The sequence below is a fragment of the Phodopus roborovskii genome, unplaced genomic scaffold, assembly GCF_943737965.1.
Source record: "Phodopus roborovskii unplaced genomic scaffold, PHOROB, whole genome shotgun sequence".
NCBI lineage: Eukaryota > Metazoa > Chordata > Mammalia > Rodentia > Cricetidae > Phodopus > Phodopus roborovskii.
In genome coordinates, this window is record NW_026126461.1 from 10,111,576 (window position 1) to 10,255,754 (window position 144,179).

Consider the following 144,179-nt stretch of genomic DNA (forward strand, 5'->3'; position numbering starts at 1 on the left):
ATGCCTTTGTGGCAGAGACCCTAATTCCTGGTGGTGATGGTGATATCTACAGATGTTTCCTGCAGCTGCCACCCAGCAGGGGCCCTTCTTACTGCCTGCTTCTTCTTGCTGCCTGCCTCCTTTCTTAGTTCTCCTCCACATCACATATCCTATCAGTCTCCTCCCAGTGAACTTTCCTGCTGCTCTTTTGTCTCTTACACCTGCCTCCCAGGTCCCTTGGCTCGGAATTATCCTGGTCCCTGGCAAAAATACTACCTCCTCCTTCCCAGATATCTTGTTAAATCTCTCTTTTGGAAAATATCTTCAGTGTCGTACTACAGCAAGTATATCTTTGAAGATTTACAGCTGGGTATTTAGAAGAATCAACAAGCAAGAATATAATAAAAATAGAGGTTATATCTCTATGTTAATTTCTCTATTGTATAATAAGAACATGCTGCACCTAATACATTAGTTCATTTAACTAACATTTACTCAAAGAAAGAATGTGCAAATCTTGATTTAGGAGTAATTCTTCTGCCTTTCAGTGAAACAATGACCAGGATATGATACAATATAGCATTAAAGTCACATATGATCATCCCTCACTCAGTACTGAAACTATTTCAGATTAGGGGTTGGGGAAGCAGTTGTCCTGTAGACAATGATACTACAATGTATACATATAGAATTCTGTTATATTCTCCTATTCTATTCTTTCTATATGGAACTTGCCACATGGGGTGACAATGCTTGATTCAAGAGTCTTGGACTGTTATAACAACCCAAGTGCCAGTTATGGGAAAACTTCCCTCAGGCTGTTGTCCGTAGAATATGAGTCTCTCAAACATAATGTGGCTCTTGCCATTGATCTTGGTTGCCCTCCAGAATTTGAATGTAAGCTGTATTGCTGTAGACATAATGTAATTCAAATATAGAGCTTGGAAGAATTGAGCTAGAGTTGGCACAGAAGTTCTGACAGGCCCTCATATATCAGGAGAAGCAATACTGGCTGACTAGCATAGGGAGAAATCAGTCCAGCACAGCTTTAAATTCTACAAGTCACAATAATTACTGAACTGGTGTGGTTTCCACCTTTATATCAGGGTAAACAAGAATTGTCTAATCAGGACTTAATCCCCACTCAATAGGAGAAAATTCATGCTTGATACTGTAAACCTAGTCAATTACCCATGACTAGAATAGTGATAGATATGAAAGGGGAACCTAATGTCTTTTTCCTAAACCATTATAACACTTAATGATGTTCTAAATTTATATTTATGCATACATGTAATTGGAGCTCTCCTCCCTCACCAAAGAGACCTCTTTTTACTGCAGATAGAAACTATTTCAGATACTTACAATTAGCCAAAATGTACAGAATTAATGTGGGAAGCTCAACCCCAACTTATACATCTTCAGTTGAATATAAACATGTTAGTCATAGGCACCATCACAGAAAAGAGAATGGAAAGATTTTAAGAACTAGGGGCTTAGGATATCAATGGGTAGATAGTTTCCCCTAGGTATGACAGAAAAAAATGCACTCATGGAAATTTAAAAAAATACAGTTTCTTGAACAAGTCTAGCATAATGACAATACAAGTTGGCATGGCAACGTGGACAGAGGAGATTTCACAGGGTCCCAACCCCTAGATCATTGGTTCTTAACTGTGGGTCACAGTCACTTTGACAAACCTCTAGCTCCAGAAATATTTATGTTATGATTCATAACAGTAGCAAAATTACAGTTATGAAGCAGCAACAAAACTACTGTTAGGGTTGGGGGTAACTACAACACGAGAAATTGTATTAAAGGGTCACAGCATTAGGATGGTTGAGAACCAGTGCTCTCTAGATCAAGAGCTACAGGTTGTCAAAGATTCTAAAATATGGAAAATTATCTCCTTTCAGTGATGAGCTTTCACATAGAATATCTAATTCCATGTGATTACCGCTGACACAGGTACATATGAACAACATTAAATGGACTAAGTAATATATATGTATGTTTCTGTATATATGTAAAGGTATACGATTATGGGTAATTGATGAAGAAACCATGAATTTGGGAGAGGTAATGGAGGAAGGATACATTTGATATGGAGGAGGGATGGGAGAAATATAGATTAAGTGCTGTGTACAAAATTCTCAAGGAAAAGAAAAACCAACACTCTAAAAAGAAAAGGGGTGAAAATGTGTGCTAAACATTGATTCTGTGGGCATTTGTTTGGGGCTACTTTTATTTTCTTATCAGTATGCCTTGTCTTTTTAATGATAATTTGGTTGATCTTTCAGATGTAATTTATAGCCTGGGAGATATTAATGACTGAATAAAAATCAGAATTGTTCTATAAATATTTCAAATGTTGGAGAGTATTTTTGGTAGTTATATTTTTGTGGTCAAAAATATTTGGGGAACACCCATGTTTATAACCTCTATGGTTATTACATTTTCTTTGTCATGAGATTAAGCAATATGTTGCTCAAGGTGTATGTGTGTGAATTATAGTATCTTTGTTTTTGATGTTGAGGATGGAAGAGAAAAGAGATAATAGATAATAATGTTTCACCTAGAAATCTTATTACAAACACACCTTTAGCCACTTTTGGGTGACTTTATTTAGGGAGGAGAAATTAGCACACTTTATGAAAAATAAGACCATTTCAAGGGCAGACAAAATTTAATGAAAATTCATTAAAATGTTTTAAAGTACTCGAGAAAGTGTTTATGTGAAAAGGTCCTTTAGAAGTACTTGGGTGGAAATGCGTGCAATTCCAGGTACAGGCACCTCTCTGGCATCATTACACAGAGTCTAAAGGACTATCAGAACCACTCATCCACAGAGGGCATGAAAGACTTGAGTGGAATGAAATGAACAACACTCTCTAAGTGAAAGGATTATTTTTCCCTTTACGTCAGATTGGATCTAATTTATAAGATTAGAAAGCAAAGTTTCAAAGTTTGTTTCTGCCCAGAGTTCTTTTATAAGTCCTTATCTCCTGTATTGTTTGCTTTTGAGTGGGCAGTCATGTCAGTTTCCAACAATGATAGTCTCATGAGATTACATCTCCTAATGAGTTCTGGGACATCTTAGTCTATGTAAGCACACGCCATGATGTTTGCATAATGACAGTTTGCTTAATAACAATTTTCTCAGAAGTCTCCCTGTCATTAAATGACACATATTATAATCATATTATCAATGCAGTAGCTTTCTACACCTGTACTACAAAAGTGCATATGATGTGCCCTCATGTATGAATATATATCTAAGTATATTTTAACTTGTGTCTAATGTTTAAAATGGAAACCAAGTATTTTTTTTGTGTGTGTGTTGTTGCTGCTGTATAAAGGTAAGGAGATGATGCAAGAGGCAAGGAAAGAGCCTTTTGATGGGAATATTTAGAACACCTGTGTTCAAAGATCACTTAGAGTTCAGTAATGCAGAACAGCATACTGTAATGAGAGGCATGTAAGCAAGTAGAAAACACAACCCATCTCTCTCCAATGCAGTACTTACCAGAGTACCACCATGATCTTTTTTTTTTCTAATAAAAGAAGGCAGAGGAACTCATTGAATATCATTGCAAAGACGCTATTAACTCTCCTCTGATATGGCCTTCATGAGACCCTTCATATACGGGTTGTTCCTAGGATGTTTCTGTTACGAAAAGATGATGTTCTACATTGTATGCCATTAGAGATTGCAAGCTAAAACAAAACAATGATGTAGCATGGGGAACCTTCCCAAATGACCCACATCTAAGTCATTGGCTCCATCACATGTAAGCATGTAAGGAGACCAGTAGAACCTTTTATTTATGGCAGATGTTATAGTTGCTTTGGAAGACTATCTGGTAATTTCTCCAAAAATTAAATCTACCCAGATAATTTGGCAGTCACACATTTTGTTATTCACCCATGCCAATTGAAAATGCATGTGAACACCATTATTTAAGGTAGATGTTTCCATAAAATTTGGAAGTAATCAAGGTGCTTTTCATCAGGTGAAGGACAATAACTCATAGTCCATCCAGACAGTGAACTATTATTTAGTGCTAAGAGTAAATGAATGATTTCAAATTCATAGCCCCATTTTTTTCACCAACATTTTATTTTACTGTTATACAAGCCTTGATAATTTGTCATATTTGGGACATACATTTTTAATTTATAAAGAGAAATAAAGTTTCTTTGTTTTTATTAAACTTGCTAAATCTTCCATTTTCCTACTTGATAAATTGAGATTAATAGCTCTGGCACATTCATCCCCTGGAGTTAACATATACGTATACATTTCATCTATGCTTTCTTCAGTTATGTGTGAGTAGATTCACATTCTAGCTTGAGGCCACTTATGAGTTTTATACATTGGATAAATTGAGATCTTAGTTGCAGTATGCTCATTTGTTAAATGGCCTTATGATTAATGTTATGTCATGTGACCATGATGACAAATTTAGGAAATTGTATGCATACTATTTAATACCAGTTGATGTTTCTTGTGATGTTATCATTGTTTGGCAATCTCAGAGGAAGACTGATGTATTATATGTCAAAAATACATTTTTTCCTGATGTTGACATGAGGCCGTCGACCTTTACCTCATGATTATTATGATATTGAAAAAGAGACCCCATTTTGGGAGTGAAGTTTTAAACCAATTGTGCATTAAGCAATAGTTTTTATGCAACCAATTTTTAGAGAATTTATCCATAGTTGTTTGGGGTCAGACCAAATGGCTTAATTGATTTCTCTATGCCCCTGTAAGGTCAGCTGGTTAATGACAGTAAACCACTTAATCATGGCAGAGTTATAGGTCATACTTCTCAGACGCCTTCTGTTTTACGGAAGATTTGCCTTTTGTTTCCTCTTTTCAACCCTGTTCTCTGGTGAGTCAGGTCTCAGGTGACTGCTTCTTTGTCACCCTAGCAACACTTACTGTGTATGTCCAGTAGTATGCTTGGAAACTTTCTACATTTTTCTCATGATGCATTGATATGGCTGCTTATATTGCACATGACAAGGGAATCGATATATACATATTTGAATTGAGAGGAACATTCTAACAAGACTCAGAATTAATTCTCTATTGTAAATTCAGCTGCTAGCAAATTTGGCTGTTCAAGGCTGGGAATCTTTGATGAGTTTCTGGAAAAGCACGTTTTTTAATTATTTGAATTCATTTAATCTTTATTGTCCCTTCTTCACATGATCATCATGGATACTTGGTGATAAACTTTGGAATCTTCTGTTTCATGGAATGTAATTAATCATCCATCAACTACAAAAGCAGGAGAAAGTAGACAGAACAGAAGATTTCACCAAGAAATTTTGCTTCAGTCTATGTACACCAGCCCAGTTTAGGACCTAAACTTGCATGTCTCTTCAGTGTATCAGTGGATATTATTTCTCAGAGGTCATGTGACTTTTCTTGCATATACTGTATTTCTTTTCAGAGATGGTAGAAAGGAATGTGGGCTTTAAAAGCTTTCTCTATTGCTCATTTGCTAGATCATCTCAGTAGCAGATGCATATCAGGTTCAACCACAAGGCTTAGAAGCATTTGGGGTCAAAGTTTCATCCCATACTTAGACAGTTCCAAAATGGGGTGCGGAACAGAGGTGAAAAAGTTTAACAGCCTCTTTATGTCATTTTAATTCTCTTATGAATTTGATAATCATCAATAGGCTTGGCTGAAGACAATAGCAGAAGTTGGGTTTTCAAGTTTCTTTTTACTAAAAACATGGTTCAGAAACTTATGTAATACTCAGATCATATTAACCAAGTTGTTCTAGCTATATGGCAAGAATTCCATATAGAATGTGACAGCTCAACTTAAAGAGAATAAGTATAATAGTGGTTTTCTCATTCTTGAGGCTTTGGTTAGAGAGGACACTGTGGAGAACCCTGCCCTTAGAAGACATCTAAAGAACTACATCTGTGTTGCATTTCCACACTGATTTTGACAAGCCATTGAAGCATTCTAGGTTTTATTTTATTTTTTACTTCACTGGATTGTGATTAAAAAATAAGACTTATTGGATATTTTGGGGATAGTTTTAACTTTCTGTTAATACTATATTACAGATATTTGTCAATTCCAAAGTTGAAAATCTAAGAATAAAATACTTAGTGACACTAATTGAAATTTCTTGGGGGCAGTTTCTGTGTATTGCTCACAGCTCTGCTTCTAGATTTAATTCATTCAGACCCAGGGCCTGATACATGAAGTAGCCCAACTAACATCTAGTAAATGTGTACTTTTCCCAATGTTTGGCTAATACTGCTACTCTTACTTCTTTTTAGTTGCTGGAAATAAATGATGTGCTTCATACTTTTAAATATCCATATTTATGTGAGACTTAATCCTTTTGCTGTGTATATAAACAACATTCCTGAGAGATGAGTCTGTCCCCAGATTTCTTTTCCACCCCACAGGACAACAGGTCTCTGTGCTACTGTTTTATGATGTGCACTGGCAATGTTAATCATTTTGTCTTTAAGGGCTACGTACATTTTTCTGGAATCACTACTGAGCACCCTGCTCTTCACAATAAGAATGGCAATGTTACAAGTGCAGGTTTCTCAATGTGAAGTCAAGTCCAGGAAAGTGGCTTGGATAAAAACCAAACCAGTGTCTGTTTTGGGCTTTGCTCTACGGAAGTTGAGTTCTTATGCTTAATCATTTCTAGATCTTCAATGCAACTTTCCAAATGTTTGCATCTTTGCTCTTTAACTTGTTTTCTTTTTATTACAGTAACCATACCAATGAAGTTAATGAAAATATACTCAACATTTCCATAAATTTTATATTTATTTTTGTAAATTAAGGCTCATAATTCTGGACAATAAAACTGTATAATTAATTTACTATTGATCAATGCATAATATTTTTGTGTGATAGGATTTTGTTGTTGTTCTGTTTTCTAGTTTATAGAATAGTATTTTGATTATTAAGTTGAATTTTATTTTATGAATTAGTCTTAGAGGACAGAGTTTCAATCTGATCAAGCAGTAACTTGCTTCTGTGTGAAGTAGAGCATGTTCACAGGTGTTCTTTAGGGAAATTCTCTGGAGTCATGGTGACATGAGTAGCTGGTACATTAGAAAGATCACATAATACCATAGCCATGGAAAGACCAGACATTCCGGAGCTTGAGAAAAATCCATCTTTTTCAACCAGTCTTCACATTTGCCCTTTACTTGGTGATCGGCTGGATCTGAAATGCATCTGTAAATGTGTTGTTGTTCTTAGTTCATTTACTGGCCAGATGCCCATGTCATAGAACCACCGTTACCACCACCACCACTTCTGCTTCTAATTAGCACCCCATTTGTCAGCTTCAGCCCTCAGTGAGGACTTGAGTGCTTATAAATACTCAGTACCTTCTAACCTGTGAAAGCAATGCTCCCAAAGACAAAGAACAAAACCCAACAGGCAGGCAGCCTGCATTATTGCCACCTGAGCTGGCCCTTTCTCTGGACAGCTTCAAGCTTTAACATCTGCTCAGAGCACTACATTTATTAAACTATATAACAAAATACATTCATCTGTATATAATAGTCTTCCCACGGGGTACAGGATGGGAATTGCTTCTTTATAAAGAAAGTGAAATAGAGTTGACAGAGTCTTGCGTCTGTTTAGTGTCAAGTAAAGGAACCTGGGAAATGTGAGAGGAACTTATCAGGAACGATGTCCCCCTTTGACCGTGGTATGACTGTTGCCGAGGACATGCTTATGTGTTCTCTCTTACAATTTTTAATTACTGGGTTTAATTGTTGGCAGGTGGGTAAGAGTTCTGTTACATGTAATGCTTAATTGTTTATCCTTTGCTCTTTGTTAGAAATTGAATGCATTTTAGAATGCATTAGTTTGAAAATGAGACTCAAGAGGTCTGTTGTGGTAATGTGTCCTTTTCCCTGCTAGAGGACAAAATAAAACTCATATTAAAGTTTTAATTCTTGCAAGGTCAAAAACTTTCCTTGCAGGCAGAAATCACATGACTTCCAATGAATATACAGGTCATCTGTTTAATAGGTTTAATAAATGCAAAGCATAGTATGAAAGTGTAGCCATTTTAGGTGTATATGAAAGTCCTTTCTGAAATCAACATAGAGAAAGGTCATTATTAAATAGTCTAGTTATCCCTTAATTTTTAAAATTCATGGCTATGGCCTATAGCTATTCTTTTTTCCTCATTTTACCTCTCAATCCTATTAGTCTTGTCATAATTTCGTTTATAGTTTGAACATACCCTTTTCCATTCTCTCATTCCTAAACGTCAAGCAGAACACAGAGCTCAAAAATTTGGCTTTCAGAGAATAGAAAGAACACTGAGAAAGTTTAAGAGGCTTCAATGAATTAAGAATAAGTTGTATAAAGCTGTATAGCGAATGTGCCATCAAGCAGAAAAGTCTACCTGCCTACCTAATGGATGTCAAGAAATGACACAGGTGGTAAACCCTGGAGAAATGTTGCTGTAAAGATGCTGACAAATCCTTGGAGCAAGGGGAAGACATTGACCACATCTGGGTTTTGTTGGTTTCTACCCACAATTGTGGCCCAGGGTTATCACATGCCTCAGAAGGCATGCTCCTTGTCATTGTGAGCCTCATGTAGTAGCATGTTTGTACAACATACATGATTACTAGCTTATCTAGTCAGTGATATATGTAGCATAATCCTTAGCAAATAACACCCAGACATGCAAAGCAAAAGGAACAATATTGAATGATAGATTTTTGTCTGTTTTGATTCTGACCAAAAAAAATGTCTTTATTTGGCCAACCTAAACAAGAAGTAAAATATGTTACTTGCTAAGAATATATAAGTTTGAGTTTTATGAACCCAAAAGGGAGGTTACATTTATTTGTAGTGAGGCACAATGTGATGATTTGTATTGCTAAGCTATTCTATAGATCCTCTCTCACCATCTGAATCTGCTCCTCTGTTTTATTTTTAATTAGTCACTTTCCTATATAATTTGGTCCATTCAGAAAAAGTACCCAGACCTATTCATTTGATATCTATTCCTTAGTCTGTACTCTAAAATTCTAAAATTATGTTAGAATAGATAAATATTAAGTGTTATAAGCTAAATGCTATTCAGAAATTAGCCATCTTCAAACACTTCAAAGACCTACAGACTATGGCATTTAAAATCTTTTAATAACTTGGACTTTTCTTGACAAGAAACACGCATGCTCCTGGCAGCACCGATTACTTCAAAGAGGTTGATGGCCATTGAAGAAACTCCTTATTATGGAGTTTGCTTTCATTGTGGTAAAGTTAGCCACCAGGCAAAGAAACTGCTCTTATCTTTGACAGCTGACAATGTAGAGTATAAACTGGACATGCAGGACCCACAGGACAGTGACTGCTGAACTTTGTCAGAGCAATGTGGGATGATCCTTCAGGGTTTCTGATTCACAGAAGAAACTGCCAGACATTCTGTAGGAAAGCAACTGATGAACCTGGCTGAAATAAGTGGGAAGTCCTTCAAATTGCCTGCTTCACTGAAAAGTCTACCAGATACTCTTGGCCTGTAGGCTAAAGATAGTTTCCCAGTGTTACAGAAGAACTTTGGGTGACTGTCATTTTTTTGCATTTTTTGGAAGTTGCTTCTTTGCATTTCCCATTTATTCAGGTAATATTACTTTCCAACGGGGGTCTTGGATGGAGTTGAAGACTAGATAATTATAATTATATTTTTCCTTAGTTATGATAAAAGATGAACTAGATATGAAATTTTAGACTCACAAAGATAGGATAGGTGTTAGAATATTTTCGTTAACTTTGCCAAATACAAATAGATTAAATATTGTAATTGTAATTCTTGCTTGATAACTGTTTTATTATATATGATTTTACTATGTTAAAGCTAAAACCCTCCTTTTTATTAGACAGAAAAGGGAAATGATATGGGATGTCTTTTTGTATGCTGTGAATATGTGTTGCTCTCATTGGTTGATAAATAAAGTTGCTTTGACCTATGGCAAGGTAGAATAGAGCCAATCAGGAAATACAAGCAGAGATACAGGTAAAGAAGGGAGGAGTCTGAGAAATGCCACCCAGTTACACAAGGAACAACATGCCAGCATACAGGTATTGCCAGAGCCATCTGGCAATACTCAGATTACTAGAAATGGGTAAAAGCTAGATAGTAATAAGCCTGAGCCATTGGCCAAACATTTATAATTACTATTAAGCTCCAGAGTGGTTATTTGGAAACTGGCAGGCTGGAGAGAAACCTCAAGTTACATGGAAGTATAAGCTAAGAAATTATTTTCTCCCCCAGAGTCCCCATCCGACAAAGCTGTGATATCTGGTTGGTTAATTTCATATAGGCAAGCATGCTTGTTTCCATTAACTGATCTGGCAGTTTCCAATAACTCATGAGTAAATTGGTTAGATTTTCAGCAACTGGCATGAAATTGTCCACAATACTTTCCAATTGCTAAAATCACGTTATTTCTGAAATGAGATTTTTTTTCTCTAATGTGTGTCAACAAGGCCTTACTCTCTGTATTTCCCTGAAAAAAAAAAGTCAATTTAAATTATGTTTTTATTTTTTTCTTACCTTATGGTACTGAGACTTTTTTAACATTGTAAAAGTCTGCTAATGCTATGAGCTAAGGCATGTACATGTTAGAATTGTACTAGGTGATTAAAAGGGGAAGAAAAATGAATAAATACCCGGAAAGTATCAACTTGTTAAAATGGGAAGTCTTCATTTTAAAAACATATGGAACCTTGTAAAAATGACACCTAAAATTATTTTCTGTATGATACACCAGAGATAATGTGAACAGTGTAAACAAGACATTGCTATCTTTGTCCATGGCATTATTTTTCTTCCATGAATATCTTACTAAGGTATATGTATGCATTCATGTGTGTGTGTGTGTGTGTGTGTATGCATGTGTGTGTGTATGTGTGTATGCGTGTGTGTGTGTATGTGTGTATGTGTTTATCAATTGGTGATACTTGGGAGATGGAAGCCAATTCAAAAACATAAAAGGAACATATGATTTTAAAAGCTGGAAAACTCCTTAAATTCAACAACTAATTTTAGCATGTTAACATTCTAGGCCTAAATAGCAAATAAAAGAACAACCAGTAGCCAAGGTTGGTTCTCCAGGCATTACCAGTAGTTTACTTGGTTAAAAATAACCAGTAGTTCTCTTGTAGATACAAATGGATATAAGCAAGAAACTTCCCGTGTTGCTTTTTGCTTTGCTAATGGCAGCTCCATGGAGAAAACAGTTTGACCCCTCTTTTCAAAAACTTTCATTAATTTTGCTCTTCAGTAATGCATCTACACATATAAGTGCATTGGGTCACTTTGTGTTGGACACAGATCAAGTGTTAATCTAGTTTAGGGATGAAGAAAAGAGCAAGCAAAAGGCTGGGCTCAGGAAACTTGAAATCTCACTACAGGAGATGGCCTGAGTTGCTTCTGTGTATCCCATGATGGCACAGCACGACTCTGAACAATGATGAAGATGATGTACATGATAATACCAGTAGTCATTAACAGCAGTTTTCCTCGTGGCTGCCATATGCTCAGCTTTGCTTTGCTTTCTACTGTTCTCTCAAGTCATATCTGTGCTTTCTTACCTGATCCTCGTAGTAAATCTGTAGGTTGCATATTACCATTTTTCCCATTTACCAATGATACAATAGAGGTCCAGAGTGAATTCATACACAGCAGAACAGTTTAAAAGGCAAAGGCAGGGGATGCACATACAGGGATATGTTATGATCACTGAAGGATTTCAGGTTATGTGTCAAGTCATCAAGAAGACATTAAACAATGCTCAGGAGTTTTTGGTTCAGAAGCTTTTGTGCTTAGAGGTGTAAATGCCAGAAGTTTCGCTTGCTGAGAATTACTCTCTTTATTATCCCTCAGTGTAAGTGCACATGACAGACAACTCAACAAGGCCTAGCAACAGATTTCCGAGGTTAAGTTGAAATGATTTGTGTGTGCTTATTGTGGTCTGTAGTCACATTAACAGAGGCAGGAGATGACACTTGGAATACCAGAGATAAAGGCCGCTGCCTGGGCAGCGCCACAAGAGGTTGTGATTAAAAGTTAGTTAAAGCTAGCAAAGATTTTCAAACCGTTCAAGGGTAAAGTTGTCTTAAAACAGTGTCATTTATGTAGATGAAGTAAAATAAAAATTGACACCAGAAAATATTATGGATCAGCCAATATAGACCATATTCCTGAGAAAAGACAAGGCAAAAACAGCTTGGTTGCCTCCCCCTATCTGTGGCTGTCATAGATAATGTATTAGTTAACTTTGTCGCTGTGGTAGCATGCATAAACAAGACCATTTCTTTACTTTGACTTATAGATAGATAGATGGATAGATAGATGGGTGGATGGATAGAAAGACAGACAGACAGATAGAAATTGGAAGTGTGGTAAGGCTATTACATTATCAAAGCCCTCCCCCAGTGACACACACTAGAGCTAGAATACAAGGATCTGCATCCCACAGGTTTACCAGATGTGACACTTATGAGCTACAATAAAAACTTGCATGATGTACTCACTGGTGGAATAGCGGTATGAATGTTATAGGAGTAACCAAACTCTGATTCGGTTTATGACCTGCACCATAAAATGAAACTCATGCCCGAAACCACTAACTTTGGTCAAATACATGTGGCTATGCCATAGACACAAAGGGGACATGCAGGATTGTTATTCTGACAAACGGACACAGTCATAAACTAGCTTCTAAGATCTTAATTTTATGCTGATAGAGAATTACATCTGTGAACCGTCATCAGAGAATTTTCTTTTCGTAGTAGTTGGCAATTATTACAGAGATCTACAATAGTCAAAATGCAGAGAACAAGGCATTGTAGAACGCTCAACTCTAGATGAGAGAGCTATGTTCTATCCCACAGGCCTCGTGGGTTATTTCAGAAGATGGGGTGGAAAGACCGGGAGAGCCAGAAACAATGGTTATCTGTGCCGAGTCACTATTTGCTGGTCATGACGGTACCCTTTTACACATGGACTCCCAGCAGCCGTGACCACATGCACAAGGCCTGCACAAGATCATACCAGCAAAATCCCAGTATGGAGAGGAAGTTGCCTTAGCTGCTAAACAGCTACTGGCAACTGGTAGCTGCTAGGCAGGGGACCAGACAGTTTCTTCAGGTGTGGCCCCTGAGAGGCAACCTATGTTCCACCAGATGGCGCTGTTGTAATGCACATAATGGCAGCATGGCATTCACTTGGTGGGTTTGGAAAAAAAAGACTTGAAGTTGGAAGGGAGAAATGGCGGGGGGGGGGGGGGGGGGGGGGGGCGGTGTTAATAGGGGAGAAGGAAAAGGGCTGTTAGATTTGATTAAGGTGTACTATTTGCATCCATACTTTTTCATGGGGCATATATCAAAGATTCCTTATAAATTCCTGAAGGAAAGTATAAAATGCACACATTTTTCCTGTGCATAATCACTATAAGATTTATATGTTTAGTTGGTTAACTTAAGAAAAATTACAGTCTCATGGAATATAAGTTGTTATAGCCCTCAAAAGGTAGGGAAAATGATCTTGATTCTTCTCATCTTCCTGTTTCCACCTTCCAAGTGCTAGGATTATGGAGATGTCTCATCATACCTAGCACTTTAATTTACTAAGGAGGCATAATAAAACATTAATATTAACAACTAATAAAAACGGATCTGCTATAATAGTGTAGTATAATACATGTTATTTAGAATTTTGAGTTATTTATTTTTGAAAACTCTATCTGTTAATTTTGGATTGTAGTTGTCTATGTCCCACTAAATCTTGCAGATTTCAGGACAATATTGGATTCTGTATTGGTCCAGATTCCTCCATGACAACACTTTGCTGAATCTACTCTTTTGCTGATGCTTTCCTGTTTTTTCTTCTTTCGTGGAACCAGTGTTAAGATAACTTTTGATAATCTTTATATAAAACGTTTTGTTGTCAAGACATGTTTGGTTCCTTAATAATGATGTCAAAACATTTAGTATCAAAAAGCATTTGCTGAATATACCCACATTACTTAATGCATCCTTAGCCTATCCTTAGTCCAATGGCATTCTAGTGTTCAGAGAAAACTAAAATTTTCACCAGTCTTGATTTATGTCCTAAAGTAGATTAGGTAAGGAGAGGAAGTGAACTGTCTAATGTTGCCTTTCATGCATAGTTAATTTTGATGATGGCTGTTAATCACTTGCAGCTGACTTGATGGTAATATCAGATATGTCTCTGCATTCATGAGTTTACACCTTCCTACAAAAAAACAGAACAATGGGATATCAAATAATGGTAGACATTTGTTTATCTTTCAGTATAATTCCTTTACCATTTCACCAGGTTTTAATGTTTATATATCTCTGGAAAGGTTAGGCTTAATAAAGTTGGCCACACCTTTGACATTGCCATACTGTTGTCATCTGTATTTCAGATGGTCTCTCATGTCATATCATCTCCATGTCCCACTGCAGATTCTGCTCTCACAGAGATCTCTAACAGCCCAGGTCCTCTTTACCTTCCCTGCTTCCTCCCACTGACTGTGTTCACATCCTTGTTTGTTTGGAATTTTCCTCACCTCCCTTTATGCAATGCTACCAATATGATGGCTTTGTACCTTCAGCCTGGAGGGGTAACTCTTATCTACTTTAATTCATTGCTGAAACCCTTTGTCCATCCATTAAATTTCTAGGTGTTGTTTGGTTTTTAATATTTAAATCCTTTCAAATATTTAACTTTACTCTCTAATCCTCAACTTTGCCACGATCCCATTTTCTGTTAAAAAGAAAAATGATAGAGGCCATCAAGATTGTCACAGCAATACTGATCTACTATAACCATATGCCCTGCCTTCATTCTTCCAGGTCTTCCTATTTCCTTTCTGTGTGAAGATATGCTTTTTCTTCTCTCAGTAGGTGGCTACAATTCATTTCTTCCAACTCTTAGTTCACTCATACAGAGAATGGCAATGCTCTCCCTCCTGAGAACTATCTCCAGGTTTCCACGCTGTAATTTATATCACACTCATCTGTCCCTTTCAGTGTTTAGGAAATTTTGTGTTTAGAATCGGAAACCATTGTCTCTTTATAAGCACGAACTCTGATATTAAGCCATTGTTGAGGTAGCCTTAATATTTTGAGTCTCCGGAAATTATCTTTTCAAATCTGTGGATTAAACTATTTGTCAACTCCCACCCCACTGTTGCATCCTGACTATCCACTTTGTCACCCTGATGGCAACGTTCTCCACTCCTTATTCACACCACTCAAGTGGTGTTTTGCCATTGCTGTTTATCAGCAGACTCTCTTCTTGGTGACATTATACCCCACTGTGAGAGTCACAAATAAAATCATTGCTTCTGAGTGTCTCTGTAATACGTAAACCAGGAAATTCTTTGAACTTCACAGCTAGGCATTCAAGGCAGCAACCACAGTCTCAACTACTTTTTTTTTTTTATTGCTATTCTGCTTTTAGATTAGTTGTACAAACTAATCTCATCTTATTCAAATAGTAATTATGGTTATATACATTAAATTTTTTTTTCTTTGCCTTCACATCATCTGAAATGATTGTGAAAAGTTACTTTGGGAAGCTACCACAGAGCTATTCATGTCCTACCTAGAAGGACCCGCATCTCTTCTGCTTTGGTGACATGCCTTCTTCCATCTACTTGTCCACAACTCACATCCAAGAGAGATGGGTACTTTTTATTAGAAAGTGTCCAGTCTTGAGCACATCTCTCTCACATTTAATTCTCAGTTGACTGAGCAAAAATAAGGTAAAATTTATTTAAAAAGATAAAAATTGGGTGTGAGTTTGTGTGCATACATGCATGTGTGTATTTTCTACTCCATAGACAAAGTATACATGGAAGAGGACAGAGGACCAAGTCACATTGCCAAGTGTGTTCAGATAGTCTGGGGTAAACATGTTCTAATTCATTTACCCATGTTAACAGCTGGGTAGGGAAGCTGGTACCAGCAGATTTCCACCAGAATAAGAAGTTCTCTGGAACTAAATGGATATGAGGGTAGCAAGTTCTCACAGAGTCAAGTTGAATGTCAGTTTTTGTCACAAGTCCTGTCACACATTCTGACAGCATAAGAGCTCTAGCTCTTGTGGTGATGAGGCTGCAATATGGTGACTAAGATCAAAGAAATTCCTGTGGCCTCAGTGCCTGCAATAACAAATATTCAATGCCATAACTACTGTTTTGACAGGGTTGCTAGCTTGGACTAATGAATGAGCATTTTATTTCTCTGTTGCCCATTTCTTAAATACATACTATGTAATTTTATTTCTTACCACAAGTAGTTAAAGATTCAAGTTTTGTTTTCTTTATGATTGCTAATAGGTGATAATATTTTCCTCTTAGACTTAGGTATTTGGTTTAAGATTTCAGCCAATAAAGTAATAACTTAGCCACATGATTTTCTTTTCTGCTTCTTACTTCAGTCATAAAGTTAGTTTATTATGGGTCTTGACATTTTATTTAGTAGGGGTGGGAAAATAATCATTTTGATATAAATCTTCCAAGAATCATATTATTGTTTTTGCATGTGCTTATGAGAGAAAGATTTAAAATAATAGGAATAAAATGTAGTCTATCATACATCTATAAAGTCAAGGAAGACAGAGACTAGAAACAGTGAAAACACTTCAGAAAGTTTAAATTAAATCTCATGGGTTGGAAGGAGTCACATCTTTTATACACTCAGTTTTATTAATTTAAAGTTCTTGTAAACTAAACTTAAACTTCCCCAGGAACAGTGTCCATGAAGTGACTAAGTGTATGCCCTTGAACAGAGAGCAAAGCAGTCTGCTAAGCGAAATTAATTGAAGTAATTTAAGTATATGATTTTATGTACTCAAAATAAGTCACATGGAAGACAGTAAGGAATGTATATTAGTAACAAAATAACCCCTTGGCCCACTGAAAGCAGGGAGCAAAATAATCCTCGGATAGAGAGGGATTCAGGTTAAGGCTGAGGGACTTTTCCAGTTTTACAATGAAGTAGTGGCCTGAGGGACAGTGTCTCGCCCTGGGCAATGTTACCACTTCAAGTATTCTGAAGCCCTAAACAATTCATTCAATTCTCTTCCCAAATCATATGCATACATGACAATCCAGGGAGCGGGGGCTCACCAGAAGCCCTATTATTAATATCTGGCATGTAATATTTCATTCAGAAAGTAATGACTCTGGTTTTGTGGACCCACAGCAAGAAGCTAAAACAAATGTGACTACACTTTGTAATAAGTGACAAATCTCTTTGCTCCCTTTGGTATTCATTGTGATATCATTAATCAATTTTGAACTCCTGATATTAAATCTTGATGTTCTAAAAATGTGAAAATGCATTATTTTTCTGTTGTCCAGTATTCCACATGCCACTTCTTTCTTTAAAAAACAGCCAGAAGTTTCTAAAAAGAAAAAAAAACTCTTTATTTTAAATTCAGCTATTCAACTATTTCACTTTTGAGACCATCATGACTACCATGGGATCTCATTAAGAACTGTGAAGATCGCTTTGTCATTTGTATATTGTCCCTGGAAGGAAAATAAAACCGTCCTTTGGTTTTAAACCTGTAGTCTAGAAATGCTGTATATTTGCCTGTTCTTACATCCAGTGCAGATGATGAGTGTAAAAATGGAGGAGGGGTAAAAAAAAAAATGTCCATTTGGTCCAGTTGCTGATGGGAACATTATCCATCTGTTCTTAATAGACTGTAATCAGCCCTATTTATTTTTTGATTTTATTTTCTAAAAGAAATTGACAAAGACAAAAAAAGATGCTTTTAGGGTTTGAGAAAAATAACTTCCTCATCATGAATCTCTACTGATCAAATTTTAATCATGTCGCTGATCCCAGCATTAAAGCAGTATCAATAGATTGAAGTAATGCCCTAACAATCTGCAATCAAAGCAGGAACAATGGAATTTAATGTCTGACTCTTGCATTTTCAAGATGTATTTTTAATTCTTATCCCAGTAATACTAGTATCTGCTTATTTAAGACAGAGCCTGGAATGGCAGCATTTTCTCACAGGCTACATCCAAGTCCTGCTTCCTAGAGGAATGCCATTATACTTTTGTCAGTGATTCAGTTGCATTTTTTTTTTTTTCTAAATCAGAAAGCATCTCAGGCAGCTCTCCTGGCTTCCCTCTATTCTTAAGATGTTTTGTACAGCCATGCCCCAGTCTGTGTGTTCATACATACTTGGAGGTGGGTGGCTGTCTGGCCTGATTCACACTAACCTGGTTGCACATGCATGCATTTTCATCCCATGTGCACTCCCCACTCTTGTTCCAAATGGCGTGAGTTGTTTTCCATGTCGGAAGCACACTGTTGTCCTGAGTCTCCACTTTAAAACCGCGCGTTTCTTTCATTTCTCTTGTTGATCTGTTTTCTATATTTCATACTTTCTTTTTTCATCTTTCTACCGCAACTCATTGCCTGTCTTTTTTAGTAGATTCCACAAAACCACATAAAGATGCCAAGCTCGCTTGCTTAATCATGTCTCTATTGTCTTTTCATACTTTAAGCACAGTTTAGCTAAGTATAAAGTTATAGTCTGAATGGTTAGTATTTTCATAAGAATTTTCACTTATAGCCCTGGCTCGCTTGAAATTTGCTTTATAGAACAGGCTTACATTGAACTCTCATAGATTTTCCTACTTCTGCCCCCCCCCCAAGGCCTGGATTTAAAGGCATATCCCACCACACCCAGCTTTTGTTAGACTTTTTAAGCATATCCCACAACTGTTGTGGTAGTCACTGTGTCATGTTGTAGATTATCCATTTTGTAAACATATTCTTGTTTTGGTAATATATCTTCCTGTATTCTGTATAGCTCATATTTTCATAGTCCTTTTCAAGGCAGTGAATGAAAAGTGTCACTTGTAGGATCATACATACGAAAGTTTGATTCCCAGTTAGTGCCGCTGCATGGAGAGGCTACCAACACTTCAGGAAGGAAGAACATCAGTGGGAACAGGCTTTGAGAGTTTATAGCTTTGTCCTACTTCCTTTTCTGACTCTCCCCTTCTTGTGTGGATGAAGGTGTGATAAGCTTGCTCATGCTCCTATGTCTAGGCACTTACTACCTCTGTCTAGCCTTACATCCTTCTGGAAACATATGACAAAATAAACCCATTCTTCCTTAAGTTGTTTTTGATCATGGTATTTTCTCAAAACAACAACAAGCCACTAAAGCACAGTAACTAAAAATCAGTATTAGGGACTATTTCTTATCATTTTTGATATCAGAATCTTTTACACTGACCTTTAATTTCTTTATCCTTTCTTCATATTTCCTCATTCTCTTCACTTTTTGAAGAAAAATATTTTTATACAAGCATGACTCAACTAAATCATTTAAACTTTTGATTAAAATTTATGTTTATTCTATGTCAACATTTTAAAGATTATTTCTGTTTTAAGATTTTAGTAAAAATATCTTATTTTAGAAATAAAATAACTTTTTACTTCTCAAGAAATCTAACATTTTTTATTTAATTTTGAAACAAGCTTGTTTTACATGTCAATCGTAGTTCCTGTACCTTCCCATCCTGTCCTCCCCTGTTCCCCCCACCAATCCCCATCCCATACTGTTTCTGCTCCCCAGGTGAGGCATTCTATGGGGAGTCTTCATAGTTGGTCATATTATTTGGAGCAGAGCCTAGGCCCTCCCCCATGTTTAGGCTGAGGGAGTATCCCTCTATGTGGAATGGGTTCCCAAAATCCATTTGTATATTAGGGATAAATACTGACCCATTACCAGAGGACCCATAGACTGCCCATTCCTCCTAACTAACACCCACATTCAGGGAGTCTGGGTCTGTCCTGTGCTGGTTTCCCAGTTGTGAGAATGTAGCTCCTCCTTGTTCAGGTCAGCGGTTTCTATGGTTTTCTCCAACCTGGTCTTGATGCCTTTGCTCATCACTCCTCCCTCCATGCAACTGGGTTCCAGGAATTTGTCTCAGTGTTTAGCTGTGGGTGTCTGCTTCTGCTTCCATCAGTTACTAGGTAAAGGCACTAGGGTGGCATATAATTATCAATCTCATTATTGGGGAAGGCCATTTAAGGTAGCCTCTCCACTATTGCTTAGATTGTTAGTTGGGGTCATCCTGTAGATCTCTGGATATTTCCCTAGTGCCAAATTTCTCTTAAAACCTATAATGACTTCCTCTAATGTTGTGTCTCTGTTTTGCTCTCCTCTATTCTTTCCCTTATTCAGTCTTCCTGTTCCCTCATGTCCTTTTCTCCCCTCCTTTCTAACTCCCTCTTCCCTCCCCCCATTCTCCCAATTTGCTTGGGAGATCTTGTCCCTTTCCTCTTCTCCAGGGAACCATATATGTCTCTCTTAGGGTCCTCCTTGTTTCTTAGCTTTTCTTGTAGTATAAATTGTAGGTTGGTAATCCTTTGCTCTGTGTCTAAAAACCATATTTGAATGAGTACATACTTTATTTGTCTTTTTTGTGACTCGGTTACCTCATTCAGGATGGTTTCTTCTAGTTCCATCCATTTGTCTGTGAATTTCAAGATTCCATTGTTTCCCCTCTGAGTAGTACTCCATTGTGTAAATGTACCACATTTTCTGTATCCATTCCTCAGTTGAAGGGCATCTAGGTTGCTTCCAGGATCTGGCTATTACAAATAATGCTGCAGCGAACGTAGTTGAAGAGATATCCTTGTATGAATGTGCATCTTTTGGGTATGTGCCCAAGAGTGAAATTACTGGATCTTGAGGTAGACTGGTTCCCATTTTCCTGAGACACCGCCATACTGATTTCCAATGTGACTGTATAAATTTGCACCCCCAACCAGCAGTGGAGGCATGCACACCTTTCTCCATGTCCTCTCCATCATAAATGTTTTTGTTTTTAAATTGTAGACATGGAGAGGTAGACAGGAGCATTTCTAATTTTATCAATAAACCTTTTAGTTCTAATCAGACTTTAGATTAAATATATGTATTTATTTTACTGCCATTCATTATACCTTCCTCATCCAAATTATTTCTTGTATCTCTTTTCTTTCTTACCTTGTTGGGCCTCCCCAAATCTTTTTTCATAGAAGTTATTAAAATGTAGAAATATGGACTTATAAATTGGTTGGAAAGTAGTATGTTTACATCTAGTAAAGTATGATTTTAGAAAGTACACAAAAGAGAATTGCCAGTATCATTGGGATAATTCCTATCTTATTTCTTGTTTTGGCCATTTTATTCTGAGATTAATTTACTTTTTTAACAGATATCTGCTGCTGACACAGCAAAAATCAAGCTGATGGAGAAGTCCATGATCATTGTTCAGTAAGTGATTTCAACTTTATACTTCCTGTTGGTCTTCTCTCCACTGCCTAGTTTTCTAACTAGGGTTATTCTGATGAATGAGGGCTTCCATTTTTGTTTTTTTTTTTTTTTTTTTTGGAAGCAATTATCAAGCAGTTTGAGTTAAGAGTCTTGGGCTAAGGGTGTGGATTGATGGGCTAACTCTGAGACATACTTCTGGACTTAGACCACTACTCAGCACATTCTTTGTTTGCTGTCTAAACAGCACCCTCATGATGTGATGATGGTACCTGGCTGCCTCACTATGAGGACTAGCATTTTCTTTCTCTTTCAACAGTCAGGTATGTTACAACTTACTCATCTTTTTCCCTTCCCCTAAAATCTGTTGGTATCTGTTATCAAGTCTTATTTCCTTGATTTAGCCTTATTTTCCTTCAAAGCTACCATCTTGTCATTGTCATTTTGAAGGATATGCAGAAGGAAGAAAACATAAATAGATGTATAAAATGTGCTATGATTAATGGGAAATTCACAGAAAGAATTTAATTATCAAATAAATTGCCCTATTGTAAACATATATGCTTATATACATGTGCCTACTATTTCTCTAGACTGTTTTTGAATTCTTCAGAAGATGAGAATTAGCTTAAATGTAGGAGAATGGTTGTTGCCCTTAGAAACTATGTTTGGTGTTAAAAAAAAAAAAGCATGGAATGGTAGGCAGTGTATATATTAGAAAACTCCAAAATTTAACCAATTAAACTGGCTATTAAAAGTTTCACAAACTAGTATCTCTGAAAGTTGACTAGTGTCACAAAGCAATTAATATCCCTTTCAGTGATGTTCCACAATGAGGTGTAAAAATGTTTGTATTGATTTGACTGATGAGCAACCCGAACTACTACTATTTTAATGAAGTAATGAAGACATCTTAGGACAATTTCCATCTGTTATAATTAATGGTAGCTCAGATAGAGAAAACGTATTGAATTACATAGTATAATAGTGTACATGATTCAAGTGGCTTTGTCAAAAATCTAGCAATCACCCAAATCAAATCCCTCCAATTCCTTGTATCCAGTTCATTTTCAGGAACTACTGGTTCTACCCAAAATATTTCCATATCAGTCAATTGATCTCAGCTGCCATGTCCTGACACCTCACAGTTATTTTTTATTTCCTGTCTTGCTTTCTCACGCACTCTCTAAAGAGCTGTGAGACAGCTCATAGGGACATACATGCGATCCTGCTAGTGTGCTTCTTCAAATTTGCAAATCTAATGACTCTTTTGACCTTTAAATAATGTCAGTGTCAACATTAAGAGAGAAGGAATTTGGGAACAAGATGTTTAACAACACTTATGAATGGAGAACCAAGCAGATTTGGCAGAAGAAAAAGTCTAAATTTGATGCATCCTTTGCTCACATCTATTTTATGTCTCCTTTCTTTGAAATACTGAACTCTAGATAATTTTCATAAGAGCTAAGTTTTAAGAAATGAATTTGATGTCAAGTGACATTTTCTCAGAAAGACTGTACATAGTCCCTTTATAAAACATAGCCCTTTATAATACATAGTCCTTTGTAATATATATCTTTCAACACTCAACTACTCTGTATCACTCACTTATTCATATTAACTCATTCATTTATCATGAAGTTTTAGTCCATCCAGACTACTTTAAGAAAAATGTTATGTACTGGGTAACTTATATATAAAAATCTGTTTTTCAGCCAGGTGTTGGTGGCACACACCTTTAGTCCCAGCACTCAAGAGGGAGAGGCAGGCTGATCTCTATGAGTTCGAAGCCAGTTTTGTTTACAGAGCAAGTTCCAGGACAGGTTCCAAAGTAATACAGAGAAACTCTGTCTCAAAAAAATCAAGTCAATAAAATAAATAAATAAATCTGTTTTTCATTGTTTCATAAGCTGGCAGCTCAGAGATCAAAGTGCCAGGTGACAGAATATTTATGTCTACTGAGGGTCTGCTTGTAGGTTCACTTGTAGGTGACACTTTCTTGTGTGTTCTTGTGGCAGGAGGGGAATACTAAAACACTGTTACTTATTGAATGAATATTAATCCCACAAGGACAGAGTTTTTATAGTCTAATTTCCTTACAACATACATATTCTAATACCGTTACCATGTGAACTATTATTTCAAATAATGATTTTTTTGTGTGTGAAGGGTAACACAGCATTCATGTTATAGTAGCAGATTTTATAACTTTAAAAATTTACTACCTCTCCTACAATGGAATGCAGGCCTTAAGGTGATGGGGTACCTGTTATGAGCAGTTTTTTTTTGCCAGCCTGGTCCCAGAGCCGCATCAGCCCCAAATAATACACAGAGATGCTATATTAGATATAAAGCTGTTGGCCTGTTACTAGCATTTCTTATTGGCTAGCTCTGTCTTAAATATTAACCCATTTCAATTAATCTAAGTGTTTCCACATAGTTTTTATCTTACTGGATATTCTTCTCAAATTCCTACATCTTGAATTTCCTCCTACCTCTCCCTAAATCCTTCTTGTCTTCTAGTTCTGCCTAACTTGCTTTCCTATTGGCCAATAGGGCTTTATTAATTAACCAATAAGAGAAACATTTTTGCAGAATAACATCTCCCATCATCTCCTCTTTTCTGTTTAAAATAAAAGAAAGGTTTTAACTTTAACATAGTAAAATATATAACAAATCAGTTATTAAGCAAGAACTATAGTTAACAATATTTAGTTCATTAACATTTAGCAAGATTTAAAGAAAATATTTTATTATCTATCCTGTCTAAAGAAATATATAGATCACAAAATTGACCTTAAATTTGTATCAGTAAATGAAAGTCCATTCCAAAATGAAGTAAGCAATTCTATATCATAATTCCCTTTTTACCTTTAAAAAGAGATTAATTGTGATTATTAACCATTTAAAACCAGGATCATTTAAATGAAAAGAAACATTTATAAATGGTAATTGGAAATTTGAGCGTTGTTCTTTCCAAACTGCTTCCTGCTGATAGGGGGCGCTGTCATGGGGATCCTAAGAACATGCAGAAATCCTGGCTGTAGTGATCTGCTAGGATGCCTTGTCCCAGCTGTTTTAAATGTTGGATCACCTGGGACACTGTTTTAGGGGTCTTGTTTGATTAAACCATGCTAGTCTTGATGGAATCCACAGCTTTTTATTTTCTGTGGAAACAAAAATATAAATTCTTTTCCCTAGTAACCTGTCCTTAGACTTAATTTTTGAAGTTAAAGCATTTTTGAAAACATATAAATTGGATAAATCCAGTAGCATTTCTTTTAACAGTTGTTGCTATTTCCTCAGTAGTCCAACGATACAAAAACACCAGAATAGCATACAGTACCCAGATCCTTTTTGTGCTTTCCATCTTTACATGGCTTTTTTATTACTCTATTTCTTATACTTCTATTTTTTTCAATTTTTGAGACAGGGTTTCTCTGTGTAACTTTGGCTGCCTTGGAATTCACTCCATACACCAGGTTTACTTTGAAATCACAGAGATCTGCTTGCCTCTGCCTTCCGAGTTCTGGAATTAAAGGCATGTGCCACCAATGCCTGAGCTACTCTCTTTCTATTTTTTTTAAACCACTTTATACTGTTTCTCACAATGTAAATCTTTGGTTTTGTTAATCTGAATATGTCTTTACTGTAATCTTTAGCTTTTTCTGGCCAGGAGTCTTTTATCTACTAAGCAACATCGCTAAAATGAAAGCCACAGCTGTTTTAGCTGTACTCTATCCAAGATGGCGGGGCTACCTTTATTGCCAGTACTGAGAGCTATGCTCACTGCTTAGTCTATTCTGCCATCAAGCAGCATGCTGCCAGCTTGGAGATGTGGTCACTGCCATTGCCAGGTCTTGTGCCCACCATTCATTTGATAGTAGGGTTTGACACTTGCTGAGTCAGGACACCTCCCTTAAAGGAGCCTTGCATGTCTCAGAAAGAGGATCTGGACCTTCTTCTCCCTCAAGTCTTTGCATGTTAAATCTTCTCCTACCTCTCCCCAAATCCTCCTTGTCTCCTAGTCCTGCCTATCTTGCTTTTCTATTGGCTTTATTCATTAACCAACAAGAGAAACATATTTATAGAATGATATTTTCCATCAAGTACTTTTATGTCTTTTGTTCCTAGTAGCCTCAGTATCTAATTCCATGTCAGGGGAGCTAGGGAGATAGCTTATTGAACCAAAGGACTTGCTTTTCTAGCATGAGGACCCAAGTTTCAATCCTCAGAATCCACATATAAAGCCTTACATAGGGAGAAGAGTTTGGGTAGGTCCTGGGAGATGTCTGGCCAGTGAGTCTAGCAGAAACAGTGAACTTGCAGTTGCATTAGAGATATTGCTTCAAGGGAATATGATGGAAAAAAACAGATGAAGGCAGCAGAGTTTTTCCTCTGGCCTGCACATGACCACCCATGTCTCTGTGTGTACCCTAAAATGAGAATATGCATACCAGTCCAGTTATAAAATTTATAAGAGAAAATTGATTAAGGAGCTTGTGTAGACCTCAGTATTACTCACACACACACACACACACACACACACACACACACACACATATGCTAAGATAAAGCATGTTAAACACATGAATGAAAGTGTCATGGTAAAACTCTATCATTTTATGCAATTAGCATAAAATAATATAACACAACATGTTGTATATATAATGAACATTATTTTGTTACATATGAACTATACATGTTCTAGAATGCTTGCCTAGTACATGGAACACAGTCACTGAGGATGAATAGAGGCATGGGAGTGTGTTGGGAATGCAGTGATTTAACCATCTTATTGGCTTCCAAGATATCTTCAGTGTACTTCCACAAAAGCCTTCTAGTAGGGACCTCAAGATTTAAGTACTTTGTAAATAATTTAGAGCAGCAATCTGGGCTTTGATCCTGTTTGTACATATTTAAAGTCACTGAAATGAAGCTAATTTTTCCATCTTATGAATTATTATTTTTCCATCTTATGTCATTATTAAAGAACAGTATTAGCATATGTTTAGCACATCTACGTGTTTTGTTAGCAAGCTTTGTCTAGTAACTATACCTGCAGTTTGCCATGAAAAAAAAATGTTATCCTAGAAGATGACTTTCCCAAGGGAAATACATTTTTTATATTTTCTGTTTTATTTTTTTCTATGTTAACAAAGATATTAGGTCTAGAAAGCCAACTGATTATTACTTCAACCTTAATGAATAATGCCCAATGGGCCAGTAGATATGAGAAATAATTTATATTATTTATATTACATATTTGTTTTATCTATTTTTTTTGAACCAAGAAAGTAGAAAATTCTATTTCTTTGCCTGAAGGAAGGAAGGAAGAAATAAAAGGTTACCTGCCAAATGCCTTATTTTCTAAAAATTAAACCCATTTATCAGATTATAGTAGGCTTGCTGAAGAGAAAGAGAAAGACTTTTAAACACATATTAAATTGAAAATTTATAATTTTCTCCAGTTTAAAAAGAGGTTCTTGCAGTTGGACAATAGGCATGTAAAAGCTTGTCTTTCTGTCCTTCCCATCTCTGCTAAGAAGCACTTTAAAGAAAACTGGCTGAGTGAATCTCTGTCTACCCAACCTCCTCTTCCCCTCCTCATGAAACTGAAGTAGTAGTGTTGAAGCTGAGTGGATCAAATTAAGGAAGCAGTGACCAAATTAGTGTGAGGAGACATCTACTGTTTCAACCCATGGCATCTGTGAACCGTCATTTTGGAAGGGATATGAGGTAGAACAAGATGATAGATGTGGGATTTCATGTAGCTCTAGATGACAGACCAACACACTGTCATAATTAATGTGAGTTAAAGGGCATGAAGATATTAAGCAAAACTTGCGCACGTGATGGTGTCACTGAATCACTGCTGTGACCAATTAGGAGGCATTTATTGGCTTCAAACAACAAAATGTGTTATTTTATTATTCAGGCTGTCAGAAGTCCTAAGACCAAATTCATGTCAAGGCTTCATTTTTGTTTTCTGAAAAGCTCAGGGAAGAACCTGTTTCTTACCCTTTAGAGTTCCCAGAGTTGTCAGTCCATACTTGCATCATTAACACGAGCACTGTACCATCTTTTCCTTCATCTTCACTTCCCTTTCCTTCACCATATCTTTTCTAACTACTCTATTCCATTTACAGATCTTTGGATTGTGCTGGACCAAGATGTAACATTTGCAATAATTTTTCCCCTCAAAATGCTTAACTCACATTTTAAACTTCCTGTCACAATGCAAGGTAACCTATTTACATTTTTGTGGCATTTCCACGTTATTTTTGGCTAATGAGGTTACTAATATCCCTATAAGTATGAACTAAAAAATTGTCATTGTCATTTGGATTAAAACATAATTTTATGTATGAAAGGAAAAAATCATAACCAATCAAACAAATAAACAAAGGGTTTCAGGTTGTATGTACAATGGCTTTGGTGTTTTATATTATAAAATAACTTCATGATTATTATGATTAACTCAGTCCATCATTAATGCAGGTATATTTTGGAACATAAAAGATGATTTACAAGTCCCAACCTATCGGGAATTATTTTCAAAACTTCAAGTTCTAAATCCTATTTAGAAAAGGAATGCCACTCAATGAATGATCATAGAATTCTGATGCATGTTTCATTCATTCATATTAATAAACTAGCTATTTCTAAATGAAGACACAGGAAAAACTTGTTTTGGTAAAGAACTTCTAAAGAAATAATGACTTGTTTTCTATTTTATTGCCTAACATTGGATTAATTTGCAACTTTACTACCTTTGCTCGTTAGGTATTTATTTTAGGGATGAACTAGTGTTTCTATCACCATTTGAATGACTAAACTTTTTGATATTTAGAAATTTATTATTCTAATCTAAGCCTTCCATGTAAGTTTTATTCTACAAAAATATCCCATTGAAATTTGAATTGCATTAAATGGTATTGCATGACTTGAAGGAATTATCAGTTGTCAACTTAAGTCATATGTATCTGATGCAAATCTAGGGTCTTTCTCTGGCTGAATAATTATGCATCTTCAAGATTAAATAAAACAGAAAATAGTAGACAACATTTAAATTGTGTTAAGACAAAAAGAAAATTAAAACCTAAAAGAAGTCTGTTTAATTCTAGTCATGGTGGCACACAGCTGTAACTGGATTATATTTTCTAGGTTATTTCTGACTACAGAGTTTAAGGCTAGCCTGGGATACATAAAACCCTATCTGAAACAAGCAAGCATGTAAGCAAGCAAACTTAAGTGTCCCTTCTATTATTGCCATATTGAGTATTGAACCTTGTGCTTCATATACACTACACTGCAATGTATATGTGTGTGAAAATGTTTTGTGACAAGGTCTCTTTACATTACATTGCTTGGCTTCCAGTTTAATGTGATGATGATGTTTAACTACAACATTCTATTGTGCCTTCATCTCTGCAGTAGTTGGTGTTAGAGGCACGTGGCTCTAACTTATGATTAAAATATGAATATAAGTAAATATGACAATTTTATCAAGGAATACAGTAAATTTGGAGGCAAAATGAAATATTAAGATTTAAAAATATTTGCATTTTTAAATAATTTAGAAGAAAATCATTCATCTGAAAAATTATCATCTTTGAGTACTGTATCAATTAGTATTCTAAGTTCTAGCTAGGGGTACCCACAATAAAAGGAGATCAAGGACATCGCTATTTGCAGATGATATGTTAGTTTTGCCAGGGAACTCCTATAGCTGATAACCACCTTCAGTCATGTGGCTGCAAAGTAGGCTAACTCAAAAAAAAAAAAAAAAAGCTCACTAGTCTGAGACAGGAAACAGGGAAAACAATACAAATAATATAAAATATCTCAGGGTAACTCTTACAAAACAAGTAAAAGACACATATGACAAGAACTTGTAGTCTTTGAAGAAAGAAGTTGGAGAAGATATTGGCAAGATGAAAAGATCTTCCATGCTCAAGGGTCAGTAGGGGTAACCGTAAAAATGACCATCTTACCAAAGGTAATCTGCAGATTCAATGCAATTCCCATGAAACAGCTAACATAATTCTTTACAGACATAGAAAGAACAATTCTAACTTCATATGGAAAATTGAACAGCCCAGGATAAATCAGATAATCTGGTACAATGAAGGAACATCCAGAAGTATCACCATCCCTGATTTCAAGCTCTACTCTACATAAATGCACGAAGACAAAAAACTCATGCCCATACAATAATAAATCTTTAAAAAATAATTGTAAATGACTAGTAGTAAGTGGCAAATGTTACTTTGGGGGGATGAAACTCATTCCTTTCCTAAATAAACATTGAAAAAACAATAAAAATAGTTTTATTATTGACAAAGATTCTTAAGAATATGATGTAATCCAATCTCTCACCTGAAAGTCTCAGGGTTCAAGTCTCAGGGCTCAGAGCTCAGAGAGCCATTATGGTGAAAGAGGCAAAATGATTTTGAAAGTCAATAGGGATGGAAGTCACCAAGGAAATAAGAGCTGTTAAATATAGTATGTCCAATGCATATATGAATTCACTGAGACCATGGTGGGATACACAGAGTTTGTACAGGTCTAAGCTGCATGAGGTCTTAGTGTTGAGAGTAGTGAGACCAAGCCCTTGTTTCTAACTTGAAAGCTATCTACAATTTATATTAGCTATAACCACTGGCAAAGGAAAATTTAGTCTACCCCAGGGGAGTATGGCTAGGTGTACAAACCACTCTTAAGGGCAGGCCTCATGTCTAACAGTAGATGGCAAACAGAAAATGACCTCAGTGGAATTTTGGAGGTTTTTTTTTTTTTTTTTTCTTGTTTTTGTTGGTTTGTTTTTGTTTTTGTTTTTTTTTCTCTTAATGTTTTGTCTGGGCAGTCTTAAAAAACAACAACAAAGAAAACAACCTTCATAGGTCTTTTACTTATATATGATGGTTTCTGATTTTATTGGCGTATCTCCCTGTGTGAATGTGTCTCTATATTGTGTGCCTTTTCTTTTTGGCTTTTTTTTTCTTTCTGTTTGTAGGTTTGTTTCTATTCTGGTTTGTTTGTCTATATGTTTATTATTATTATTATTATTATTATTTTATTCTTATCAGTTTTGGGGTCTGAATTAGGATGAACGGGGAGGTGGGAAGGATCTGGGAGGTATTGAGGAAGGAAAAAAATCAGAGTATATTGCACATGTGGTGGCCACACCCTTTGGGCATGGTTTGGATTCAGTTGTGTCCCATTGTAAGGTAGAAGGGGAGCTGGCTCAAGCTCTCTTGGGTTTCCGGAGAGTATGGATCAGAGCATGGAATGGCAGAGACTGCACTTCCTGGAGCGTGAAGATTGTGTCAGTTATCTGTGTTAAGTGCTTCCCTAATAAATACCTAAATATTATTTATCTTGGGTCTGGTGGAAACATTTTAACCCCTACCTCCATTGCCACCCAACTTGGCCGATGCCCACTGCATCGAGCCAGCCCCTCTCCTCTACCTTATAATGGGTCTCATCTGAACCCGAACCCATGCCCAAAGGGTCTGGACACCACCACAGGTTCACTGGCAAAGGCATGATACCACTACAACAGGACAAAGAGAATGTGATGCAAGTATCACTCCGCAGTCATTTCTAATTCTTTCATCCTGTGTTGAACGTGCTGTTTAGAGGCCTTACCCTCTGTGATGTCGACATGAGAATAATTATATGGGGGATCGTATACTCCAGAATTCCAAAGGAAGAAAAGCCCAGCAGAGAATGTCACATGTTCAATTCCTTCTCCCAATCTCTGTCAATAGCAGTGCCGTATTACAGAGAAGAAAATCGTTAGACGTATGAGGCGTGAGACATAAAGTTATTCCTTAATAGTTTGTCAACGTAGCTAGGACATGGTAGTTATTCCTACATTATGTTCATTATTCAGTGATGTTATAACATATGAAGTCATCACAAGTAATTGTAGCTTTAGGAACATAATGTAATCCTCTAGATAGAACCTAAAAAAAAAATAATGAGGGTTTGAAGCATTGAGAGTCCTAGAATTGCTGGGTGTATTATCAAATTTTTAAAATAGAAGAAAATTTTAAGTAAGGCATGAAGTTAAAAAAATGAATAAATGGAGAAATATAGTGTGTTTATTGACGAGAGTATGAATTTTATAACAATGACAATTTATCTGCAAATCACTTTGTCTCCAATGCAGCCCCAGTTAAAATCCAAAAGATTTTATTTTCTGCATAAATTTGCTTACTGACTTAAAAATCATGTGAGAAGTTTCAATAATAATACAGCAAGAAAATGCAGTGATAAACATAAGAAGAAAAATTCAGAGATGTATTTTCACATAAGTCAAAACTTGATATGCTTTATGGGCAAGAAATCAGTAAAAGAAAGTATATCTAATAAAGTATATTCACACAATTGACTTTAATATGAAAATATGACATATATAAGACATAAAACTGATGTAAAAATTCAACTCAATCTGAGATTATTGGTTAATATTTTATAATTTGTTATTAAAAATAGTTCTTAAAAGAGACAATCAAAAATCACAAGTTGAAAGTATAATACTGTACTGCAAGGTTTTGGATATCAGTGACTACATATGTAGTGAGCATCCCACTTAATCATAATGGAATAGGAAAACTCTGATCACCTAGTATTTTCTTTATATATGTGCATATATATGTATAATTACTTACCATAATGGGTATATTAATAGGCTTAAACACATTGATGTTTGAACAGTGTAAAAACTGTCTAAAGATACTTTTCTCAGAATATATTGAATGCATTAAGTGGCACATGGTTAGTGTGTCTATTGCTACATTATTTCTTTTATTTTTTAAGATTATAATATACTTACATTATTTCCCTCTTAGTTTTGGCCCCTCTACATATTCCCACATTTCTCTATTTCAAACTCATAGATGCTTTTCTATGTAAGTATGAATATATATAATATGTAATATATAAACATATAAAATATAATAAATATATGAATATAACATATTTAAAATATATAAATACACTCCCTAAAACATATTATAAAATATTCTTCAACAATTTCAGTTTGATTTTGGATTTTTTAATATCAGTTTTATAAATAATTTAATTTATTCTTTTGTATGTTGTAGTAATCTTTCACATTAAAGCCAAATGTGTGTCTATATTTTATTGAAAAACTTTCTTTTGCTTTCTTTTTTATATCAAACATATCAAGTTTCCATTTACATGTAGATCACTATTTGAATATTTCATACATACACACACACACACACATATATATATATATATAATTTCTAAATGCATAATTGTAACCTGCTCAGTCTGCATAATGAACTACAACCAACCAAAATGCAGAATTGTAGATCCCAGTCACAACTAACACACTGACAATACAACACTTGTACCCAAGGCTCAGGGAATATTATAGGCAGCATGGAGATCACAGGACCTAGAGGAACAAGGAATTTGCTGTGAGATCATTTCTCTTAAGAATGTCAGAAGTTACACAGAACACATCTCACCATTCTGACTGACTAAACACAAGTTTAGCAAGTGCAGCAATAGGCATACTAATCTTAATGGGTAAAAGCTGAGACCTCAATCCTACACAAAGTCTATGGACAGCTAAAGAATGATGAGAATGGAAGAAATAGTCTTTTTTAGGGAAAAAAATAAACTAATTGTCTATCCCATGTCAAATGGTCAGTCTCGAAACATGAGCATAAAAATGCACCTGATTTTTTAAAAAGAGCTCCTGGAATCCAGATGCACAGAGGGTGATAAGAAAATGGGGACAAGACGAGGCTACAGAAACCCACAGAGACAGCTGACCTGAACAAGGGGGAGTTCATGGACCCCCACACTGATAGTTTGGAAACCAGCATTGGACCGACTCAGACCCCCTGAACATGGGTCTCAGTTAGAAGGCCTGGGTAGTCTAAGGGACCTCTGACATTGGAATCAGGATGTATCCCTGGTGCATGTAAGGACTTTGGGAGTACATTCCCAATGGAGGGATACTCCTTTACCCTAGAGGCAGGAGGGAGGGCCCAGACCCTATTCCAAATGACTTGACAGATTTTGATGATCCCTCCTGGAAGGCCTCACCCTCCCTGTGGAGTTGGGGGGTGGATAGGATGGGGGGGAGGGGGGCAGGGGGCAGGGGAGGGAGAGAGTACTGGGATAGATATGTAAAATAAGAAGAAATAATACAAATAAAAACACAGAAAGCTTCAGTATTCTGGGGGGTATATTTTCAATGTGTGTGACAAAGTTTTATAGCCGAAGCTTATTCAGGCCCCAGAATCTCCTGGAGTGAGTGTGTAATTGCAAATTGTGTATGTGTATGCATTTATGCATCATTTTATAAGTCTTTGGAGTGAACAAATGATCTTCAAGATTAATGACCTCAAGCCATATTCTAGGCAATCTGTTGTAAAACTGCAATCAGTCCTCCTTTTGACAGCAAGACAGAGACCTTCATTTGACATATTTATTGAATTCCATAATCTTTGAACATGTCTTACAATTTCCACTGGCCTTTGACTTCAGGCTCTCTGTATTTATGTTGTTCTCTTCATGCAGGTATAAATTGATTTCTAAAGGGCTTTCTGTTATGATAGTCCTAGGAGGCATTATATCTCCCATGAGTCTGTGTTTGGATTATAAGGAGCTATTTAACTCTGGTATTGCCGCTGTCTTTGAGGAAGAAGTTGTTGATTCCCACAATGGTATGGAATAAACTTTGCCAATTCCACACTTGTCAGATTTGGCAAAGAAACATACCACATTTCTAATTAAATTGGATCCTCTGGATGAAAGTCACAAACCATGAATACTTTTCAGTATGTTTATACTAAAAATGTATTGTTCATCTTAAATACAGAGGTCATTGGATTCCTGCAGCTTACCTGACTTTGTTATTCCTATTTGGTACAAGTTTTTACTGTGCCCTAAAATTAAATGTTACAACAGAGGTATCCTTTATGTGAACTGTGTTTTATTTCATTTTCTCAGTTTAAGGTAGTCACATATTATTATGCTCTGTTTATGAACACTGTCAGAGAACTGAAATAACTTGCCTATAGCGAGGTGGATCCATTGGAATCTAAAAGCTCTTAAGTACTAAATTATATTCATCACATTGTAAACAATGTGAGATATACATGTTTTTAAACAATATTTTACAGGAAGAAATTAAATTGTAGTTGTGGTTTGAAGATTTAAAAATCTAAAAGGACAATAGTGGGTTTATAAAAGTTCCCCTGTACTGTTAAAATATTCATGATCTGGGAGACATTTTAAAGGGATATTTAGCAAGCTTCCCAGTATGTGGGTATAGAGTGATATATTTCACATGGGTAGAAAGTTGTGGCCTTTCTTGCTTCATGCTAATGTTGGCATTTTGTTGTACACTTAAACAGAGATTTTGATATTAATTCAAGTTGTGACCTTAACTTATGTTGATTATATTTTGGCTACTGATAAAAATATGAGTCATGAACATGACCCTAGATGTAATATTGCTTGAGGAGAAATCAATATGTTATCTAAAAACTTCACAGGATTAGATGTAATAATAAAAATAAAACTTAGTTTTATTTAATCCTTAATATGGGGTAAATTTTATAGAGAATTTGCTGTTTTAAAAAGAAATCTGTCATTTTTTCCATTTTGTTTTATTCCAGTTAAAATATTTTGAAACAATTAAGAACCATGAGCACAATGGTATTTATTCTATCCTCTTACTTGATTATTTACTCCATCTTCTAATTGAGAGTAATTCCCTTAGAAACTGGAGATTGTCTTTTCATCTAATTACCACAAAGAGAACTTGGTGGACCAACAGTAAGTGATATATCATAGTAAGATAGACTATGCATTTTGTAAAAATTAGTTAGGAATGTGTTAACATTTAGAATATAAAAAGAAGTTGACAGAAAACCAAAAGAAATAACCGTTGGTACAGTTTTCTTCTCTGGAAGGAACAGGGTTTGTTTGAGATTCAAAGAAGGGCTCGTCTCTAATTGTAGCCAAGACCTGATTCTTTTGAGTATTCTATAGCTGAATGCTGTGGTGGTTTGAATGAGAAGCACAATTCTAAACACTGTGGATATCAAGTGGCTGCATTATTTGGGAAAGTGGTATAGTCTTTCTAGATGATGCTAAGCTCTGGGAAGTGGGTTTTGAGATTTCATAGGCTGGACACCTCTCAGTTTCCTCCTCCTGTGGCCATGTCTTTCAGTCATGATAGACTTTTAGACTTTTTGTCTCTCTGCAGGCATACGTCCAAATAAACTCTTCCTTCTCTAAGGTGTCTTGGTCATGGTACTTTATTACAGGAACAAAAAGTAACAAGCACAGGAGTGATGTTCCATTTACGTGTCATGTGCTCAAAAGTAGTGTTTTCTACCAAGCAATATTTTTTTCATAATATTAAAATTTTTATTTGTCCATATGGTTGTGTGATCAAGTTAGTAAAATGTTTTCTGAATCATGGGATTAATACATATGTGGCAGGACTACATAAAGCTGCCTGTAATACATAAAACTATTGCTGATTTTAGAGTGTGGCAAAAGGGTCTTGCTAGAATACATTTCTCTCTCATGTTAGAAATGAGCATGTTTTGTGAAATAAAACCAAAGTCCCCCAGTCACAACTGTGAACTACCAGCCTGAGACACTCTATTCTTTAACAGTTACCTGAGACTTTTTGTATTACAAAAAGTTAGCATGAAGATCACGAAACTGTAAATACTCCAATATAGCCTCTTGTAAGCCCATCATTTAAGATGGCCAGAATCAATCTATATATTAAACAGAACATAAATAAGACTGTAAATAAATAAATGAAAATAAAATCGTACGGTACAGCTACACAAAATTCTATGAACATTTTCGTGGGTCAAATATGATGCCGAGGACAGCTGACATTTACTTAGTGCTATATTAAATAAAACTCTCAAGCAAGATTTTTGTTTTTGATATATTTTTTTTAATTTGAAACAAGCTTGTATTACATGTTAATCCCAGTTCACACACTCTCCTGTCCTCCCCTGTTCCCCCCACCAACTCCCATCACATCCCCTTTCTGCTCCCTGGGGAGGGTGAGGTCTTCCATGAGTAGTCTTCAAAGTCTGTCATATAATTTGGAGCAGGGCCTAATCTCTTCCTATGTATCTAGGCTGAGAGAGTGTCCCTCTATGTGGAATGGGCTCCCAAAGTCCATTCATATACTAGAGATAAATACTGATCCCCTACCAGAGGCCCCATAGACTTCCCAGTCCTCCTAACACCCACATTCTTGGTCAGTCCTATACTGGTTTCCCAGCTATCAGACTGGAGTCCATGAGCTTCCCCTTGTTCAGGTCAGCATTTTCTATGGGTTTCTCCAGCCTGGTCTTGACGCCTTTGCTCATCACTCCTCCCTGTCTGCAACTGGATTCCAAGAGATCAGCTCAGTGTTTAGCAGTGCCTATCTGCTTGTGCTTCCATCAGCTACTTAGATAAAAGCTCATGTTTGTCTTTTTGTGGCTGGGTTACCTCACTCACTCAGGATTCTTCTAGTTCCATCCATTTGCCTGTGATTTTCAAGATTCCATTGTTTGAAAGCAGTACTAAGAGGAAAGTTCATAGTACCAAGTTGTTTGTGGCTATTGTAAGGGTGATGTTCTCTGATTTCTTCCTTAGCCTGTTTATTGTCTATATATAGTTGGGCTACTGATTTCTTTGAGTTAAACTTATATCCTGTTGTGACATGGACTTGTAGTTGTGAAGCTTAGTGTATCTCTTTCATTGCCCATGGAAGAGAGAGGTCCTGGGATGGTAATCTGGAAAACTCATAACAGTTCTCCTTTCTCCTACCCATTAGTGATCTAATTTTCTACTCTGTTCAGTTAATCCCTTCAGAAGCATCAAACTTGTGTCATCACAAAAGCAGTGTATGGGAGAGAGGTGACCTATTTGCTAGTTTTGAGCTGTGTGGCCATAATTGGTCTAATGTGGATGATATACTCTTCCTTAACTAACCCTGTGGGTGATCCATGAAAGATTTCTCTTGTCTAGATATATATTATACAATTCATACCTGTTGTGATGGTTTGAAGCATAATGCCCCCCACACGCTCATATGTTTGAATGCTTTGGTCCCCAGTTAATAGAACTGCTTGAGAAGGTTTAGGAGATGTGGCCTCTGGAGAAAGTTTTGACATGCATTACTGGGCATCTGCTTTGAGGTTTCAGAAGCCCACACCAGGCACAGATCCATACTCTGTTGCTTCAGAATCATGACATAAAGCTCTCAGTTACTGCTCTAGTCCCATGCCTGACTGCTTCCCACCAGTATTATCATGGCTTAATCTTCTAAAACTGTGTGCAAGCCCTGCATGCAATAGATTTATGTGTGGCCTTGCTCATGGTGTTGCTTCACAGTAATAGAACAGTAACTAAGATACCTATGAATGGATTTAGTAGCACTAGATCCAAACAGAGCGAGAGAGGGCGTTAAGATCTATGCCAAATAAACAAATACGCAATAAATACAATTTTTGACTCTGTATTTCAACCCCCAAATTAAAAAATGAACAAATAAACAAGAAAAAATGATGTATAGGAAAAATAGTGACACAATTATTTTGAAACAAAAAATGGCACAGGGAGTTCTCTTTAATTAGTTATGTTGAGATTAATGTTTCTCGTGTGGGTCATGGAAGTAATTTGACCTTTAAAAGAAGAAATATTACACCACTGGCACCGTCTAAAGAAACCTGTTCCTCACAATTGGATGAAATTTTGTTGAACAATGTCTGCCCTACAATCAGATGAAATATGGTTCACACAAGAATAGAAGTAGGGATTGCCTTTAGTTATACGAAAGAATCTAGTTAACTAGTTTGGGTAGTCGACAGAACGGAACATCTGCTTTCTAAATCTAGAGGGAGCTGTAAGCAAAACTTTGAGTTCTTAAGTAGAACAGTTGGAAACTTCTACTGAACTTTATAGCAGATGAACAAATGTGAGTTTTTTAAATGATACCTAGATGATAAGCTTGCACTATTTTAGACTGGTTTTATTTCAGAGTACTTTGTTATAAAATGGATGAAATCCTAAAAATGTTCATCTTTATAAATTTTGTGTCCCTTGAAATTCTATAATACCTCAGGCTTTTTAGTAACCTAGATGACCAACCATACCTTTTCATCTGGGTTGACTTGCAATCTATTGTGTTAATAACAATGGGATTAGGATCAAGGGAAATGAATGTCATTTATCATTAGCATCTTATTAATTGAAGTCAAGTCAGACTAATGCATAATATTTGGTGCTCTGATATGCGTAGACCTCTGTTTTGACTTTTGGAGCCACAGAAACCCATTGATGTGACAATATGGTGTACTGAGAACACTGCTAGCTAACAGAAAAATCCAGTTCAATGAAAGATACTGTTTGAGGCTCCCTGAATGAATTACAGCCTGGTGGGATATAAAAGCAAGAAAATCATTAGCATAGACAGTAGAGATGCTAGGCTGCTGTGCTTTTATATGCCAATTTAATGTTTGTGATTATGCTGCACAGATTCAGTCCTTCATAAACCCATTTCTATGGTAACAAGGGAATGTTGAAAGCCCTTAGCACACAAGGAAGACTTTAGAAAATTTTGACTAGTCTAAAGAATACATTATCTTCTTTTAATGCACAAATTTGGGAAATTGAAAATTACTGAATAACACATGAAGTAGAAGATCTGACATCTTATAGATGAGCTTGCTGAAAGCTTCATTTGATAGCTTATTAAATGCAGCTGGTGTACCTAAAAGTAAGACTAAAGGGGAGAAAAAAGAGTGGAGTCTATAAAATGCTTTACTCAAAATAAGCCTTCAGCTCTCTGGTGATAGAAGGAAATGCATCCAATCTTCCTACTGGAATTTGCTTTTAGGATCTTTTACAGTATCTGAATAGGATACTGTGAGATGCAGCCCAGATTTCAGGACCATGTGAACAAAGAAAAGATAACCCCTGGAAACTTTTAATAATCTGGTCGCCTTGTAAAAGCTCTCTTCAGAAATTAACTCTGGGGACTTTGGCATTTATTTTCTCATAACAAGGGTGAATCGATTGTTGAATGGTTGAAAGCACACAATGCATATTGATCTGTTCGTGCATGGCCACTTTCTCCCAGCAGGCACTTTGCTGCTTGCAACATATTTTTAAATAGGATTACTACGCATTAAATTGCAATGACCTGAAGCAAAGGTCAGCAAAAGTAAAATTGCCTTGCTTCGTCATAGTTTGAAGCACTGCCTTGAGTGGTTGTTTTTTCTTGGTGCACCTGAGGATGTGTTTGGATGACTGCTTCAATGTCTAGAATTGAACAAGGCAAAATTCCTAAAACAATTCTTATAACTGAAACGTCAATATGGCCAAACGTCCATACCATAATAACTAAGTTTTAAGGACTCTTTCTTAAACAGTATATTTTTATCTAAGCAGCTCTAATTTTGTAAAACCACCTACAGAGTACTGACCCAAGAAATTAGATTAATTTTATTCAGTGTCAGAATACCAATATAGTTGGAAATCTATATTCTTGCAATGATCACAGAGTATACTGTAAAATATATGTGATAGAAGATGATCTTTTAGGAATTAGAACAAATGAACTTTCCTGGTTTTCTCAGCCATTTAAGTTGAATGATGGAATAATAATGGATGAATAGTAAGGAAGTAACCAGGCCTCTTAAGCTTTAAAGGGACTGTCTTCATGAGGCCTGGACAGTCTAAGGGACCTTAGACAGTGGAACCAGGATGTATCCCTGGTGCATAAAAGGACCTTGAGAACACATCCCCCATGGAGGGATACTCCCTTAATCTAGAGACAGGAGAAAAGTCTTAGTCCCTACTTCAATGTAGATCTCTACATGACCCCACCTGGATGGCATTGCCCTACATGTGGAATTGGGGTGGGGGGATGGGAGCGGAGGGTGGTCAGGGTGCATGTGAGGGGGCAGAGGGGGTAAAAGGGAGGGAAGGAGGGAGAAGGAACTGGGATCGACATGTAAAGTAATAAATTAAATAAAAAACAATAACATTCAGATAATTTAAATAAACAGTAGTTAAGAAACTACAAGGAAGGCATACTCTCAAAGATAAAAAACCTCACCATAGTGTCATCTGCATGAAGATTAAAGCACTCACTGGTGATGAGATTTCCTCAGCTGCTATTCATGACCTTTCATGGAAGTCATAAAAGTGAGAGACCAAGCTTATTTCTTTACATTTATAAATTTTTAAACCTCAACATTTTATTTTAACATGAGTATTTTCACATTTTTATTCATTGGGCTCTTAGGATAATTCATTTTTAAATAGACATTGTCTACTGGGAAAAGAAGAGGAAGAAAAAAAAACTAAGCTAAAAATCAGGGACAGGGAACTGGTTCTGTCAGCAATGTGCCTGGCATACAAGCATGAGTCTATCTTTGGATCTCGGCTCCCACATGCAAAACAGGTTGTGGTGATTCAAATCTGTGGTCCTCGAACTGGGGAGATAGAGGCAGAAGGCTCTCTGAAGTACATTGGCTAGTTAGTGTAAGATAGAGAGCAAAAGCGGAGAAATGAATGTTGACCTATGGCTTCTACGTGAACTCGGCCACGGACAAGAGAAAGTCCACATGATTATATAACACATATGCACAAGCACAGAAAGAGGAAGAGTAATCCTTTATATACTATTGGTTGCTAATATTCATGAATTTGATTTTGTGCATGGAATTGGGTGGATGGCTCAGGGCTTAAGAGTAGGTATTGCCCTACATGTGGAATTGGGCTGGGGGGATGGGAGGAGAGGGTGGTCAGGGTGCATGTGATGGGGGAGAGAGGATAGGAGGGAGGAAGGCAGGGAGGGTGGGAAAAGGAACTGGGATCAACATGTAAATTAAAAAAAATTAAAAAAAAATAAAAAATAAACAAGTAAATATTAAAAAAATAAAAAAAGGGAGTGGGTATTCCTTTTATAGAGAATCTCTGTTTAGTTCCTGTAACCCTTGTCAGATAATTACAACCACCTGTACTCCAGTTGCAAGAAATCAGTTACCCTCTTCTGGCCACTGCAGGTACTGCATATACATTCACTACCCCTGCCCACCCCCCACACATATTCACACAATTTAAAAATAAAATAATTTATACAATAGTTTTGCTTTATTCCTGGAATGGGAGACGTTTATTCAGTTCTACTGCTCAGTGGTAACTCAATTGTTTGAATATAAAATATTAATGTAATATTTAGCAAACCTAGCATTTCATCCATTATAGTACATACTAGAAACTAGCTCCGTATAGTGAGTTCCAAGCAGTCTATTGGAATACAAAATGACACTTAGAAGAAAATATCATCCCACGAGGACAATGGATCACTGCTCAATCAAGATGACCAAAGACAATAATGTAAAATGTAGCACATAATACCAGAAATTTAGACATAACTGGTGAAATAGTTCCAATCACTTCCCTTGAATTATTATAGATTGTTAGACATGAATTTATTTTAAAAGCTTAAGCATTGTAGACCCCCTGTTTGGGGGTATGAAATCTAATAAATAAACAAAAATAGATAAGACACATTAGTGAATGGATGAAATTGTGAGGCTTCAGAAAAGCCTTGAATGAATGGCTTCCCATGCTACTTCCCTTCCCTTCTAGAAATGAATTGGCTTCTGCTCTTAAGAGTCTTCTGCCACAGACCTCTACCTACATCTTATTCAAACAGATGGGGTTCCTCTCCAGGAAAAACTTCATGACAGAATGTGTGGTGAAAGAAAAGAGAAGGTTTCCTGTGGAAGCCAGGAGTCTTGCACTTATTACCTCATGTTAATTGTGTTAATTATTTATAGGTGAGTTGCCTTGTTCCTCAGCAGGAGGGATATTTTTCCAGAGCAAAAGAAAGGATGATGAGGATCTCTCTTGCCATTACTCTTTTCTGCTGCTCCTTCCATTGCCACCCACCTCTTTTTTGTTCTTCTTGGGCTTCCTTTACCTAGCACCCCAGTGCAGGAGCATGCTTCTGTTTTGAGTGTTGATTGTAGTTACAGCAACAGGCAGAGCACTTTGAAGGCTAAGAAATGGGGAGATTTGTGTGTGTGTGTGTGTGTGTGTGTGTGTGTGTGTGAGAGAGAGAGAGAGAGAGAGAGAGAGAGAGACCTATTAATTGTTTGATCTGGAGGCATCTCTCTCTCTCAGTGGTCTTTTTATTGCTTACTATTTTGAGTGCTGTAAAAATTATTGTTGACAATATCTGAAACCTATTGCACATTATCATTTCTGCTGATGTGGCCTATCTTTAACTTCTATCTTGATTATATTCATAATGGGAATGTCTTTTGTATATATGCTTCTCTTATTGGTTGATGAATAATATAACGATTGGCCAGGCAGGAGATAGGCAGGGCCTGGAGACAAGGAGAATTCTGGAAAACATAGGCAGGAGTCGCCATGTAAGACAGCAAAGAAGTAACTGGTCTAGGCATTCTCTGGTTAGCCAAGACCACATGGAAATACAATGATTCACAGAAATAATAATTAAGACAGAGCTAGCCTATAGGAAGCCCAATTCACTGGTTAACAATTTAATAATTAATATAGTGTCTATGTGTTTATTTGGGGCTCAAGGGCAGCAGGACATGATGGGCCAGAAAACTCATGGGATGTGTATTTCATGTGCTTTTGGGACATGAAAATTCATTTGGAGATTCTCAGCAATACTCCTGGCTGAATTGTGTGGTGCTCCTTAGATGAGACAGGAGGTAGAAGAGAGAGGGAAGCATTCAGTCTAGCTACAGTTTTGGTTTTATTTTAAGTAGTCCCAAAGGTCCTTTTGAAAAGCATACTGCATTTTCTATTTCCTTTCTCCTATTGCTATGTCTTTTATTTCATTGTTCTTCCTTTTGATGTATTATCCATTCCCTTAGCTAAAATCCAACTTATCAACTTTGAAACGTTGTTTATGAGTAGACATATGTATAAAAGTATAATTCAGTTTCAGGACAACAATGATGAAGAATGTGAACGTGTAAGGATGGAAAAATACTGCCTAACTCTCCAATGACCCCAGGAAGCTAGAAGTTTAAAAATACTAAATACTTTAAATTCCAGACCCTATCCTCAGCCAGTAGATAGACGAAAGGTCACAGTCCTTGCTGCTTATCTGACTTCGTAAATGGCTTGTGAAACCCCTGCCACAATGATCTAACCTAACTGCCATTTGTTGCCCCACCCAGGAGCCCACACAAATGCAGACCTCCAGGGCTATAGAAAACTGATTGGTCTATAAAGCGTGGGCTTGGATGTTTTAAATTGATTGGCGCATACTGCGCAGGCTCTTGATACTATGAGATGATTTGTTTATGATTCACGGGCTTTGTTGTAAACCCTATAAAAGCTGTCTCAATTCTGTACTCTTGGTCCTCAGTCCTCTACCCCTGTATGGCGTATGACTGTGGACACCAGTGCACTTGGAATATGGAAGACCTCATGCATTTTGCATCAAGACCGCTTCTCGTGAGTGATTTGGGGTGTCACCTTTCCTGAGTCAGAGTGTGAGGGTCCAAGCTCTGCCGGTCTTTCAAATGCATATAATAAATAAGTTTGACCAAGAAAAATATTTTTAAAGTTAAAATAAGATTGTATATGATGAATTCATTGTATTTGCAAGCATTATTAATTGGGAATATATGCAATACATCTGGCCTACTGAACAATATAGCACAGCGCAAAGGTACATCATAGAGTACCAACTGTTTACCCTGCCGATTGATGTTATGGCTGACTGGGAACTTTGCCTTGCTTTTGCTTCCCTGCATCATAATACAGTAGTGTATTATACATCTCCAGCACAGAAATAATTACCTACCACTTTAAAAGCAAAATAATCATAAATGGAATCATTGTATGTGGAGAATTGTTCTCATATTTCCCCCAAAACCAAAATATCAAAACTACAATACAAGTCCTACTACTAATGCTCAGGGATCATTTAAAAAGAGGGACCAGAAAGAGCTAGAGAATCAAGGAGTTTGCTGTGAGATTGTGTTTCCAAGAAATACCAGAGAGGCCACATGAAGGATGTTTCCTTAACATGGCTGCCCAAACATCATCCTGCCTGAACAAAGATGATAATACTAATGAACTCACTAAAAATGAAGGGGGGGGGCCTTGTGGAGCCTTAGCCAAAAGAACTATGAGCAACTGGGATACTAATAGTGAAAGAAATTATCTTCTTTATGAAAAGCCCATCAATTGGTCAGTCCTGAGATTGTACTTACAGATAACATTATATTGATGGACAAGGTTACAATTATTATTTTTTTTTTTAGGAAAGTGTGTGTGTGTGTTTGTGTGTGTGTATCAACGATTAAGAAAAAGTAAGATATGACTTTGAGAGAAAGAAGTGTTTGGAAAGGGTTGGAAGAGGAAAGGGAAAAGGAAAAGGGTTAAATGTAGTTTTATTATGTTATCAAAAAATAAAAGTTATTATGAACTTAAGTGAACTTAAGATCACAAAACAAGTTCCCTACTATGAAAACCATGTTTTACTGTAGAACAGAATGCCATGTTATGATGGTACCAGCTCCATATATCTTGAGCTTACAGTTTGTCTGGATTGTATTAAAAACCCATGTTGAGAGATTAACCATACTATGATGTTATAGCTCTAAGTTCATGACATAAGATCAACTCATACAAGGTTGTATTTCATGGAATCTCTCCTCATTGAATATATCAGAATCTGACTCTGCTTAGGCATATTTTATTATTATTTCATATTTTTATCTGGCTCAACTGGATCAACTTGACATTTCATTACAACATTTTCCACTGATGATTTATACTTTTGATTATATATATTATTAATTCAAAATTGGCTAAACTGAATCTAATTATGTTTCCTACCTATATTTCTTTTTACTAGATTCATTTGTCTGGCTTCTGTTCCCTTACTGAAATGTGAAATACCATCCAATTTAACAGAAACAGAAACTTCATTTTTACTTCAAACCATTACTAATGGTAAATGAGCCAGATTTATTTTTAGTCACATAATCACTTCCTCTGTAAGCTTCACTTCTATTATTTTCCTTTGTTTGTAGACTCCAAAATAGCCTTTATTCAACATATTATGTTGCATAGAAGAAACTTTAAGTTAAGTATTATTTGAGACCAAAATGTGTTTCTGGAATCCTAATTCTATACATCTGTATTGTTTAATATATGAAAATCTTGTAATTTTCTCTTATGATGAACTAAAGATGGTTTGTTTTTTTACTTTTTTGGATGTGTATTTCTTCTCCTCCTCTTCCTTCCTTCTTCTTCTTTTCTTGGTTGCTTTTTTTTTTTTTTTTTTTTTTTTTTTTTTTAGACAGAGTTTTTCTGTGTAGCACAAGCTTTCCTTGAATTCACTCTGTAGACCAGTCTGGCCTTGAACTCAGAAATCTGCCTGTCTTTACCTCCTCAGTGTTGGGAATAAATTGTCAACACACCTAGGATTTGTGCATTTTTCTCATTGTTTACTTATTTGACATTTGTCTATTTCAAAATTGTTAGCATGTTACACAATCTTAGGCAATAAAATATAATAATTTTCTTGAGAATTTTGTATTTCTATTTTGTATACTTTTATATTTATGCAGATGAAAGTAAAAATCTATACTTTTGTGGTGCAAAGACTTTGATAGTAGTACTTATTTATAAGATATGCACGTGCTCATATGGATATGGTTCTTATGACCTGATACACACACACACACACACACACACACACACACACACACACAATTTTCAAAACACACAAGGGTCATGTTTAATGGAAAGGCATATTCTCAGTCTTAAATTTTAGTTGTACCTGTAAACAACCCTCCTTATTTTGGCAAAACATTTATAATAATTTTGCCTAAAGCAAGCCCCTCTTCATTTGTTTTTAATTTGTACTTTCTTCTTTTTTTTTGAGCTTTAGCAGTTTTTGGTGAATTATTTGTGTCCATGCTTTATTTTAAGAATTAAAAATTAATTAAATTCACCATTATGACACCTAAAAGATTTTTAATGCAACATAAAAAGATGCCCAGGTAGTACTGAGTGATCAATAAATGGCCATGTTGGTTATCTTCTACTTCTACTGTTGTAGTCTTATTGATTTACTTTGCCTAGCTATGTTTATAAAAACAATTACTACAAGAATCTGATGTCTCCCTTCTCAGACTTATACATAGTTATGAATAACTGAACAATTTAAGCTTAAAATCCTATGATACCTACTTCCTCCCTCCAACAAACTGTAATAGAAGAGGGACTAAATGGAAACAGATGAAAATAGAAAGTACACTTAGTTTTCCTATATGAGTATATTTATCATATTAATTATTCTGTGTTGCTTTACCCTGGGCATAGTGGCTTCTTTTTACCTCAAGGATCTGTTTCTTAAGAAGTTAAATAATTTTAGATTGTTACAGTCTTGAATAATAAAACCAGCCATTAAATTATAAATTTCCCCAAATTAAGTTTTTTATGCACATAGGTCAATGCCTATGTTCACAATGCTCAATGCTTGGTAATAATATAATTGAACATCTAAAAGTGAGACAACATTCTACAACCCTCCTCACCCTCCTAGGTAATTTCTATTCCACATACAATAACTCAGTGGCTCATTAAAATTGTGTTTTAATTACTATTTTCCTGTCCTGTCTTCCTGTCATATCATCCCATATATCATTCCCTTCTCTTCTTCCTATAGATGGAAGGAAAAAAGTGATGCTGTGAAAATGTCCATCGTGAAATAATGGTACTTTCCCATCCTGTCTTTGGATCTAACCAGAACTGGCTGGATTAGGTTGTATAAGTTAACACTTGAACTTAGAGAGTAGCCAGTAGTGTGAGAAACTGCCTAGGTTGACATTTCTGGGCTTTATCCATTGGAGAACATTTCACAAAATATTACTTAAAAATAGATAGATTATATTTAGTCTTGTGATCATGTGCATGGTTTCCATGTCATGTTGCAACTTCATTGACCTACTTCTTCCAAAATAAACTCAGTTTTGTTGTATAAAGTCCACTGCTAAGGGCTCACCTGGGTTAACAGAATATGATCATGTTTACCTCATGAAGTTTACTTGGTCTTACAAAAGCATGTTACACTGTTATTCAGCTCTATATTAATGATGTGATATAGCAAAAAAATTTATCAAATTTTAGCACACTAGCAATATAGTAGCTATTCCTAAAATTTAAGATTTAATAACTATTCAATCAATAATCATTTACAAAGCTCAAAAATAGAAAAAAACTTTAAATTGTGTGTGGTAGAAGTTTCTCTTAGAGCATTCTTTCCTAGCTATCAGATTCTACTCCATGGAGAAAACCAAAGCTGACACTTTATTAAAATATACACACAGTTGTTACATACATTCATAAGTTTCTAAATGTATATGTCTTTTATAATTTTAAATAAGCAGTATAATATTATAGAAACATACATGTAAAATCTATCTCATGTTAGTTCATAAAAAACTTGCTTATCCAGCATGGAGATACAGTTAAATGGTAGATTGCTTACATGCCACAGATGTTTCAATATCTAGTACCATTAAAAACATGTTAATTTTGCTAATGGCTTTACTATAGCATGATATGCAGATATGTTATAGTTTCATAAACTTTCCCCTCTAAATAAATATTTAAGTTGTTACAAAATTCAAAAGTGATGTAAACAATGCTACATTGAGATTTTTATCCTCTGTCTGTTGAGGGGTATCTTAGCTGGCTCCTGAGCATTTACTATTTGTATAATCAGAATTGAAGTTAGTGATGTCAAACGTATGATATTTGTTCTGGTGTAATTATTTGTTACCTTGTCTTATAATTTAGATTAGTACAGTTTCCTTCTGCTAAGTCTAATTTACAAGCATTCCTGATTAAAATAACACTTTGAACCAGTTGTCATAGCACGTGACTATAACTGTAGCACTAGTAAGGCAGGGGCAAGAGGATTGCTATGCATCAGACTGGGCTGCATAGAGAGTACAGGGCGAGACAGTGATACAGAATAAGGAACTGTGGTAACAGCATTAAAAAAAAATCTAATCAACTGAACAGACAAATAAAACACACATTGCATTTTCTTATTATAGTCCACAAGATGTGCTACTTTTGCTGATTTATATTTTGAAGAGTAAAATGGCAATTGGTAAATGTGCTTATTGAGAAGAAAAAAACTATTTTTAATATTATTACTATATACATATCTATGTAACCTGAGCTGGAGCTTGCCATATAGTTGAGATGACTTTAAATTTCTAATATTCTTACGTTACCAAATAGTGTGATTATAGGCACACACAAATATACACTACTAGGGTTTTGTTGTTGTTGTAGTTCGAAGTCTACTTTCAGTTGTGAGGAATCTGGATTTGGCAAGGTTTGAATTTCATCTGTTTCCAAGACTAGATGTTGACTACAGGAATGTGAAGTTCTGGTACAGATCACAACCTCTCTGTGTACACCTTCCCTCCCTCCTCTGCACAGGCCTTTACCTTGTCAATTTTACTTGAATGGAAATCACACATCCCATAGCTCTAATAGGGTGCTAAGAAGCAGTTAAGTGTCCTTTTAGGCGATGTTAAGCATCACTTACAGAAAATATGCAGACTAAATGAAAGGCAGGAGAGAAACTTTGGCTTGGCACAAGGTGTGCAGATCTGCACCCCGGTGGGGGTGGTTCCATGGTGACTATAGACGTGCTTGTGTTTCAGTTTATTTAAAGTTTGACCACAATGCAAGAGAGGAAGCTTCAGAACAAGATTATGAATATTAATCCTGTGCTTTGCACACATTTCCAGGCCGGCTCTGCTGAACAATGGGGTTGTGGTAGTTATTCATTTGCCAAATGAGTTCAGCATTATCTTCCCATGGCCTGCCACTGTCGGGTCCTGAGAGTGTTCTGCAGCTGTGTGGCTTTTCTACTGCAACAATTGGATCTCTCCTCTGAAGTCACTTTTGCGTTTTTTAGTTTCTTTTTTGTAACTTTTTTTCTTCTTCTTGTCAACCCCTCTCTTTGTCTTACTAAATAGATATTTTTTTTTCTTCTTAGACATTCCCTTTCAATGATGGATGGCTTTGTATATCAGAGCACAGAGAAACTTTGAATTTAGAGACTGACTTAAATTCAAGATGACCTTAGGTTGATGTAGTTAGCTAAAGCACACCTTATAAAGGGACCAAGTTGAAGTTCACAATTGGTGTTGCCACCAGAAAACATTCAAAAGTCCAGGATCTGGTGGCTATGAGCAGGGAGCTTCTTTTGCTGTTGTATCATGACTGTAGATTCATAGCTGGAAATGAGAGACATTTGTGGCTCTTGTGACAACCTCTCTGCATTCACAAAACAGAACAGAACAAAACAAAGCAACTAGTCTAGACAGTGAGCTATAGGAGGAAGTCCTTACAAACTGTGATAAAGATGGTGTAGTGTAGCTCTTCACAACAGATCTCTTCTGGCAGGGGTAGGGGTGGTGGGGTAAGGCTGCTTTCTGTAAGGGACTGACTATTGGGCGTTTGATATGCTCTGGTGAATATACAGGCAACACAAATTGGAGTTGGTGGTTTTTGTTTTTTGCAGAGATCCTTTTGGGCTGGGGGTGGTGTGGTAGTTGTGAAATGGACCTGGGAGGAATGGGAAGTGATCTGGGTATATATTGTACGAAATTCTCAAACAATAAAAACATGTTGGAATTTTAGAATAAAACATTAAAAATTAAACTCATCTTAACAGCTTTAAGGAAAATGTATCATTTAATTCATTCAAACTCTTGTATGAACCACTAGAGGGAAAGATTTCAGGAATGTAGATGAAGTGAATATCACCATCTGTCAATCAACAAAATCTATTAAACACTTGTTAAACATCACAATTAATGATAACATAATACACATTGTTTCAAGCACTCCTAGGATATGTACAAAGATACCCATTCTGAGCAGAAAACAAACATCAAAATTTAAAGTATTAAAACCATCTGTAACTATACTTCAAATAAAAAGGAATTAAATTATAAAATTTTATCTTATGGAATTTCTCCTTGTTTAGACCACACTGATATGTGTCAATATCAATATAGTATCTACCGTTGTCTGTTTCCCAGTAATAGTACAGAGTATGATTTCAGCTGTACCTCCTCAAGTTGCATCCTGTCAAACACTGATACTCTCAGCAATAAGCTTCCAAATAATTTATGAGTCTAAATGGCAGTTTTTAAAGGAGATTTTAAAGTTACATTGAGTAAAGTTACATTGAGTTACATTTTATTTTTATAAAATTTTCCCGTAACACGTGAAGTACTTTCAAATGAGAAATGTATAACATTGGGAGGAAGAGGAGGGGAAAGGTAGGCATGAGGGAGCAGGAAGATTGTGTCAGGGAAAGAATAGAGGAGAGCAAGAAAAGAGATACATAATAGAGTGAGCCATTATAGGTTTAAAGAGAAATCTGACACTAGGGAAATGTCCAGAGATCTACAAGGATGGCCCCAACTAACAGCAGTAGTGGAGAGGATACCTTAAATGCCCTTCCCCAATAATGAGATTGATGATTACTTTATACGCCATCCTAGAGCCTTCATCCAGTACCTGATGGAAGCAGAAGCAGACACCCACTACTAAACTCTGAGCCCAACTCCTGGAATCCAGTTGCAGAAAGGGAGGAGTGATGAACAAAGGGGTCAAGACCAGGCTGGAGAAACCCACAGAAACTGCTGACCTGAACAAGGGGGAACTCATGAATTCCAGTCTGATAGCTGGGAAACCAGCATAGGAACAACCCAGACTCCCTGAATGTGGTGTTAGTTAGAAGGACTGGGAAGTCTATGTTGCCTCTGGTAGTGAATCTGTATTTATCCCTAGTACATGAATGGACTTTGGGAGCCCTTTCCACATGGAGGGATACTCTCTCAGTCTAGACACATGGTATGAGGAGGGATTTTGAAGACTCCCCATGGAAGTCTGCTCCCTGGGGAGCAGAAAGGGGATGGGATGGGGATTGGTGGGGGGAACAGGGGAGGATGGGAAGGTGCAGAAACTGGGAATGAACATGTAAAACAAGCTTGTTTCACATTTAAATTTAAAAAAAAATATCAAAAAAAAGAAAGAGAAATTATAACATTGGGTGCTTACATTGACTAAGAATAAATCTCAACAAAATAAAATAGGATCTAGTATCAAGAATCTGGCATTCAGGGACTACATTGAATCCAGATTTAAAAAATTCCTTTGTAAATATAGAGAAAATATTAGTACACAGAATTCAGAAATCCATAAAAGGAGCATGATTAAGAAGGATTTATTTAAAAGATGAAGCTTGACTCAGTGTCTAAATAAAATCAATTAATATAACTCACTGTATATGCAGTGAAATCATAAGTCTTTTGATCTCAATATATAAAAAAAATACTTGGCAAAATTACAGTCTCAACAAAAGTTCTCAGAGATCCAGATAAAACTGAACAGATCTAAAATTGTGTTCATGGAACAAGCCTGGGACCACATTTCTTAGTTCACAAACAAGACTGGAATTCTGTCCCTTTTCTTTTGAGACACATTAGAGTTTAATCAGCATTTTTTATCAGTAGATAAAATAAACAAAAGATATTCAGGACAGACATAAAGATATTCACCTGTGCTATTGGTAGCTAATTCAGCTGATTGTGCAGAAGTACAAAGAAATTTGTCAAAAAAGTCTGAATACTAAGAGTAACTTCACCAAAAACCCAATATATGAGAAAAAATTCAAATTTAATTATAATGTTATATTCCAATAATGAATCCATAGATACCAAAACAGACAGACAGACAAACAAACCTCTATATGGTACCATCTGTAACTCATAAAGTTACACTGGTAAAAATTTACTTAAAAGTAAATCTGGCAAAGCATCGCATATAAGTTGTAGGGGAACTATACAAAATGCTGGTGAAGAGATCATAAACATCCAAATAAATGAAAAATATATTAGTCAAAGGAGTGCATATATTGGGCATAGTAGAATAATCAATTCACCAAAAATATCAACACAATCGTGTTAAAAATGTATATGAAAAAGCAAAGCTAAGTTTTAAAGACTTTTAAATTTATACCTCTGTTTGGATTTATGTGCATGATGAATGTGTGAATGAGCATGGAGGCTAGGTACATCAGATCCCCTTACAACTGAAGTTATAGGTGGCGATGAGAGGTCCAAAATGGGTGCTTGAAGTCTAACTTGGGTCTTCTACAAGAGAAGAGTGTGCTTCTAAGTGCTGAGCCAGCTATCTAGTCCTGAATAGTTAAATTAGGAGAAGGAGATGGAGATGGAGGAGGACAAGAAGAAGAAAGAAGAGAAGAAGAAGAAGTAGAAAGAGGAGGAGAAAAAGGAGGAGGAGGAAGATAAGGAGTGGAAAAGGAGGAGGAGGAAGAAGATAAGAAGAAAGACATGGAGGATGGAGAAAAATTGAAGAATTTCAAGATAAGGATAACAATAAAGATGATAGTTGGTCTCTTCAAGTTTAAGAACTTTTACGTAGCTACTTCATAATCAAAATCAGATGTATTGGTAAAACAATACATTCACTGTAATAAAATCAATGAAATAATAACTGATTTTTGGATATTAAATGCAAGAATATAACCTTCTGAACAAGTGTTCTACTTTAATTAGATTTTCAAATTAAACCCCAAATAAATCTTGATTTACTTCCCACCTAGTGCAAAAATTAATTTAAAATAAACTGTAGAATAAAATCTAAAACTAAAAATATGAAACAGTACATACTAATATATTTTTGTAACTGTTGATGTCTGAGATGCTGAGGAATTCAGGGACTTGATAACAGAGCATATATTCCACCCCTGAGGTACATTGCCAACACACAATATATTTCATAAAATTAAAAAAATTTAAAAATAGGATAAAATATTCTAGATATATAGCTAAGCCAATGATCCTTAGATATGGCAGTAAAATCACAGTATATTAAAAATTAATTTCATAAAATTTGAAAAATATTTTGAAAAAATTCATTTTGAGCAATATAAAGATACATTTATACTCTAAGAAGAAAATGTACATTTTTGTGAGACAGAGTTTTATTGTTTTGGCAGGTGAACTCAAAATTGTGATCTTTTGACATTAGCATCCCAATTAGCTGAGTTTATAGTCAGTCACAACTATTCTTGTCTAGATGACTTATTTTAAAATCAGGGCATTGAAATGATTATACACAGTGACCAACTTGTTACACTCAAGGGATGCAAGCATGCTTAAAAATATTCAAATCAATATATGCAATACAGCAAATAAACAAAACAAAGAAAGGAGTCAGGAAATCATCACGGAAAAGGCAGGGAATGCATTTGACAAAATTAAATACTGTTATATTTATAAAACCATGAGAAAGGCACTGAAGCCACGGCTCAGCCCTTAATGGCACTGGCTTCTCTTCTAGAGGACCTGAGTTCAGTTCCCCACAGTAGCATGGTGGTTCTCAACTATTTATCTCCAGTCTCATGGGATCTGACACCCTCTTCTGGTCTCTGTAGGCACTTGGCACCCAAGAGGTGCACAGACATCAAAGCAGGTAAAACACTCAAATACCAAAAGTAGTCAAACATAAAATAACACTATTAATAAATTACAGGTAGAAGGGGCATGTATCAACATATAAAATATTAAAATCTACATATGACAAACCCATAATCAATATTAAATTAAATGAAAAGCTGAAAGAATCTCTAGTAACATCAGGAACAAAACTAGGATATCTATTCTCATTACTTCTACTCAACATAAAATTTGATACTTATTTGGTACAATCAAGCTAGAGAAAGAAGCAAAACAGATAGAGAGTAAAGAATCCAACTTATAATTATTTGCAGATAACATGATTCTAGATATGTAAAAGTTAAAATGATCTACCAAAGGACTTATAGAAATGACAAATTCAGTTAGATAGTAGTTTACAGAGGCCAATGAACAAAAATGAGGGACTTTTGTATATATTCATATTGAACCCTTTCAGAATGAAATATTGAAAACAATTCCCTAAAAAAATCCAAGATTGAGGGGTAGTGGTACAAGCCCTAATCCCAACACTCAAGAGGGAAAGTCAGGCAGATCTCTGTGAGTTAGAGGTCAGGATGCCTGAAGCTGTGTCAGTCAAGAGACCCTGACACAAAAAGCAAACAAATAAACTCCAACCCAAACAAAGAATGAACAAACAAACCAGACCAAAAGTAAAATAAGGAAAGCAACTACCCTCCAAACACCCCCAAAACAAGAGTTAAGAATGAAACTAGCTAGGGGCATGATAGAACTCTACAATGGAAATTTTAGTACTAAGGAAAGAAACTGAAGACATTTGGAGATGCTAAAAAGTCATGCCTTCAAGAGTCATATAAAGATTTATTGCAATCCCCATCAAAATTCCAATGACATTGACATTGTTAGCCATCATAAAATATACTCAGAGCTTTATTAAAAACAACTTTGTGACCCTATCTCACCACAGTCAGAATATTTACTATAAGGAAAAAGTAATAAATACTTCTGAGAATATAAGCAAATGGATTCCTAACACATTGTCAGGAATGAAATTTGTGTAGCTATTATGGAAAACTCTTTCATGAAAACAGAAACAGCATACATACTGTAAATTAATTAAATTTGTGTAATGTGTTTTGAACATCTTAGGGAGAATCTCTCCCTAATTCTCATAACACAACCCTACTCCAAACCCTCTTCCAGCTTCACGTCTTCTTTAACTTTCATTTATGTGCCATGTGCATATGTGTCTGGGTTGGAGTTTCCACTGGAGCATGATCTACCTATGAGGAGATACACCCTTAAAGAAAACACACACACACACACACACACACACACACACACACACACTCACAAATACCAACACCAACAAAAACATGTGACGCTCCATCTTTCACCAGAATTCATCTGCCACTAGCTCTCCAAGTTTCAGGTGGGTCTTCTAGGGAAGGGCAACTTCCCTAGGAAACTATTCCACTATTCCCATTTCTTACAAATCCAACTGAGTGCCCATTTTTAAAAATCCCACCAAGATCAATTTGTGCTAGAATACATATGTATTCTTGGATATTTGGTCTCTAGTTGGAGCATGGTCAACTTACCAGTAGCTACTCTTAGAGAAAACTGTCTATCCTTGCAGCAGCTAAAAATTACCAGTTGATCAATACTAGGGATTAGATTTTTTTTTGGTCAACTCCTTTACATGCTGGGATTTGGTCTGGATTAAGCTTGCATAGGTCTTGTGCATGTGAATGCAACCACTGTGAGTTTGTACTGTGCCTGTAAGACACTGTTTCCTTGTAGCCCTTTATCTGCTTTTGCTCTTGAAGTACTTCTAACCCTTCTTATGAACCCCTGAAGCTTGGGGAAAGGGGATGTGGTCTACATGTTCTATTTATGGCTAACCATCCTGTAGTCTCTTCTTCTTAGCCCTTTGGCCAATCGTTGGTCTGAGTGCTGATCACTATCTCCTGAAGCCTGAGGCTTCTCAGATGAAAGGTGAGAGATGAATTGATTCATGGTTATAAAAATACTATTAAAAGTCAGTTTAACATAATATGTGTTCGGCAAAACAACCACAGTAGATTATCACATAGGTCTATAAACTTCCTAGTAGTCATAGGCTCTTGGCATGATAATGGTGCCAGGTATGGGTTTCATGTTACAGAGAAAAAAATGTAATTACAGTCAAAAGTTGTTGGTTGCTCCCTTGATGTTCATGACATTACTGAACAGGTGGATATAGCCAGTCATTATTGTAGCTCAAACATTTCATAGCTGTTTATGATTGGTGATTATTTTTCTCCTCCAAGCTATATATAGCACTTTCCAAGACAGTGAAATCTAGCCTTTAGGGATGAAACCTCTAGGCAAGTACTGGTTTGATTGTTCCATGTATGTGGTGTTTTTAGCAATGGACCTTCATCTGGTTCTGGAGGGTAACTAAGAGTCAACAATGGCCAGTGCGATCCAGTAGACTCCCAAACAATACAGACTGCATTTTTTTTTAACCCTACCCTGATGGTGCTATGATCTCCTTGTCAGTGCTCTGCTGGCAGCTGTCTTTCTGATCTGTTCTAGATCTCATTTTATAACAAAGCCCCATATTTACTTTTTGCTATATTCCTAGGGACAAATCTTAAAGCTTGTATCCTCTTCTCAATAGGTGGCTGCAGAGAGCCTGGCATTCAGTGTTCTATGCTTATTTTTATTTATATAAAAACGCAGTGCTTTGTTCCAGATTGTACAACAAATATTTATTAACTATACACAGATAATCATTTGTTTCCAAAAGTCACAATAGTAAATATCTGTTTTTCTTTTGAGCCAGGTCTCTTTATCTAGACAGACTGTTTTTGGACTAGCAGTTCTCCTGACTTAAATTCCAGTGCTGCGATGGCTGTGCAGCAGTGTGCCCAGTTTTCAGTTTCCCATATTTGAATAGCTTAAATCTAGCAGCTAAGAAGCAGCCTATTACAAACAGAGAAGATAGAGAAGATGGCTTAAAAGGCCATGAACAAACATACTACAACACAAAAGGGAATTTGAGAAGATGTGTTGGCTTGTGGAGGGTCTTTTTGTCTCTCTGTGCACCCATGAGTAAAAGAATCTTCAAAGTCTCATGGGGAAGAGTATGCAGGCCTTCACAGCAATAATGAAAGTTTTCACTTGTTAATCTCAGCTTGTTTGAGACAGTTTGGCCACATGTCTGGAGAAGGGACCTGAGGTGCACCTGAAGAGGAAGCAGTGACCCAATGAACTCAGGGCCTGTAGATGCTGAGCAATAAATGTATGAACTAAGTTTTTAACAGAATATGTATGCCTGTTTAGTGGGAAATGGAAATGTTGGCATATAAAGAACCATTCCTTCATAAACTATTAGTTTATTATCATTTAGAAAAGAGATGATTCTATCTTCTTCTGCATCTTGAAATAAAATCTGTTAGAAGTATCTGTTAATATAGCAAAGGGTGGGGTTCAACAAACACTACAAGTGGTTAATTATTCCAGAAGTCTTCATGAGAATAAGGACACTAGGAATACAGTTTGGGCACCTAAATCATTTGAAGTGAAATCACCAAATGCTAGAAAATAAGAAGGAAAGGGATGCTTATTTATCATTAACTAATAGATCATATTCAGAATATCATAATTAGGGTCCTCTAATTACAAAGTCTCAGTAAGGCCCTCCTCTCTTTTATGTCTCTCTTCTTTCCAAATTATTGATATTATAATACATTTAATGAAATTTCTTGCTGTTTTTTATATATATAAAATCTGCAAGTTGGAAGGCAGGAGACATTATATTTAGGTTGACTATCAAATATAGTCCACAATCAGTATTCTAAGATCCTCAGGACAGTAAGTTATTTTCCAAAAGTCTGAGACAGGCTATGCTGTCTCCAACTAGAGTAAGGATGCAATTTGTTTTAATCAATATCTACTGCTTTAAATGTCAATCACACCTAAAAATAGCCTTTACATCCACATCCATATATGTTTTTGCTAATACCTTGATATGGTAGCCTAAAGGGTCCCACCTAATTCTAGTGAATTATGTGTTTACAGAACTATTGAAAACATGTCAAGACATAGAAAGCACAATAATAATAGATAGAGATAGGTAATCCATGACTATAAGGACATGAGGTTTGAAGGCTGCACATGCTTTGTTTTAAGCCTCTTTTGAGGCAGGGTATTCTAGAGGAATATTGCTGTAATGAAAATGTGTGTTTATTAAGTATATGGACAAAGCAATGCTCTAATGCATCCAAGAGTCTAGGAAAAAAAACTTACATGACATGAGTAACTGGAAAATTACCTGTAGCTTTGGTTTATATCCTTGGAAATGCTGAAAACAAATATAGTCTGGGAATATGCACTCTCATATTGTTGTGTGTCATGTTGGATTCCTCAGTGAAAATGCTTTATTCCATTGAAACATATTTTAGGGCACACTCACTCATTGCCCCAAGTCACCTGATGAAGTGTGTTTAACTCCAGCTTTTCCATTTTGTGGCCTCTGATAGGGCTGGGCACCTGTATCAACCAGGTTGGCTGTATTTTACCATTGCCAGACAGTGCATTATCTTTCTTTTTTCATTCTTTTTTAATTTAGATTAGAAACAATCTGATTTTATACATCAATCCCAGATCCCTCCCTCCCATTCTCCCATGCCCCAAAGTGACCCCCATCCCATTCCTCTTCTGCCCCACAGAAAGGGTGGGACATCATCAAAGTCTGTCACATCATTTGGGGGAAGGGCCTAATCTCTTCCCCATGTGTCTAGGCTGAGAGAGTATCCCTGATTTCAGAGAAAAAAACCTTACACCTTACATATCCCTCTTTGGGGAGTGGGCTCCCAATATCCAATATTCTCTTTCTAGGGACCCCATAGTCTGCCCAGACCTCCTAACTATCACCCATTTGCAGGGGGCTTGGTTCTATCGTATGCTGATTTCCAAGTTGTCAGCCTGGGGTCCATGAGCTCCTTCTTGTTCAGGTCAGCTGTTTCTGTGGGTTTCCCTAGCTTGGTCTCAACCCCTTTGGTCATCACCCGCCCCTCTGTAACTGGATTCCAGGAATTCGGTTCAGTGTTTAGCTATGTATATCTTCATCTGCTTCCATCAGCTACTGGGGGATGGTGTATAAGGTAGCTATCAGTCTCATTATAGTGGAAGGAAATTTAAGATAGCCTCTCCCCTCTTGCTTACATTCTTAGATGGGTCATCCTAGTACATCTCTGGACATTTCTCTAGTGCCAGATTTCTCTCTAAACCTATAATGGCTCCCTCTATTAAGGTATCTCTTCTCTTGCTCTCCTCTATTCTTCCCCGACTCAACCTTCCTCCCCCCCCACTCTTCTCCCCTTCTCTTTCTCCTAATTCCTTCTCCCCTCCCTGCATGCTCCAAATTTACTCAGGAGATCTTGTCCCTTTCCAGACACTCTTATCTTAATGGCAAAGACAGTCTTAAGACAGAAACATAAGGTTGTACTTTAAATAGTAACAGTTTCAAATTGCGGCTCTAACATTTGTACTGCACAATTTTAGATAGGTGTTTCTCAGATATTCCAAATCTTAAGTCAACTACAAAATGGAAATGCTTTTCCCTGGAAGGGTTGTTATGGAGGGTAAAGAAGGCAATACTTTATTAATTATAGGTCTTATTTTCTTCTTTTCTAACTCTCAGTGGATAAGAGAAGATAATTATATTTGTTTATAAACTATTTTGATTATTACATGTTGAGGGGAAAAGGAATGAATAGGCTGTGACTCTTTGGATATGGTTGTACATAATAGTGCAATGCCAAATTTTATATTACTTGGAATATTTTCATATGTTTCTTTAACTTTATTATATTATCTTAGTTTTCATAAAAACTGATGCATTATGTTTGCTTCTAAAATAAATGTTTGACATATCTGTCTGCTCTCTGTCTCATGAAGACAGTCACTCCTAAACAGTATCAAAAATTAAAAACCCAATGAAACATGGGTAGCTTTCATTAACTTTACTTGTCCAATTCTTGAGGAGCCAGAAATAAATGTTTTATGATTTTAAGTAAATTTATACTGAATAAAACTTGAATTTATACCTGGGTTTTGGAAGTATCACATGTTCACTTAATGAAACAAAACAAAACAAAACGAACAAACAAACAAACTGAGTATTCAGAATGTTAAACAGTGACATAACTGTAGGGAGCAATAAAGAAATCAGACAAGAAGTCAAGTTGTGGGGGCACATGCCTTTAATCCCAGCACTTGTGAGGAAGAAGCACATGGATTTCCAAGTTTGAGTCTAGCCTGGTCTACAAAGTGAGTTCCAGGAGACTCAGTGATACATAGAGAAACCGTGTTTTGCAAAAGACTCCCACAACAAACAAACAATAACAAACAGCAAAATGAAATAAACAAACAAAAAAGAAATCAGACACAACATGAATAAAAATCAGCCTCCAAATCAAACCTAAATTGGAATTATTATAAGACTGCTTTTTGCCTGATTTTTATGGGTAACCATTTGTCTACAAATGTAATTACAAATGGACCTAATGGAAATAGACTCTTGACTAGTTCAGAACTGATGGGTATTCTGAACACAGGAATTTGGTGGTGGAATTTGAATGCAGAGATCCATGTATCAAAGACAGTGGATCAATAAATTTAAATTTTCTCAGAACAAATTTTCTTAATCATGTGATATTTTCAAAGGACTGATGACTCTTAAAAAACTGCAACAAAACTAAAATAACTAGAGAAATTTAAAGCAGTGTCGTAATTTCCTGTTGATTTAATCCTGACATCAGATATCTAAAATTGGTCTCACCACATGTCATACAGAGCCACATTTAGCCCAGGGAAGTTTAAGTAGATTTTGGGTAAATGTAATGTCTGTATAGACATGATGATGGTAGACAAGTAAGGGAAATCATCTATATTTTCAAACTTCAAAAACTTCTGTGAAAAGTTGGTAGTACATCTTCCAGGGAGAATGGTCATATCCATGTCTTCCTTTTTGTCGCCAGCATCCATATTCTGTTTAAGAGTAGTATTAACCAGACTCCCATCCAGTCAAGAGAGGGAGGAAGAATTATATGAGCAAAGGCAGTCAAGATCATGATAAAAATCCAAAGAGACAGTTGGCTTGAACTTTCAGGATCTCATGAACTCTCGAATGACAGCTGGCGATCTTGCATAGGGACTGAACCAGGCCCTCTGCACCTGCACGTGGTGACAATTTTTTTCCTGGTCTGTTTGTGGGACTCCTGCCAGTGGGACCAAGATTGATCTCTAGTGCATGAGCTGGCTTTTTGAAGCCCATTTCATATGATGGGATGCTTTGCTAAGCCTTGATGTTGGAGTGTGTGTGTGTGTGGGGGGAGGGTGATTCAATCCTATCTAAACTGAATATGCCAGGCTTTGTTGACTCATGGGAAGCCTTACACTTTCTGAGGAGTGGTTGGAGGTAGATTGGGGATGGAGAGATGGGGAGGAAGGGGGGGGGGTAACCATGGTTGGTTTGTAAAATGAATTAAAAAAAAGAGTAGTATCAAGATATAAAAAGTAGCCTTTCAGCTTCATCACATATCAGAACTAGAAATCAACTGATGCAACCCATTCATTTCACTGAAGTAGACATGGAGATTCACAAGTGACAAGAATTGGAATGATAAGAATTCCAAATATTGTAAAGGTTGTGCAGATTAGGCAAGAAATTACTCTCATCAAATCCACATAAACCTCAATTATAAGGAAAAATTAAGGTAAATTTTCTCCAGACTCTGGACAGACAAGATATGAGAGGCAATATAATCATAGGGCTATTGACTAACAAGGGTTAAGTTGATTCAAATGTGTACTGGTAGAATTTATGACCGGTTCAGTCAAAATAATCTATATCATTGTTTAATCTATTGAAATTTGTTACAAAACTTTACCACATAAGAAAGTGAGAATGGCTGTACTCACGACTTCCGCATTTTAGGAAGACTGAATTCAAGATTGAAATAAATCACAAACTGTTTTAAGCCCTAAGATGAGCTAGTGTAAGAGTACCAGATAATGATGGTTGATGTAATTATTACATCTTTGCTTGCTAATTGGCATTTATCAAATAATCCACTCCTCCCTCCTCAGAGGTGAGGCTGTACACAGTCTCAGCAAGGACATTACAAGGAGATAGTGTTTAGGTCCCAGAAAAAGACAATTCCATGGATATAACATTGACAATGAGTCTGTATCTCCATTTATCTCAAGACAATGTTCCAAGAAAAGAGAGATTGGGCTTAGTGTAGAAACTTCAGTCTAAAATTTACTCAAGCTGAGGAGAACACTGTTGGAGTGGGCTGCTTGACTTTTATACTTTTATAAAATAATGAATTAAGTTATAAATGGCATTGCTACCATCTTACAAGGAAAGAATCAGAAACATAGGACGGCTGTGTCTTAAAATCAAAATTTGAAGGAACTTTTGGGCAGGATTTATTCTAAGTCATGTAATTACTGTACTGTGTTATCTTGTTCTGTAAAGCAACAACTACTCTTTGGGTAATATTTACACTTTTGCATCACTTTCCTATAAATTATTCAATTTGTGTTTCACACCGAGGCTAAGGAAGAGCAACCAAAATTATCTTCAATAATAGAAGAACTAATTGAAATGCTGAGGAATTAAATGATGTCCTAAATAATGAGATTGTAATCCACCTTTCCCAACGGTTTTAACTAGTGAGTTAAAGACATAGCTAGACAATTGCCCAATATTTATTAAGTTTTATGTGAATAACAAAAAATTCAAAAGAAGCAAAGTTTCTACCTACATATATCTTACTTTCTTATGAGGAAGTTGATGATGAACATGAAATATGAGAATGAAATAATGAGGAAGAACAATAAAGTAACTAGAGAGATAAACCTGTCCGGGTAAGTGCCTTTGCTATTTTTCATACAAAGTTTGGTAAAGCCTGCTGCAGGCTGTAGACATTTGCATGAAAAAGTAACAAGCATAATGACATTTCTTCCAGAGGGAATTATCCATGTATGCATATGTACAGACACGAGGGACAACTGAAAAGAACACTTAGTGTAGGTCACACAGACACCTTATGTTGGCCTTGATCATTTAGTATTTATAGAATGTCCCAAATAGCATCATCTGAACTGAATTACTCAACATCACTCAGCTAGGATGTGACAGAGCTGGGGACACAGTTAACCTGATGTGTGATAACAATGTAGTGAGTACTTCTAGGTGTTAGAGAAGCAGAAGAAAGCCTGGCCTAGTCAAATCTTGAGAAGAAGGTAGTGTAGACAAAGCTGAGGTCAAAGCATATCTCAGGCTTCTGGGTGACTGGAATGTCAGGGTGCAAATCTGCAAATAAGGAGACTCCTTCACAGTATTCTCACAAGGGAAATGGCAAGGCTGGACTTACCAATGTCTTGTTGTTTCTCTCTTCATTATGTTTGATATTCATGGCTAGAAACTGTTCTGGAGATAACTGCCCTACACTTGTGAGAAGTGAGAGGGAAGAAAGGGGTGCAGTTAGGAGGAACTTAGTGAGACTCCTGCACACACAGGGGTGGAAACTCCCTGGTATAATACTGGAGGACATCACACATTATTTTGACAGATACCCTGAGTGGTGAAAACAGGGAAGAGCAAGGAAAGAGTTCTGCAATAGAGGGAGCCATTACAGGTTTAAAGAGAAATCTGGCACTAAGGATACATCCAGAGATCTACAAGGATGACCCCAACTAACGATCTAAGCAATAGTGGAGAGGCTACCTTAAATGTCCTTCCCCGATAATGAGATTGATGACTAACTCATATGCCACCCAAGAGCCTTCACCTAGTAGCTGAGGGAAGCAGATACAGAGATCCACAGCCAAACACTGAGCCTAATTCATGGAATCCAGTTGTAGACAGGGAGGAATGATGAGCAAAGGGGTCAAGACCAGGCTGGAGAAACCCACAGAAACTGCTGACCTGAAGAAGGGGGAGCTCATGGACCCCAGACTGACAGCTTGGAAACCAGCATAGGACAGAACCAGGCCCCCTGCACACGGGTGTCTTTTAGGAGGCCTGGGGAGTCTATGGGGCCCCTGGTAAAGGAACAGCATTTATACCTAGTGTACGAATAGACATTGGGATCCATTCCCCACAGAGGGATAGTCTCTCAGCCTAGACACATGGGACAGGGCCTAGGCCCTGCCCTAAATGATGTGACAGACTTTGATGATCCTTCATAGAAGGCCTCAACCTTTTTATGGAGCAAAAAAAAAGGGTGTGATGGGGGTCAGTGGGGAGCATTGGAGAATGGAAGGGAGAAGGTACTGGGGTAGATACAGAAAATAAAATTGTTTCTAATTTCAATTAAAAAAGAAAAAAAGGAAAATTTCATTATACTAAAACAGTGCAGTTTCTAATTCTGTTAACAAAAGTACAATTTGTAACAAATAATAAATTTCGCCAGAAAAGTTTTCAAAGTATTTTCCTGTAAAAGCAAAAATGGTACTCAACTTTATTTTTCATTAAAGATACTTGACATTTTATGGTTTGTGATGGTATTATAATATGTAAATACATATGTGTAAGTCAATATCATTAAAGAAAGAATTAAAATAGTTGAAAAAGAAATTTTAAAAATTGAAATTTAGCATTTCTTTAACTTTAAAATTTTATTGAGAAAGTGCATTTATAAAAGTTACCCCTGGTAGCCCCTTCATTTTAAATCTTTGGGTAACTTGTCCCTAGTGTCATAGTCACTATGGTTTTACAGCGGGTACAGTTATTCAAAGAATTGATAAGTCACCTAAGGTATTTATGCTTCTTTGAGGACACAGTGTTCGTTGTCATGAACAAAAGCAGCATCCTGTATTGGAGATTCAGAAATCTGCAGTCTACTCTTTGAGCACACAGAGATCAGATTGGTATTTGATGTACAGTTGGGAAAGAATCAAATGCATGTATTCAAATTCACAGGGAATTAAAAATGTGCATATGACCCATTGTTTCAATCTTAAAATATCATGGCCAGACAGTTTTAGGACTTTGCATTGGAAATTTCATCACCTTTTAGCATCTTGAAAACAGAAATAATTTGCTATAGACTCAGTGACTTTCAAGTCCAACAAATTGCTTCATGAAATGAGAGGATGTACAACTAATCTTTCCTAATGGAAATGTATGAGCCAAATAAAGGCCCTTGTGTCAAAACACTGAAAAGATTAAGCCAATTGAGTTCAGATGAGCATGCTTTTCTGTAGGCAGGAGAGGGCTTTCAGCAGTGTTCAAGTTTGTCTTTTGATGGTGTTTGGATGGGGGAAGTGATGACGATACTATTACCATATGGGACGAGACTGATGACACTTCTCTCTCATTGCACACAGCACTTCCGCAGTACTGTAGGCGGCCTTCTTAGGAGCAGAAGGGCCCACTTAGCAGATCCAGTATGAGGCAGGGCATTTCCTACTTGTAAAGCTACATCTGGGAAAGATTGAAGAGGAATGCATCAAGAGCCCCAGAGTCACAGAAGGGCCTTGCTTTTTCCAGTAATGATATGAACACTTTATTCTGGAAAGAAACATCTTTGTCTTTGTTCATAGAATTTGGTCAAACATCTTTCTATAAATAGGTAGATAGATGTTGGGTTTTTTATTTCATAAATCTTGATCCCAGTTTGTCTATTTGCTAAAAACTCTCAATTTCCAGCCTGCCAAACGTTTGTCATTGTTCTTGTTTGTCACCTTATCTGTGAAATGTGTCCTCTGGAGTGTGATTTTGACGATAGCTTTTGACAGAATTGGCAAGAAAGAAACAAGGTAATTCTATGGCAATTACATTTATCAACATGTTAATTATTTTTCTTTATTTTCTGATCAAATTGGTCCTAAAATATAGTCCTGTAACTTCTTTGTGTAAATGGTAGGTTATCATTTTGCCCTGCATATTCTTAGTACTATGGCATGTAATTTGGACTGGTTTCTGTTTGTTTTGATTTCATGCTTATAAATTATAGCTTTGGTCTTGTAGTAATTCATAAGACAAGATAACCTGTGAGTGTTTTGGGAGGTTTAAGTCCATTACTATTCATAGAAAAACATAATTATGCCAAAAATTCTGTCCTTTTTTTTTTTTTTTTTTGAGAACTGGGAAGTTTACCCTTCACCCCTTTGTTTTTAGATCTGTATGTGCATATCCTGAGTGTTGATAGACATTTCATGAATTGTTTTAAGCTTTATGAGAAAGAGAGAATTGCTTTATCTTGGTATTTGGAAGTCACTTTGCTTACAGGGAGGAAAGTACATTCAAAGAAAGTTTCACTTTGCTTGCCTAAGGCCAAAGTTTGATATCTAATACAATAATACATGAATAAATAAATAAATAAATGTATATTCTAAGCCTTTTTATATTAGTTGGTTTTGATGTCATTTCTCTTTTGATGTTATAGTGTGACATTTTCATCACCTAGTATTAATAGTTAATGGCATGTCTACTATGTTTGTGAATTGATCATATATAAGTTTATTAAGGACTATATAATATTAATACAGACATGGTGGCAACATGCCTAAAGACAGTTCTAGAGAAGGGAGTCACACAGAGTGATATTATGCCTAGGTTTATTATCTATTCCTTTGTTGCTTTCATATGCATATTCTTTTTTACTGTGATTATAAAATGAAATGTACTCAAACCCACTTTTGCAAAATAGCCATTTATTAATTGCAGAGGCTGTGATGTAGGAACTTTTTTTGAAGGCTGTATGGGTCAGCGTATCTCTGATACACAATCTGTATGAGCTCAGCTCTGTGTGTGTAAGAGAGAGAGAGAGAGAGAGAGAGAGAGAGAGAGAGAGAAAGAGAGAGAGAGAGAGAGATCTTAACACCTTGGTGACATTAGGGCAGCTGAGTGTCTTATAGAAGGCCTCTGAAGAATGCTCCATTAAACATGGAGTTACTATATTTCATCTTGGGCTGAAGTAGAAGCCAGTTCTTGGAAAGGGAATGGGAAAAAGCATATGAAACCTGAGCTATCACTAGGCTGTTTGTGAATGATGCAATCAGTTACAGTGGATAAGTTGAAATGTTATATTAAATCATAATTTAAGGTTGAAATTTTAAACATAATTTACAGTATTAAGCCTTCCTTTGAGGGTCTATTTACTTTAGCTTTATATCCAATGGTTTGGAATAATTTAAAGTTTAAACGTTTTGTTTGGTAAGTTCCAGCATTGCTCCCATACTTACTAGCATCAAGCAATGTTAAACAGAGATAATTAAGTAAGTATGTGTTCTTGCAATCATGTCTGCAGAAATAATGACCCACGTAGAAAAAATTAGAATTTCAAATCAGGATAAAGTTGATTTCTTTTGGCTGACCTGATTGAGCTGATGCTACAAATGCTTAGGAGAACTACCTAAATTCAGCATATGATCTCCAGAAAGGAAGCCATTGTGAACTCTGTGGCTTTCAGAGATAAAATGAAGCCCTTTCTCACACAGCCTTTTTATTTACAAGATGTGTGCTACTTGCAGCATATGGGGCTCATTAATACCTATCTCCTTTTCATGTTGTTCTGGATGGTCAAAACATCATTATTGAGAACCTACCTTGTGCAGCACACAGGTTTTTCTTAATTGCTTTGCATAGAGATGAGTGCTTTTTCAAGGGTGAAGTCTTGGGTTGAGATAAAGACTTCTATTGAGCTAATCAGAGCCTGTGAGGGGATGGAAAAGGGTCAATGATTTTCTCAGAACAGAACTGTTTCTCTTTTTTCTCCCTTCAAATGCCAGTCTACTTTGCAACCTTCCGTGTTTGCTTCTTATTGTTCGCTTTATTCTCTATCGAATATCAATTTTTATCTTTTCAGAGAAGACCCTTTAAAGTCCACAAATACACATAGGCTAGTTTTGCCAAGGGATGAAGCCAGTGTTTTTACTTAATGGGCCTCATCACTCATAGAAAACATTTGTTTTCTATCCTTATGAATATTGTAATTAATTTGTATGTTTTCTTCCCCAACCTCTAAATTTATATGTTATGGAACTGATGGCAGTGAGTACTACAGTACACAGTTTTTCAGTTTCTAGAATAATCATGTTTCTGGAATACAGGTGAATAATTTCTGAAATAATTTCTGTGGATTTTAATGCTGGTATTATATATATTTTAAACACACTGTTATCTTCTACAATTATTTTATGCACTTTAGTCTTAATTAACTTAATGGACTTTTGCATAGAAATAACACATGTGAAACAGAGAAAAAGAGTTTTGCTTCATTTTGAAAGGAAAGTAAGACATTTTCTGTAAAAATAACCAGACTGTCATGCATAAAATAAAATCAGCCTACTGGTTTATTCTAAGAACATATAAAAAAGAAAAACACAAAATCAATCAAAATAAGCATTATTACCACTAAACTGATTTTCCTGGCATTGCTATATAGTCTTAATCCTGTCTCTATTGGTGCTGAAATAGCAAACAGGCTATAGTCGGTGTTCTCCTGGGTTTGGCACCAACAGAAGAATATCTTAGAGCAAAGTTTTAATTAAAATGTTACAAATCACCTGTGTGACTGGTTTCTTTCTGTGATTTCAACAGCTGCAAAGTTTGGAGTGTGGTGATAAAGAAATAGCATTACTCATGGCACTGTTAATTGAACTAATACAGGTTAGATCTTGGATCAAAATATTTACATTTCAAAATTTGTATTCCCAGACAATTATGCGTTTTTAGTACACTTATCAATAATGTGTGGTGGAAAAGGATTCTACCCCTGTTCATTAGGTAGGAGGAGGTAGACCAGAAGGCTGGAAGGGTGAATTGACACTGGAATTTCCCACCCATACAGAGCTGGCCTTCCCCAGCTAATTCTCACCTCTTGAATACTATGATTGCTTTATCCCTGCTGGGGAACATGGTGTCTCCAAGTTCTTGATTGCATCTGAGTTATCTCTGATGGTCTTGTCACTCTTTCAATCTGCTTACCTATGGACTATTGGGTCTTTCTGGGTCAGCACTAGAAAAAAATAAAAAGCAATCCTAGAAATTCCTCCTTTTAAAATGGTATTCTTAAGATAATCCAATGTTTTCAGTATTTTATATCAAAGACCAACACAAGAATAGCTCACAGGTTCGCAGCCTTGAAGAAGCATGGGGTAGGAGCTTCAGAGGCCCCAAGCTTACTTTATGTTCTTTTTTATAGGTTTCTGAATAAGCCATACACAGGGAATATCACAGTGGTAACTCTGGCTTAGTGATCACAATTTCATACTTTGTATTGTCGAAAAGTTTCACTTCTCAAAGGGCCTAGATCAGTAGTCCCTTTAGATCAGACTTGTGCAGAGTTTTTGAAACTTCATTCAATCATAGAAGTATAGTGGGCCTATGATTTTTGCACATATTACCCACAAGTGTATTACTATAGATACTGTGTTTCTACATGGAAATAACACACACACACACACACACACACCACAACACACCTAAGAGAATGTTTATTGAAATATTTTTTTATGTTAACATTTTCAGAGTGTACAAATGGCAGAACCACAACTGTATGTTATTCTCTGAAATTGTGTAGGCCAAAATGTTGTGTGTTTTTTCCTCCAGAGGAAATGTATTCATTCTGTGAGATAGTTTGTAAGCAAGGATTCTGGTGGCTAAATAGCAGGCTATTTAGCTAAATGCACAACTGAGAATGACCAATAGCAGAGGGATTAAGTGTGGGATGGAGCTTCTTTAACTAAGGAGATGGCATCTCAGAAGTGCAGATGAAATGCACAAATAAGCATCAGCTGTGAAGATGTTGATCTGTAGGTAAGAGCCTGCAAGAATGAGGCAGACACAGAAAGCTAACTAGGAATGGCCAATGAATGGAATGTGGTTTAAATAAGAGTAATCCAAATGGGGCTCTTATATCTGAAGGTTTGGTCTCCAGGGGTTGGACTGTTTAGGAAATACTAGGAGATGTGGTCTCGTTGGGTGAGGTGTGTCACTGAAGATGGGCTTTTAGGTTTCTAAAGCCCATTTAGGTAATTGAAGATATTATTGTTAGAGTGACAGCAAATTTCAGAGAGCAAGGACACAGACTCTTGAAAAATTATGTGAAAAACTTATCCTCCCACAGCTCATTTGGTTAATATCCACCCAGAGCAGAAGGGGATGGGGAAATAACTATTGAAAATGCCAGGTTTTTCTTCTCCAAAAATCTTAATGGCAGGATATTCTTTTGTGACATAATTGAGGCAGATTTGTAGGGGATCTGATTTGTATGGGATATTGTAAAAATTACTCTGCAGTTATTTTCATCCTATATTATTCTTTCCTGTATATATGGTTTTGTATGTATCATGTTATCTGTTCCTTAGAGTATTAGATAATTTTCTGCTAAACTTTTGACACATGGTATAATTTATTTCACAATTCAAATATTTTTCTTCTGTGGCATTTCATTTTTTTTTCAGGTTTCTGCTACTACAATAAAATTTTGTGAAGTAAGTGCATTTCATTGATATTTACAAACACACAAAAACAAAACATAAACATATTTTATGTTGTTGTTTGCATACGTACTTTGATAATTAGTCATTAATTTTGCACATTGTATCAGTTGGGTCCCTCTGGGAGGTGGTTTTCCTCTGAATGTTTTAGTCCTGTTTTGTTACTAATTTCTAATTAACCACAGTAGAATTCAGGTTTGTTTGTTTGTTTGTTTTTTATGTGAATTTTACTGAACCTTACATTGTCTACCCTGATTCTGTCACTCACTGCTTCTCATATGGATTTTAGTGTAAGTGTGATACACTGGAAATATATTTTCTTCATTCATAGTTCTAACTTTGCCCTTGGCAGTGAGCTGTCTCTATTTTATGACATGCTGATCTATGAGCTATGTGTCTTCTTTGTATGTTGTTGTAAACAAACCTGAGATGACTGGGAATATCTCTCTAGTGAATCAGTAGTCTGCTTAGCATTCTGCAACTTCAAGCATGAGAGTGTAAGAGGATCATAAATACCCAACTTGTCTTGCCTCATCTCTGACTTTCAGGAAATCACACTCAACTTTCATTTGTTTATGATGCAATGAAAACTTGCAGGTCTGAGTGGTAGTTCTGAAAACAATTTCACTGGATGACTGGGAGAATTCTCTGAATTAGCTAGTCTTGGAAAAGCAGTCTATCTGGTTGTCTAAGTGTTTTTTACCCTTCCCATCCCTGATTAACTTTCACTGGATAGAAAGTTTAATTCATTTTGTCTCCCCACAGCATATGAGAAAGATGATTAGAAATCAGCGTTTTCAATCATTTGTGGAAAATGAGGGTGCACATGTCATCTTCAAGGGAGGAAGTTTTTTAGGTGCAATGATTGATTGCCATAAGCAGCCTGTACCCTTCTACCTGTTTTGTGTCATTGCCAATGGCATGGGCTCTTCAAGTAGATAATTTAAATGTAGACATAGGATAAAGAGTTTTTTTCATCTTCCAATTTTTACTTCAAACCCCACTTATTGATTTTATTTGTATTATCCTCTGCTATAAAAATGTAACCAGTCATGAGAGCTCTGTTTAAGACAAAATTAGAATGACCCTCTACTCTTCTTCATTTATTTAAATTAAATCATTCTAAGCAGAATAAATCATTTATATATTATATATGCTATTTAAATATAAGTAAATAAAAAGAGGTACTTGCTTATCTTGAACTTTGACAAATCTTTGGTGCCTAAAACAGAGCAATATATTCAGGAAATGTTTATTAAATATTTGGGGAAAACTCAAAATGTTAATAAAAAATACAAGACTCCAAATCCATTATATTGTTGTTGTTCTATAGAACATCGTCAATGTCTGCCAATTATGCAATCTTTTTACATACATTGATTGATGTATAATTTCAATTAGACAATTCCAGTATATCTGTATGTTTTAATGTTATGAGATACCTCAATTTTTTTTCTGGAATATAGTGTGTGTGCCTCAATATGTGAGCTTTTTGCTACTGCTCTCTTGTCATGCCTGCCTGATTCCATGTCCCCTGCCATTATGGTCTTGGATTCTAGCCTTCTGAAACTGTAGACCTCAAACTCTTTTATAAGTTGCCTTTACCATGGTGTCATATCACAGCAATCCAAAAGTAACAAAGACAGAAGTAATAAGAAGCAAACCAATATCATGTAGTTGAAGACAAACTTTAAAGCTTCTTCTCTTCAATTAGCTTATTATAAAAATGTCCAAGGAAGAGGGAAATGAATATAGTTTACCTCTTCAAATAACATTCTGACATTGCCTGTTTCTTACTGCAGATTGGGCATATCCTAGCTGCTTCTGAATGTAAAGCAGTAAACTGAAGGTTCATCTATTTCTTCTTCTTCCTACAACATTCTTTGTTAGATTTAAAATATTAACTACTTCAATTCTAGCTTCTAGTTCAAAGTGGTATTAGAATAAAACAAAATAAATGTAATAGATAAAATATTTAATTTAAGGATTGATCTCTCAGAATAATATCTAGATGAACTTGAATAAAATAACATTTACTTTAAAAAAGAGTACTTGAGAGATGGCCAAGCAGTTTAGAGTATCTATTGTTCTTAGAGAAGATACAGACTCTATTTTTATCAGCTATATGATGTTTCATCTCTTGTCCTCTTCTGACATCCATAAGCACCAGACACACAACTATCACATTTAGATACAGGCAGGCAAAATATCCATTCACTTCTAATTAAATAAATGTAAGATAAAATAAACCTGAACAAAAATTGAGATTAGCGTCTTGAACCCATATATTCAAGCTAGGATGATCTTTGCTATATTCCAAGAACAAAGAAAAGATTCTAATTTTTTTTTTTGCAAATGTTAACAATTATGAGTTGTTTCAAAGGAAGTGATCTGGTCCTTCTGTCTCTATTTGAGAACATGTTAGCATCAACAGTTACCAACATTACCTGGTGGACAATTTCCTCTGACTAGGGTAGTCTGGCAATGTGTGGGGCAACCATCCTGCTATAAGTGAGAGACTGCCCTTGTGCTGTAAACTCTTCTTATGGGTCTCATGCAATAAACCATGGCTTGGGAAAGGAAAAGTATGTGAATTAGTTTCAGGTATTTGAAAGACACCTGGGTAGGATGCAGCAAATAAAAAGGCCCCTTGCAATAAATACAATGGTGTGCCCAAACTCAAACAGTGTTAAAATTCCTACACAGACATAGGGATGCATAAATATTTTTGTAACTAATATTCATTTTACTAACAAATTAGACAAAATATATCAGGACATTAGCCCCAAAAATGTGTTGGGAAATGCAAATGGCGACAGATAACTAAAAATGCTTATGGAACATGAAGACTGAAGCAGTATATACATGATAACATAAAGGGTGGTTCTGTATGTTTTGATACACCACTTGCCTTAGACATATAAATATAAACTATAATACCTTTTGACATGCATTTTTTTTACAACAGTAATGTTCGTAGACTTGCCAAAGAAGCCAGATTCCTGTGTAAAGATGTTTAAAAGCTAGCTCGTCAGAAGTATAAGCTACTAATAAGTACAAACATCATGATAATTTTGCTTCCAGAGTGCTTATCATTGAATGCTTGACACCGTTCAAGCAATCATCTGGTATGCTCGGTAGTAGCATAGCACAGAGACAGACACGATCCATGACTGAAGATTGTTACTTATGTTCTCTGAACTCTGCAAAATGAAGATCAGTGTGGATGATATTCTTCAAGGACTTCTTATAGGCTTAAGTATTTTATCTTACATAGAACCCAAACCCTCAGTCCCATGAGGAAAGCATTATCATTTCTAAATGCTACAGATGCCCCAGTACTATAGCTAAGCACTAACCGTAACATACCAGGAGACTGACTCCACCCTTGCTCCATTCTGCCCCTTTCTATCAAAATAGCTTGCATTCACAACAAAAATCCAAAGACCTCATGACTGCCACAAAAGAATGTCTGTAAAAAGCTGTAAGCTCTCCTTTTTTTTTTTTTTTTCTTTTTGCAATTGATAAGGAGGCCAGAGAGGAGAAGGAGTTTCCAAACCTCCACTTATCTTGATGGAAATTGACTTCTGGTTGAAATAAGTAAGTGACTGTAAAATAAAGAAATACGAAGTAGTAATTTTAATATTACTACAGAAAAGAACCTGGCATTCAACCAAGTGAATTTTTCTTTCATAGCCACCATCTACATATGCTCCATACCTTTTTCTTCTTTCTCTGTTTCCTTCCTCCCTCCCTGAGTCATGCACTCTAGTTAGAGCCACTGGAAGTGGTTGAACTAATAATGTTTGCAAACCAATTCGGAATTGAGTCACATGGCTGGAAACTATGCTACTATAATAATCGATGCTGAGATCCATGCAGTGGAGGTCCTATGCAACTTAAAATCTTTAGTATATGATTATGTTGCCTGCAATTCTTCCCTAATCAATCTTGCTATGGTAACACACACAGCACATGTACACAGAGATGTTGCTAACTTTACATCATATATTTTCCCTGCATAATTGTTTATTTTTGATATTAAGCTATGTACATACATTTTTTGCAAATATGTACTCTTATTTTCATTTACTGAGTTTTGTAGTTAGGCTGTAAGATAATGTTTCAGGATGGCGGTCCACACCTATGCATGTACTGTGCTTTAATTTGCTCCCTTGCCTGCTTTGGTTTTCCATTTTACAGTCTCAGTTCTGTTTCTATTTATCTGTAATTTCTATATCTAGATTTCACAAAAAACACATCCAGATTTTTTCTCCTTCATTGTTCTATGTCCATATCAAACATACATTCATAGATGACTCTAATAACTAGGTTTTGTAAACAAGAGAAAATACATATTTGTCTTTTTGAGGCAGACTCCCTTTGCTTAACACTTGGAGCTTCATTTCTGTGAATTTTCCTGCAATGAGATTATATAATTATTCTTTGAAGCAGGAAAAAAAACTGGTAGGTGTACATCATGTATTATTTATCCAACAATATTTTGATAGAGATTTGGTTTGTTTTCATATTTTGCTATTATGAGCAGTGCTGCAATAAAACAATGTATATAAGGTAAGTTTGTAATATGTTGACTTGGTCCTGTGGATATATAACCAAGAGTAATATGACTGGAACATACGGTAGCTTTCATGTAAATTTCTGAGGAATCTCTATGCTTATCTAGCATCTGCAGTAGTTTAAGATCTCAAACCCAGTTAATAAGTGTTTCATTTTCCCAACATCCTCACCAGCAATTATTTCCACTTATGTTTCTGATGATTGCTATCCTGATTTGGAATTAAATGAATTTCAATGCAGTTTTGAACTACATTTTTCTAATGGTGAAGGATTTTGAGAAGAATTTTCCATGTATTTATTGTCCATTTGAATGTTTTCAAACTGGCCTCTATTCATTGTTTAACCAATTTTTGAGTAGATAATTTTTGGTGTTTACTTTTAAGAACTCTTTTATATATTCTAGATATTGAAATACATGGCTAGCAACCCCCTCCTCAAACTTTATAGACTGTTTACACTTGGTTGATTGTCTCTTTCAAATTCTTGAAATTATTTCCTGAGCTGTAAGAGGCCTTGAAGTGTTTACCTCTGCCATTTTCAGTGTTGCAGGTCTTAATGTTAAGTTCTTTGACCCACTCTACCTGATTTTTAAAATAGATGTAAGGCAGGAAACTAGGTCCTGTCTTCTACATAAGGATATCTAGTTTCCTAGCCATATGATAATGAAGCTGACTTTTCTCTAATGTGTGTTTTTTGGCATTTGTTAAAAATTAGTTAGCTGTAGCTTTGTGACTAGTTAAACAGATTTTCAGCCTTCAGGACCTTTGACCCCATCACCGTACTGCTGGAGCCTGATCTTTGACCACCATTGCCGGGCCCCTGCCTGAGGAGAGACCTCCTAGGGAGCTTGGAACACCCAAAGCTACAGACATTGAACTTCTGACCCACCTACGCCCACCTGGGGACTAATATATATATATATATTTATATATATATATATATAGAGAGAGAGAGAGAGAGAGAGAGAGACCTCATCTACACCTACTGGAAGAATATATGGGAAGATGGCAATACAAGAAAACACCTAACAATAGAAAGACAAGCATAACACCACCAGATTCTAGGAACTCTACACAAACTAGACGTGAACACCCCAAAGCAGATGAAGCAGAAGAGAATGACTTAAAAATTATCATCATAAAAATGATAGAAGTTTTCAAGATGATGTGAGAAAATCCCTTAAAGAAATGGAAGAAAATAATAAGCTTTTAAAAAATTGGAAGGAATGAACAAATTTCTTAAAGAAAGTACAGAAAGCCAAGAAAAAACAAACAGGTGAAGGAAACAGTTCAAGACTTTAAACTGAAATAGAGACAATAAAGAAAACACAAACTGAAGGAATACTAGAAATAGAAAAACTGGGCAAACGATCTGGAACTATAGGCACAAGTGTAACCAACAGAATACAAGAGATGGAAGAGAGAATCTCAGGCATTGATGTTTAACTAGAGGAAATAGATTCAGTGACCAAATAAAATCATAAATCCAACAAATCTTTAACACAAAACATCCAGGAAATGTGGGAGACTGTGAAAAGTTCAAACCTAAGAATGATAGGCATAGAGGAAGATGAAGAAACCCAGATCAAAATGCAGAAAACATATTCAACAAAATAATTGAGGAAAACTTTCCCAATCTGAAGAAGGACATACCTATAAAAGTACAAGAAGCATATGATGGCATTCCCCTACATATGGAATTGGGGTGGGGGGATGGGAGGGGAGGGTGTTTATAGTGCATGTGAGAGGGCAGAGAGGGTAAAAGGGAGGGAAGGAGGGAGGGAGGGCAGAGGGGAGGGAGGGAGAGGGAACAGGGATCAACTTGTAAAATAATAAATTAAATTAAAAAAATGCTTTGACTCCAAAATTTAAGTTGAAGGACAAGTTACTAGGGAAAAGGATTTCTATTTTTGTTTCCACAGAAAATGAAAAGATGGGGATTCCTTTCAGACTAATGTGGTTTGATCACGCCAGACTGCCTGAAACAGAGTACAAGCTGATCCTACATTCAAAGCAGCTGGACAAAACAGCCCTACAGACTACAGCCAGGATATCTGAATCTTCTTCCAATCCCCCATTACAGCGCCCCTTACCAGCAGTAAGTAGTTTGGAAAGAACGATGCCCAAATTCCCAAATATTGTGTATAAATGTTTGTTTTCATTTAATTGGACTTTGTTATATAAAATTAAATAAAAAAAGAAAAAAATTAAAGAAGATACCAGAAATTGTAAAGATCTCCAATGCTCTTGGATAGGTAGAATAAACATAGTAAAAATGGCAATCTTGCCAAAAGATTCAATGCAATCCCCATTAAAATCCCAGCACAATTCTTCATTGATCTTTAAGGATAATAATAAAATTTATATGAAAAAACAAAGGAACCAAGATAGCCAAAACTACCCTATACAATAAAGGTACTTCAGGAGGCATCACCATCCCCAACTTTAAGCTCTACTACAGAGCTATAGTCCTGAAACAGCCTGGTATTGGCACAAAAATAGACAAGTAGACCAATGGAATTGAATCAAAAATCCTGATATTAACCCACACACCTACAAACACCTGATTTTTGACAAAACAGCTAAAAGTATACAATGGAAGGAGGAAAGCATCTTCAACAAATGGTGCTGGCACAATTGGATGATGGTGTATAGAAGACTGCAGATAGACCCATGTCTATCACCACGCACAAAACTCAAGTCCAAATGGATCAAACACCTGAACATAAATCCAGCCACACTGAACCTCTTAGAAGAGAAAGGGGAGGTACCCTTGAACAAATTGGTACAGGAGACCGCTTCTTGAACATAACTCCAGTAGTACAGACACTGAGGTTGACAATTAATAAATGCGACCTCCTCAAACTGAGAAGCTTCTGTAAGGCAAAGGACACAATTGACAAGACCAAAGAGTAACCCACATACTGGGAAAATATTTACATCAATCCTACATCTGACAAAGGGCTGATATCCAAAATATACAAAGAACTCAAGAAACTAGTCAAAAAAAAAAAAAAAAAAAAAAAAGCAAATAACTCTATTTAAAAATGGGGTACAGAATTGAAGAAAGAATTCTCAATAGAGGAAATCAAAAAGGTTGAAAGATACTTAAGAAAGTGCTCAACATCCTTAGCTATCAAGGAAATGCAAATCAAAACAACTTTGAGATACCATCTTACTTCTGTCAGAATTGCTAAAATTAGAAACACCAATGACAATTGGAGAGGATGTGGAGAAAGGGGAACACTCCTCCACTGCTGGTGGGAGTGCAAACTTGTACAGCCATTTTGGAGATCAGTATGGGGGTTCCTCAGGAAAATGGGAATCAGTTTACCACAGAACCCAGCAATCCCCCTCTTAGGCATACACCCAAATGACCCACATCCGTGCAACAAAGACACGTGCTCAAAAATGTTCATAGCAGCATTATTTGTAATAACAAGAATGTGGAAACAACCTAGATGCCCCCTCAACTGAAGAATGGACAAAGAAGATGTGGCACATCTACAAATTGTAATACTACTCTGTGGAAAACAAAACAAAACAAAACAATGGAATCTGAAATTCGCAGGCAAGTGCATGGAACTTGAAGAAACTACTCTGTTTGACGTAACCCAGGCACAAAAAGAGGACCATGGTATGTACTCACTTATATATGGATTTTAGACATAGAGCAAAGGAGCACCATCCTACAATTCACATTGCCAGAGAAGCTAAGAAACAAGGGGGACCCTAAGGGATAAATACAAGGTGCCCCACAGAAGGGGAAAGGGACAGGATCTCCTGAGAATATTGGATGGGGCAGTGAGTGCAGACAGAGCTAGGAGAAAGAGGAGAGAAGATGAGAGGAAAGGAGAACATGAGGGAGCAGGAAGATTGATTTGAGGTAAGAATAGAGAAGAATAAGAAAAAAGATAACTTAATAGAGGGAGGCATTATTGGTTTGAAGAGAAAACTGGCACTAGGAAAATGTCCAGTGACCTACAGGGATGACCCCAACTAACAATCTGAACAATAGTGGAGAGGCTGCCTTTAATGCCCTTCCATGATAATGAGATTGACATCTAACTTATACGCCATCACAGAACCCTCATCTAGAAGCTGACGGAAACAGAAGCAGACACCCATAGCTCAATTCTGATCCAAACTCCTAGAATCCTGTTGCAGAGAAGGAGAACAGATGAGTAAAACCCACAGAATCAGCTGACCTGAACAAAGGGAAGCTATTAGACCTCCATACCGATACCTGGGAAACCAGCATTGGACTACTCAGAACCCCTGAACATGGGTCTTAGTAGAAGGCCTGGGCAGTCTATGGGACCTCTGACAGTGGAACCAGGATGTATCCCTGGTGCACAAAAGTACTTTGGGAGCACATTCCCCATGGATCGATACTCCCTTATCCTAGAGAATCAAAGGAGGGCCTAGGCCCTACTCCAAATGACTTGACAGATTTTGATGATCCCCCCCTCACCCTCCCTGGGGAGTGGTTGGAGAAGGGGGAATGGGAGACAAGGCACTAGGGGACCATGGGAGGATGAGAAGAAAAAATAATAAATACATAAATATATAAAATTATATTAAGTATAAAAAAAGAGAAAATGAACCCCCCCAAAAAAGTACAAAATAAGATATTGTATGCTTTCTTTTGGATTTTGTTTTATGATAGTCTGAGTTTATATTCTGTTTCTTTTAATTAAAAAGTTCATTACTTAGTTCATATGATGAAGCAACAGCCCAGTGCACTTTATTTTTTAGTTGTATAAGTATACTTTAAAATGAAATTCCATGTTTGGGAAGTTAAAATACTGTAAAAATAACTAAAATGTACAAGATAATTTCCCCTCTAACCATGAGTGAGTTTTATACATGTTTCCTCTTTTTGGGGGGATGGGGCATGTGTGATTACTATGGAGGCCTCTGTAGTGAGATAGTCCTTCCACAGGTCACTTCCGCCCATGGCTCCACCCCAATGGGCGTGGTGAGTACCACAGAAGGACTATCTCCCTACAATAACCATACTCCTTACAGGCGTCTTTCCAGGTCTTAGTCTCCCAGTAAGGACAAAGTCTTGATTCTAAACTAAATGTCTAAATATCTCCTATTGTAGGTCTAAACATTGTTAACTTTAAAATATGGATATAAACAAATGAAGAAATCAAAGATGAATACTATGTAAACTATTTTGTGTAGATTTTCTTTAAAAAAAAACAACAAAAACAAAGCTAGTATATGAAACAATTAGCAAGTGTAATAATAACAATGAGAAGTTTCTCTCCTCAGGTTAAACATGTTTACCTCAAATTTTACTGTCAACCGTATTGACATCATAAGTGTCAAGAGAGCTGACATTCTTAGAAGACATACATCACCTGTAACCTTTAAAGAAACCGCTTTGTGAAAATCCCCAGTGGCGTGATGGTCAGACTGGCATTTGTACAGTGCAATGGGAGAGGGTAAAACAGCAACACCGTGAACCCTGCGAGCAGTTTGTACACCTCAGACAGGGGAGGTTTTGAAGAGAAACCTAAAAGTAGTGAATTGTCACCACTTATGTAAAGTGGAATAAATTCATGTATTTCTTTTCTCCCGATCAGAAAAGAGCTATACCCAAAGTAAACAATAAATCAAATTTGATTTTTCTCTTGATATACACATCTCCCAGGATATTAGTTTTAAAACAAACAATTTCTTTTTTGTTTTTTACTATTCTCGCAGAACTGAAGTCTGATTTTATAACTTTGCAAATTTTTTCAATCACTTTTTTTCATGCAACAATTACAAGTGCAACCTATTTGTAATAAAACTGTCAGCCATGGTTCACTTCAAAATGTATCAAGGGAAGTCAGCCTTCAGAGCTCAGAAAAGTCTGGAACATTTCTCAGAGAGAGGCAGTGATGGTAAACTCATGGACTACTATATAATTAGATATACACTTCTCAAATACATTCAATGTGAAACACAATTCTTCCTAATTGAACAGTAAAATTTGAGGATCCAAACTCTTGCCTTTACTTTTCAGAAATCATGTTGTTGCTTCTTCTCTTCCACAGTGTGTGTGTGTGTGTGTGTGTGTGTGTGTGTGTGTGTGTGTGTGTGTGTGTATGAGATAGATAGAGAGAGAGAGAGAGAGAGAATTAATTAATATGAAGGGATGGAATAGAAGTCTATCCAGCAGCATTTGAGTGTATCAACTGTGCATTTACCACTAACATGGTGACTCATGGCTATTTTGTATGCATATTTATAAGATAATAAATCAGTTGTCCTTCTTACCATTATACAACCCATCCTTACACTATATTGTATTTTGCATAAACTTTTAAACTTTGAATGCACCCAAAGTAGATTAGTGTAAACACCAGTGATCTAAATTAATTCCCCAAATTTTATAAGTTGGGGATTTAAGATTTTCATTATTCATAATTGAGTGAGTGATGGCCTCCATCATTAACTTTAATTTGCTTGTTTGAGTGTTTTTCCAAGATAAGAGTTTCTCTATGTAACCCCACCTGTCCTGGAACTCACTGTAGTCCAGGTTGGCCTCAAACTTGTGGAGATCCAGCTGCCTCTTGGGTTCTGAGATTAAAGGCCTGTGGTAACACCACTGCCCATACATAATTGAAGTCTTGTGTAAACCAGGTGGTCAGGAAATCTACCTCTGAATCTTTGGAGTTCTCACAATCAGGAGTTCTGTGTTATAAAAGGAAATCATCCTGAAACATTATGTCATTTCCTCTTGATATTATTCTAGCTTCTTAACAGATAAGTTGCAAAGGATTTAGTGGAGGTAGACATTAAATTGCCCAAGAGATAAAATTTCCCATTTCTAATGATTCTTAAGATTTTTAAATTTCTCCTTTTGAATTTTGATGGGGTCAATATATGGAAAGATGAATTACACCAGCTTCATTTTTTTTCAAGCATTGCCTGGAAATTTTATGTCATGTAAAAGTCATCATGAGAGACACTACCATAAAGAGTATTTAATTAGTCATTGCTCTTAGTTTAATCTCAAATTCTGAGTTTTATACAAACTTTCATTGTGAAAGTGTTTCATCCTAGAGGTTTTTGACGCGTTTCTCTAGAGAACTACACTCTCTGCAGTAGTTCCTATCTGTTGAAAATAGAAGTTTCCTGGGTGAGGACTGACCACTACACTTATTGTTGACAAATGATTAAAGATAATTCTTAAATCATTTTTAAGGTTTATGCTGGTTTATTAAATTAGTGGTAGATGATTCTTCTCCAGTAACCATGACATTATTGAGTAGTTAGCTGGATTTCTGATGCCAGGCATGATTTCCCTCTTGTTGAGTGGTCTTGAGTAGCTGTTAACTACTGCCACGGTATGTGTGCTGTGTCTTCTTTCTTTCCATGCTGGTCATGGATTTGATTCATAGGCATCATAGCTGGGTAGGGCTGTTGGTTGCTTCCTTCCTTAAAGAGCTTGCATTGCCCCTTCTAGTACCATGAATGCCAGGCATCAGAGAGCATATGGAAACTTTGAACACTGTTTCTAAAGTGTGTGGTTGATTCAGCAATAGGACCTTATCGCCAACCTCAGGGCAATAGGCTGCATAGTTTGTGTGCCTTTTAGACAGTACTGGAAAAGAACTCAAAAAATAATAAAACAGATTCTCATGATTGGTAATTGGAGTATTTGTTAGGTTGTCTTTGGCTCTTAAATGGCGCACTATCATCTCAGATCAGAAAAATTCATTAAAGCTATATATGTATATTTATTTCAAGAATTATATATAGTTTAAGTACATTGTTAATATTATGATTTTGTAGCTTTTTTAGCTTTTTCAGTCTCATTTATTTATTTATTTGAGAAAGGGTTTCTCTGTGGCTTTGGACCTGTCCTGAAACTAGCTCTTGTAGACCAGGCTGGTCTCAAACTCACAGATATCTGCTTGCCTCTAACTCCCAAGTTCTGGAGTGTTGGGATTTAACCTGTGCCCAGCTCAGTCATTCTTATTGTTATTTTATCTACCTCTCTTCTTCTGTATGTTCCTCCTAAATAAAAATACAAATTGTGAAGCAGAGTTCCAATAGATACATTTACAGAACCCTCCAGTCCCTAAAGCTTAGGGAACATTGCAGGTGAGGGAGGAAATGTAGGCGTCAGAGGATCAAGGAATTTGGTGTGTTATTGTATCTCCTAGTAATATCAGAAGCTATATTCATAAAATCTCACCTGCTGAACAAGGACATCACCAATAGATGTGCCATAGTGGATACAGGAAAAGCCCATGATGTCACAACCCTACACAAAGCATTACAGGCATGGCAATGGGAAAGGGAGTCTTCCCTAGGGAAGAGCACACCAATCAGTTGTCCAGTAACAAATGGTCAGCTCTGAAAACATACATATAAGTAACATTTTATATACTAAGTAGGTATATTTAGGATGGTATATGTCTATACATATACACATGCAATAAAATGAATGAAAAGGAGGTTATGAATTTGAAGGTAAACTTTTGCTTGTATTTCTTTATATACTTAATGGGATCTAAGGTGCACAATAGAGTGTACATGTGGTGGTCAGAGAACACAGTGCAGGAGTCAGCTCTTGCCATACAAATATTGGATTCTGGGGATGGAACTCATGTTCTTAGTCTTGGTCGGCAGCAGGTGCCCTTACCCATGTTGCTGGCCCTTGGTCAACTTCATTTACCAGAAATATGAGCAGAAGAAATAGGCTGCAATTATACTGAAATATAGGATGTAAATTATTTTATATTTTGTAATTCTTTAACTGTATCTTTGAAAATTTTCTAATTAAAGAGAACATTTAGAGATCCTAATATTTGTTCCTGGTTAAAGTTTTAAAGTTCATTTGTGAGTTCATGAATTAATTTTGACAGGGGGTTCATTTTACTGAAGGCAGCAGAACGTTTTAGAGACACTCACTAAATTTAGTTAGAATTTCCACATCGAAAAGAAAGAGGTGCATGCTAGCAAATTCTTCATCCTTTCTAGTAAGAATAATGTAGAAACAAATCCTGTTCCTACATAATAGTGACAGAAATCTAATCCTTTCATATTTCTTGGCAAAACAAAGATTATGCTGTGAGTTACAAAGTGATGGAGATACTTTTATAAGATTCTATAAAGATTCTATAATAGGCGAGGTGGGTGGTGGCTCACACCTTTAATCCCAGCCCTTGGGATGCAGAGGCAGGTGGATCTCTGTGAGTTCAAGGCCAGCCTGGTCTACAGACTAAGTTCCAGGAAATGTTCCAAAGCTAAAACTAAAAAAACACATATTGGTTCTTACTTGAGACATTTTATTAATGCTTTCTATAGAAATAATTTATTATATATATTATTTATCACACATGCATATATATACATACACACATATCTATATCTATATCATCTATATCTATATATCTTACTTTGTGGAGTTCATTAAGAATAGTCTCTGTGGAAGAAGGAAGAAAGGTAGTTGAGGAACTGTCTTCTGACAATTGCCTTTGAAACTATTTTGTCAATGTTTTCTATTTGGGAATTAAAACAAGACATAGAATCCACAGAAAGCCAAGCAGCCAGATCGACTTTGATGTTTACTATGACCTTTTTCAGTCTGGGGATCCTTTAATGTGGTTTCAATATTTGAAATATCCAGACATACTTCATGCAATCTTAGTTTCACTGTAATGATTCTAAGAACTGTAAATAGCACTGATTTGCCTTGAAGAAAAGGAAAAGGGGGACTGAATCAAAAGCAATTTGGTTAAAACAAAGTACTGATAGAAAATTAATATTACCAATTCTAGGTTTTTCTCAGGCCTCTTTGTCTCTCCCTTGTATTTCATGTTCTACTTGTAGACACTTAATTTTACTTTCTTTTGTGCAATTTTAAGTGATATGAAGTATATTGCTGAAATAAATGTCTGGCTAGAGAATCAGTAGCAACCAATATTGGGTATTTAGTAAAATAGTCTAAGGAATATGATTTTCATATGAGTATGAAAATATATTCATGCACATTCCAGATGATACTTGAAATGGAGTTTCTGAAGTCTGAGGAAATAAGGATCTGATTTACACTTTTCCTTATCTGTATTTCTTGATTCCTCTGGAGTAAGCTGCTTTGCCTTAGCCAGATAACTGAACTCCGCTTCCATCGGTCATGCATCAAGAGAATGAGTATGCAGAGGATGGCCCTTCCTAGATTTTCCCTAAAAGTACAAAATGAGACAGGAGTCACAGAACTCTATGTAAGAAGAAAACTGCAAAGAACTTTGAAATATCCCATCAGACCTACTAATATAAGCATGCATGCATGCACATCCAGACACACATACACAGATTCTCTCTTCTCGGATGCTGCAACTGTCAGGTATTTTATTCCGGTCACAGGTTAAACTGAAGAGCACTTTGAGAAAAAGACCTAGCTAATAATTCTCAGTTGCTCTATGAATATTCACAGTGTTCTGCAAGCTGGATGCTGACCCATGCTGACTAGCAGTTTATCCCCTTGTGGCTCTTTTTCCCTGCAAAGGAAAATCTACTTGACTGAGTAGACAGGAGAGTCATGAAGCAAGTCACAGTAGGGGATGCGATAGAGAGTGTTATTGCTTTGGAAATAAAATAGTACTTCAATATAGAAAATATTAAACATTGATAATTTGGGGACTATGTGGCTTCATATTTATAATAATTAGGTGTTTTCCATATTTAGTTTTATTTTTAAACAAAAATTCAGTTTAAAATCTTAGTGAGAATTCTTTTTGACTGATTAAAAAAAGGTTGAGCATATTTTAAAGCTTGTATATATGTAGGAGAGCACACATCAGGTCTAACTGATTGAGGGTGAGGCATGATTTAAAATTATCGCAAAAATAAAAAGAATCCATGTAAATGGCCAATACCTTCGAAGGCATAAGCATTCAAATCCAGAACACCAAAATTTTTCATGGGATTTTTTCCCAAAATGGTCATATTTATCTCTTAAATTGTCAACACTGTGGTGACTCATAGTAGTTATAGTTTGTATCAGCCAGGGTTCATTTTAAAGACAAAATCTGCAGAATGGTGAGAACATGGAAAGTTAAAGAAACATGATTATGACAGAGGGCTACACAGACGAGGTGTTGTCTAGGGAATAAAAAGGATTCTGAGGCTAAAGTGCAGAGGGTCACACATTGTGATGGAAATTAGACAGGAACTCACAGAGATTTGCCACTCTATGATAGAGGGGCAGACCTTGCCAAGAGGGTACAGATTTGACTCAGTGCATGACAGAGAAGTCATTGTAGTTCTGTTCTGGTCAAATTTTCTCAAAACAGGCCATATTCAACTTGCTAGAATCCACTCTGAGAGTGGTGGAGAAAGATTCTCAATTGATAAAAATTGTCCTTCCAGAGACGTTCATCTACAAACTACCTGGGATCGGAGAGTAGGGGAACCATAGGAACCTGGTAGAGATGCAGCTTCCTATACTGCAGTCTGTGATGCAGGATGCGCTACAGGTGCTGCACATGTCCCCAGGGAGCACACTGCAAACAGAAGACATACATTACTCAAGTGACTTTACTTCGCTAGAAAAGGGGGGAAATGGGATGTATAAAGGACCCTTCTCATGTTTTATGTGTGTTGAAACCAAAGGGTAATAAACTTACAACAAACACAGCCTTTGTCTTCCTTTATCTTTTTTACAGTTTTTTATTAATAAGTTACTAATGTTACTAATTTCCAAGGTTTCTACCTGTGACATTAAACATGGATATGGCTGCTTGAAGATTGCCTGAAAAAGTTTTAAATTATTATTGTTACCTTAAAAAGTATCCTTATTGCGAGTCATAAATTGGTTAAATGCAAAACTACACCATTTTTATTTTACATTTATTGTTACTTGTTAATAGCATATGAGCAAAGTGACAATTTATTGCTAATATTTTATTCAAGTATAGTAAATATTAAGATAAACATGGTATAAACTCAAATTAGCATAAATTATATATAAGATAAATTGTTCATAGAATATGGAGGTTTATCAAGATAAGTAAATTGTTAATAAAATTACCATCATTCAGGTTAATTCTCAATGTACTTATTTTTAAAGATTCTGATATATGATTAAATAGATTCTTACATCATAATCATACCACTATTCCACATTTCTGAGGTTAAGCTCATACAAAAGTTTATCTTAATAACCATACTTTTCATTTCTTTGTTCAGTGATTGTCCTGTCCTTTGGTAATGGTAGAACTAAAGACATAGTGTAGAATGGTTTCTCTGATTTTATTTCCATGAAAGAACAGTTTTTTTTTTTTAATCTAACTGGTGATAACTTTGACAACTTTCTGACACCCTAAGTTATCATTGAAGTTCATTGGGGTAATGAAGATTCCTTAGCTTTTCAAGCCATTTTGGCTGTGGTATCTTTTCGACATGTGGGCAAGATGGCCAGCTTTGGCACAGAGGTGGAGCTTGTGTTCTATTTACAGTACTAATTGCACCTGAAATCTGCTTTCTGGCCTGCAGGGATTAAAAGTTGCTTCTTGCTCATGGTCACCCCTGGTCATTTTCTGTCCATTACGGTCAGGTCTCATTAAACTCTCGGCCTGAATAAATCCTTCCTTTTCTTGCTTCTTGTAAGCCATATGAAAATAAGTTCATAAAACAGGTGTGTTTTGTAGTGAGATATTCACTTTGTCTGTTTCTGTGGGACTGACCACTCCCATTAGGGGGTGGAGCCAGGGGCAGAAGTGACCTGGGAAAACTAGGTCTGAGAAGGAGCCAGAATGCTCTCTTGCTGGCAGGAGATCATCCGTTCGAACCTGCTGGTGTTCATCTGTCTAGGTTGTAAGTTATTTCTCCCTGAATAAACATCTATTTGGCCTATTTGTTTATTCTGATCCTTATTAAACCGTGATAGTGTTTAAATATTTAATAACATATACGTGCATATATACATATGTTAAGCTGTTATGCATATATATGTTATATATGTAATGACAATAAATGAAAAAAGAGGTCATGAATTGGGAAGAGAGCAAGAGGGAGGGGAGGGAAGGGAGAAAAGATATCATTACAATCTCAAAAAATAATGAATATATTTCTTAGGAAAAAATGAATCTTCAGATCTAGGAAAGAAAAATAAAAGTGGCTCATATTTTATACTACTTTTATTTAAGTTTAGCTTCTCTTTCTCTTAAAGTTAAAATAAATTTATTTTAACTGAAATAAAATTACATTACTTGCCCCTCACTTTTCATCTCCAACCCTCCCAGGTGTGTGTGTGTGTGTGTGTGTGTGTGTGTGTGTGTGTGTGTGTGCAAGTGCGTGTGTGCGTGTTTGCTTGTGTATGTGTGTGGTTGTGTGGTTTCAGGGCTTTTTTATTTCCTTCTTAAAACAAGTGTTGATTCCACAAAAAGAAAAGCATTTCCAATATTGGCACTCAGCTGACATTCCTGGCTTAGGCAAGACAATGACTTCATGTAAAAGAATGCCAGGTATACCTTTGGGTTTTATATTAATTTGTGAAACATTCCTTTCATTATGTTTCCTGTTCAAACATTATGCACATTTGAATCAAATCCCAGTGACAGTGTCTAGTAACTGAAAAATATTTATTTCTCCTTGGAAATCATACCTGCTTAATTACCCAATCTTTTGGGAACACAGCCAAAGCCTAGAGTGAATCTTTGTTGTAGGAAAAGAGAGGGAGAGAGAGAGAAATAATTTGGTGCTGGGGGGAAACAACTCTTTTACAGCTCTTATAGCCCATCTTGTCATGTTCTGAATTGCCTGTTGCCTTGCTGGGCTGCCATTGTCACCTGGTTTTATGTCATTAATATTGGCAATAATCCGAAGGCATAGAATTCTGTTTCTTTTCATCTTCTTGTTCCAGCTCTCTCATATCATGTCCATCTTTCTCTGGCTTGTTCATACTCTGGGAGTAATGGGGTGAAGTTAATATGAGACAGTTAACTCTCAATTACTCAGGCTAATTATCCAGTCTATTGATTACATGGTCCAGCCTCTGCTTTTCTTGTCTTTTAAAGGGTGGTTGACTGCCCATTAGCACTTAAAGCATACAAGAGTCATGGGTGGAGAGGGAAAGTGATAAAATTAAAATCTATCTGCACTGCAGCTTATTAGCAGTGCTAGTTAAGAGTGTAGGTGAATGGAAAATGGGGTTTGGGGACACCTGTAGATTTAATTTAGTCTTACTTTTCCTTGTCATCTCTTACCATGGATAATTGAATTGACTTCATTACCTTATGTCCATATGGTTAGTTCTCAGAAGTTTGGGTGTTTTATTGCTTTGGTGCAATGGCTTAATTGGTACTTAAGACGTTTAGGGAGCTCTGAATAAGCTATATAAATTTCACTTTTCCAGTAAGGAAACTGAGACATGGGGAATTGAAGCTGAAGGAGGGCACTTTGAGGAATAGTAGGAAATGATGATTTTTCACTGTTTGGCCTGAGTTCACAGATGCACAGATGTAATAGAATGACCTAATTAGGATGCATCATTTACATTAGCTCCTTGTACTAGCTTCTGAGCCCACACAGCCACTAACAGTTCATATTTCAGAATTGGTTTGGGGTTTGTGTCTTTTGGTCCTATTTCTTCCCTAGTTATCAGCTTGAGACATGCACACATGTAAATGCAACACCCCTGCCCCAAACAATCAGAATATATGGAATATAGGACACTAAATACTTGAGGGGGGGGTTTCTAGACATTCAAAGAAAGTTTTGGTTAAATGATGCAAATACAATAAAAATTTAAATGGAGTGTCGTTGAAAATAAGCTACTCAAGTATTTATCTTTTTAAATTCTTCTGTAGTATGAGTTTCTTTTATAATTCAGGTAAAAAAAGAAATTGATTCCTTGCATTTTTAGAATATATCCTATATCCCATCTAGTCTTTTGCTATGGAATACGGTGGATCAATTGTGTTCCATTGGTGATAACTTAAATCTGCTGCACAAATAATTATCAGCAACATTCTCTCTATCCCAAGCACAATTCTTTTTCTGCAGTACATATGTAATAATAAATGGCTCTCTGAGAAAAGTAGAGAGATGAATGAAGCTTGGCATTTCCCAGTTTATGCTTAGAGAGTTATTATATGTATAATTTATTCTCAGTCTACAAAGTAAAATATTGAAACTTATCTTTTTTAAATGACTTAAGAAATGCAAGTAAATTGTAAAAAAATTGGCAATAATATACAACAATGAAAAGTAGACGCAATGCTTATTAATGAAGTTTCTACTTTTGCATTGGGAAACAAGCTAAAATACATCAAAATGCTCCTTCACATAGATCTTTACTGATGATCACTAACCCCCCTCTCTTGTCTGTTCATGTTTACAATCTATTACTGTGAGATCTGGCTGTTTTGATTTTCAGTATGTAATTGTTAACATGGAGCTACCACAGTGGAAGACATTGTTGTACTCTGCCTGGGGTTCTAACTAGCCTCTTTTTAGAAAATTGTTTTCCATTAATGCCCTAAAACAATAAATGGCTCTTTTGGGTTGTTATTTAGAAAAAATCTATAATGGGAAAAAATGACTGTTCTTTAAGAAACAGTTAATATATTCAACATTTTATTCAATTAGACCTACTGTTTCCTGGTGGACACACAGGGTGTTCAGCAATGTTCGATAACGTGTACATCTAGTAACAAAAGATCTCCAACATGTCGCTGCCACAACAGCAGAAAGGAGCTTAATGGTAGCAAGAAAGCAAAATGTGGACTGGAGTTCTTTAATTTGAGAATAATATGCTGGGAAATTTTCTAGTTTCAAAGCATTCCTGGCAGGAATGGACAAAATTTCCAGGTGACAAGCACTCCAAAGAAACTGAGTCTGGGCACCCTACTTGCTTTGTTTTTGTTTAAAATGCAGGACAAAGTGGCCTCATCATCACTGTAGTCTTTAAATAATTATTAGGCTTCATTGCTGTAGTTCATAGAAATTTTAAAATTAGCAAGTGATGCTTAACTCTCTGCAGTACTCAGTGTTAATAAAACATGCTGCTCCGTAAACACACTGCACATCATGTTTGTCCATGATTATTTCATTGTCGCTCTGGGTGCAGATGCCAAGAGACAAAGTGCTGCAGAGTTCCTGTAATTACCGGCATTTGCCTCGATTGGGTCCATGAAGTACGTAGTCAATCTCTATTGTCTTCTGCCTCTGTTTTGAATCTGTCCCCAGGGCAGGAATGTCAAAAAATGCCATTTAGCTACACAGCCTGCTCAATTTAAAAGAGAGAAAATCACACTGAAGCTACTAATTAAGGGAAGAAGTGAGTTGTGAATAAAAGAACTGCCTTCTCAAGATTTAAGGATAAGTTCACAGCCATACTACATCAGCAAGGGACCGATTCTTATTCAGTGCACCTAACTTCTTCTCTTCTTAAAAACCATTTTTGCTTTATTTGGTGTGTGCTTGGGCAAGGAAGGCATCTGCCACTATGGTGATCAGAGGACAACTTGCAAGAGTGGGTTTTCTCCTCCCACCATGTGGGTTCCAGTGATCAAACTCAGGTTGTCAAATAGGTGCCTTTACTCATGTCCTTGTCCCCAAAGGTAAATCCTAGTACATCAGTTAGAGGCAAAACTTAGCTAGCTCTGTGTTGCAGGCAGGACTGTGAATGAAAATCTAGGTAACCATTTCCTTTTTACCATTAAAGGAGACCTCAACAAATTGAGTTGTTTCATTCCTTCTTTTTTAATTAAGCATTTTGTTCCCTAGCTATCCTGTCCCTTTAATTCTTAAAAATTTAAGACTTTTTTGACAATGTTGTTGAATGCACATTTCTGCCCACATATTTGGTAGGATTGTCAAGAGTTGCCTGCTAGTTTATCAAGTCATTAGAACTATTTAGGTCACCATAGAAAGGGTTAAATGGTCTAGGCAGGTAGGTGAATAGTAAAATTATCTCTTTCTGCTTAAGATTGCAGTATGAATACTACTCCTTTATTGAGGGATTTAAAATGTTAGTTGTTGATGTAGAATGTAGAATGTAGGATGTAGAATCCAAGTCAGCCTGATAACAAAATTGTGTCCTTTGTCTGATTTAATTCTTTATTGCTTTAATCCTACATCTGTTTATGCTGTGTCTGTTTATCCATTCTTCTACAAAAAAAAGTTCAGTACACAGAAAGTTCATGTATGCATTGCTGATTTGTTCTAACTGTACAAACTAGTAGAGGAACAATTCAATGAAGTATTATTTAGAAATGTTTTGCTTCTTCTTGTTCCTAAAGATACTCTCACATGGCAATGTCCACGATGCCTTGAACTGTTGTCTTTATACATGTTGCCAATTGTCATTCTCTTCAAAATTAGAAATCCATTAAACCCCATCAGTATTTCATCATGCACAAGGTCTCACTCTCCTACATAATGTAGGGTCCAGGGACAGTTACATAGGTTCACCACTAGATGCTGCTAGTATTTTTCTCCTTGCTCAGTAGTCTGCCAAACAGGCTTTCCATTTTAGGAGGACAATCACCAGACAAGCCTGTCTTTATCTTCTCACATTGGAGGCATTTGACTTTCACCCATAGCAATCATTTGGCCTTTCTGTTCAGATTAAATCTCACTTTGTGCTGGAGGAATTTCAAATAACTTGCCCGGACTCATTTATGGAGGAAATAAAAATCAGATATGTATTAAGAATTTAAGATTGTTTTAGTAGAAGATATTAAGTGTATACAAACTGTAAAGTTGATCAGAACTAGTTTGCAGGTAACATAATATGGTATCATGGAAAAGGACATGTCTTCTACCCGAGGGAATGTATCAAAATATACTATTATTAGTCAAACTTTCAGTCAACATTAAAAATACTTATATTTGTGAGTAGATTTTACAAATTTAAAGAAATGTCAATGAAGACAGTTATTTTAATAGATCTTAATATCTGTGGTGTTGCATTTAACTGTTCCCTGGTTTGAAATATGAGATTGATACCTAATGTACTAACCAAATTAAATTATAGATTGATAGTAATATGTCTATTAGGAGACAGACATAATTGGTATGATAACTTTGTCTCCTACTACATCTCCCAGAATCTTCCTTGACTCCCAGTCCTGCCTATCTTGTCTTCCTAATGGCCAACAGTGCTTTATTCATTAACCAACAACAGAAAAAAATTTACAGGATGACATCTCCCATCATCTCCTCTTTTCTGTCTAAATAAAAAGAAGGGCATTAACTTTAACATAGTAAAATATATAACAAAAACAGTTACCAAATAAGAACTATAGTTATAAATATTTAGTGCATTAACATTAAACAAGATTTAAAGAAAATATACCATCATCTACCCTATCTCTGTAAGTCTAAAGTCTTATATTTAACTTATCTTTGATCCTAACTATGGAAAACTATAACCATAACTATCTGTCTTCAACTCCCTCAAAGACCACAGAAGGAAAGTATATAAACTGTAGAAATGGCAGAGACATCTTGCTACCTGATCAGTCACCCAAAGTTCTTCTGTAATGTTCCATCTTCAGCCTATAGGCCATAGCATGTCTGGAAGACTCCTCAGCAAAGCAGGAAACTTTAAACTATTCTCCTGTATTGGCAGTTTTTCAGCCACTTTTCCCTGTGTCCTGTAGAATGTGCCTGTCAGAATCTTCCATGAAGCAGAAACCCTGTAGCAGTGGCCATCTTGGTCCAGCACTTTTCTGTGGGTCCTGCATGTCCAGTTTATACAGCATAAAGTCAAACAATTCAGACAAGAGTAGTTTCTTGTCCAAATAGTTGGTCTTGCCATATTGGAAGCAAACTCCATAACGAGTTTATTTGATGTCCATCTTCCTTTCTGACTCAGGTGGTATTGCCAGGAGTAGTTATATCTCACTGTCAAGAAAAACCCTAAACCATTTTAAATGCCATATTCTGTAGGTCTTTGAAAGTTTTGAAGAATGCCTAACCAATTGAAATATATCTCTGTATATCTTGAAATCCTAACTAACTTAACTCTAAGTTTGATTATCATATGTAACTATCTATAATCTTTACTAAATTATACATTACATTTTTAAATTAGCTATATAAACACAATACCTAAACAAGAGGAGAAATATACATATCACTAAATTGACCTTAAATTTGTATCAATAAATGAAAATTAATACCAAAAAAAGTATTCATTTCTATACCATAATCCCCTTATTACCTTTAAAAAGAGATTGGTTGTAAGCGTTAACTATTTATAACCAACCCTATTTAAATGAAAAGAAACATTTATAAACGATATTTGGGAATTTGGGCATCATTCTTTCCAAACAGCTTCCTGCTGTTAGGGGGCGCTGTCATGAGGATCCTAAGTAGATGGAGAAGCCTTGGCTGTAGTGATCTGCAAGGCTGCCTTGTCCAGCTGTTTTGAATGGTGGATCACCTGGGACACTATTTCAGGGGGTCTTGCTTGATCAAACCATTTAGTCTGGGAGGAATCCATAGCGTTTCACTTTCTGTGGAAACAAAAGTAGAAATTCTTTTCTCCAGTAACCTGTTCTTAGACTTAAATTTTGAAGTTAAAGCATTGTAAATATATATATATATATATTTACACACATATACATATATACATATACATATATATATATATATATATGATTAATTTAGCAGCATTTCTTTTAACTGTTGTTGCTATTTTCTCAGCAGTCAAAGGATACAAAGACAACACAATAGCATACATTATCCAAGCTATTTTAGCCTCTGTCTATCAAAGATGGCAGGGGTAAGTTTACAACCAGCACTGAGAGCTGTGCTCATCACCTTGGTCTACACTGCCATCCAGCAGCATGCTGTGGACTTGGAGATGTAGTCATTGCCACTGCCAGCTCTCATACACACCTTTTAATCTTTAGCAGTGTTTGACTTTTTTTTTTTTTTTTTTTTGCTGAGTCAAGAAACCTCCCTTAAAGGAGCCATACAAATCATTGTTCATCTCTAGCAAAACAGAGCTCAACCGAGAAAATTGCTGCTATCCAGAAGCTGTGCTTGTCTCTGTTCTTTGTTTTCAAAATCCTGTTTTAAGCTTTTGTCAAGTTTTAAGCAGAACTTCTTAGTACGAACATTGCAGGAACCATTTTATTATGAGAAGTTTCCCACCAGCCCCGTCTGAGAGCTGTGTCAGCCACAAATAACACACAGAGACTCTGTATTAGATATAAGGCTGTTGGCCTGTTACTAGTGTTTCTCATTGGCTAGCTCTGTCTTAAATATTAAACCATTTTATTCATCTAAATATTTCCATATGGTCGTATCTTACCAAAGAGAGGGTCCAGATTTCTTCCTCTCAATTCTCTACATCTTGAATCTCCTATAACATCTCCCAGAATTCTCCTTGAGTGCTAGTCCCGCCTCTTGCCTTCTTATTGACCAAAAGAGCTCAATGAATTAACCAATAAGAAAAAACACATTTACAGAATGACATCTCCCATTAGGTAAAGGCACTTGCAGGCAATCTTGCTCACCTGAATTTGTTCCAGAGACCTCCCAGCATAGAGGGAGAGAACCAGTTCCTGTAACTGATACTTGAAATCCATGTGCATGGTGTTGTACATGCACTTCTCCCAACCAATAAATCAATAAATGTAAAAAGAAAAAAAAATAATAGCTTTCTACCACATCAGGAAGTTTAATGTCTACTTATGTATTGGGAAAAGGCATAAATCTTATAACTAAGGTATTAATGATGGGTTCACATATTTATGACTTGTAAAACTAACCAAATAATTTAATGTTATTTTCCTTTATAGACTTTACATAACTAATGTATATTATACATAACATATATAGATTAAATATTACATATACCTATATTAAATATACGTATACCTATATATGTGTGTATATATACATATAATCATATATTCATTCATACATTACATATATATGAAATTTACTAAATATTAACACTAAATATTAAATGTAAACCCCAAAACACTTGACAAATTTAAACGTTTTAAAACAATGTTGAGGGAAAAAGCTTATCTTTCTTTAATTTTTGCAGATATAGTTTTTGTTAATGAACTCAAAATCATGCTGGTAAGAAATAACAGAGAAATCCTAACTAACCAGTATGCATACATACACAAAATGAACTCAGTGTAGTTTTTTATAGAAAAATTTTTTAATCTCATGTTGCTCTCTTTGAACACCTTTTTGTGTAATGTTTATTTTGCTTGTGTATTTTGATTTCTGCTTTTGTGTATTTCTTGCTTGTTTGCATTGATTTTGGTTTTGTTTTTTTTAAAGAAAGAGAGAAAAAGAACAAACAGTTGGCTAGTCAAGGTGGTGAGAAGACCTGGAAAAAACTGAGACAGGGGACATGATCAAAATATGTTGCATGAAGTTTGTTTTTAATGGAATATAGTAAAAAACCAAAAACAAATAAACAAACAAAAAATCAGAACATAAATCCAACTCCTAAAGTTGCTCCTTTGAAACAGAAATTTGAAACACCTAATTATAATTTTGTGGGTCCACTTTCTAACTTTGAAACCTGATGACTGTTTAGAGCTCCATTAGGCTAGCATAAATCTTTTACACATGGTTACACATGAACATTAGATTCTGTATTTATATACATTTTCCAAATAGGATATTTCCAAATAGCTCAAGTCATACAGCCAGCCAGGCATCTTTTCTGTTAGTTCTAGCACACATTATTTGTTTTCCTTTTGCAAATGTAGCTGATGAGCTCCGTGGGTCTGCTGTACTTCCAGACAGGCATGAGGCAGTTTACTAGTCATAATTGCTACTTTTTTCAAATCTGCTTAAATATACTCACAATTTCAATATTAATGAGTGTTTATTTACATTTTATTCCCTTTTTCTCTTGTTTTGAGTGGAAATCAGAGCTAATTGGAAGTAGAAAAACAAGAAAAACACAAAGTTATTCAAACTGATGAATGAGAACATTCATGTAAGTTGTAAGTATATTGATATAGGTCTATCATAATAAATTTAAATTTGCATATATTTATTTTACATTAGGTAATGACAAATACAATATTTTATTTGCAAAATATATTTCTCATCCTGATCTCCCAGTTATTAGTATCTGGTGGTGTAATTAACTTGCTGTGCATGAAGCTGATAATCACAGCTAATATTTCTATGTAGACCTGAATATAGACTGCGCATTATTGTAATTAGTTTCACATTTATTTGCAATTCTCATTATTAAAACAGTTCATGAAGGAAGTGGAACATGTATATACATGATAAAAGGAATAGGAAATGATAAGTAACTTGTCATGAAATAGTAGTCAGAAATGGGACTTGAATTTAATCAGACTTAGTTTCAATATCATGTCTTTTAATTAGTAAGTGTCAGATTTGTCTGTGTGAATGGAGGTGGGTGCTATAGGAAGTGGGCTGTATACATGAGTTTTCCTCATTCCCACATTTTATTTTGTGTGTTTGTGTATATTATACCTTCTCCCTAACACATTTGCCCTCTTTAAAGCTCACATTTTGTTTAAAGACAACTGGGTAGAAGTTTTAACTTATTAGAAAACAGACTGGTTTCAGGGAATGTGCCTCGGATAATGTAATCCTGGATCTGAGTAGGGGTGGAAGGATCTTACTTCTGATCCTGACATGTTCCTTCCCACTGGGAACTAATCCCAACCTCGTCTACCCTCACAATTAATAGAAGCCTAACACCATACTCTAGAAAAGTAATACTGTAGAAAAATGCTGTACTCTAGAAAAGTAGTATCTTCCCTAAAATAGAGAAAGCAAGGGATTATTTTTATTGTAAAATGGATATTGTGATATTTAATATTGTAGAATACATAATGTCCACAGTTGTTACAGAGTTAGGCAAGGATGTGTTAAACTACCTTCAACATCTTCTTATGAAGAAACTCTCTCATACCCTAGTGTAGACTTCCAGGAGAATGAAATCAAATATCATCCTTCCCATCAGGAATTTCTTTGGAAACAGTACAGTACATTTATTTTTACTCATTAAAACTTCACAAATGAAGCACTGCATTCACAATTTATTAGTTCCTTTTTTTATTTAAATTTGAAACAAGAATGCTTTTCATGTCAATCCCAGTTCCCTCACCCTCTTCAATCTCATTATCAGGGAAGGGCATTAAAGGCAGCCTCTCCATTATTGCATAGATTGTTAGTTGGGTTCATCCTTGTAGATCTCTGGGCACTTCCCTAGTGTCAGATTTCTTCTTAAATCTATAATTGCTCCCTCCCTCTATTATGCTATCTCTTTTCTTGTTCTCCTCTATTCCTTTCCTGTCTCAATCTTCCTGCTCCCTAGACAAACTGGCAGCTCACAGAATAAGAAAAGATATTCACCAACCCCACATCTGACAGAGAGCTGGTTTCCAAAATATACAAAGATCTCAAGAAGCTAGTTACCAAAACACCAAATAATCCACTTAAAAAGTGGAGTATAGAACTGAATAGAGAATTCTCTATAGAGGAATCCAAAAGGGCTGAAAGATACTTAAGAAAGTGCTCAACATCCTTAGCCTTCAGGGAATTGCAAATCAAAACAACTCTGAGATACAATCTTACTACTCCTGTCTGAATGGCTAAAATCAAAAGCACCAATGACAATTTATGCTGGTGGGAGTGCAAACTCATACAGCCACTTTGGAATTTGGTATGGCAGTTCCTCAGAAAAATGGGAATTAGTCTACCTCAGGATCTAGTAATTTCATTCCTAGGTATATACCCAAAAGATGCACATTCATACAACAAGGACATATGTTCAACTATGTTCATAGCAGCATCATTTGTAATAGGCAGAACCAGGACAACCTATATACCCCTCAACTGAAGAATAGATGGAGAAAATGTAGTACATTTACATGATGGAGTACTACTCAGTGGAAAAACACAATGGAATCCTGAAATTTGAGGGCAAATAGATGGAATTAGAAGAAACTATCCTGGGTGAGGTAAGCCAGACACACACACACACACACACACACACACACACACACACACACACACACACACAAAATGGTATGTGCTCATTCATATATGGATTTTAGACATAGAGCAAAGAATTGCCAGCCTACAATTAACATTGCCAGGAAAGCTAGGAAACAAGGAGGACATGGTCCCCTGAGATGGGGTCCTGAGCAAATTGGGAGCATGGGGGTGGGAAGAGGGAGTTAAGAGAAAGAGAAGGGAAGACGAGGAGGGGAGAGATAGGCATGTGGGAACAGGAAGATTATTTTCTTATACATAAAAGAAGTCAAATTCTATTTCTTTTTTTGTCTTCCCATGCTAGATGCAATGTATTCAACATCTAGCTGGGCATATTTCCATTGTCCGTTACTAGGATGTCTGTTTGATGGCTTAGGTTGATAAAGATGCCTTTTAGGTAATCAGAGGACTCCTCATAGTAAGGCTTAGAAATAATACAAACTCAGTAGAATCAGTTTCAAATCATTATTATAAAATGATATTGCTTTATAATTCTGAAGACCTTTTCATCTCTGTTTTTGAAAAATATGACTTTTGGTGTTAAATCATAGCATAGTATTGATGCTTTATTTATTTTTTTGAGATTATGATTATATTTCTTTGTTCTCATTCCTCATCCCAGTACTATAAATTTTCATTGCTGAATGAAAAGAAAACACGTTTAATAATTTGTCTTTATATCTATTTCAAAACATTACATTATTTCTCTTAAGCCAAGTAATCAGGCTATATCATATTTTATTAGAAGCATGTAGGATTAATCATAGAGAGATATAGATGGTGTAGTCAGTTATGAATGTGAGGGTCATAGTGACAGTTTTGAAGGAAACATTCTGTGGAGTAGAAATTAACAATAAAAGCTTCTTTTGGACTTTGGGCAATGGATGCTTATGTATGTCCTTAGATGCTTCAGAAGTATGTTGAGAATGCTTATCTACTGGTTTTGTAGCTTATACTCCAAATAAATAATATTCTTAGAAACATTCACCTGATATAACCAGTTTGTTTGACCATTTTATTTCTTTAGAGAAAAGACCAAACTATTTAACTTTTCTTACAACTGACTAAAATATAGGGTCTTGGGTCTTAAAATACTGTTTGTCATAGCACTATGAAAATATAATCATTGAAATTCAACTAAGAACTTGCTTTGGTAATTAAATCCCCCCTCCTCCTCTTCCTTTCTTATCTCTGCCTATCTCTTTCTTTCTTCTTAGCCACATAATAGCTAGTTGAATCACAAGAACTTTGCTAAAAGCAAGCTGAATTTGTTTATGACAGGTTTGGTGGCCAGAATGCTTTTACCTTTCAGGTGATGGGAACTGTAAATTACAGGTCACAGGTAAGAGTGACCATTGCTTTCTTAAGCTAGCAAATGCACAATTAAATCATCATCATAATAAAAAAAAACCCCTCAGTTTGTTTCATCTATCCTGTTTAACACTTCACCTGTGCTGTATGTTTGACAGGAAACAGATTTAGATTTTTTTTGAATAAAAAATTAGGGTACTTAATGAACAAAACATTTCAATATTTAGAATATTCAATGTGAGCATCAAGACATCTGTGAAAGTTATGGCAGGTGTTTCTGGTACGTGGGGATGAAATCAAAGTTAGATTGATAAAAATATCACTTTTTCATAACCATACTTTTACTTGAATCAGAGGAAATAGAATGTTATTTGTTATGTTAGCATATTTCTAATATGTCTACTATGTGGCAGTTCTTAGATATCATGAGAACATGATTAATATGAGAGAATTCACATTTTAAAATGAAAAATGTTCAATTGCACTGTCGAAAGAACTATATTTAATTGAATTAATGACTGCTGAATTTTGCCTGGGGCTTTTGCCAGATGTCAACCAAAAGGATAAACATAATCCTCCATTATTCTTCCTGCATCTGCCAAACACCGAGGCAAAGTGCAGGTGAATAGCAAAGACCGTCAACCTTATAATTCCCTACTCATTCCTTCAAAAGGGAATTAACACAGTACTAATTGAAATGCTTTCCTATTGTTTGGAGTATTTATTCAAAATTATGCACTAGGAAATGCTAATTGTTGTGCTTTAGTTGAAGATGAATTGAGAAAACGTTTTTCAATCGTTTTGTTACAACTTTCCTGAAAATGACGTTTGAGGACACAGCCTTAAATGACAAGGACAAAAACTCTGTAGTTACTTCAGATTTCAGGATAGACTGACAAAGCATTCCCTGCATACACCTCTGGGTTGCAGGAGGGTCTGGGGTTCCTTGAGTGTCTTTCTCAGTGCTTTGCACACATAAAATGTAGTAGTAGTACATGGTTGAGGAATCTACTTGAAGACAATGAGACAAAGTCTTGGGGTTTCTATTGCTTTGAAAATACACCATGACCATCTTATAAAGAAAGCATTTTCTATATAAAAAATGGTGGCTAGCTTACATTTTCATAAATTCAGTCCATTATCATCATGGTTGGGAACATGGAGGCCCGCAGGCAGGCATGGTGCTGGAGAAATAGTTGAGTGCCCTACATCTTGCAGACAAAAGGACATTGACCATAACCCTGTGTGTAGTTTGAGCACAGCATAGAAAAACTCAAAACCCACAAGCACAGTGACACACTTCCTCCAGCAAGGCCATACCTCCTAATGTTGCCATTCCCTATGAGATTTTGGTGGGCAACCACATTCAAACTACCAAGCAACAATTATTAGTTTTTTTAAATTAGAAATTACTTAATTAAATTATAAACTCAAAACTAAAAAAAAAAAACAGATTAAAAAAGAGAGAGAGACAGAATGCTATGATCAAACCAAATATTCCATTTGCTAAATTTAGAGCCTAATGAAAAGGGGAAATAAAATACACCAAAGAACAGAAAATCATAACAGTACATATTTATTTATTATGATGTGGGTGCACTAAAAATTCTCTTGTAACTTATGTGAGACATTGATGGTTCCATATATCCTACAAAATGAATTTAATACCAGCCATATCTTTATTAATGAAACACTGAGTGGGACAAGTTAGTACATTTCATATTTTAAATAACTTTATCATGAGAAGGTTTGTAACAATGATGAAAAGAAACAAGGTGAAAGGTGTGCATGGTATTTTATTTTTGGTGGGGAAAGTACTTGAACACAGCCTGTCAACCTGAGTTTTATTACTTGGACCAACATGGTGGAAGGAGAAAACTAAATGATGCAAGATGTCCTCCTACCTCCATAAGTAGACATGGCTAGCATGCATCCCTCCACCCTCAAGCAAATAAATGCATAAATAAATGTAATTTACAAATTAAATTTGTTTAGTGTCTTACATTGGTGTGTTTCCTTTAGGTAATTCATTATCCTCCGCATTTTGCATTTTTTCTATGTATATGACATATAACAAAAATAATTCAATGTTTAATTCATTTTTGCTCATGTTGTAACAAAAATGAATGCCTTAAAAAGATATTTTTAAAAGATACACACACACAATATATACATATATACATATATACATATATACATATATACATATATACATATATACATATATACATATATACATATATATATACACACACACATTATATATATATGTATATATTACTGAATATAACCTGTTCACCCTGTAAAATGACACATGTATATATGTATTCAGGACTGGCCATTAAGCACTAGCAGCATATTGGTGTATTCTTCCCAGGGGAAGAGTACTTCTCTTGTTCTGAGCATTCTTCATTTAAAGATCAGTCCTGTGGGTTCCACTTAGAGCTAATGGAGATAATAGTAAATGTTGAAGCATGAGAGCCGTCTTCTCATCCTTTGCTCCTTACCCCTCAGGAATGTCTTGCAAGGTTGTGTTTCTCTGGTTCTACTGATATGAAGCATTAGAAGAGTGACTGGGGGCATGCAAGAATTCCTGCAGAGCATATTTTTAAAGGGTTCGTCTTCTCTATGCAAAACCAGCACATTCATTCTTTTCATAATTCTGAATAAATGGAAGTTCATATATGACAATCAGACCTCTCCTCAATGGAATAGTTATCTTGAGAATACTACTTTTATATAAATGTTCGTTACCAAAAGCAATACATCTACTAATCTCTTCTAAATAATCACATTAAAAATCTATCCCTGAGTCAGGAGACAAATCTGCATCACCTGATTTAAAGAATATTTTAAAATAATCTTGAATATCAACTTTAAGCAGGTGCTTAGATATTATTAATTATTTTTTGGCACAAAAGAACCATATCCCTTTATCAAGCAAGAGTCATATGATGCTCTTAGAATTTTGACATTTTTCAGATATAAATACAGCATCAGAACGAGGCAGGATATTTAGGTGAGCCTTTTAGCAGAGTTCTGAAGGAAAGGGTTATGCACACTAATAATATGATTATCAAAATTGTTTCTGATGATATATATTATTGAAAAATAGGCTTGATGATTTCTTAGCCTGCACTCTACCTAAGGTAAATGGAAATAGATGAAAAGATGTACAGCAGTTTAAAAAGACCAGGATGCTGAAGGAGCAGTTATCATTATTACAGTAAATTTGGTTCAGAACATTTGAAGATGAGCCTGGGCAATTGGTTGATAACCATTGCCCTGAAGAAACTCACCAATAATTTCCCTTGGAAGGAGGCAAAGTAAGATAATTCCAGAAGGAAATTCTTGATGATATTTAATAAGCTCTCAGTCCATCATGATATCTATGTGCATAGAATGAACAAATTCTTGAAGCAGACTTTTGTATTCAATGAGTCCCAAGGATGTTCTCTATAAAAAAAAATCTGTCTTCTGTCTTTGTGTCTTCATCAGGTGAATTCCCATGTGTAGCCAGATATTGCAATGTACAATGCATTTGTTCCATGTGTTGAATACAGAACATCACCTCATTGTATATTTGGTTATTTGCATTAATATTTGTGATGTGAGATATTATTCAAAAAATGACAAAGTAACACACATCGTGTTTATGCTTTATCAAATGTTTTTATTGTAATACTTTCAATGTACATGGTATTGAGGTTCATCCAGAGAATTTCAAGTATAGCAAATATTTTTTTTCCATGGTCACTGACTGTATTCTTTTCCTTTCATCCCATTCCTCTTTGCTTTCCTCCTCCTGCTGGTTTTCTTAGCTTTCTTTGTCTTTCTTTGTGTGTGTGTGTGTGTGTGTGTGTGTGTGTGTGTGTGTGTGTGTGTGTGTGTGTGTGTGTTTTGGGACATAGGAATGAGGAAAAATGTGATATTAGCCTTCTGTATCTGCCACATTTTGTGTAGTATGATTATCTTCAGTTGTATTCATGCTCAAGCAAAAGATATAATTTCACTCTTTTTGTATTTTGTGTCAGGAGTGTGAAGTGTGTGTGACTTCATCTGGAGCAATTATGACTCAGAGACTGCTCCATTTAAGTTTCTATTTATGGCTAAATGTGAATTTGTAGATATTTTATTTTTAGGACTAAGAATGTTGATTATATTCACCTGAATGGTGCTATTTATGTAAGTATAGGGTAGTCAAGTTCTAAGAAGGCAAATATAATAATGGAAGACTTATGTAGAAGCTTTCTAACAGGACAGTTTGGTTTCCAGTTCTGGATTTAATTCTTTTTAAGTATTTGATTTTGATTTCTGGGCTAGGCTTTTATTTTTTCACCTGTAAAGTGTTAATAATTGTGATAATAGTATTTGTCTCATGGGGCATTTTAAAATTAAGTGAGAAAATGAATTAGAAAGACATGCCATGGTACTTGGTGTATGATAAATCATGAATAATCATCAGGACATTCCATCAGGTTTAGTAAGTTTTGTAAAAAGCCTAGTAGTGATGATGAGTAACTCCTTTTCTTGTATTTCTAATCTAATCATCTGTCTTGCTGTTATGTGCCACTGGCCATAAGAGCAAAGATAGATGTTAGAGATGGCTTGGAACAAGATATAGTCTTTGCCTAGGAGGTGATTAAGAATGATTTTGAGGTACAGTATTCACAATACATTAATACTAAATCATTTTATTGTACAGGATTAGACACCTGAAAGAGGAATGTCATATTAATGCTTCCAAATTTGTTATTTTAGAGCAGTTTCTATGAACTTACTCAAGATAGATATGTCAGGTTTGAAGTATTAAAATGAACCCTTGTTTTATTCAGGGAACATACACAATTCCAAAAGGCAATCTAAGTAATTCATAGCAAATCATGGCAGGTGTATAAGACATCATTATCAATAAACATTTATAAGCCTCAGCTTGAGCTAAGACCATACCTGGCACAAGAAGTTATTCTGCTGATCGCTTTTCTCTGAGTTTTACTTTAGTTCTGGGGACATGACTGTGCACATGTACATAGGGAAAGGATTTAGGGAAATAATCACAGCAAAGTAGAGAACTGGAAAACACACAGGACATTGTATCAGGGGATTGACAGAACAATCGAAAATGTTGGTATTTATCATAAGCATCAGCATAGTATGAGTTACAATCAACACATTAGAAGTCTCGAAACAGTAATTTCTCCAATGCTTCTTTTTTGTATCCTTATATAGTCTTTTGTTTTTTGACAGCTTTATAATCACAGGCACACACAGATACATGTGCATGCACATGCATATCATATGGAGAAGCCATGAAGAATATTATTAGTAAAACACTTAAAGATCACTTTATTTCTGCCACAGCAGGATGACAGAGATAGCAGATTTAATGAATGTTATTAAATGAGAGAGAATGCCATGCCGTGGGCTTGTTTCAAGGCAGTATGGACGAAATACAATTAGAAAAGAAAATGCAATTCCATTTATTCCTATTGTTGCTCTTTAATCACTAAATGCTATGACTGTTAACCCTTTCAGCACTAAGTGGCATATCAACACAGTCTTGCATTAAATGCTAATTATTTATGTTAGTTAATAAAATGTTCCACACTTTGGGAATCAAAGAAATATCATACCCTACGTAGGTCGGTGCCTCTCAAAACTTTGTGCAGACTCTGATTCATACATCTGAAGAAGGGTTTGTAATATTGAGTTTCCAAGAAGCTCTCATTCATTGTCTCTGCTTGTAGTTCTTGCCCAATATTTTGAATAGTGACACCTAAGAAGATATTTTAACATAGCTCCTGTACTAATGGAAGTACCTTAAATGCTGGGAGAGCACATCTTTGATGTTGTAAAAAGCAGGTTGTCCTAAGTTCTAGACCTATGATGACATAATCTGAATTGTCTTATGTGAACCTTGAAGGGTTAACTTTATAATCCACGCTACCCATCTGTACAGCAAAGAATTATTCCACAGCTATTAAGCCATGTCAATAGGGAAGCTTAATTTTTGAGGTTGTCTGTTTGGAACAGTAGGTGTATTCGAAGGTAAAGCAAATGGAGAGAAGTCTGTTTTTGTCTGAACTTCCCAATTGACACAGGAGGTTGGATGTACTAATAATTCATTCTATCATCTCACTTGTTATTTACTCTCAAAAAATGTGAAAATATATCTGATATTGTTTATTTTTGACATAGTTTTTCTTTGTATCCTGGAGCCTCCCTGCTAATAGTACCAGTTTCCGAGGCTAAGGTGTATTGCCCCACGGAAGGGAGCCCACAGAATGGTGTAAAGGGAACAAAGAGTAAAAAATCTTGGCTTTTGATCTCTCGGGTAGACTTTTATCAATCTATTGCAAAGGCGGTGTCTGGAAGTCAAAGCTTTTTTTGAGTTGTGATAAATAGAATTTATTCAGAGAGAGAACTTTTGTTTGAATTCCAAAAGAAAGGCTCTGAATATAGAGTGGAACCCAGAGGATACAGAGCAGTGCCCACAATAAGCTATAGACTGGAAGAGCGTGTGAGTTATATGAAAGCAAGGCAGTGTGCCATTCAAATGCAGCCAGACCTGATGGGCAGTAGGAAGATCAGACAAACGGGACTGGGACTCAGAAGCAGCCTAGAATCTTGGTCACGTGTTGCAAAGGTGGAGTTGGACTGGGGATAAACAAAAACATACATGCATTCATGGGAGTCCAAGGGTAGAAAAAGCCTGTGCACTCTTTCAGAGTGCAAGATTTTAAGGCTTCAAGCCTCTTCTGCTAAACCAGTACATAGGGAAATTTCAATAAGGGAAGAAAGAGCCTCTCTCAAATACTCAGTCCTATGGTTTCTTGCTCACAATCTTGCTGTCCTTAAGAAGGGCAAAGTGATTCTCTTAGAGCACCCTGGCTTATATGAATAACAGGGGTAGGCATGGCCTGGGGTAGGGGAAGATGCAAAGTATGGCACTTATGGACATGGTTAGGAAGATGAGTTACACACAGTTTGCCGAATGAAAGCGTCCTCCTGTGTCACATGATGCATGACACAAATATTTTTTGAGAATATAAGTTATATCTAAGAAGTAAGGGGAGATTAGCAGATGGGAATAGAGTTGTTAGAACAACCATGAGACTCAACTTGTACTGATGAGTTCTTCTCAATGGATTAACATTTAGAGAGGAAGTGCCTTAGGGTGGCATGAATTATGAACACAAAATTATACTGTCTTCATCTTCCATGCAGGAACTTGGGCCAATAGGTTAAATCAAGTGTAGCAATGTAGTAATAAAGCTATAGTTTGTCGTCCTTTGCTCTATGTATATGTCATTTAATAATTTGGATAGTCAGAACATAATTGATGCTCTATTTATTTCAATATAAAGTAATAGGAGAAATGCATTCCTATAGAATTTTAGAGTTAAAAATCCACATTAAGGGTAGAGATCATGTCACAACATTCCCCTTCTTGTAATGACTGCATATTTTTCCTTACTTTACAGTTGAAGACTTGTTTCCTTATTAGGACCTGAGACCTCCCACCTTATCTGGATTCACACAGCTCATCTCACTGCCTTTTCTCTGCTCTCCATTTTCTAACCATATCAAGTCCTTTTAAAATATCGTTCTCTCTGCCTAGAAGATGTTCCCTTCCAAAAATAAACTTGGTCAAGGTGAAGATTCCTTCCTCACTGCTTCCATTGCACCGTGTACCATTTATTTAGCACTCAAATAATTCTAGCGGAGGACTGCGAGTAAGCATGTATATCACAGTTCTCCTTCCCTCCCACATGGGCAGCATCTGCTTCATTCCCTGGGGCTGCTCCATACCTGAGCATAGCCTGGGCTCATTAATAGTCCGCATGGTCATTAATAACTTAGGAAAGAGCATGGAGATGAATGAATGATCTGATCTTTTACTTTATGTGTAATGGTTTAGGGTCTGATGAGGTTGACCTTTCTAGAGATACTTACCTGAAGTGACAGGGTATTTTATTATGTCTTGGGGGAGAGGATGGGAAGAAATATCTAATGCGGGAGGATATTCAGAGCAAGTTCTAAGAACACTGTGTAATTTGAGAGGTCACTGACCCACTTCCTCCCATTTCAGCCTTGTTCAAATATACTACAATGTTTCATTTGTCAAACCTCTCTTTGAAAGAAGGAGCTATCAGCACACTTCCAGTACATCTTATATAAAATGTTGTATCTGAAACTACGCCATTTGCATTTATTAAAATGAAATCTGTCTCCTCAATTAGTCCATTTAGATGGTGGGTTTGTAGAAGTATGACTCTCCATTACAGTACCAAGTGATTTCTGTGGGGTTGCCTCATGCTATTTTTTAGAAAAAGATGTTTGCTGTATCTGCAAAAGTGAAGCAATAAAGACAGCTAGAGATGTTTCAGGTATATAAGAGCCTCTCCACTTACACTGTCTGATATAAGATTATACAACTTTAAATCACACTAAATTGATACTAATTTGGGAGTCTTGGGTTTGATATGCTTCCAGTCTTAAAATTCCTCGGGATGCAGACTCAAGGGGCTTCACACCAGGTTGGAATAAAATATATTTTCAGCACAGTGGGAGAAAAGTTATATTTTATTTTGGGTTTTCTCTTGCTTTTCGGCATGGAAGCTGTGGAACCAACCAAACCTTATCAATATTTAGCATCTTTGTTGTAAAATGACAATTTTTAGAAAAATAATTCAATATCAAGGTAAATAACCATGCCTTTAGTTGCTTTCTATATTTTAAAAACTGTAGGAAAAAGGAAATGTTTCTTCTAAAAAAGCCTATGTGAATGTCAGACAACCGTTCTTTTCACAGTCTTATAAATAATAACTAACACTATGCTAGGACAATAGAGGAGTTTTGCAGTCTCCTCTGGGTGCCAGGAAGAATGTTGGCTGCTAGTGCAGAATTATGACAAAGTATTATTTTTTCTGCTAAAACAGATGGGTTTTGAATTGACATTTTGACATCACCGGAAAATACACACTGTCCTTTCAAACACTCTCTTTGGATCCATCGGCAAAGCAACTATTAAGCAAAATGTATGACAGCAGGACTTCACTTTACCTTTTATTTGAGTATTTATTTGTTTGAATTGGCCATCGACAGGTTCCTAAGGATTTGAACTATGTCAGAAATGGTTTGATTTAAATCAAACATGGAGCAAAATCCTATGTGCTCACAATTACCCAAACAGCATTTTTGTTGGGTGGGGAGGTTGGAATCTGCATTGTCAAATGCAATGAATATAAAAAAAGGCTTTCATAGGTTTAAGACTCAAAAATTACAGGAAAAATTTATTCTCATGAATGCAGATACAGAAATGTTGAGGGATATAGATATATAGTATAAAATAGCATAAAATAATTTTAGACAGAGAGTTCTATTCTTCTATTTGTGAGTGTAGACTTAGAGATTTTAGTTATGATTAAGCAAACCTGTTCTAAGGGACGTCATCACAGTAGGAGTATTAATATAACTGTGCATATGTAGTGAAGTAAGACAGGGAATGTCCCATGTATTATTCAGAGTTTGTGTAAAGAGGGCTATTCAAATCTATTTTATATTTCTAAATGAAAACTTCCTGTTAATTTTCAGTTACAGGTTTTGATTGATTTCCATAGTCTTTTGTTTTTGTTTGTCTTTTAAATATTTTTTTCTTATTTTACATGTTGATCCCAGTTCCCTCCATGGGGAATGGGCTCCCGAATTCTGTTCAAGCACTAGGGATATATCCTGGTTCACAGATTTAAAGATGTTGGATTTTTTTCATGAAATACCTATTGAATAAGCTTGTTCTTTTGAATGACTGTGTGATAGATGGTTTTGTGTGTGGTATGGTTAACTGTGGTTATGTGTCTGTCAATCTGTGGGCATGCTTTAGTGTGTGTGTGTGTGTGTGTGTGTGTGGTGTGAGTAACTGTGATTGTGTGTCTGTTAGTGTGTGTGTGTGTGTGTGTGTGTGTGTGTGGTGTGTGGTGTGTGTACCTATAGTTCTGTTAGTCTGCGTGCATGGGTGTGTGTGTGTGTGTGTGTGTGTGTGTGTGTGTGTGTGTAGTGTGGGTAACTGTGGGTGTGTGTCTGTGAGTCTGGGTGATATATATATGGAGACCATAGATTGATTTAAAGCAACTGCTCTTGCTCATTTTCCACCTGAAGCTAACAGTTCTGCTAGCTCAACTGTCTAAATCCTGACCTCCCCCCCACCCCACTGTGCACTGGCATCACAGGCCCTGCCACCCCACTAGGATCTTTTTTGTATTTCTTTTAAACATGGATTCTAAGAATCTGAACTCAGGTCCTTGTGTTTGTGAAGAGGCACATGACCTAATGTGCTACCTGTCACCTTAGTCCTCCTTTGAACATTTTGATGACATGCTTGTCATGAAGGATTTATCTTCACTTATCACACTTCTTTTGAGCCTTTTTATCAAGTTGCATAGAGGTGAAGCTTTCTCTTTCATCCCCCTGAAACTTTTTCCAGTGGCTCAGGGAGGCTGTAGGTCTTACTGACTCACCCTTTCTAAAGTATTCCAGTGGCCTTACATAATTCTCTGCATGACTAATCTTTCCTTTCAGTCTTAAATTATTTTCAATAGCACCCTCTACTTATCCACCCCAACACCAGTCTGAATAAGAGACTCCATTTCATTGTTACTATGTGTGATGAATGATATTCCAGTTGAGAGTGTTATTATATTGTTAGTGCATGAACTTAAGGGTTTTATCAAGACCTTGATCTGTGAAACTGGTTAATCGTTAAGTTTCCTTTTAAAAACATGCTTCTAAATCTTATGGGTAGCACTTTTGTAAAGGGAAGTAAAGGTCTCTTTACTTTTGTTGAAATCATCCAGCCAACAAAGGGAAGGTCAGACTTTGATTCCCTTCTTAGACTACTCTTTTATTTGAAGAGTTCAACTTTATAGTGATTTCAATGAAATGTATAAAAGAGAACATTCCAAAGTCACTGTTTCAGAAGGTGTATTTTAAAATTTCCCATTTGTATAACTTAGACCATAAGTCCATATTAACCACAGAAGACACTGCTAACTAATTACTTTGCATTCCTAAATCTGACCAAGTACTTTAAGTTACCTTAGCTACTTAGGTCAGGCCTCCACATGGATGAGGGCACTGAGATGCTCAATGATTGAGTAGCTTGTCCATAGTAACACCTAAAATGACTTGAGTAGGACCCTGTCAAAATTTTACCTTTTTCTTTCTGAAGTCCAAGTTGTAATCCTTTGAATTTTGAATTTAGATATTTAGATATTGCTGTGGAATATTCCTCTTTTTTAAAGTTAAAAACTTCCTCTTTAATTAGACAAAAAGGGGAAGTGCTCTGAAATAATTGTCTTGTATACTGTAAATATTTGTCATTCAAATTGGCTTAATAAAATGCTGATTGGCCAGTAGCTAGGCAGGAAGTATAGGCTGGATGACCAAACTAAGAATGATAGGAAGGAGAAGGGTAGGGTCAAGAGATCAGCCACATGCAGAGGGCTGAAGGGATGAACTGAATGTGCCATACTAATAAAGGTACTGCCATATGGCAGAGCATAAATAAGGAATATGGGTTAACTTAAAATATAAGTGCTAGTTAGTAGTAATCCTGAACTATTGGCCAAGCAGTTACAATTATTATAAACCTCTGTGTGGTAATTTTGGAACTGGAGGGTAGGAAAGAAACATCCAATTATAAGATATTTTCTTTTCTTACCTTGAATCTAAGGAAATTATTTAGATATAATAACTCAGCCAAAAAATTTTACTATTCTCTGCCTACCCACCTTTCTGAACTCAGTGAAACATAATCCCAATTCTTATCCCACAATAAGTTAAAGAAATTGAATTTATTTCTCATATATAAGCAGCAAGGGGTAAGATCTGCTATCAAAATGCACAGGAAGTTATCCAAGATGGTGTGTGTTGTTAATTAGTACATAAACTAAAATCTTCTTTGAATAGAAATATGAAGAACATGATTGCATTTAGGGAAGACTAGAGCCTAGTTCTAGATATTATAATTAGTCTTTCCTTATCCCAGTATAATGTATTCCAAGAACACTTGATAATTAATTTCGAGAACTATAAGAAAGGAAAAAAATAGGATGATACTGGCCAGGTCAATCCAAAGAGCTCTAAAGATTATCCCACAAACCACAAAATATATGCTGAATCTGAGCTTTAGAATTCAAGGTTTTTATGGCCAACTTTTTTCTACATCCTCAAATGTGTCTTAAAATGTCAATAAGATAAACCCTTTAGTTGGAAATAAAATTAAGAGAAAGGAATAAGAGTTTACATGGCTCAAAATTCAAGTTTTTTCTCATCATGTAAAACTATCTCTCCATAAGCAATAAGGCTTTGACACAGTGACTACAAATATTCATGTTCTCAAATTTTCAAAAATACTTCATATGAATTATTAACATTTTAATTACTGTACTAACAATTGGAACATCCAATTCACTTCTACTTGGTAAAGAATGAAACTGAGTAGTTTTCACATAAACTTTCTCAGTATATTTTACTATTTATTTTATGAAATCATGCATGTTTCAGAATTTGGCATGAATTTCTGATGGTGATTAATTATCAATTATTGATCAATACTTCCTTGATGCATGTCATGAAGATAATGAATATTCACATATATTATGAGATTTTCTAATGTATTGGTCAATTAATTGACCTTGATTTGAAACTTATAATGCTACAAAGTCATGTGGTTGAAGACAACAAGTCTTAGGAATAATTATGTCAGAACCAAGGCAAATTACTTATCTCAATTAAATTGACCAATGGATATTTAGGATTTGAACATAGACCCCTTGAATGAATATTCTATCATTCACCATATACCTAAATGGGATATGCCTGTCTTTTTATAGGAATTGGAATAATGTTTAGAGGAGATCTTGGTCATCTATCTCCTCAAGGAGCACTTTAGAACATGGCGACACAGGTTAAGTGGGGTTTGTGCCAGCTGATTGTACTAAAATAACTTCCCATATGGTGTGGTGTAGATCTCTAGTACCTACATTCTTATCCAGTTTTCTACAGTGTGTAAAAGTGCACAGTTGAGGCTGACATGAAACAATCACCAGGACAGTTCTCCTAATCTGTGGAGATAAAATGAATTAGTGAGTGTTTATGGAGCACCCAATGTGTATAAAAACCTTTCCAATCACATAATCACATAATCACATAATTATGGTGGGAACAAAAAAACTTATCTGAAATTTTAGAAGGCATTATCTCATCAGTTACATGATGAAGGATATTGCCATGTCCTGACTTGTATTCTCCAAAAACTCTTATGCAGTTTTTCTAACAAATCGTAATATACTATAACTGAAGACAAAATTTTAGGTGCGTAAGAAAGCCCATAAAGAGACCCCAGTCTTAGAGCTGCAAAGGCGTACAAGAAGACAGCTGTGGTGCGACTGTCAGACTGTTTCCCAAAGTTCAGATGTTGAAGTTCGGTAAGAAAGCCCATAAAGAGACCCCAGTCTCACAGCTACAAAGGCATACAAGAAGACAGCTGTGGTGCGACTGTCAGACTGTTTCCCAAAGTTCAGATGCTGAAGTTCGGTAATCGAAGTGGTAGTACTGAGAGATTTGTCTTTTAGAGATTAAGTCACAAAGGGAGAGTCCTCATGAATGGCATGAAAGACATAATCTCCAAGCTTTGAGGGAATGTTTTCTCTCTCTCCTACTTCTTGCTCTACTGGAGCAACTAGTGCTCTCAGACTCTCGGTGACATGTCAGCATGCCTTCTCCTTGTTGGCTGACATCATGTGTATTATCAGGGCCTAGCACACTATGCCCAAGATATGATAAGGTGAAAGGGTATGAACGTCAAGACAAAGGACACGGATGATGCCAGGAAAGAACTGAGCAGCTGAAAGAATGACATGGACATGTTGGCCAAAGTTAGTAATTGAAAGGTAGATTGTCATGCTTCTGAGTGTGGCTTCTGTTTGTCTCCGTTATCTTGATTCTGCCACTTTCCTCTCTTTCTTTCCAGGCTTCCTCTAACTCTCTTCCAGGCGCCCATTCCCTGCAGTACAGAGAATGACAGGCTGCGTAGGCAGTGCTGGGAACAGAAGCAGATGCCGAAGTCTAGTGACTAGTTAGTGATCTACAGTCACCTTTTGGCTGGCTGAATACCTTGCTACCTTGACTCAAGTCCTAAGGACTTAAACTGCAGTATTCCTGAGAGCATTCTATAGATGGAGGGAAGAGGTGAGGAGATAGTCCACTTTCTAGGTCACTGAAAATAGTTTCCAGATCACTGGAGAAGTATGGAAATACAGAATGAAAAAAACTTGAGAAATTTTTTGATTTATATTTTTTCTTTCCTTCCTTCTTTTCTTCTTCCTTCCTTCCTTCATTTCTTTTTTTCTTCCTTCCTTTCTTCCTTCCTTTCTTTCTTTCTTTCTTTCTTTCTTTCTTTCTTTCTTTCTTTCTTTCTTTCTTTCTTTTTTAGGCAGGAATTAGCTCTGTAGACCAGGCTGGCCTTGAACTCATAGAAATATGCCTGCCTCTTCTTCCTGAGTGCTGAAATTAAAAGCATACACCACCAACACCTAGCTGATCAAACTTTCTTTTTTTAAAATATACTTCCAGTAATTAGCTATAGTAACAAGAGGAAATACCTGCTGCCTCCTCTCTCTCTCTCTTTCTCTCTGTTTTATAATTTTTATATTTATTCTCTCATTTTCTCCCTCCCTCTCTCTCCTGTGTAAACACCCACACCCACACAGACACACACACACAGAGACATACACAGAATTGTCTGCAGATAAACTGATCAGTTTTGGACTTTATACTGAGTGAGTTGAGTCACATGACTTTAGAAATACAGCTTTTGGACACAGGTAAATGTAAACTGTGCTCTTTGATGTCACAATCCTAACTTCTTTGTATCTTATACTGCCCCTCCCTGTCCAAGGAGAGGCAGCAAGTTAGGGAAAGTCCAACAAGGTGAATCTGTCCCTTCACAGATGTTTAGTAACTGTTGTTTCAGTTGTTAAAAACATCAGTGCTGGCGGTGGTATTTACCATGCTTGAGAGAGAACACACCACAAGCCATACAACAGATCCCACTCAAGAGTTTTGTCAGTACAGAGTGGGGGGGAGGGGATGTGCACAGACCTGTCTGGACTAAACTTGCTGAGAGGAGTACTGGATTGGGCATGTCTGCTTCTAAAGGGCAGTTAGCACATACGTATGGGGACATATGCATGAATTACAGAGCCACTGTGGGCATGAGCATATGGCCCTCGTGTGACTAGGCATTTTCCCTGAAGGCTAATGATCAAATGGGTGGCCGTGAGACCCTGGGGATGACAACAGGTGGGGCTTTCCGGTCCTGACCACCCGGTCCCATCTCAGCACACAGACACTTAGTGTTCTTTATAACCACTCTGCTGATAACACCAGCTTATTACTAACTAGCTTACATTTGCATTAACCCATTTCTATTAATCTATGTTTTGCCTGTGGCTCATGGCTTTACCTGTCCTCAAGCACATCTTGTTCCCCCAGTGGCCCACCCCACCCTCCTCCTTCCCATCATTCTCAGGTTGGTTTCCCAGCTAACTTCTTGCCAAGCTATGGGCCTTCAGCTTTTTATTAACCAATTACTATAGAAGAGATTTGTTCCACAGCAAGCGGCAAGCACACACACACGCACGCACACACTAAACCAAAACCAAATCTGTCAAACAACAACTAACAAAACAAAGACCTCTTACTTATATAGCTAAGAATTATCCACTATGGTTAATTGAAGTTATCACTGAAAAGTTCCCACACCCTGTTAAGTCTTTCCATGAGTCCATTTTCTGGTAGGCAGTTTAAATGCCTTGTAGGATTGGTCTTGAGCGTCTCTTGGGGAGAGACTACCGTTTGGCTAGCTTTCTGAGATGCAGCAGGGTTTGGAGAGAGATTGGGGAGGGAGACAGAGTGAAACTTACACCATAACAATCACCATGTGTGACTGTCCTACAGAAAAGAGAAGACACAGCAGAACCTGCCTGGAGAGCTTTAGCATTACTCCACCCATGTTATCAGAGTTAATGCAGGATATCACATACTTTAGATTTTCCTTGTGTGTACAATAGTTATTTAGTAGCTGTTTGCTGATTTCTAAAAGTTAAACAATTTATTTATTTATTGAGAGAGAGAGAGATAGTGCGGGGGTGGGGTGGGGGTGGGTTGGGGGATGGGGTGCATACTAGAATGCCTCTGTGTGGGGCTCAGAGGACAACTTGGAGAGTGATTCTGCCTTTCAACCATGTGTGCTTTAAGGGTCAAACTCAGATCCTCAGGTCATCATCAGTCATGAAGGAAAGGACCCTTCACAAGTTGACCCATCTTTATAGCCCTGATTTTAATATTTTATTTAGAAAGAAATTAGGAAGGAACATTCTCATGCCCATATTTGAGAGTAGACATGTCATATTAATTAAAGGATAGACAGAAAACAAGTGATCACAAGCAAGGTAATAGAAATAACTCATTGGTAGTGGTATTTCAGAGCTCTTGGGTTAAAGGCCACCAGTTCTGAGTATCAGGGTCCTGAAGCAGATTAAAGATGATGTGGATATGATGCTTCTTTTCAGCTAGCTGCTCATCAGATAAGGACATGTAGACTCTGAGGGAGTGCTGAGTAGGCAAATGGGAAGAAAAATCTGTTTTTATTTTGTGTTGTTTTTCTTGACAAGCTTAGCATTAGTTTTATTCATATTTCTGTTATTCATATTTCTGTTGTTTCAAAATATTCAAGTAATTTAGAATGTGTTTTTCCCTTTTAAATTTAAATTTGAAACAAGCATATTTACATGCCAGTTCCAGTTCCCTCTCCCTATCCTCCTCCCTTGCCCCCCCCAACCCCCTATCCCATCCCCTTTCTGCTTCCCAAGAACAGTGAAGCCTTCCATGGGAGATATTCAAAGTCTGCCATATTTTTGGAGCAGGGTTTAGGCCCTCCCCCATGTATCTAGGCGAGAGAGTATCCCTCTAGTTGGAATGGGCTCCCGAAGTCCATTTGTACACTAGCGATAAATACAGATCCACAACCAGAGGCCCCTTAGATTGCCCAGTCCTCCTAACTGACACCTACATTCAGGTGAACTGGGTCAGGCCTATGCTGGTTTCCCAGCTCTCAGACTGGGGTCCATTAGCTCCCCCTTGTTCAGGTCAGCTGATCCTGTGGGTTTCTCTAGCCTGGTCTTGACCCCTTTGCTCATCACTCCTCCCTCTATGCAACTGGATTCCAGGAGTTTGGCTCAGTATTTAGCTCTGAGTGTATGCTTCTGTTTCCATCAGTTACTGGATGACGGCTCTAGAGTGGTATATAGAATAGTCATCAATCTCATTACTGGGGAAGGACATTAAAGGTAGCCTCTCCACTATTGCTCCAATTGTTAGTTGGGGTCATCCTTGTTGGACTCTGGACATTTCCCTGGTGCCAATTTTCTCTTCTAACCTATGATTGCTCCCTCTATTATGGTGTCTCCTTTTTTGTTCTCCCCTATTCTTTTGCTGTCTCAGTTTTCCCATTCCTTAGACAAAACAGCAGCCCACAGAATGGGAAAATATTACCAGCCCCACCTCTGACAGAGGGCTTTTTTCCAAAATATACAAAGAACTCAAGAAGCTAGTAACCAAAACACCAAATAATCCAATTAAAAAGTGGAGTACAGAACTAAATAGAGAATTCTCAATGGAGGAATTTAAAATGGCTGAAAGGTACTTAAGAAAGTGTTCAACATCCTTAGCCATCAGGGAATTGCAAATCAAAACAACTCTGAGATACCATCTTACTCCTGTCAGAATGGTTAAATAGAAACAACAATGAGAGCTTATATGGAGAGGATGTGGAGAAAGGGGAACACCCCTCCACTGCTGGTGGGAGTGCAAACTTGTACAGCCACTTTGGAAATCAGTATGGAGGTTCCTCAGGAAAATGGGAATCAGTCTACCTCAAGATCCAGCAATTACACTTTTAGGCATATACCCAAAAGATGCACATTCATACAACAAGGGCATCTGTCCAACTATGTTCATACAGCATTATTTGTAATATCCAGAACCTGGAAGCACCCTAGATGCCCCTTAACTGAAGAATGGATAAAGAAAATGTGGTACATTTACATAATGGAGTACCATTGAGCAGGAAAACACAATGGAATCCTGAAATTCACAGGCAAATGGAACTGGAAGAAACCATCCTGAGTGAGGTAGCTCAGTCACAAAAAGACAAACATGGTGTGTACTCACTCAAATGATTTTACTAACTCAATACGGATTGTAGACACACAGCAAAGGATTACCAGCACACAATTAACACCACCAGAGAAGCTAGGAAATAAGGGGGACCCTAAGAAAGACATGCATGGTCTCCTGGAGAAGGGGACAGGGACAAGATTTCCTGAGAAAATTGGGAGCATGGGGAGAGGGGAGAGGGAGGTAGAAAGAGAAGGGGAAAAGAGGAGGGGAGAGGAGGGCATGAGGGAGCAGGAAGATTGAGTCAGAGAGAATAGAAGAGAGCAAGAAAAGAGATACAAGGGATAGAGGGAACCATTATAGGTTTTAAGAGAAATCTGGCACTAGGGAAATGTCCTGTATTCTACAAGATGACTCCAACTAACAATCTTAGCAACAGTGGAGAGGCTACCTTAAATGCCCTTCTCTGATAATGAAATTGATGACTACCTGATATGCCATCCTAGAGTCCTTAACCAGAAAAATCAGTTTCATTTCAGATGATGGAGACATCATCTGTAACCTTTGCAGAAGGCAAGTTTATGTCTAATTGACTTATTAAAGACTTTCAATCAAGGAGTAGCCATTTCACTTAATAAAAATTTCAGAACAAAAATAAAACCACACTGAAAGTGGCATTCTCAGTAGCATACAATTTATCTCTGTCCATTTGTTAGTGCTGAGCAATTGTGTTAGTTGTCTTTAGTCGGGGTTCTGAACATCATGGGTAAGGATTGTGAACATTCTCCAATAACTTTTCATGGGTTTACTTAGTCTAAAATTAATTGCCTAAAATACCAAAATGTTATTTGGCTTTATCCCATCATTTTCTCATAAGTAGACAGTACAAGAATTCACTAAAATGGTGTCACCATACCCTGAATGTGGAAGCAGGTGTGTGAATATGCATGTCTTCTGTATACTCAGAGGACACTAAGGAAAAGAAATTCCTCTTTTAAGATACAGAAATGATTCTAATTCTCTAATTATTCATTGTTTCATTTGAAAATAGCTATATTTTTGTTTGATTAAAAGCCAGATTTAATGCATAGTGGATGTCCGACTCTTGTGTGAATTCATGAAATACTATATTTTTGCAAATGCTTGTATTTCAATATGTGTGGGTACATATATGCCCAGTCCTATATGTAGATGTGTGCACATGCATATGAAGCTGGAGACTGAAGTGGGTATTCTTCCTCTATCACTGCTCATTTTACTTACAAAGGGAGGGTCTCTCATTGAGCCCAGAGCTCACTGATTCAGCTAATTCAGTTAGGTAACTTTCCTCAGGATCCTTATATCTGTAACCAGATCAGTGGGACTACAGACAAACCATTTCCAATGTCTAGCCCCCATGCTTATGTGGTACATTCTTTATCCACTGAGTAATATTCCTATCCTCACTAAATATTCATGAGTTCAGTTTCAAATATGGCAATATATACTTCACTGTGTTGGACTGTACTCAGGATCTCTGGCATATAAGAACAATTTACCACTAAGCTACATCCTCAGAATCTCTAGATTTGATAAACCTTAGAATAGAAAAGAACATAAACTAAAACCTTTTAGGGTACTCAGTGATTTTATAAGAGGCTTTTTTAAAAAGTAAATAGTTCATCATCAGACAAATGTGACATGTCATTTTCTTTTAATCTGGAGAGTTCATTTGTGTGGTGGGGGCTGCAAATGATCACCCAGTCTATTACTGGCAGCACATCATGGGGGAGGCAAAGCTTATACTTTCCCATATGTCTACACTTCAATAGACATGTGTGACTAGTTATGGCAATGCAATAACTGTTACTGTCATGTCAGAACATTTGATGGCTCACATGAAGTTGTTAATCTTACTTTTATTCTGCTGTTATGAATGTAGAGGAGTCTTTGAAACTCAAATCTTTAGACTGAAGTCATTCAGAGTATAGAGCTACCTGAAAGGTGAGTTGTTCTGGAGAACTACCTGGCTTGGCAGTAAACATGTGGTGATCTGGGACTTGCCTTATAGTGGTTTTCAGACACATATAAATGACTTTGCAAAAATTTATACTCACCTAAGAATTTTCTAAATTCTTTCTTCTATTGTTTTTATTACTCATTATTTTTCTTTAAATAGCCCTAATCAAAATGATGTTTTCAAAGTGATCGTGAGAAGACCTCAAATATTTACTTCATATTTTCTTTGGTGGTGGTGATGGTTTCAAATTTTCATTAATTGTGAAAACAGGGAATTCAACAAGTGCACCGTTTATGATAAACATGCTTTTATCCAGTGTAAAAGGTGTCTGTATTATGTCATTAAACTTGTTTATTCTTAATTTTATGTTTTAAATTCATACTTAAGATATTTAAATTATTAATACATTACACACTATAATTTGATCATGTTCTTTCCCTTTTCCCAGTTCCTCTTGTCTCTTTCCATCTCTCTACCTACCCAAGTTTATGATTATTCTCTCTGTTAGGATGCCTAAATATTGGTTCTGCCAATATGAAATGTGAGACCAGGAAACTGTGCATTGTTTAAAAGTACCCTGTCTATAAAAATGATATGTTCATAGAATATAAGTTTTAAAATATTTATTTACTATCAATGTTTTAACTTGAAAATAATTTTAAAGAATTATCGCGGTAAATAAGGATCAGCATAAACAAATAGGCCGAATAGATGTTTATTCAGGGAGAAATAACTTACAACCTAGACAGATGAACACCAGGAAATTCAACCCGATCCTCTCCTGTCCGAGTCACGCCAGAAAGAGAGCGCCTTTCCTGGCCCCCTCCGACCTCCTTCCACAGGTCACTTCCGCCCATGGCTCCACCCCCCAATGGGTGTGGTCAGTGCCACAGAAGGACTATCTCACTACAAAGAATCTTTAAATATATTGTGTTTCATGTACCTTTTAGTCATATACCATGTCATACTTGTAAGAAAAAAGTGAGATACTGTTAATTCAGCCTGAACATTATGAGTGGGGTTGCAAGTAAAACCATGAACTTCTTATTTTTAGTCGTTAGAGTAGACAATAGAGATAATTCATAAAATGCTTTTGCTGAGATGGTGAATTGGTTCAGTGAGTAAAGTTTCATATCACTAAAGCTGATGATTTGAGTTTCTTCACTTGTATGTATGAGTTGGAGGGAGAGAGCTGACTCTTGAAAGGTATCCTCTCATCTCTAGATACATGCTGTGTACATGCATACACACAGCATCAACTTTGAAATGAATGTTTTTCTTCTTAACTCTGAGAACATGGCCATCAGGGGATAGTAAGTGATTGAGTCCACTGAGATTGGAACATGAATCTACTCTTGTATGATGGTACTGAGAAATTTAAGTACCCTGCCTTGGTGTTCCTTCTAAATGTGCTATTAGAATAAAATTTATGGGCTAGAGAATTGGCTCAGTGGTTAAGAGTCACTGTTGCTCTTGTAGAAGACCTCCCATCCGTCAAAACACCCACATAGTGTCTAATAGCTGTCTATAACTCCAATCAAAGGGGATCTGATGCCCTAGTCTGACTTCCACATGAGTCAGATATGCACAACATGTACACATGTACATGCAAACAAAATACTTATACACATGAAACAAAATAAATTCTTGCTGCAAAGCTATTAAAATATCAGCTTATCTATAGAAATATCAGGTCTTTATTAGAACTCTAGTGATTAACTGCAATAGTTTTACAAATACTATTCATTTACTATTTCTTTGGAAATTCCCACATGTTGCAAAAGCAGCTTGTTCTCCAACCCTCAATCCAAAGGGAATTGATCTGTTCCCTTGTACTGAAAGCTCTGTGAAAACATAATTTCAGATTCAAGCCCATTTCTTACCTCAGGCTTAACATTGAAAGTCACAACTTTAATAGAATAATTCATTTTGGAGAAGTAGGCAGCCAAGCAATCATGTTAGCTACTGTTATTTATTAATAATAAATGTAAAACACCAAGAGAAAATATACATTCCTAAGTTAATCAGACAGTGTGGCATTATGAATTACAACACAAAAATCTTTCAACTGTTCCCTGAAAACGCTGGAGCATCAAGTTCAATATTGATTGGGAAAAATGTGTAAACACAGACATGGAATGCACAATGAATTTCTTTGTATATCCTGCCTAGAGAACGCCCTTTATGTCAATGTGTGCACGCATATAACAAGAGGAATTTAGAGTAGGCAAGTGTGACTTGTGGTTAAGCACTTACTCATGTGAGCTAAATTACCCTCAAGTATCTAGCTCACAAGTATGTCTTGTCATTTAATGTTATTCCTCTTGATCCATTCACTCCTATGTGGCAGGAACTTCCCAGGAAGGTCAGCAGTATATCTAAGAGATTGTGACAGTGGAATTATGGTTTCTAACAGGGTTGGCGTTTACACCACCTTAGAAAATGAAATCTCTTCTGATTTATAGTCACTTTACATTAATATGCATTTCTCTCTTGTATTTCACTTGAAATTAGGCAGGCTGGGTTTATACATTGTGCATTACTTCTTAAGGAGCCCACTAAATTACATGTTTTATACAAATCATTCTGACTAAGTTGACATCAGGTGCAAACAATGAGAGAGAGGGTAAGTAGGAGGCTGTGGATTTTCTGTGATATTAATAGCAGTGTTATAGGCACTGAGACCTTGTTCTGACACGCTAGCCAGAAAAAAAATTTTTTTCCAGAAAAAAAAAATATGAGAAGACACAACAGCAGAGATTCTAGGATGGTTGTCATGAGATAATTTTTTACTAAGTAATAAAAAAGAGGGGAATGCATTTTTAGATTCCCGGAACTTTGATAAGTGGAAACTTAATCATATATTTACTAAAAACAGTACTACACAACAACCCATTTTTATGCATGCTACAACAAACTCTTCTATAACTGCATGGTCTTGTGATGTCTTTGTTTTCTGCAACACTGTTGACTTCTGTGTGTAGCCTCTTTCAAGTGGTGTGAGAGGGTAGAGTGTCAATCCCAAGGTTTGAGGCTGTGTTTGACAAACATAGTCTGAAACCAGAGACACTGTTCAGGGTTCTCTAAAGTCTAAGCTTTTGAGAGAGAGAGATAATGCCATTTGCATTGAAGGACCTGCCTGCATCTGCCTTACGTGCTTACAGCCAGAAAAACAAAACAAACAAACAAAAAAACTAGATGTTATACTTTCAAATTTCAAATCACTGGCTTTTTAAGCAAATATTTGTCATCTTCCTATTGTCCCCAAAACATTGTTAGCTTGGGAATGCAGAAATGGATGCAACAATGCTTATGGCTCTATCGTGGTTTCTTTCTCAAAAAATGAAGGTGTGTGTGTGTGTGTGTGTGTGTGTGTGTGTGTGTGTGTGTATTCTGTGCTAAAACTGACTCTGACTGTGGAGTTTATGTTACAAAACTTGATCATTTCCATTCTATAAAAGGAAAGTTAGGAGAGTAGAATTGGGTTCGTATAGGAATAACAGTTGCTGCAAAAAGTCGGGTGATGACAGTTCAACACCATAGAAAACTATGATTCTGTGGCACTGTCTTAGATTTCACTCATCACAACTAGCCTGTCTGGGAGGCAGAGATACATTTCCTTTCTTTTCTTTCAGTTCACTTAGTGAGTCATTACTCTGGAAACTGAATGCTTCCTGTCTGTTTCCCATACTTATCTGAATTACAGGATTAAAGTAGTCCTTTATAGTAATAAGATCACTTCGTTTGAAGAAATTGTATTAAGGAAGACAGAATTAATGTCATTTTCAAAAGGAAAGAGACATGATGCTTAATATAAACAGCAACAAAAAGATAAGATAGTTCATTCTACATTAAAAGTCAAAACATGGCAATGTACTAATAGCCATCATTCCACACTTAAGGTCAGTGCCCCCTTTTCGTAGTAGAAAATTTAATTTGTGGCATCAGAAGCTTCTGCTGTTAGAGTGACTTCACCATGAGCTCAGATCCTCACAGCAGGAAGTCTTTCCTCTTTGTTATTAGAAGTATGCATGATTGCAGGGAGCAGCTTGCTTCCAGAATTAGTATCATGATGGCCTCTTATCCCTAAAGCCAAACCTGCTTTTAGGGTGAGGTAATGGCAGCTTGTCTACTGCCTCCAGCTGACATACTGATTCTCCACATGCCTATTATGGGTTGTGTTTGGACCGATAGCAAGTTGTAAGTAAACAAAGAAAGGACATTCATTAGTTCAAAATTTGGCTTAATTCTTCATTCCAGAGTGTGTGTGTGTGTGTGTGTGTGTGTGTGTGTGTGTGTGTGCGCGCGCGCGCGCGCATGTTTGTCTTTTCACTTGCTTGTGATTAGATTTGTGATCAGGGCTCAAAGGTGAGAGCTGTACCTTGTTTCATTGACAGAGGCTCTCTGGTTGCCTCTGAAGCTCACCTTTGGGCTACACTGGCTGGCCTGCACATCCCCATGGTCCTCCTGTTTCTGCTACCCCTGAACTTGGGTAAAAGATGTGGATTGCTGCACCCAGAATTCTCTTTTTTATTTAAATCAGAAGTAATCTTATTTTACTTATCAATCACTGTTCCCTCTCCCTCCCATTCTCCCATGCTCCCCACTGACCCACTACGTCCCCCCCCCCCACACACACTCTGCTAGGATAGTGAGGTCTTCTATAGAGGATCGATCATCTAAGTCTATCACATCATTTGGGGGAGGGCCTAGAGCCTCCTCCATGTATCTGGGCTCACAGGGTAGCCCTTCACGGGGAATGGGCTCCCAAGGTCTATTTGTACACAGGGGATAAATACTGGCTCTGCTGTCAGAGGCCCCATAGACTGTCCAGGCCTCCTAAGGGGCACCCACACAGAGGGCTTGGATGGGTCCAATGCTGGTTCCCCTGCTTTACGACTGGGGTCCCAGTGCTATCGTGCTATGATTAGGTCAGCTCAGCTATTTCTGTGGGTTTCTCCAGCACGGTCTTGACATGGCTTCTTGATATCTTAAATCAGGTCTCTTACTTAAGTAATAGACCCTTTATCCGCCGAGTCATTTTATTATCCCCTTAGAGCAGTTACTCTTAAAGGGATATGTCTTAAAGGGATTTGTCTTACTGGAGGATGCTTGAAATGTAAGGACTCACAACTGGGTGCTTTTACACCCATGTAAGTTCTAGGAGTGGGGCTACATGGTGGCTAAGGCCTAAGGTTGGATTCGAGTCTGAGAAATATTCTGAGATCTATTTTCAAATGCAAAACATTTTGACTCTTGAACATCTTGAGCACCATGGGTGGAAGGGGTTAATCAGGAAGGCACAGGGGAGAACAGGGTAAACTTGGAGATTTGAAAGAGTAACCCCCAAAGAAGGGTGTTTGGAAAAGTTATACAGAGGCCCACTAGCCTACTGTTTTAGAACTCAATTATATTTAAGAGTTAGAGGGATAGATCACGTTGATATGAAAGAAGGGTAGGGGAAATACTGGGCTCAAATAGAAATGAGTAAAGGAGCAGGTAGTGAGTGGGTCACCTACATCTAAGGGTTTGTAGAAAAATACTTCTGGGACCATTCACTTGTTTGTAAGCTAATTTCAAAATAAACTTAACATCAACAACAAAGTAGGTAGTGCATATGGGTGGACAATGTTACTTCAAGTAACGTTGCAGTGCCAGGTTTGGGATAGCTCCCTCCTGGTCCAACAGATCCTAGAGATCTCCAAAACAGCATAGGTTCTTGGCACTGTACTATTTTTCCAACTGTCACTATATGGTGACAGCTTATTGCTAAAGTTACTTTGAAAGAAGGACATACCCAATTCAGTCTCAAACCAACCAGGATACTTCCTCCTTGCTGTTTAGTTTTCATGGTTCTAGGTCTTATGCTAGTGGCTTTAGGGAGAAAGGAAATCGGTGGCCTCATCTGATGTTGGAGAATGCATGCTACAAAACCAACCTGCCAAGCAAAATGTCTGCACTGGTGCCGTAGTCGTATGTTTTTTTAAGGGCTAACCCACTTTTTGAGTGGATTTGAGTCCTGCTCCACAGGAGGAAACTCATGCCTGTTACTATACATCTGGTCTCTGGCTCTAGGGTAGAAGTTATTTTCTCTTGTTAAATGATTATAGTCTAAAACTGCTTCTTAATATTTGTGTTTAGGGTCTGGGCTGCTCTCTAACTTGGCCAGAGAAATTCTTACTGTAGTGGGCAGTAGACAGTGCAGAAGTAGCAACTGTTCAGAGTGTTCAGATATAAATGGGATATTTTAATAAGGCCCCAAGGCTGAGGGGACATAATTAAAGAGCCAGAAAGAGTGTGTGTATGGAAGGATGGGGAGAAATGATGTGGACTGATGTATAGAAGATATTGCTAACCAACAAGACCAAATCAGGGAAGCTCCCAGGATAAATAGGGAGAAACTCACGAAGCCTCACTCCTAACTGAGGAGCTATTGGCAAACCAGATCTGCTAGGGATAGAAAATCATCCTTTGAAATTTTGCCACCATTAGGTTACATATGCTGAAGTGGATTGTCCCACATCCATGTACATGTGTACAGTTTTCCCAGGATAGAGTGTGGATGGAGGAATAGAAGGAGGAGGAGGAAGGAGGAAGAGGGGGATCAGTAATAATGCAGGTGGGAAGCAAACATGTGGGACAATATTCAGAGCAGTTGTAATGGAAAAGTACAGTTGGATGTAATCATATTCATCATATGCTATATAAAATTCTCAAATAATCAAAAATTAAAAGATCAAGTGAAGAATTAAATAATGTTCTTGAAATATATTTATGTGATTTGTTGCATTTGCTTTGAAGTAAATTTAATAATTAAGGAAATCATATTAAAAATAATTATAAGGGACTATAACAAACATCACTGAAAAGACACAGCATACACTGCAATTGTACTTGAAAGAGTGATGCTTGTCTGCATTTAAGCAAGGGCATGATCTTTAGCTCACAGAATGATGGGAAATGATAGAGTAGAAAAGATGCTAAAGGACACCAAATTGAAAAGACATAGAATCATGAAATGATAATATTATAATACCATTCAATTGCAGAGAAAATTCCAAGTTCATATAATGAATGTGTTTATGACCTCCACTACATTCAATAATGGTTAATATCCTAGAGAAACATTTAGGAACATAAGACAAGCAGAAAGATGACAACCAAACTCAAATAAAAAACAACAATATTAATGAAATTGTCTTCTTAATGAAAGTATCTGGGAACCCATGACTTTCCTGTTCAAGCTTTACCATATATGATATGGGGATAATATGCTCATTTAATAATAATCTTTCTTATCCAAAATATTACTGTGTTAAACTGTCAAGTCAATCTATAAAGTTTCTTATAATTCTAAAAGACACAACACCATGTTTATACATACTTACTTGTATGTTTCTAAATCACAAATTATTTTCTACATAAATATATTTTATTGTAATAGTTATTTTTAAACCCTTTCCCCTCATTGTAATCCCAACTTACAGAAATTTGTGCTATCCTTGTTAAGAAAGGTTGTACTTTATTCTTCTTTCCTACTTTTCCTGGTTTCATCCAACTTAATTCCTTTGTTGTATATTCATTATACAAAATCATAGATTTACCTGACTTATTCTCTTGTTCTTATCATTAACTTGTTGTTGTTTCTTTTTCCTCCTTCTCCTTCTTCCAGTTGAGACCTACTAAAATGTTGTAGAAATATAAAGCATGTAATATGCCTTTATCAGATCTACCCTGTCCTCAAATCTCCAATTAGCTTTCTTAGCTCCCCAAATTTATGGATTCTCTCTATTTTATTTCTTATTTGTTTTGCTTTTTTAACCCACTGAGACTATTTAGCATTGCCTGTGTGTGCATGATTTGGAAAGAGTAGCTTTCAAGAGCCAAGTACTTGAAGAAACTGACTTCCTCCCCCATCTGCATCAATTGTCAATTCCTCCTCAGCTAACAGTGGGACTTTCTTAGCATTTTCCTGATCCATACTAGAATTTTAGTTAGCTTGGTTTTGTGCAGGTATAATTTATAGCATTGCCCAATTCTCAGTATTGTTTATTACCATATAAAATTGAAGTGATTTGAATCTGAATCTGATTTATTTTTACTCGAGATGTTTTATGAACTCATAGACATGAAAATTCTACAATATTGCATGTTATCAGTCTCCAACGTTTCTGTTTGTGAGATTGGGATACCAAGTGCACATTTCTCTCAGGATTATAAAGATGGGAGTGCTTTCCAGGATATATATATATATATATATATATATATATATCCTGATGGGGCATATGTGCTCTGTATCGTTTTTATAATTGGTTCTTCTTTGTCCTTCTTTGAGACAGTACTGATTTTAGCTCTACAATAAACTTGTGTCAGTCAACTAATTGTACAGTTAACTAAAATGTGAGGCTTAATCAGTAGTTCTAGAAAGAAAAATACCTGTCCACAACAGGGCATTAAATTCTCCAGGAAGTAAATGCAAATTCATAAACATTGTCACTTACATGGAAGTTTTTTTATTCTGGAATTTCAGTGTACCATATATTGTCCAGATTTGGGCACATTTAAATTAAGAAAGCATTCTTTCATGAAACATGCATATTTCTTTGAAATCCTTTCACTAAGAAGAATTGTATCCCCCCCCCCAATAAAAAGCCTTGGAATGTAAATATTTTCTTATGCTATATCTATTATTTTCTCAAATGAATTCTCTGGTTTTCTTTTGCAAACTGACTGCTCTTCTCTTGAGCAAAGTTCTTAGGAGATGGGATCAATCTTTTCATAGTGTAGTTTTGACTTAAGGTACTAGAAAAGATACTCACATTTCAATACTAAATGCAATGCCAAGGAATACTTGAGAAACCAAAGATTATCTAGACATGTGCTTCCTCTACAGTTGTCTCTAGTGAAAGGGAACAGGATGGGGCATTAGCTGAAATTCATTTGTTTGAGTAATTTTCATGCTTAGAGTACGTTTATAGCCATGGCTCTTACTGTTTCCAATTTTGGTTCCCCATAAGTAACATCTTCTCATGGCAACTCTTTAATATCCTTCAAATAAATTTGATTTTGACTAGGCTTTGATCTAGAATAGGCTTGTGCTGTTTGCAAATACATAACTCATTGAGGATACATTGGTATTCCCTACAAATAGTAAGTGATGCCAGCAATTTGACCAAGTCAATTAATGTGGCTGCTCAGCTTCTGGTGTGAACCTTGGTGTCTAGAGACTATCAATTAGTTGCCACCTTTTTGGAGTTTTTTTTAAACTTTGAAAAGTCATCTTGTTCTTAACCTTCAGAAATGAGCAGTCCTAATAAAATATTAAAAGATATGGACTTCATTCATTTTAGTAGAATGAAAATGAAAGGAAAATTATTTTTCCTTAGTTTGACAATATTAATGTCTAGTTCCTTCTAATTTTAATGCAGACACTGTCAGGACACATTACAGACAAGTCAGTTAATCTTTACAGAGAAGAGACATTGAAAAATATTCTCCTGATTATTCATTTTCCCCCTGAGACTGGGGCTGCACTACACATGATATACAGTATGTCTGAAACCAAATGGAAACACAGCTAATTACCATTTTAGTTGAACACATCAGGGATTGCAAAAAAACAATGTAGGCAAATAGATTCTGCTTCTAATTATCCAAGGGGAATAAACTTCCTTTTTGAATTATAGAATTTCTCACCGTTTTCTTTTCTTTGATGCTCTTCTTCTTGGTGTGTTTATTTGTGTGTTATGCACATGTGTATAAGTACTTATTTCAAATTTTGCAATATATATTTGCAGCAAGAGAAAGAGACAGAGAGAAAGAGAAGAGGGAGTACAAAAGAAAGAAAGCATGGTAAGGATTTACAACTCACAGTACAATTGTAAAGAATAGATAAAAAGTAGTAATTGATTCCAACTAAATGATGGCTATTTAACTCATTGTCTTTGGTGTACATACCTCCATAAGCTAAGGGGTTCTTTTAAATATTAATACCCCATTGATGTTTTTCATTGTGATAGAAGGGTGAGTTTTGTCAACAGACAGAGGTTCTTAGTACAGTGCTATGTATATATGGTTCTGGAAATTTTGTTATAACTATTTTTGGGACACTTACATTTTTATGCTGTCCTTTGAATTGCATTTTTAAAGAGATCCATATGTCATTTGCTTAACCCTAAAATGAAAAAAAATAAATATGGTTACAAACATTTGCCCTCTCATTTCAGCTTCTTTGGGAGGCGCAAGTTAAATTCTGGTAAGCAATCTACTTTTTGGCGAAAACTCAGCTAACCAATAGACAAAGGAATCACCAGTGAGATTGTGTACATATGCTGAGCTCCATGGTTGCAACTGTGACAGTGATCATTTGAGTGCAGTAAGCATGAACAGGAATCCTTATCTACTCTTTAAATCTCCCTGGCCCAGACATAGTGTTTGAATCACAGCCTTCTAGTTTCAGCTTGAAGGTTTAAAAGCTCACCTTTGCTTAGGATTTATTTGCTATTTGGGATTTGGCTTTTCTGCTCTGTCTATATGAGAGAAGCACTATATTGAAACATAAATCACAGTATATTTAATGTTTAAATTCTAAGAATACTTGGAAAATGTTTACCTTAGGGGCCACTAATGGGACAATGTTTACTTTGTAGAAGTCACATCCTTCATGAATCTGCCTTTTCTTTCCTAAGAAATCAGCTGTTAATAGCTCTTCATTTATGGAAAGTGTTGCTCACAAAGCCCTTTCTATTCTGTGCTGGATTTGTTGACTAACTTGATCTTGTGTAGGTCATGTGCATTCAATTATAGTTGCTGTTAATGTATAAGTTCAGTGGTTCTTTCATACCCTGAAGATATTATTTTATTCTGATACTGAAATCACGCTCCAACACACAACTTTTATGTTTCTACCCACTCTGTGCATGGTCCTTGAGCCTTGGGTGGAGGATGATATTGGTGTCCCATTTGTTGAACATCCCATCTCTGCACTTGGTTCAGTTGTTAGCTGTTGCTCATTTCACAAAGATGAGACAAGAGAGCTATACTAATCTATGTGTGTAGTGATTTGATTTTAGAGTACAGTGTGACTCTCTATTCACCTAACAGAATAATAGCAGTAGGCTCATTTCAGAAGCTTGTAAGCTCTCCAGAGTTGGGTTCTTGGCCAGATTTATAGTGTCTGGCATGCATTGCCTCCTATGGAGTAGGTCTTACATTGGACTTTGTGAGAGAGGATATGATATTTGGAGGGAGGAATAGGAGGTATAGATCGGAGAGGAGTCAGGAAGAGATAATGTGCATATGATTGAAATGTTTCAGTTAAATTCTTAAAGTATTAATAAATACATATTAAAATGTAGCACAATACCATGTATGATTTCAATCCTGTTGAGCAGTTCTTAGTGTCGATTAGAAAGCTGTTTGTTAAGGTTAAGTTATGCTTACCATTACTGCACCTTTGGAATTATCATGCTATAACAGTCATGATTATGGTCCTAGTTGTCATAGTTGGATGGGACTGTTGGCTGCTTCTCTTGTTTGGAAGTTCACATGACTCCTTCTGTTTCTAAGAAAGCTAGTTCTTAGTAAAGAGGAATTCTGGTTACTTCTAGCTCAGGGGCCTCTGGGCCCTGTCCCTGAATGGTAATTGTATATTCAATAATAGGGAATTCCCTCCCATTAGTGAGAAGAAACCAAGGGAAATAGCAATAGCCTGATATGCCTTAGGAGTCTCTTAGAAAACCAGACCAAAAACTCAAAAAGTGAGCGTATCATGCCTGGTGTTGAACTTTTTGTTAGATATTCTTTGTATGGCTTGCTGTCAGCCCAAATGGGAAAATTTCATTCAAACAATATGTATTTGTTTGGATACCAACTCATGTGTGTTATAGGTATTTTATGTAAGTAGTTAATATTATGTTTCCTTAGGACTTCATCGGATATTCTTACTGTTACTTTGGCCTTCTCCCTGCTTATTCAGTATTACTGCCCCTCTCCCATACTCCCCTCCCACACACACACAAACAATGTGCCTCACCTATTATAATGCTCTCATTTTTGTATGGAAATCTAGCCAACTACTCAGGCCTGAAAAAATCATGGACTTTGAAGGAGAACCTATAATGGCCACTTTACTAAACAATATAACCCCTAACTACAGTCTAAATATTTGTCCTCATACCTGAAAATTAGTGTAATCCTCACTCTTCATCGCTAGAAGTTCTTTTTGCAACCAACAGGAAACATTACAGAAAACCACAACCAGTCAAAACACAGTTTTTTGGAACTTTGTCCAAAAGGGCTATGTCTACAATACAACTCCGACATTTATGGTTCAGGGCTCTTTAGAGAAGAGGGGTCAGAAACTTTGTAAGAGCAAAAGACATGGGACATTCGCTGTAAGATTTTAAATCCCAGTACTGTCAGAATCTCAAAGTGCCACCAACATGACCGCTATATGTAAGCTGAACAAGGACAACAACAGTAGACATTTTAATGTGAACAAAGATCACTTAGTCTCACAAGAACTATGGGCAAATCAGGGATGTGAAGAGTATGATAAATGATCTTAGACAGTACACCTGTGGGTTAGCCAATAACAACTGATTGACCTTGAAAAATGTACATATGAGTAATATTCTACAGGCTAAGCAGGTTGTATCTATGTATTTAGGAATATAATTATTGAAAAAGGAGGTCATGAAATTTAGGGAGTACATTAAGGGCTAAGTGGATGAGTTTAGGTCAGTGGTTCTTAAACTTTGGGTTATGATCCACTTGGGGAGTCACATATTAGATATCCTGCATATCCGATATTTACAATTCTCAACAGTAGCAAAATTACAGTTAGCAATAAAATAATTTTATGTATTGGGTTCACCACAACATGATTAACTGTATTAAAGTGTCACAGCATCAGGAAGGTTGAGATTAGGAAGGTTTAGATGGAACATAGGGAAGGAAAAATATGTAATTATAATATCAAAACAATAAAAATATTTTTCTAAGGTCACAAGTAGATAAAACAAAAAAATGAGTATTCATTCTTTTATTATACAGATCTAAAATAGGCCAGTATTAGAAATAAAAAGTTTAAAATCTGTAGAAAAAAGGAAATTAAAATAAAATGAGTAGTAAGAATTTGGAAGTGAAGGGAAAAATGAAACGGGGAAGGAGAAAGCAAATGGTATTGGAAGGGTGAATATATACGTATGTAAGATACATTATAAAAATGTCATATAAAAGCCCAATATTTTGCATAGTTAATGCACAATAAATATTGAAAATCTCATTTATAAAACTTAGACATTCAAATTATTAGCAATAATTAAATAAGGAACAAATTTTATCACATTAAAATGTGTTTTAATATAGTTGTATTATTATTATTATAAGTAACATGAAATGTAGGAAATACTGACGGGAAAATAATTTTATTTAAATACATATTTATTGAACACTAGCTTGTCATGGCAGTAGCCAATGAGAATGCTAAACACAATTATTCCTTCTTACATAATACTTGCAGTAAGCTTGTGGCTGAACATGACTCTACTTGCTCTGTCCCTACATCAAACTCAATAACCTTTTGTTATTTGATTTTTTTTTTTGCAGTCTATTTCTCTATCTTGACTTCTTCATCTTCCCCATCTGATTTTGAAACCATGGAACATAATTTTATTTCCTTTGTCCAATATCCCCCAAATCAGTGTGCTGGGTCTTTCTATATTGCTGAATTTTCTACATCAAGCGTCATCTGTACTGTCTTTCCCCCCATCTGAAGACCTAATCACTGCTGTGAGAATCCATGCCTCTTACAGAAGGTCATAACTTCCAGTTCCAGTTGGGCAGTAAAATCTACTTGGAAATCTTTAAAGCATTTAATCAATATATGCTTTTCCACATGGTATTATTCTAGGCTACCTCAGCATGCTCAGAATACTTTACTGCTCTGAATTTGATTTCATAAAGAAAACAGAAAGAGAACTCTCATATTTTCTTTCCTTCTGTCCCTTCGTCCCTCCATCCATCCCTTCCTCCCTCCCTCTCTCCATCTATCTCTTCCAACATTTGCTGTGTGCATGTCACTAATGACAATTGTATAATCCAGGTTGAAAATTGCACCTTAAATTTCTTATATTTCTGATCTAGATAAAGACATGGAGACAATATTATTGATAATACTAAAGACCGAGTTACTAAAATAGGACTCCATGGGGCACACACAAATATTTATATACATTTCCTCCATACATTATACTTTATCATTTATTACATTAACAATGAAGTTTTTTGAGAGAATATCCTTTTCCTCAATTCTTGCTATACATACCTGAAAATCTAATGTCTCATGTCCTGTCCAATAAATTAATAGGTTTATTTACATTTCATAGAAAATAATTTTTGACCACCAATTCATAGCAGATATAATTATTTTCTCATCAAGATCAAGATGCTTTTTATTCTTTCTTTTCATTGGAAAGTGGGGGTGGTCTCATCTTCCTGTGTGGTGAGATTCAGAAATGTTCTACACCTCCCCTTCACCACTGTCTTTCCAATGGAGCCTAAAATTCCAATTGTATAAGACTGAATTCAACTTAATTGTTACATTTTATTCTTTGTCAAAGCCACTTCTTCTCCTCCTCTTCTTCTAGTGTCAGTGCATACTCATGTCAAAATTATTTAGTAAATTTGTTGATGATCAAAAGTGTACTTGATTATATTCAGTCTCAGTGTGATATACCTAATGTAACTTCTTTGTTTGTTTCCATAGTCAGACTTCTCACAGAAGAACCTAGCTTTTTAATTTTTAGGAGACAAGAAAAATATTTATACATAGTTTTATCTGTCTTGAAGAGATCACTGGAGTTATCTCTAAAATCTACTTTCTGTTAATTATCATAAGTCATGAAAGCCCTTTAATACAACTTTTCCATTCTGTATTTTTGGTTCTTGACCACTCAGTTTATCTAAGTTTAGATTTATGTGAGGCACCATTTCAATTCAGTACAGGTTTATTGCTATAAACTTGAACAATGAATGGTCTGGTTTAAAGTTCTAGTCACATAGCTTAGGAATTCTTTCCAAATAAATGTTTTTTATTCCAATGTCTCCCAACTATAACTACAACAGCTAAATATACAAATGACTTAAGAATAGACATTAGAAGACTCTACCTTGAATGAATCTAAGGGATGGAATTCCAGCATAAGATTTGTAAAGAGCCTGGGATGAATGTTACAGGCAGAGAAAGATTGCCCAACTCTTCATTGTACAGGGGACAGGGAGCTGAGAGCAAATATAGTTCTGTGTACAGATGAACATTTTGATGTGGTCGCTGTTCTGGTATTAGATACCAGAAAAGACAGAGGAAAGTAGGTTTAATAAAATAAATAACGCAAACTATTATAAATCATTAATTATATTACAACTTCATCTATTTTCCTAAAAAATTTTCAAAACGTTTGTTTTGATAAATTCCTAGAAATCAATAAACATATTTCTTCCAGATTCAGTTTAGAAGATACTTCTTCCAATGCTTTTAGTTGAAATGCTCAGTTAAGCTTTTGATTTAGAATTTATTCAGCTGAATATCAATTTGTTACCATTTCATTTTTTTAAAATCAAATTATTAAAAAGGAAGGTGTACTAGATACTTCCCAACAGTGTGACCAACACAGCAATGACTTTGTTTCCAACAATTTTTGTTTCTGGGAAGCTCAGGGAGCTGAAAAGCTAACTCTCTGAACACATTGTTTTGATTTAGAGGACAAAAATGAAATAGGTTTACTTTGAAATTAGAAATTGCTAATCCTATTTCCTAAAGTTGTTAACAGTGAGTCAGTGTTTACAATTGGATTATCCACTGCACCAAGGGCTGTACACCATGTGCGATGGAAATTGAAAAAGTCTGTGTGAGGAGCAGTCATTGATTTTGTGTTGTGGCACAATTGTGGATAGGCTGCCTCTTTAGCACTGTCCTCCACTGGTCTATTAAAGTGCACTTTCAAGATTAGAAGCACATGAAAGTAAATCATTTAGTGAGGAGAAAATTGAAAATACAATTATGTATGAGATTGACTTAACTTTTGGCTGCCTACATAATAATTATCTTTTAAACTGAGTATTTTATAAAAAAAAAAAATGTGCAGGTGTTATCAAAGCCATCATGCTGTGCTGGGAGATAATTACTGTTTTGTGTTGTTTCTATCTTTTCATAACCCGGGAAGCCTGAGCTGGCCTAGTCCTCACGTTAGAATGCAGGTGTCTTTAGTTTCCTTCTATAACAGAATGTTATTCAGAGGTTTTCAGGAAAGCAAAATTAATTAAAATATAAATACACATGTGTGTCAGATAGCAGACAGACAAATAGACAGATATACAGACTGCTGCTGGACTGCTGCTGTAAAGAATCGGCTTCACAGTTATTGAGGCTGTTAAATGCCATGATCTGGATGTTGAGTCAACCAGGGTCTACCCATAGGTACTAATGGCTTGTTTCTCTCTCTGAAAGCTTGGTAAATAAAAGGGTCAGTGTCTGGGTTCCAGGACAAAAGCCCGATAACTCAACATCTCTCCCACCACGAGTGGCTTATTGAAAATATGAAGACAACAAAAAGTTAATGTCCTCATTCTAAGACAGACAAGCAGGGAGAATCCCCCTGCCCATTTTAATTTAAATTTGAAACATGTCAATCCCTTTCCCTCCTCTCTTCTGCCCCCCATCCCCCTGTCCCACCCCCTTTTTGCTCCCCAGGGAGGGTGAGGCCTTCCATGGGAAGTCTTCAATGTCTGTCATATCATTTGGAGCAGGGCCTAGGTCTCCCCCATGTGTCTAGACTGAGAGAGTATCCTTCTAAGAGGAATGGTCTCCCAAAGTTCATATACTAGGGATAAATACTGACCCACTAACAGAGGTATCATAGACTGCCCAGGCCTCCTAACTGAGACCCACATTCAAGGAGTTTGGGTTCAAGATAGTATTTTATTTGTTTTATTTAGAACTTTAATCAATTGTATAGGGCTCTTTCACATTATGGAAGACAATATATTTTATGTAGTCTACCAATTTAAATGTTAATAGCATCTATAAAACCATTCTTAATAGAAACCTCCAGAATAAAGTTTAAACAAATCCCCAGACTTCCTTTCTTCTAGCCAAGTTGACACATAAAATTAATTACCACAAACAGAAAGCTTACCTTTTCCTATTGTGTGCTAGTGAATTAAATTATTACCTGGGATTCAGACAACATGGTTTGAAATGCCTGAACTAATATCACATTTTGACTATATTTATGAATATTTCGTGAAGAGCATTTCCAAACATCATCCATTATCACATAACATAAATATGTGACAGAGCAGGAACTCATTTCTTTTTTTGGTAGAAGGCTAAACCTTCTAGTAGTGATGAGATCCCTCTGGAAACAACCCTCATTAAAGTCAGGGTGTGTATCAGTCCTAAATTCTTTTCATATGAAAAATAGAACCTAAGAACGAGCTATGAAACCTGCTTTGGCCCAGCCAAACAAAAGTACATCTCATGGCTTTGTCTCTAAGTCTGTTTCTATCTGTATACACAGACACACACCTCAGACTCTTCTTTCCATTGTCTTATTTACCTTCATTTATATTTGGTCAATAGGATGTTAAAGTTGTAATATGTATTGTAAATAAAATCTTATACTCATTTTTCTAGCATGAATGTCTGTGTACTATGTGTGTGCTTGTTGCACTGAAAGGTTGGAAGAAACACATTGGATCCCATGGAATCTGGAATTATGGGAAGCTATAAACTACCATGTGGAATCAAAGAACTGAGTCCAGGTTCTCTGCAAGAACAGCCAGTGCTCTTAGTGGTTGATCCAGCTCTCCATCCATACTTGTAACATATTTTAAAACTAAGAAATGTGTGCACTAGACCCATTTTTCTTTTGGTAGTAAATAAAAATAAAAACTAATTAAGAATTTTCCTAAGTACCATGTAAAATAAGCCATGTTGCTACAAGGTCAGGGAAATTATTTTTAAAGAGGAAGACTTGATTAGGAGGCCTGGCCAGTCTATGGGGCTCTGGTAGTGAAACAAGCATTTATCCTTAGTATAGGAATGGACTTAGGGAGCCCTCTCCCCATAGAGCGCAAGTCCCTCAGCGTAGACACACAGGGAAGGGCCTAGGGCCTGCCCCAAATTATATGAAAGAGTTTAGTGATTACCCCATAGAAGGCCTCACCCTCACTAGGGAGAAAAAGAGTTACGAGGCAGGACCAAGGCCCTCCCAGCTGTATCTAGGCTGAGCAAGGTGTCTCTCCATAGAGGATGGACTGGAAAAAAGCCAGTTCATTCACTAGGGATAAATACTGGTTCCTCTGCCAGTGGTCCCACAGTCTACCCCAGTCCCACAACTGTCACCTACATTGGGAGGACTTGGTTCAGTCTTATGCAGGTGATGGGAGATGCCATTCTGTAAATATGTTTCTCAAAATGGTTAATGAATAAAGCACTGTTGGCCAATAGGAAAGCAAGATAGGCAGGACTAGGAGACAAGGAGGAAAGAGGAAGTAGTAGGGAGGAGTCAAGATGAAGAGACTGGAGAGAACAGACACCTCCCTCACTCCCTGGTAAGATAAGACGATGTGGAAATACTTAAATTAATAGAAATGGGTTAATAATTAAGACAGAGCTAGCTGATAAGAAACTAGTACCTGGCCAACAGCTTTATTTATATCAAATACAGAATCTCTGTGTGTTAATTGGGGCTGGCATGGTGGTGGGACAAGTCCGGCAGGGAAAATCCTTACTCCTTTCGTATGGCGCCTCAATGTAGCTAATAAGAACTTCCACTTAAAATTTAACAAAAGCTTAAAAAAGTGTTTTAGAAACAAAAGAACAAAGACAAGCAAGACTTCTTGCTAACAGCATTTTTCTGGGTTGGACTCTGTTTTGCATGAGACAAACAAAGATTTGCGCGGCTCCTTTAAGCAAGATTACCTGACTCAGCAAAAGCGGCAAAAAACTGCACAGCGTTGAAGAAGCGCTGCTAACAATTGGTGTGTATGAGAGCTGGCAATGGCGGTGATCACATCTCCAAGCTGGCAGCATGCTGCTGAATGGCAGTGTAGACCAATGCAGTGAGCACAACTCTCAGTGCTGGTGGTAAAATAGCCGCCGCCATCTTGCATAGACCGTGGCTGAAACAACTATGGCTTTCATTTTAGCAATGTTGTTGTTTACCAGATAAAAGACTTGTGGGCTGGCCATATTTGGGATTTTATGAACTAGATTATGCATTGTGAGAAAAATGGATGGTAAATAGTGTTGATGTAATCATATATGAAGTTTAAGCCTAAATATATAAATATTTTTGTACAATATGTTGTATTACCAGATACATCTAAAGTTATATGCTAATGATTTGCATCAAAAATAATTCATAAACATCAGCAGACATAATATGTATTTATGTAATTTTTACTTCAATCCAGATGACCATCTTGACCAGCAACAGGCAGAATAGTGAGTCATCAGAATTCAGCTTCACAGGTGAGTAGTAATTCACATTTTTAAAATCTACTTAATTTTATTTTAGTCTTTAAAGGCGGGGTACTACTATTTGCTTTAATCTGTACCTACCACAATTTTCACTAATTTGAGTTTCTTTGTTTTGATTTTGGGTACCAATACCACAAGTAGGTTTGGTAAGCTGATACCTGCTGAAGGGTTGGGTTGTTAAACACAGGTTTAGATTTTTAAGACAATTACAGATGTTTGTTTGCGTGTATGAAGATAGCTGAATTGGCAGAGACTCTCTTTGCAGACTGAGGACTCAGTATTATGTTAATTCTTAGATCACTGTGAATTTGAGGGCAAGCAGGGACTTCTCAGCTTTTGCTTATGAAGACAAAGGGAAAACCTTCTTTATAAAGTAGAATGTGGTTTCCAGAAGCTTCTTATTAAAATGACGTTCTCCCCGTGGGCATGTGTATTAAGAGCCAGTTCACCCAGCCTAAAATCAATTACTTCTGCCTATGGCAATGAAAGTCGGAGTTAAATGTAATTCTCAGAGGTAGTTAGCATTCCGTTGAAGGATATTGCTTCTATCCAAGACAGAAGTTACCCAATTTAATCAATTCTTGGCCTGTTAAACTTCTGATAGTAAACAAGTTAGATTACCAAGTGTAATTATTAAGTATAGCAATTAAGACACTGTTTCAGACAAGTCATGGGGTAATCAATGGATAGTAAGAGGGAAGTTGTGTAATACTTCAGTGTTTATTCAGAAGCCAACACGTGTAACAATTTCAATATGAACTAGCGTCTCTGATTCTAAACTATGTATTTAAGGTGTGCTTCCCAAAGAAGAAACCTAAGTAGGTTTCTAGCTTAGAAAGTTCCAGTGTTCTTCCATGCTCTCTACTTAGAATCTAAACAGCCTTCTTTTCTCTACCTCATGCCAGCTTACTGTAGGGGCATCATCCTTTATCTTGGAAGCTCTTGATATCTATTTCCTTCCTTCCTTTGGTTTCTCTTTTCCAACCATCCTTAGTTAACTTTGATTTCTTCAAACACAATATAGTGTCTCACTTTAGCTACTTATGTAAGTTGTTAACTTCATTAGAAACTTTTATCCTATTGTGTTTTGGCCTAAGTCATACATTTTTTTTGTTTGTTTGTTTTAGTATCAACACATTTTGACAGCTTTCTGTCATATAGCTGATGAATGCTCTTTCTTTCTAGCCCCGTCAAACTCTGGCTTGTGCATCCTACAGCTGCTTCAAGCAGGGAAAGTTGGTGTGTTTAAGACTATATTACTAGTGTGTAGGGGCTAAGCTGTAAATGTAAAAACAAATAGCTATACATTTATAATGTGTTAGTTGATAAGAAGATACTCAATATGACAGAAATTTTATCCATTTCCATATGACATGGAAGGGGAAATATACTTTGATTTCATACAAAACATAGAAGCAAAATTCTAGTGGAAGGATGATTATCTATTTGCAAATGAATCCTTGGGGGAGAAAAGACAGAACCATCAATTAGTAATATAAAGGGAGGGGAATGACCTTTAAAAACAAAGTTTGGCTCTTCGTAACACACCAATCAGTTTTTGATTAAAATCTAAAATGTATTGCATAATACTAGGGGGAAAATATAGGAAAATGCATATTTTTTGCATTAGAGAGCAACTAAATTATCACTGGCAGCCAATATTATCATAAATTTTGTATAAAACCATGTATTTTTGTATTTTAGAAATGATGCATAACTTCTTTTTTTTTTTGATAAAACAAAAGGGTTGGCTACATTGTTACAACTGTTATCCATAGAATGTAGAGAATATACTCTCACACATATGCTTAGGACTGTGTGTGAGTCTCCGGTGAATTCTAATGATGCAGATAGGCTGATATATGTGTGAAGAGAATAACTGCAAAATGGATTAACAGCGGGAAAAGGGGGTATTTTATTCAATTTTATGCAAAGCATAGAGTACAAAATCATATGCAAAATAGGTAATGAATTCTTTCCTCCTAATACACATCTTATTTCAGAAAGTTGAGTGTAACATGAATAATAAAAACCCAGAGACAGATATTGGGGTTCAAGCTGAAGAACAGAAAAGCAAAGCACCCAGCCAGTAGCTTCTACCTCAATCAAGGCTCAAATGGAGATCCTGTCTTTCGTGTGACTGGAAACTGAGCCTCACATGAGACCTTTTGCCTCTTGCCTATCTGCTTTCTAGTGCTGGGATTAAAGGTGTGAGATCTGCTACTCTTTTAGACTGATTCACTCTCATGTAGCCCAGGGTGGCAGTGGACTCACCAAGACCCATCTGCCTCCATCTCGTGAGTCTTGGAGTTAAAGGTGTGGCCACCACTGCCTGGTTTCTGTAGCTAAGCTATGTGACTGGCTTTGTGTTCTGATCCTCAGGCAAGCATTATTACATCGTAAACAATATATCACCGCAGTTGCAGTTGATCTTTTAAGCAATCCAGGAAGATGGCTTTATTGTGTTACATCTGTTTGTATAGAGTGTGTGTGTGTGTTTGTGTGTGTGTGTTTGTGTGTGTGTGTGTGTGTGTGTGTGTGTGTGTGGTTTTGAATACTGAAACTAGGGATTTTCAGATGCAAGACATATCCTGGATCAATGAGCTACAGCGTCATTCATATATACCTATGTTAAAATTAACTAAACTATGCTGTCTTTCTGAAGTCCTTTCATTTTTGCCCAGTTGCATCTTAATGGTGCCTTTGATCACAGAAACAAAATTTTTAATGAAAATTATTTTCACTCTATATATTATTAATGCTTCTGATACTTGTTTATACATCTTATTTTTGTTTTCTTGAACATGTTTATATTCATAGAATAACAAAGATAATTCATATTATTATAAACTGTTTAATGTGACAAAGATAATTCATATTATTATAAACTGTTTAATGTGTAACATATGTGTAACATATCACCTTGTACAGAACAAAAAAATTTGAATTACTGCTCTGAGAAGATATATTTTTAGTAAAGACTTAGAAGTCTGCTCATGTAGAATCAACAATGAAAAAAAGACACTGTTTATAAACTTGCTTAAATATCTGTTGAAATTTTATAGTATTTTTTCAGTTAAGTTTTTAATCTTCCTTGCCAGGGTTATGTAAATATTATTAAATTTAACTCAATAGAGTTTAGTCTATGGGCATCAGGAGTACTTTTAAGCCAATGTATTTTTTAAAATAAAATCAATTTATTTAATTTCAGAGTAATTAATATATGTCACTGATATTTTGGGTTCACTCATGCAGGTGTCAGAGAAAATGAAAATTTGAAACCTGTAAGACATTTAGCATAGATATAGGAACATAGATGTTTAGTGTGCTGTCTTTAATCCACAAATACCAGAGAGGTTACTGAGCTTATCCATGTGTGATTTTAGTACCTGGAAGATTTGATAAGCATCTTCAGAATTAGACTGTTTTCTCAGACGTGGAAAGTGTGCGTCACTTAGTTTGGGCTTGCTTACAGAACCTTAGCCCATGCAGGAAGCATGCCGCCTTATCTCTCCCAGTCATTAGTTCTACTCACACCTCTAAGTTGGGAGATCCAAACATAAGCACGGCTGCTCAGAAGAACAGTTTGAAGCTAAGCACTCCTTGTCATATGGGTCCTTTAAAAACAGGGACTCTCAGTGCATGCCCATTTCCACAGAAGTCATCTTCAGAGGGCTGATTTCGCCAATGAGGTGATTGTCTGAGAGCCAGTCTCTTCCACAGCTGCTGGGAGCATCCAGTTCTGTACAGGCAAGCAAGCACACACTCACCTGTGACTTCTTTCTTAAGTCAGTACAGACCCCAATAAACTCACGCACTCCAGGACTGGCTATTTTAATTTTAATTTGTCTAAGCATAAACCAGATAGAGCTAGTTAGAAACAGGGAAGTTTCACAATGAATTGATAGCACTCTCAGAGATATAAGAAGCAGAGGGATTTTTGCTTGTTTTGTTTTTTAAGCTTTCTTTGGGCTAAGGAGCTATTCCAGCGGATCACGTGTTGTGTAAGCAGAAGGACTTGAATGATTCCTGAAAAAAGCTGGGAGCAGTGATGTTGGTTA